Consider the following 114,292-nt stretch of genomic DNA (forward strand, 5'->3'; position numbering starts at 1 on the left):
ACAGTAGAGGGCTCGATGGGATGGGGGATTGAGGGAACAGTAGAGGGAACAGTAGAGGGAACAGTAGGGGGAACAGTAGAGGGAACAGTAGAGGGAACAGTAGAGGGAACAGTAGAGGGCTCGATGGGATGGGGGATTGAGGGATGGGTAGAGGGAACAGTAGAGGGAACAGTAGAGGGCTCGATGGGATGGGGGATTGAGGGATGGGTAGAGGGAACAGTAGAGGGAACAGTAGAGGGAACAGTAGAGGGAACAGTAGAGGGCTCTGAAAACTATTATTGCTGAAATAACCACTTCCTTTTGTGACTGGAGTTTAACACTTACTGTGGCACATATCAGAGGGCATGATATGTAATCAACAATGATTCTGATGTGTGCCAGGCCTTGCAGTCCCAAGATAGCAGGGGTGGGGGGGGGGGGGGGGGGGGGGGGGGGGGGTTCGGCAGGCAAGAAAATGTCCATGCCGAACCCACCCCCCCCCCATTCTAATTTCCTTAATATTGTGGCTATAATCAAATACTTTCTGTGGCACACATCAGAGTCAAATACTTTCTACAGAACAAACTTCACTTCAGGATAGGCAACCGCAATTAATCATTAATAGGTATTAGCATGTAGGCGAGCAATAAACATTTTAGAACAACTACTAGTCGAATAAGACACGGGAGAGATGACGACTTTTGGCAAAGAGATTTATTTATAGACTAATACACTTGAAACAAATAGCCAAACCGAAAACTGCAGACATTACTAGTGAAATCAAAATTACATTAAAAAAAATTAAATGCAGCCTAACGTGATGAGAAATCTCAATGAGCAAGTAAATCGATGAAGAATTGAGTGCTTGCGCGTTTGCGCGAAGGGGGATTCTGGCAGGGGGGAGCTATTCCGCACAGCACCTGTTTAACTGAAACATTGGAAATTTGCCAACATACAAATACTACTCCAGTCGTTGGTAGCCTTCTGATTTTAGGAGCTCATTTTCAAAAGTTAAGGCAGTTTCTTTGGACCCCGCAAGGTTGGAGTTTGGGCCCCCGCTCTAAAATAAAATCCAATATTTCAGCCAGACAGCCATCTCACAAACCGATCGCTGTCAATCGTGTTGAAATAGTGACGTGTCTAATTGGCTACATGCCTAATTAATCGGTGATAGGGTTTCTGGGTATGTATAGCTTTTCTTTAGCTAATGAATAACGGTTTATTGGTAGGCCTCTATTTGGTCGTCATTTTCTCATGTTAGGCCTAACATTTCACGAAGCTACACATGCTGTCGCAATGCTGCAATTGTTAGACTGCTGCCTGGTGGCAATAATGCCTAATCAGCTACCAATTGATTACATGTTTTAAATAATATACAACTGTCCTGTAGAGGCTACCTGAACCTGCATGACACGGGCCCTCCTCGTGCTCTCTCTTATGGAACGCCGTTTGGGTGTTTGAAGACCCAAAGACCCAAACGGCGTTCCATACTCTCCCAGCTGTTCGTAAAACCAGTCTATTAATGTTAAATAATACTGTCAGTATGCCCTCAAAACATTAGCTTACTAGGGATTGTTTCATTATTTTGTTATAATTTCATTATCATTATTTATCTCTAGCTACAATGCCCTCAGAATGTATTCATACCCCTTGACTTATTCCACATTTTGTTGTGATACAGCCTGAATTCAAAATGGATTATATATATATATTTCTTCATCTACCAATAGGTGCCCTTATTTGCGAGGCATTGGAAAACTTCCCTGGTCTTTGTGGTAGAATCTGTGTTTGAAATTCACTTCTCGACTGAGGGAACATACAGATAATTGTACAGTATATCTGGGGTACGGAGATGAGGTCGTCATGTTAAACACTATCATTGCACACAGAGTGAGTCCATGCAACTAATGATGTGAGTTGTTAATTAAAAAGCACATGTTTACTCCTGAACTTATTTAGGCCATAACAAATGGGTTGAATACTTATAAACTCAAAGACATTTCAGCTTTTCATTTCTTAATTAATTTGTTTTAAAAAAAACGTTGAAAACATGATTCCCCTTTGACATTTTGTGGTATTTTGTGGTATTGTGTGTATGCAGTGGTGTAATGTACTTCAGTAAAAAATTAAGTAGTTGTTTCTGTACTTTACTATTTATATTTTTGTCCAACTTTTAATTTTACTTCACTTACATTCATAAAGACAATAATGTACTTTTTTACTCCATACATTTTCTCTGACACCCAAAAGTACTCGTTACATTATGACAGGAAAATGGTCCAAGTCACACACTTATCAAGAGAACATCCCTGGTGATCCGTACTGCCTCTGCTCAGGCGGACTCACTAAACAGAGAACATCCCTGGTGATCCGTACTGCCTCTGCTCAGGCGGACTCACTAAACAGAGAACATCCCTGGTGATCCGTACTGCCTCTGCTCAGGCGGACTCACTAAACAGAGAACATCCCTGGTGATCCGTACTGCCTCTGCTCAGGCGGACTCACGTAACACAAACGCTTCATCTGTAAATTATGTCTGAGTGTTGGAGTGTGACCCTGGCAATCCGTCAATAAAAAAATACAATTGTGCCGTCTGGTTTGCTTATTAATATATTAATTTCAAATGGTTTACCCTTTTTACTTCTGATACTTAAGGACATTTGAGCAATTCCATTCACTTTCGATACTCAAGTACATTTAAAACCAGATACTTTTAGACGTTTACTCAAGTAGTATTTTACTGGGTGTCTTTCACTTTTACTTGAGTCATTTTCTATAAAGTTATCTTTACCTTTATTCAAGTATGACAATTGAGTACTTTTTCCACCACTGTGTACACCAGTGACAAAAAAATCTACATGTAATCAATTTGAAATTCAGTCATTTATTTTCCTTTATATAACTTTATAGTCAAGCCAAATTCTTATTTTACAAAAACCCTTGACAAACCCGGACGTCGCTGGATTAATTGTGCGACACTCTATGGGACCCAATCACAGCCTGGAATCGAACCAGTGCTCGCACTGAGATGCAGTGCCTTAGACCGCTGCGACGCTCGGGAGCCAAAATATCTGGCAGCGGCGGGATTCGAACCCGCGCCTCCGAAGAGACTGGAGCCTTAATCCAGCGCCTTAGACCGCTCGGCCACGCTACCTATACATGTAATTGGGTTAAAGATAATCTATATCCATGAAAACCGGATGTTTCCGTATTTCTTTTAACCAACTTCGTAGAGGGTGATAGTGTTTTTATAAGAAGTGTGGTAAAAAACGACCTGAAATGATTTGTGATATTGTTTGACAGAATCCTCTTTGCGTTACCCAGTGCAGCCAGCAGATGGCGAAGTGAGGAGGTCTGCTGTACGGAGAAAGAAGCTCAGGGGCTGAACATTGACTTAAAAGAGGAGGTTATCACAGTGAAAGGAGAGGAAGAAGCTTTTCAGAATGAAAAAGGAGGAAGAGGAGGATGTTACAGTGAAAGAAGAGAATGAAACTTTAGGAGTGAAAGAGGAAGAGGGGATACAGGCTGTCACAGTGGAAGAGGAGGTAGAAGCTTTCAGAATGAAAAGGGAGGAAGAGGAGGCTGTTTCAGTGAAAGAGCAACCTTTTGGGGAGGAAGAGGAGGCTGTCTCATTAAAAGAGAAGGTTGAAGCCGTTCTGGGAGTGAAAGAGGAGGAGACAGAAGCTCTTATTAACACCAGTGAGTATTGTCTAAAAACAACTCAGCAGTTGTTGAACTAGGCTAAGGTGCGGTTTTATAGGGGCATTCTACTAAAGTTATGCACTCAAATATATTGTTCAGTACTGGAGGAATTGTTAAAGGGGCAATCTGTGATTGGTACATATATTTTTTTTACTTTTAAATGATTGATACTTTATTGCCCATTTACATCTAAATGAATTTAGTTTAGTCAGCGGGTAAACATCATTCCACACTGGGTGCTGTCTCCTTACTTTCTCAGAGGAAGATATCATTTTTCTGGAATGTCCAGAAAATGTGACACGTTACTCCCTATGTAAATGTGGGGTGTGAAACCTGCCAGTTCAGGTCAGCTCCGTTGAGAGAGTGGAAACAGAGAGCTGACTGATGGGGCATTAACCAACAATGCAATTTAAGAAATGGAGTTAAGAAAATATTTACAAAATAAAGGTTAGCTAGCTTAAAAATAAGCTAGCTAACCAACCAACTAGCTAGCAAATCAACTAGCTAGCTATATTTAGCCAAGCAAGTGTTATATAAATATTCATACACATAGCTCATATATGATACAGCGCTAAGCTAAACCGCCTGACTCAAGTCATCTTACGTACCCTTGCTGAAACAGGAACTAGCTCACACAGCCAGCAATAAAACTACCCCCCTAACACGATCCCCTCAGCTTGGTTGTCTCCCGATCCCAGGAAACAAAGACATTCCATCGCATGAACACATACACCCAGCCATAAAACTGACCCCCTCTGCTCTCCTGTGTCAGATTTCCTGACACACAAATGTGTCCTTGTATAAACACACATCTCACCCCCTCTACTGGTCGGGTGTTCAGAACAGGACTTTGAGGTGCATCAATGGGGCCCGCTCTGGCTAGAGCAAGGCCCGCCTCCAACCCTTTGTGACCAGTCAGAAGACCAAAACGACAAGACTCCACCTACTTTATTCTATGTATAAAAATGAATGTAACCTATGTATAAGGCCTCTTTTTCACCTGACTCCTTGCCGAGTTATATGAACTAGATCCGTGCACGTAAAACTGCGGGACAAGATATCTTTGACTCATTAAAACTGTCTTTTGTTACAACTGAAATCCACTCTGTCCAGCGTCCGTGATTTGGTCTCAACTCTCCAATATATAAACACCAATCATAACAGAAGTTTAAATATATATAAGGCTGATGTCATCTGTGTAAACAAACAAATAAAATTAAGCACAAATAAGATAACGAACGTCATTACCTGTTATATCCAGTTAGCTAGCCAACTAGCTAGCTAGCCAGTAACAACTCAATGTTGACAATAATTTACATCTGACATTCTTCCACAAAGCACAGCTACCTCACTAAGTAAAGTTCATAGTCAACACCAAGCTTTGGGAAACTGACACACTGTTCATTTATAATACCTGCAACGGTTTAAATACCCTTAGATATGAATTTAGAATCATTTAGATTAGATCTACAGGGCCATTTTTATTGATCTGTCAGTATTTTCATTTAGAGTTTCCTTTCATGGGTCCTACCAATTATTATTGGATTATTCACCATGGCAACCACTTGTTAATATAAAAAAACGAAATGTATTTCTCAGTTTGGCTTTTGTGGAGATCAGACTGTTTTCAATTTAAAAGGGATATCTGTCATCACTCTTTGACCAGAGTGCAGTCTGGTATCCCAGACCTACCAGTCTTAGTCTTTGCTCATCGAAAGTAAGCTACTCCATACAGTCAAACTGGCTCCCCTTACGAAAAAGCACTATAGCATTCCTATAAGATTCCTATAAGAAACTGCGTTTTTTAAGATTTATTTTAAATTTTTTAAATTTCACCTTTATTTAACCAGGTAGGCCAGTTGAGAACAAGTTCTCATTTACAACTGCGACCTGGCCAAGATAAAGCAAAGCAGTGCACAACAAACAACAACACAGAGTTACACATGGAATAAACAAGCATACAGTCAATAACACAATATAAGAAAAAAAATAAAGTCTATATACAGTGCGTGCAAATGGCATGAGGAGGTAAGGCAAGAAATAGGCCATAGTAGCGAAGTAATTACAATTTAGCAGATTAACACTGGAGTGATAGATGAGCAGATGGTGATGTGCAAGTAGAAATACTGGTATGCAAAAGAGCAGAAAAGTAAATAAAAACAATATGGGGATGAGGTAGGCAGATTGGGTGGGCTATATACAGATGGACTATGTACAGCTGCAGCGATCGGTTAGCTGCTCAGATAGCTGATGTTTAAAGTTAGTGAGGGAAATATGTCTCCAGCTTCAGCGATTATTGCAATTCGTTCCAGTCATTGGCAGCAGAGAACTGAAAGGAAAGCATAGATTATAGATGACCTGGAGCCAGTGGGTCTGGCGACAAATATGTAGCGAGGGCCAGCCGACGAGGCAATACAGGTTGCAGTGGTGGGTGGTATGAGGGGCTTTGGTGACAAAACGGATGGCACTGTGATAGACTGCATCCAGTTTGCTGAGTAGAGTATTGGAAGCTATTTTGTGAATGACATCGCCAAAGTCGAGGATCGGTAGGATAGTCAGTTTAACAAAGGTATGTTTGGCGGCGTGAGTGAAGGGGGCTTTGTTGCGAAATACGAAGCCGATTCTAGATTTAATTTTGGATTGGAGATGTTTAATATGAGTCTGGAAGGAGAGTTTACAGTCTAGCCAGACACCTAGGTGTTTGTAGTTGTCCCTATATTCTAAGTCAGAACCGTCCAGAGTAGTGATGCTAGTCGGGCGGGTGGGTGCGGGCAGCAAACAGTTGAAGAGCATGCATTTAGTTTTACTAGCATTTAAGAGCAGTTGGAGGCCACGGAAGGAGTGTTGTATGGCATTGAAGCTCGTTTGGAGGTTTGTTAACACAGTGTCCAAAGAAGTAGCTGCGGGGGGTGTCGAGCTGTTGGCCGGGGTTGGGGTAGCCAGGAGGAAAGCATGACCAGCCGTAGAGAAATGCTTCTTGAAATTCTCGATTATTGTGGATTTATCGGTGGTGACAGTGTTTCCTAGCCTCAGTGCAGTGAGCATGCGGGGAGGAGGTGCTCTTATTCTCCATGAACTTTAGTGTCCCACAACTTTTTGGAGTTAGAGCTGCAGGATGCAAATTTCTTTTATGAAAAAGCTAGCTTTTGTTTTCCTGACTGACTGTGTGTATTGGTTCCTGACTTCCCTGAAAAGTTGCATATCGCTGGGACTATTCAATGCTAGTGCAGTCTGCCACAGGGTGTTTTTGTGCTGGTCGAGGGCAGTCAGGTCTGGAGTGAACCAAGGGCTATATCTGTTCTTAGTTTTTTTATTTATTGAAAGGGGCATGCTTATTTAAGATGGTGAGGAAATTACTTTTAAAGAACGACCAGGCACCCTTGACTGACGGGATTTGGTCAATATCCTTCCAGGATACCCGGGCCAGGTCGATTAGAAAGGCCTGCTTGCAGAAATGTTTTAGGGAGCGTTTGACAGTGATGAGGGGTGGTTGTTTGACTGCGGACCCATAGAGGATGCAGGCAATGAGGCAGTGATCGCTGAGATCCTGATTGAAAACAGCAGAGGTGTATTTAGAGGGCAAGTTGGTCAGGATAATATCTATCAGGGTGCCCATGTTTACAGATTAAGGGTTGTACCTGGTGGGTTCCTTGATAATTTGTGTGAGATTGAGGGCATCTAGCTTAGATTGTAGGACTGCCGGGGTGTTAATTAAGCATATCCCAGTTCAGGTCACCTAACAGATCGAACTAACTCTGAAGATAGATGGGGGGCAATCAATTCACATATGGTGTCCAGGGCACAGCTGGGAGCTGAGGGGGGTCTATAACAGGCGGCAACAGTGAGAGACTTATTTCTGAAGAGATTCATTTTTAAAATTAGAAGCTCGAACTGTTTGGGCACAGACCTGGAAAGTAAGACAGAATTCTGCAGACTAATTCCTCCCCCTTTGGTAGTTCGATCTTGATGGAAAATATTGTAGCTGGGTATGGAAATCTCAGAATTTTTGGTGGCCTTCCTAAGCCAGGATTCAGACACGGCAAGGACATCAGGGTTGGCGGAGTGTGCTAAAGCAGTGAGTAAAACAAACTTAGGGAGGAGGCTTCTGATGTTAACATGCATGAAACCAAGGCATTTTCGGTTACAGAAGTCAACAAATGAGAGTGCCTGGGGACACGCAAGGCCTGGGTTAGCCTCCACATCACCTGAGGAACAGAGGAGGAGTAGGATGAGGGTACGGCTAAAGGCTATAAGAAATGGTCGTCTAGTGCGTTGGGGACAGAGAATAAAAGGAGCAGATTTCTGGGCGTGGTAGAATAGATTCAGGGCATAATGTACAGACAGGTGTATGGTGGGGTGCGGGTACAGTGGAGGTAAACCCAGGCACCAAGTTTACTGTACGGGCTAGTTATGCTGGGTGAGGTCACCGCATGTGTGGGAGGTGGGACAAAGGAGGTATCTGAGGCATGTTGAGTGGGACTAGGGGCTCCGCAGTAAACTAAAACAATGATAACTATCCTAAACAACAGTGTACAAGGCATATTGAAATTTGAGAGAGACATAAAGCGAGGCATGAAGCAATCACAGGTGTTGATTGGGAGAGCTAGCTAAGACAACAACGGGTAACACGGAACCCAAACCGGCTGTGCGCGTGCACCATCGTACATACATTTTGCACCCCTAACGACACGCAGGTTAAATGATCAAAACAAACTCTGAACCAATTACATTAATTTGGGGACACAAGCTTGCACTTGCTAGCTAATTTGTCCTAGGATATAAACATTGAGTTGTTATTTTACCTGAAATGCATAAGGTCATCTACTCCGACAATTAATCCACACATAAAACGGCCATCCGAATCGTTTCTAGTCACCTCTCCTCCTTCCAGGCTTTTTCATATTTGACCAGCAAAACAGTTCATCTTTCAATCACCCACGTGGGTATAACCAATGAGGAGATGGAACGTTGGTACCTGCTTCTATAAACCAATGAGGAGATGGGAGAGGCAGGACTTGCAGCGCGATCTGCGTCAGAAATAGAAAGGAGTTCTATTTCAGCCCTTGGCGTCGCAGACGCTCGTTGGCGCGAGCGAGCAGTGTGGGTGCAATAATTGAATAACATGGATTTCTAAATTTGTTTTGCGACGCTCGCGCACGCGACGTGTCTGGTCTGGTCAGCATGTAAGACAACAACAGCTAATCAGCTAAGACAACAACAGGTAAAATGGCGATGAATGGCCAGAGAGGGTCGGTTAACAAACAAATAAACAAAATGGAGTACCGTGATTAATGAACAGCCCAGCAGTGATCATAGGGTCCATTGAACAGCAATAGATGGAACAGGGAAGCCGCGGGTAGTCGTTACTACGCTAGCACGCGGGAGACATGGCGTTTAAAGTTAGAAGGCCGGGGTAAGTAGAAGCGTTTGCTCCGACATCCGGCAAAGGCCGGTTGAGGGCACAGCGGATGGAGTTATGTCGGTGGATGGTACGGCGGGGCGCCGTGTCGACAAAGGGTCCGGGCCAGATGGCGAAAGAAGTATTGTAGTTGTAGTAATTTCGTTTGCTAGTCGGGAGATGGGCCTGGCTTGCGGCTAACTGGTGCTAGCTTCGGAGCAGGGGCGTTAGCCACTATAGCCAATCGGTAGCAGCGATGAGCCGATGCAAATATCCAGAACCTACGGTATGGATCCGGTGGAGTAGTGGATTGTAGCTGTGTTGGGGTAGAGTCATCGGCTGAGTAGCCGAGTGATCAGAGTAGGCCGGGAGGTCTGGCTCAGGGCTAGCTTCGGGGCTGGGTCACTCTGGTCACTCGGTGGCAGCTAGCTAGCTGTGATGATCAGGAGTAATGGTCCAGGGTTTACGGCAGGAATCCGGTGTTGTAGTGGAGGAAACAGTCCGATACTGGCAGGCTGGCAAGTATTATCCAGGCTAAAAGTGTCTGGTGCAGAAGGTAAAGGCCGCTAACAATGACTAAATAGCTAGTAGCTAATTAGCTGGTTAGCTTCTGATGGGAGTTCTAGCTATAAGGCCTAAAAAATAGCAGATCCGTATGACATTGGGTGAGGCTGGTTACCGGAAGGTATATTTAATTTAAAAATGGAAAAAAGATTGAAAATAAATTAAAATATATACAAAAAAGACCAAATACAAAAGTAAACGAGAGGACGACAAACCACGTCTGCACTGCTACACCATCTTGGAATTACAAGATTACAAGAATTGTTATTAATTCAAATAAAATGCACATTAGAACATTTTAAAACAAAAAGTTGCCATTTTGTTGTATGATTTCATTCATACAATTTTGATTTCATGCGGCATAAACAAAACCACAAATTCTCAGTAAAAAAGAGACAGAACACAGCTTCTTTATTCTCTCATGTACAACGAACCTTGAAAACTACGATGACCCTACCTCTTCAAAGAGTATTTTCAATAAATCTGACCTGAACTTGTCTTTTCCTACTAGCACTGACTTCACTGAGAACTATTTAATGAAGGGAAAACGTACTTACTATGTCTGTGATGTGTGGTTGTCTCACCTAGCTACCTTAAGGTGAATTCAACAATTGTTATTCTCCCTGGATAAGAGTGTGTGAAATGTAATGGGATTTCAGTTCCCTTAATCGGGAAAAGGTCTTTCCACAATGAGAGCAGTGGTAGGGCTTCTCTCCTGTGTGTATCCTCTCATGCTCTTTTAGGTTCCATAACCGGGCAAAACTCTTCCCACACTGGGAACATTGGAAGGACTTTTCCCCTGTGTGTGTTTTCTCATGCTCTTTGAGATGGCATGACCGAATAAAGCTCTTTCCACACTGAGAGCAGTGGTAAGGCTTATCTCCAGAGTGAATTATCTTATGTAAATTCAGGTTCCCTAACTGGGTAAAACGCTTTCCACATTGGGAGCATTGGAAAGGCCTTTCTCCTCTGTGTGTAGAGTGAATTCTCTCGTGTATTTTCACACCCCATAACTCAGTAAAACTCTTTCCACACTGAGAGCAATGGAAGGTCTTCCTTCCTTCGTTGTGTATTCCTTGGTGCCTAATTAGGGTCCTTAACCGGGTAAAACTCTTTCCACACTGGGAACATTGGAAAGGCTTTTCTCCTGTGTGCGTCCTCTCATGTGATTTCAGGTGTGCCAACAGGGTAAAACTATTTCCACACTGGGAGCATTGAAAAGGCTTTTCTCCTGTGTGTGTCCTCTCATGCCTTTTGAGGGCCTGTGATCGTGAAAAACTCATTACACAATAGGAGCATTGGTAAGGCTTCTCTCCAGAGTGAATTCTTTCATGCATTTTCAGGCTGTCTAACCGGCTAAAACTCTTTCCACACTGGGAACATTGGAAAGGCTTTTCTCCTGTGTGTGTCCTCTCGTGCTCTTTTAGGTTGTGTAACTTGGTAAATTTCCTTCCACAGTGGGAGCAGCAGTGTCGTCCTGCTGGTTTGGCAGTCTCTAGGTCTGGTTCCCCTGAAGGACTCTTCCCTAAGTCTGGTTCGCCTGAAGGACTCTTCCCTAAGTCTGGTTCCCCTGAAGGACTCTTCCCTAAGTCTGGTTCCCCTGAAGGACTCTTCCCCAAGTCTGGTTCCCTTGAAGGTCTCCTCCCTGGGTCTGGTTCCCCTGAAGGCCTCTTCCCTGGGTCTGTTTCCCCTGAAGGACTCTTGTCAGAGGGAGAGTCTGGTCTCTCTCCTGTCAAAGACAGAGTATTTCGTTAAACAGAGACCTGAATGAAACCGCCACATGATAAAACGTTTTCAGAACATTTCCATAATAAAACATAAAATAACATTTATGAGCAGGTTGAAAGAGACCGTTGTATGGATGCATATACATCCTTCTTTGTGTACACTTGACAGTTGAATACTTCATGTGCTAGTCATGTTGCTAGTCATGTTGCTAGTCATGATGCTAGTCATGATGCTAGTCACGTGCTAGTCATGTTGCTAGTCATGTTGATAGTCATGATGCTAGTCATGATGCTAGTCACGTGCTAGTCATGTTGCTAGTCATGTTGATAGTCATGATGCTAGTCATGATGCTAGTCACGTGCTAGTCATGTTGTTTGTCATGATGCTAGTCATGTTGCTAGTCATGTTGATAGTCATGATGCTAGTCATGATGCTAGTCACGTGCTAGTCATGTTGTTTGTCATGATGCTAGTCATGTTGATAGTCATGATGCTAGTCATGTTGAAAGTCATGTTGCTAGTAATGTCGAAAGTCATGTTGTTTGTCATGTTGCTAGTCATGTTGACAGTCATGTTGCAGGTCATGTTGATAGTCATGTTGATAGTCATGATGCTAGTCATGTTGATAGTCATGTTGCTAGTCATGTTGCTAGTCATGTTGTTTGTCATGATGCTAGTCATGTTGCTAGTCATGTTGCTCATCGTGTTGAGAGTCAGGTTGCTAGTCATGTGATAGTCATGTGATAGTCATGTTGCTAGTCATGTGCTAGTCATGATGCTAGTCATGTTGATAGTCATGTTGATAGTCATGTTGCTAGTCATGATGCTAGTCACGTGCTAGTCATGTTGCTAGTCATGTTGATAGTCATGTGCTAGTCGTGTTGCTAGTCATGATGCTAGTCATGTTGATAGTCATGATGCTAGTCATGTTGCTAGTCATGTCGAAAGTCATGTTGTTTGTCATGTTGCTAGTCATGTTGACAGTCATGTTGCAGGTCATGTGCTAGTCATGTTGATAGTCATGATGCTAGTCATGTTGTTTGTCATGTTGCTAGTCATATCGAAAGTCATGTTGTTTGTCATGTTGCTAGTCATGATGCTAGTCATGTTGCTAGTCATGTTGCTAGTCATGTTGCTAGTCATGTTGCTCATCATGTTGAGTCAGGTTGCTAGTCATGTGATAGTCATCTGATAGTCATGTTGATAGTCATGTGCTAGTCATGATGCTAGTCATGTTTATAGTCATGATGCTAGTCATGTTGAAAGTCATGTTGCTAGTCATGTTGCTAGTCATGTTGACAGTCATGTGCTAGTCATGTTGATAGTCATGTTGCTAGTCATGTCGATAGTCATGTTGATAGTCATGATGATAGTCATGTTGATAGTCATGTTGATAGTCATGTTGCTAGTCATGTTGTTTGTCATGATGCTAGTCATGTTGCTAGTCATGTTGCTCATCGTGTTGAGAGTCAGGTTGCTAGTCAGGTTGCTAGTCATGTGATAGTCATGTGATAGTCATGATGCTAGTCATGATGCTAGTCATGTTGTTTGTCATGTTGATAGTCATGTTGCTAGTCATGATGCTAGTCATGATGCTAGTCACATGCTAGTCATGTTGCTAGTCATGTTGATAGTCATGTGCTAGTCGTGTTGCTAGTCATGTTTGTCATGATGCTAGTCATGTTGATAGTCATGATGCTAGTCATGTCGAAAGTCATGTTGTTTGTCATGTTGCTAGTCATGTTGACAGTCATGTTGCAGGTCATGTGCTAGTCATGTTGATAGTCATGATGCTAGTCATGTCGAAAGTCATGTTGCTAGTCATGTCGAAAGTCATGTTGTTTGTCATGTTGCTAGTCATGTTGCTAGTCATGTTGCTAGTCATGTTGTTTGTCATGTTGCTCATCATGTTGAGTCAGGTTGCTAGTCATGTGATAGTCATCTGATAGTCATGTTGATAGTCATGTGCTAGTCATGTTGCTAGTCATGATGCTAGTCATGTTGCTAGTCATGTTGCTAGTCATGTGCTAGTCATGTTGATAGTCATGTGCTAGTCATGTTGCTAGTCATGTGCTAGTCATGTTGATAGTCATGTGCTAGTCATGTTGCTAGTCATGATGCTAGTCATGTTGCTAGTCATGTTGCTAGTCATGTTGCTAGTCATGTTGCTAGTCATGTTGCTTGTCAAGATGCTCGTCATGTTGTTTGTCATGTTGATAGTCATGTTGCTAGTCATGTTGCTAGTCATGATGCTAGTCATGATGCTAGTCACGTGCTAGTCATGTTGCTAGTCATGTGCTAGTCGTGTTGCTAGTCATGTTGTTTGTCATGATGCTAGTCATGTTGATAGTCATGATGCTAGTCATGTCGAAAGTCATGTTGTTTGTCATGTTGCTAGTCATGTTGACAGTCATGTTGCAGGTCATGTGCTAGTCATGTTGATAGTCATGTTGATAGTCATGTTGATAGTCATGATGCTAGTCATGTTGCTAGTCATGTTGCTAGTCATGTTGTTTGTCATGTTGATAGTCATGTTGATAGTCATGTTGTTTGTCATGATGCTAGTCATGTTGCTAGTCATGATGCTAGTCATGTTACTAGTCATGTTGTTTGTCATGTTGCTCATCATGTTGCTAGTCATGTGATAGTCATGTTGTTTGTCATGTTGCTAGTCATGTTGCTTGTCATGATGCTAGTCATGTTGTTTGTCATATTGCTAGTCATGTTGTTTGTCATGTATTGCATCTTGCCTATGCTGCTCTGTCATCGCTCATCCGTATATATACGTATATATTATTTTCCATTCCTTTACTTAGATTTGTGCGTATTAGGTAGTAGTTGTGGAATTGTTAGATTACATGTAGATATTTCCGCACTGTCAGAACTAGATGCACCAGCATTTCGCTACAATCAAAATAACATCTGCTAACCCTGTGTATATGACCAATAACATTTGATTCAATATCATTAATCACACAGACTAATGGTTGGTATCGGCAGACGCAGAAGAAACGGACAAATCAATGGGGGACAAAAAAGGAGTCTGTAGCTCAAACACAGAATGTTTCAAACGGTTTGGAACAGGCCAGGGACGATAGTATCGTGGCAAAACACCAAACGGTTTGGAACAGGCCAGGGACGATAGTATCGTGGCAAAACACCAAACGGTTTGGAACAGGCCAGGGACGATAGTATCGTGGCAAAACACCAAACGGTTTGGAACAGGCCAGGGACGATAGTATCGTGGCAAAACACCAAACGGTTTGGAACAGGCCAGGGACGATAGTATCGTGGCAAAACACCAAACGGTTTGGAACAGGCCAGGGACGATAGTATCGTGTCAAAACACCAAACGGTTTGGAACAGGCCAGGGACGATAGTATCGTGTCAAAACACCAAACGGTTTGGAACAGGCCAGGGACGATAGTATCGTGGCAAAACACCAGACGGTTTGGAACAGGCCAGGGACGATAGTATCGTGGCAAAACACCAAACGGTTTGGAACAGGCCAGGGACGATAGTATCGTGTCAAAACACCAAACGGTTTGGAACAGGCCAGGGATGATAGTATCGTGGCAAAACACCAGACGGTTTGGAACAGGCCAGGGACGATAGTATCGTGGCAAAACACCAAACGGTTTGGAACAGGCCAGGGACGATAGTATCGGGTCAAAACACCAAACGGTTTGGAACAGGCCAGGGACGATAGTATCGTGGCAAAACACCAAACGGTTTGGAACAGGCCAGGGACGATAGTATCGTGGCAAAACACCAAACGGTTTGGAACAGGCCAGGGACGATAGTATCGTGGCAAAACACCAAACGGCTGTAACATTTTTTTTTTTTTGGGAAAACAGCCCAAATGATGGCTATAGCACACAATATTTTTACAAAGAGCAGGTTTTTTAAAGGACCGAAGAGTTAAGTCAGCTTCGTGTTTTAATTTTTACCATGGAAAAAAAATATTGCGATAAGCCCTAGTTTGTAAGCACTAAATCACGGCAGGGATTCAAAGCTGAACATGTCATTACTCATTTTTACCTCACAGTGACAAACTGATACCTTTTCCTTTTTTGTCAAAAACAACTTTAGGAGGAGCGCCTTTGATTTGACGGCCTGTACATGCAACCAGAAAAATAAAAATAATATATAGAAATACATAAAAATGTTGTGATATATTTTAATATATATATATATATATATATTAAAATATATGTAAAATATACAGTATCATTCAAGGGTTTTTATTTATACAATTTTCTACATTGTAGAATAATAGTGAAGACGTCAAATCTATGAAATAACATATATGGAATCATGTAGTAACCCCCCCCCCAAAAAATAATATGTTAAACAAATCAAAATATATTTAATATTTGAGATTCAAAGTAGCCACCCTTTGCCTTGACAGCTTTGCACACTCTTGGCATTCTCTCAACCAACTTCATGAGGTAGTCACCTGGAATGCATTTCAATTAACTGGTGTGCCTTGTTAAAAGTTCATTTGTGAAATTTCTTTCCTTCTTAATGTTTGAGCCAATCAGTTGTGTTGTAACAAGGTAGGGGGGGTACACAGAAGAGCCCTATTTTGTAAAAGACCAAGTCCATATTATGGCAATAATTGCTCAAATAAGCAAAGAGAAACAACATCATTACTTTACGACATGAAGGTCAGTCAATGTGTACAATTTCAAGAACTTCTTCCAAGTGCAGTCGCAAAAAATATCAAGCGCTATGATGAAACAGGCTCTCATGAGGACCGCCACAGGAAAGGAAGACCCAGAGTTACCTCTACTGCAGAGGATAAGTTCATTAGAGTTACCTCTACTGCAGAGGATAAGTTCATTAGAGTTACCTCTACTGCAGAGGATAAGTTAGCGTTACCTCTACTGCAGAGGATAAGTTAGCGTTACCTCTACTGCAGAGGATAAGTTCATTAGAGTTACCTCTACTGCAGAGGATAAGTTCATTAGAGTTACCTCTACTGCAGAGGATAAGTTCATTAGAGTTACCTCTACTGCAGAGGATAAGTTCATTAGAGTTACCTCTACTGCAGAGGATAAGTTCATTAGAGTTACCTCTACTGCAGAGGATAAGTTCATTAGAGTTACCTCTACTGCAGAGGATAAGTTCATTAGAGTTACCTCTACTGCAGAGGATAAGTTCATTAGAGTTACCTCTACTGCAGAGGATAAGTTCATTAGAGTTACCTCTACTGAAGAGGATAAGTTCATTAGAGTTACCTCTACTGCAGAGGATAAGTTCATTAGAGTTACCTCTACTGCAGAGGATAAGTTCATTAGAGTTACCTCTACTGCAGAGGATAAGTTCATTAGAGTTACCTCTACTGCAGAGGATAAGTTCATTAGAGTTACCTCTACTGCAGAGGATAAGTTCATTAGAGTTACCTCTACTGCAGAGGATAAGTTCATTAGAGTTACCTCTACTGCAGAGGATAAGTTCATTAGAGTTACCTCTACTGCAGAGGATAAGTTCATTAGAGTTACCTCTACTGCAGAGGATAAGTTCATTAGAGTTACCTCTACTGCAGAGGATAAGTTCATTAGAGTTACCTCTACTGCAGAGGATAAGTTAATTAGAGTTGCCTCTACTGCAGAGGATAAGTTAGCGTTACCTCTACTGCAGAGGATAAGTTCATTAGAGTTACCTCTACAGCAGAGGATTAGTTCATTAGAGTTACCTCTACTGCAGAGGATAAGTTCATTAGAGTTACCTCTACTGCAGAGGATAAGTTCATTAGAGTTACCTCTACTGCAGAGGATAAGTTCATTAGAGTTACCTCTACTGCAGAGGATAAGTTCATTAGAGTTACCTCTACTGCAGAGGATAAGTTCATTAGAGTTACCTCTACTGCAGAGGATAAGTTCATTAGAGTTACCTCTACTGCAGAGGATAAGTTCATTAGAGTTACCTCTACTGAAGAGGATAAGTTCATTAGAGTTACCTCTACTGCAGAGGATAAGTTCATTAGAGTTACCTCTACTGCAGAGGATAAGTTCATTAGAGTTACCTCTACTGAAGAGGATAAGTTCATTAGAGTTACCTCTACTGCAGAGGATAAGTTCATCAGAGTTACCTCTACTGCAGAGGATAAGTTCATTAGAGTTACCTCTACTGCAGAGGATAAGTTCATTAGAGTTACCTCTACTGCAGAGGATAAGTTCATTAGAGTTACCTCTACTGCAGAGGATAAGTTCATTAGAGTTACCTCTACTGCAGAGGATAAGTTCATTAGAGTTACCTCTACTGCAGAGGATAAGTTCATTAGAGTTACCTCTACTGCAGAGGATAAGTTCATTAGAGTTACCTCTACTGCAGAGGATAAGTTCATTAGAGTTACCTCTACTGCAGAGGATAAGTTCATTAGAGTTACCTCTACTGCAGAGGATAAGTTCATTAGAGTTACCTCTACTGCAGAGGATAAGTTCATTAGAGTTACCTCTACTGCAGAGGATAAGTTCATTAGAGTTACCTCTACTGCAGAGGATAAGTTCATTAGAGTTACCTCTACTGCAGAGGATAAGTTCATTAGAGTTACCTCTACTGAAGAGGATAAGTTCATTAGAGTTACCTCTACTGCAGAGGATAAGTTCATTAGAGTTACCTCTACTGCAGAGGATAAGTTCATTAGAGTTACCTCTACTGCAGAGGATAAGTTCATTAGAGTTACCTCTACTGCAGAGGATAAGTTCATTAGAGTTACCTCTACTGCAGAGGATAAGTTCATTAGAGTTACCTCTACTGCAGAGGATAAGTTCATTAGAGTTACCTCTACTGCAGAGGATAAGTTCATTAGAGTTACCTCTACTGCAGAGGATAAGTTCATTAGAGTTACCTCTACTGCAGAGGATAAGTTCATTAGAGTTACCTCTACTGCAGAGGATAAGTTCATTAGAGTTACCTCTACTGCAGAGGATAAGTTCATTAGAGTTACCTCACCTCTACTGCAGAGGATAAGTTCATTAGAGTTACCAGCCTCCGATTGAAGTCCAAATACATGTTTCACAGAGTTCAAGTAACAGACACATCTCAACATCAACTGTTCAGAGGAGACATGCATGAATCACTGCAAAGAAACCACTACTAAAGGACACCAATAATAAGAAGAGACTTGCTTGGGCCAAGAAACACGAGCAATGGACATTAGACCGGTGGAAATCTGTCCTTTGGTCTGATCAGTCCAAATGTTTTTTTTTTTATTCCAACCACTGTGAGACGCAGAGTAGGTGAAAGGATGATCTCTGCATGTGTAGTTCTCACTGTAAAGCATGGAGGTGGTGCGATGGTTCTTCGCTGGTGACACTGTGATTTATTTACAATTCAAGGCACACTTAACCAGCATGGCTACCACAGTATTCTGCAGTGACACGCCATCCCATTTGAGTTGAGTTGATTTTTATTTTTACAGGGACACTGCACATTAATCAACATTTCAGTAAAAGTGCCGGTTTTAGCCAACCGGCTAATTTTCAACCGCAGTCCCTGGGCAGGTTATTAAAAACAATTACAATATAGACAATAGCAACATAGAACAAGCAAGACATAGCAACATAGGACAAGCAAGACATAGCATACAGACAGAGCAACATAAAACAAAAAGCAGCAAGACAAAATTCATAAAAGCAACAAAGTGTTTCCACACCTCACAAGCTACAGACAACAGACAACATGGAGAGCGGCAACACACAGCTAGGGACCATGTTCACAAATCTGATTTGGTTTGTGCTTAGCGGAACTAGATGACCTGGCCTCCACAATGACCCGACCTTGACCCAATTGAAATGGTCCGCAGAGTGAAGGAAAAGCAGCCAAGAAGTGCTCAGCACGTGCGAACTCCATCAAGACTGTTGGAAAAGCATTCCAGGTGACTACCTCATGAAGCTGGTTGAGAGAATGCAAAACTGTCATCAGGGCAAAGGCTGGCTACTTTGAAGAATCTCAAAGATATTTTCATTTGATTAACAGTTTTTAGGTTACTACATGATTCCACGTGTTATTTCATAGTGTTGATGGCTTTACTATTATTCTACAATGTAGAATAACTAACAGAACTCAGTCTACCAGTCTATCTTCCTGTCAACAAACAGGCCGCTGAACAGTAGGACAGGTAAAGGCCCATCAGGCCGCTGAACAGTAGGACAGAAGAAGGCCCAATGCACGGTCAGACAGTAGGCCAAAGAAATGTGTGACTTATGTACTAACTTTCCAGTTTTCCATACTGAATGTTTTCTAGTGTATTGTGTTTGTGTACCTAAATGAATTTCCATGTAAAATGGACAATAAAGAATATTGTATCATATCATTAATTTAAAGTAAAAAAATGCATGTACCAATCACAGATAATCCTTTAATATTTCCTAGAGTACTGAACAACATATTAATGTGTAGTACTTCATTAGAATGCCCCTTTAAAAACCACACATTGGTTCAACAACTGCCTGAGTTTGTGCCCCTGTTTCAAAGACCATACTCACTGGTGTTAATCAGGTCTTCAGTCTCCTCCCCAATTTCTTCCTTTTCTTTCACTCCCAAAATGTCCTCCTTTTTTATTGAGGGAGCCTCCTCTTCCATTTTGAAAGCTTCAATCTCCTCCTCTTCCACTGTGACAGCCTCTACCCCCTCTTCCACTCCAAACGGTTTTTTCTCTTCTTCCAATGTAACAGCCTCCTCTTTCAATATGATATCCTCCTCTTCCATTTTGAAAGCTTCTATCTCCTCCTCTTCCACTGTGACAGCCTCTACCCCCTCTTCCACTCCAAACGGTTCTTTCTCTTCTTTCACTGTAACTTCCTCCTCTTTAATTCTGAAAGTTTCTACCTCCTCCTCTTCCACTGTTACATACTCTATTCCCTCTTCCTCTTTCATTCCAAACGGTTCTTTCTCTTCTTTCACTGTAACATCCTCCTCTTCTTCTTCTTCCACGATAATGTTCAGCCCCAGAGCTTCTTTCTCCGTCCAGCAGACCTCCGCTTCTTTAGTAGAGGGGGAGTTTAGCGAGCTCATGGTCAGGGATGTTAGCTAGCTAGCATTAGTGACTAGCCTAGTGCTAGGCTCAGTATCAATCTTAACAATGTAGTACATTTAACAAGCATATTACGTTTAAATTGTGTTAAAAACACAGATTAATATACACATTGTCAAAGGAGTTTCAATGCATCAGTTTATTGTTGGCTAGTAAGCTACCGAGGTGGCTGACTAAGTTGCCATTTTGTTTTTAGGGTAGAGTCCCGTCCCGTCCACTAGATTATGTACAACAACAAAAAATCAACTGAAAGACTCACATCGCCATCTGCTGACTGGAGTTGGTAAAGCAGTTATTCACGACATTTATTCTGGCAAATAATAATAATATCAAAATGAGAAAATACATTTTCTCTAACCCTTTACAGCCAATACTTTCCTCATCACAATATAAGATAATTACTTTTTTCATGAAATGTTGTTTTCTGCTCTGTGTGTGTACAAACATATCAAACATACAAAGGACATCAAGACAACTGCAGACAATAAATATGAGAAGAAAAGATGAGCTTCTACTTCAGTCAAATTTATTGTAAAAAGCCTTTACATTTCTTACAAAAATAATAAGTTGTTTTATTGTTAGATTAAACAAAGATGTAGGCCTACTCAATAACATTAATAACTATTTTAGTGGTGACTCAAATCTGTAGCTTATAGTACAGTGAGTGGTCTAGATAGCTAACTTAGAAACACCTGTAGCCTATAGTACGGTGAGTAGCCTAGATAGTTAATTTAGAAACATCTGTAGTACAGTGAGTAGTCTAGATAGCTAATTTAGAAACATCTGTAGTACAGTGAGTAGTCTAGATAGCTAATTTAGAAACATCTGTAGTACAGTGAGTAGTCTAGATAGTTAATTTAGAAACATCTGTAGTACAGTGAGTAGTCTAGATAGTTAATTTAGAAACATCTGTAGCCTATAGTATGGTGAGTGGTCTAGATAGCTAATTTAGAAACATCTGTAGCCTATAGTATGGTGAGTGGTCTAGATAGCTAATTTAGAAACATATGTAGTACAGTGAGTAGTCTAGATAGCTAATTTAGAAACATCTGTAGTACAGTGAGTAGTCTAGATAGCTAATTTAGAAACATCTGTAGTACAGTGAGTAGTCTAGATAGCTAATTTAGAAACATTGTAGCCTGTAGTACAGTGAGTAGTCTAGATAGCTAATTTAGAAACATCTGTAGTACAGTGAGTAGTCTAGATAGCTCATTTAGAAACATCTGTAGTACAGTGAGTGGTCTAGATAGCTAATTTAGAAACATCTGTAGTACAGTGAGTAGTCTAGATAGCTAATTTAGAAACATCTGTAGTACAGTGAGTAGTCTAGATAGCTAATTTAGAAACATCTGTAGTACAGTGAGTAGTCTAGATAGCTAATTTAGAAACATCTGTAGCCTATAGTACGGTGAGTAGCCTAGATAGCTAATTTAGAAACATCTGTAGTACAGTGAGTAGTCTAGATAGCTAATTTAGAAACATCTGTAGCCTATAGTACGGTGAGTAGCCTAGATAGCTAATTTAGAAACATCTGTAGTACAGTGAGTAGTCTAGATAGCTAATTTAGAAACATCTGTAGTACAGTGAGTAGTCTAGATAGCTAATTTAGAAACATCTGTAGTACAGTGAGTAGTCTAGATAGCTAATTTAGAAACATCTGTAGTACAGTGAGTAGTCTAGATAGCTAATTTAGAAACATTGTAGCCTGTAGTACAGTGAGTAGTCTTAGTCTAGATAGCTCATTTAGAAACATCTGTAGCCTGTAGTACAGTGAGTAGTCTAGACAGCTCATTTAGAAAAACGTGATATTATTCTTCCCTTTTTAACATTACAAGTAATAATAGAAATCGACATCTCTGTCTAATTCCATCTGTTTCTTTCTCGTAAGCCTTTTCCCCATCCTGGAATCTGAGACTTTATGGGAATCTGTGGTAGAGAAGAACAATGTATGACAATTTTGGCATAGACACTATACATTACCCCCTAGTTATCATCATCGTGATTTCTATAGTTTAGGCATATAGCTAGTTACCTAGCTAGTGTTTGTGTTATCCAGCTAGCAATAACAGTGTTTGGTAACATTACGTTTGCTAGCGTTTAGTTACATTGAAAAGGGGTAAACGTTACTCATAGTGTGTTGACTCAAGTAGCTAGCTAGCTAACGCTAACATGCTGGGTGTGTCTCACCTGGAGAACAAGGTTCAGGAAGGATAATACCATCGAGCCCAGCTAACGTTAGCCAGCTAGCTAGTAGCTACCATAGCATATTGCGAGCTTTAGCCAGCCAGTCAATGTTAAAATACAATGTAAAATGTTCGAGTACTCAAATAACTTTGTGGTAATGAAAGCAAAACCAGATTTTTCATTTTTTTTTTGCAAATGTATAAATAAATAAAAAACTATTTACATAAGTATTCAGACCCATTGTTACAATAAACGAAAACCGAAAACAGCCTATACTTGTGCAAACTAACAGAGAGGACAGATAGGACAATCACCCACGACAAACTCAAAGAATATGGCTGCCTAAATATGGTTCCCAATCAGAGACAACGATAAACACCTGCCTCTAATTGAGAACCACTCCAGACAGCCATAGACCTTGCTAGATAACCCACTACGCTACAATCCCAATACTAACACCAAAACCCCAAGACAAAACACACCCCAATACAAAAACCCCATGCCACACCCTGGCCTGACCAAATACATAAAGATAAACACAAAATACTTTGACCAGGGCGTGACATCACTGGGATGGTTCTATACTAGTTACCTAATGACATCACTGGGATGGTTCTATACTAGTTACCTAATGACAGTACTGGGATGGTTCTAATGCTAGTTACCTAATGACAGTACTGGGATGGTTCTAATACTAGTTACCTAATAACATTACTGGGATGGTTCTAATACTAGTTACCTAATGACATCACTGGGATGGTTCTATACTAGTTACCTAATGACATTACTGGGATGGTTCTATACTAGTTACCTAATGACAGTACTGGGATGGTTCTATACTAGTTACCTAATGACAGTACTGGGATGGTTCTAATGCTAGTTACCTAATGACATTACTGGGATGGTTCTATACTAGTTACCTAATGACAGTACTGGGATGGTTCTATACTAGTTACCTAATAACATTACTGGGATGGTTCTATACTAGTTACCTAATGACATCACTGGGATGGTTCTATACTAGTTACCTAATGACAGTACTGGGATGGTTCTAATACTAGTTACCTAATGACATCACTGGGATGGTTCTATACTAGTTACCTAATGACATCACTGGGATGGTTCTATACTAGTTACCTAATGACATCACTGGGATGGTTCTATACTAGTTACCTAATGACAGTACTGGGATGGTTCTAATACTAGTTACCTAATGACATCACTGGGATGGTTCTATACTAGTTACCTAATGACAGTACTGGGATGGTTCTAATACTAGTTATCTAATGACATTACTGGGATGGTTCTAATACTAGTTACCTAATAACATTACTGGGATGGTTCTAATGCTAGTTACCTAATGACATTACTGGGATGGTTCTATACTAGTTACCTAATGACATTACTGGGATGGTTCTATACTAGTTACCTAATGACATTACTGGGATGGTTCTATACTAGTTACCTAATGACATTACTGGGATGGTTCTAATACTAGTTATCTAATGACATTACTGGGATGGTTCTAATACTAGTTACCTAATGACATTACTGGGATGGTTCTACACTAGTTACCTAATAACATTACTGGGATGGTTCTATACTAGTTACCTAATGACATTACTGGGATGGTTCTATACTAGTTACCTATTGACATTACTGGGATGGTTCTATACTAGTTACCTAATGACATTACTGGGATGGTTCTAATACTAGTTATCTAATGACATTACTGGGATGGTTCTAATACCAGTTATCTAATGACATTACTGGGATGGTTCTATACTAGTTACCTAATGACATTACTGGGATGGTTCTATACTAGTTACCTAATGACATTGCTGAGATGGTTCTATACTAGTTACCTAATGACATTACTGGGATGGTTCTATACTAGTTACCTAATGACATTACTGGGATGGTTCTACACTAGTTACCTAATAACAGTACTGGGATGGTTCTATACTAGTTACCTAATGACATTACTGGGATGGTTCTATACTAGTTATCTAATGACATTACTGGGATGGTTCTATACTAGTTACCTAATGACATTACTGGGATGGTTCTAATACTAGTTACCTAATGACATTACTGGGATGGTTCTACACTAGTTACCTAATGACATTACTGGGATGGTTCTATACTAGTTACCTAATGACATTACTGGGATGGTTCTATACTAGTTACCTAATGACATTACTGGGATGGTTCTACACTAGTTACCTAATAACATTACTGGGATGGTTCTATACTAGTTACCTAATGACATTACTGGGATGGTTCTAATACTAGTTATCTAATGACATTACTGGGATGGTTCTAATACTAGTTACCTAATGACATTACTGGGATGGTTCTACACTAGTTACCTAATAACATTACTGGGATGGTTCTATACTAGTTACCTAATGACATTACTGGGATGGTTCTATACTAGTTACCTAATGACATTACTGGGATGGTTCTAATACTAGTTATCTAATGACATTACTGGGATGGTTCTAATACTAGTTACCTAATGACATTACTGGGATGGTTCTATACTAGTTACCTAATGACATTACTGGGATGGTTCTATACTAGTTACCTAATGACATTGCTGGGATGGTTCTATACTAGTTACCTAATGACATTGCTGAGATGGTTCTATACTAGTTACCTAATGACATTACTGGGATGGTTCTATACTAGTTACCTAATGACATTACTGGGATGGTTCTATACTAGTTCTAATACTAGTTACCTAATGACATTACTAGGAGGTTCTATACTAGTTACCTAATGACATTGCTGAGATGGTTCTATACTAGTTACCTAATGACATTTCTGAGATGGTTCTATACTAGTTACCTAATGACATTGCTGAGATGGCCCCTTGGTTCTATGGCTATGAAGATGTTGTGTATGGATTGTAGAAGTGTTATGCTCAACTCTTCTGCATGACAATCATTACTGGTTATACATGAAAGACCATGTAGTGAATATTACAATACAATCCTAGTAACAGCCGTGTGCACTTTTATGTAGGATTTGAGTTTTGAAGAGAGCCGCAGACCGCCCAGGGGCACAGGGTGCAGAGAGAATTGGACAGGAAGACGTATCCAACAAAGACCGTTTTGAAGAGAGCCGCAGACCGCCCAGGGGCACAGGGTGCAGAGAGAATTGGACAGGAAGACGTATCCAACAAAGACAGTTTTGAAGAGAGCCGCAGACCGCCCAGGGGCACAGGGTGAAGAGAGAATTGGACAGGAAGACGTATCCAACAAAGACAGTTTTGAAGAGAGCCGCAGACCGCCCAGGGGCACAGGGTGCAGAGAAAATTGGACAGGAAGACGTATCCAACAAAGACAGTTTTGAAGAGAGCCGCAGACCGCCCAGGGGCACAGGGTGCAGAGAGAATTGGACAGGAAGACGTATCCAACAAAGACAGTTTTGAAGAGAGCCGCAGACCGCCCAGGGGCACAGGGTGCAGAGAGAATTGGACAGGAAGACGTATCCAACAAAGACAGTTTTGAAGAGAGCCGCAGACCGCCCAGGGGCACAGGATGCAGAGAGAATTGGACAGGAAGACGTATCCAACAAAGACAGTTTTGAAGAGAGCCGCAGACCGCCCAGGGGCACAGGATGCAGAGAGAATTGGACAGGAAGACGTATCCAACAAAGACAGTTTTGAAGAGAGCCGCAGACCGCCCAGGGGCACAGGATGCAGAGAGAATTGGACAGGAAGACGTATCCAACAAAGCAGGATCAGTGAGTTAGTCTCACCTGGTGCTTAGGTTTCTATTTGATGTTTTTAGAAGCTTTAAAATGGTCTGATTGACTCAATAACCAAGTTTAGATTTCCTAATGAGCCAGAAATGTCATAGTTATGTCTGGTTCTTTATAAAAGTTAAGATGGCTAGTCCTTATTGATCCTGCCTTGCAGTACACCCCTCTCAATATTAACATGTACATTATGAATAAATACTGTTAGAATAGGGATTTTTTAAATTTTTTAATTTACATGTAGATGTGACCAAATATTCCCTTAAAGCCACACTCTGTAAGATACATATGCAACTCAAATGTAAACAATAGATGATTTGTAGTGCTTGAAGAAGGAGGTCCACTCAGTCACACAGACACACACATAGAACAGCCAGAGCCAGAGTTTGTAAAGGACCATTGAATCACAGAGAGAGTACAAATTGAAACTGTCACACAGACAAACCCATAGAAGAGCCAGAGTTTGTAAAGGACCATTTAATCACAGAGAGCGTACAAATTGAAACTGTCACACAGACAAACCCATAGAAGAGCCAGAGTTTGTAAAGGACCATTTAATCACAGAGAGCGTACAAATTGAAACTGTCACACAGACAAACCCATAGAAGAGCCAGAGTTTGTAAAGGACCATTTAATCACAGAGAACGTACAAATTGAAACTGTCACACAGACAAACCCATAGAAGAGCCAGAGTTTGTAAAGGACCATTGAATCACAGAGAGCGTACAAATTGAAACTGTCACACAGACAAACCCATAGAAGAGCCAGAGTTTGTAAAGGACCATTGAATCACAGAGAGCGTACAAATTGAAACTGTCACACAGACAAACCCATAGAAGAGCCAGAGTTTGTAAAGGACCATTTAATCACAGAGAGCGTACAAATTGAAACTGTCACACAGACAAACCCATAGAAGAGCCAGAGTTTGTAAAGGACCATTTAATCACAGAGAACGTACAAATTGAAACTGTCACACAGACAAACCCATAGAAGAGCCAGAGTTTGTAAAGGAACATTGAATCACAGAGAGCGTACAAATTGAAACTGTCACACAGACAAACCCATAGAAGAGCCAGAGTTTGTAAAGGAACATTGAATCACAGAGAGCGTACAAATTGAAACTGTCACACAGACAAACCCATAGAAGAGCCAGAGTTTGTAAAGGACCATTGAATCACAGAGAGTGTACAAATTGAAACTGTCGCGCTCGCTATTAAAACTGCCATACTTCAGTTTTTCAATTCATGTCTTTAGATAAAAAAGACTTAACACATGTATTGTTGAAAAGGCGTTTTTAAAAGGCCCAGTGCAGAGTCAGAAACGTGTGTGTTTATAAATATGTCCACACTGAGGTTGGAATAATACTGTGGAAATGATGATCATGTCCTTTCAGTGTAAGAGCTGTTTCAAAAGACCGCCTGAAATTTCAGCCTGTTTTGGAAGGATGACACGTTGGCGTTCTTGATATCATCATCAGGCAGGAAATTAGTTATCAAATCAATATGAAAAACCTCTCTGTCAATAAGAGCTAGTTCAGTTGTTCCCTCCCCACTCAGTACCATCACAATTCTTGCAATTGAGAAATTGCTCTTTGCTAAGAAGTTATTTTGGTTTTGACCATTTGAAATTGAAAAACATTACAGTAAGGTACCTAAATATTACAGTAAGTACCTAAATATTACAGTAAGGTACCTAAATATTACAGTAAGGTACCTAAATATTACAGTAAGGGACCTAAATATTACAGTAAGGGACTTACATATTACAGTAAGGGACCTAAATATTACAGTAAGGTCCCTAAATATTACAGTAAGGTACCTAAATATTACAGTAAGGTACCTAAATTTTACAGTAAGGGACCTAAATATTACCCAGAAATGATTTGATATCGAGATGTTTTTAAAAACAGGCTGCATTGGACCTTTAAAGCTAGAATCTTTAGTTTGACCCAAAATTATAGTTTAAACTATAATATGTTTTGAGGCTCATACAATGTGTGTTTACATTTACATTGTTTACAAAACATTGGTGCAAATCAAGCGGGTATTTTGGAATCTGAGTATGACAGTTGAACTAAGCTCATGAGGCATTTTATAAGTTATGTTCATCAAGAATCAATGAGTATCATTAATTTAGAAGTTTAAGAAAAGTAGGCAGCAACTAAGGATTCTATCATCGAACCAAGTTGATTTTACGTGACATGAACAAAAACACAAAATTTTCAGTCAAAAACTTAAGTCAGAACACAGCTTCTTCATTCTCTCATGTGCTTTCAGGCACCATAACCGGGTAAAACTCTTTCCACACCGGGAACAGTGGTATGGCTTCTCTCCAGTGTGTGTCCTCTCGTGTTCTTTTAGGCTCCCTAACTGGGTAAAACTCTTTCCACAATGAGAGCACAATGGTTTTTCGCCTGTGTGTATTTTTTCATGCGCCTTCAAATGACAACGCTGGATAAATCTCTTTCCACACTGAGAGCATTTGAAAGGCCTCTCTACAGAGTGGGTTCTCTCATGTTTTTTCAGGTCCCATGGTGATAAAAACACGTTTTCACACTGGGAGCATTGATACGGCTTCTCTACAGCATGTGATCTTTTATGCCTTTTTAAGTTCCCTAAATGGGTAAAACTCTTTCCACACAGGGAGCAATAGTAAGGCTTCACTCCTGTGTGTGTCCTCTCGTGCTCTTTCAGTTGCCCTGGCCAGCTAAAACTCTTGCCACACTGGGAACAGAGGTATGGCTTCTCCCCTGTGTGTGTTCTCTTATGTGACTTCAGGGCTCCTGATGAAACATATCTATTTTCACACTGGGAGCAGTGGTAGGGCTTCTCCCCTGTATGCGTCATTTCATGCATTTTCAATTTCCTTAACTGGATAAAACCTTTTCCACATTGGGAGCAGTAATAAGACTTCTCCCCTGTGTGCGTTCTCTTGTGTTCTTTCAGGTGGCTTAACCGGATAAAACTCTTTCCACACTGGGAGCAGTGATGAGGTTTTTCCCCTGTGTGTGTCCTCACATGTTCTTTTAGGTTCCAAAACCTTGTAAAACTCTTTCCACACTGGGAACATTGGTAGGACTTTTCTCCTGTGTGTGTAATCTCGTGGTTTTTAAGGCTCCCTAACTTGGTCAAACTCTTTCCACACTGGGAAGAGTGGCGTCGTCTTGCTGGTTTGGACGTCTCTGGTTCTTCTGAAAGACACTTTTCGCTGTCAGAGTGAGAGTCTTGTCTCTCTCCTGCCAAAGACAAATAAATAGAGCATTTAGTTAAATACTAAACTGAAGACCTAAAACAAACCTGAATGATACCTAGGGTTTAATCCAGACTCGGTCTCTCAAAATCCTGAGTTCAGTTTGAAGAACATTCTAGAACATCCTGGTTGGGTTCTGGAATGCGTGGCTATATTTGAAATGAACGGACTTCTTTTCAAATAATTGTCAACACATAGCCCAATGTTAAGGTGTGAGAGGTTCACTGTAGCTCCGCGTAATCTGTCTGTGGGAAGGAACCTGTGGGAAGCTGCTCTCAACACCAGACAACAGAAAGAGTTGGCCACGACTATCCAAGAGACTCTGCGTGAGGAAATTACCTCTGCCCTCCACTTGCAATTAAGACCGATAAATTAATCTCTTGCAGTGATCCACTTCTAAAGTGGATACCTACTAAGTCTCGCAATGAACTCAAAATGGCATTGGTACTCGAGGGCATTGGATAACATGAATAAAGCCAAATCATCTGGATCGGACGGTATTCCTACTGAGGTCTATTTAAAGATGTTGGTATCAATATTTAGACTTTGGTACTTTCTTTGCTTTCAGGCCCCTGAGGAAGGGGTGTTATGGGGTGGGGCTCCGTTAATTTTTTTGGGGGGGTGTAAGGGGGCTGATAAACTGGGGGGGCTAGGTGGGGAGGGAAACATGGTTTCTGGCTGTGGAGGGAGGATGAGGGTGTGTGGGGACCGAGGGGAGTAATGGGGTTGGTGGGGAGGGAAACATGGTTTCTGGCTGTGGAGGGAGGATGAGGGCAGGTGGGGACTGAGGGGGGTAATGGGTTGGTTATTTTTTTATGCAACTCTTTAATTGTTCTTTTGTGTTCTGTAAAAACTCAGTCAGATTGTCTGTTTGTAACAAAATAAAAAGTTTGGGCGCAAAAAAAAAAAGAAACAGTCATAATAATATTAATAATGTGGAGTTTCACCTCTAATCTGGTTCTCATGGAATGTCATGATGTCATAATCAGAGCTCTATAATAATAGATAATGGCATGTTCATAGGCAGAGCAGAGCTCTGTAATACTACATAATGTCATGTTTACAGGCTGAGCAGAGCTCTGTAATAATAGATAATGTCATGTTTACAGGCTGAACAGAGCTCTATAATAATAGATAATGTCATGTTTACAGGCTGAGCAGAGCTCTATAATAATAGATAATGGCATGTTTATAGGCAGAGCATAGCTCTATAATAGATAATGTCATGTTTATAGGCTGAGCAGAGCTCTATAATAATAGATAATGTCATGTTTTCAGGCTGAGCAGAGCTCTATAATAATATATATTGATGACTAATGTCATTGGATGCATTCGATCCATTGTTTACGTTTTGTTAGTGGCCCACTGTTTAATGGTGTACACGTCTTACATTGTAGCTTTAATAATTCCCACAGTAGACGTATTGAAGTATCGAACTTCAGTGGAATGCCCCTTTATAACCACACATTGATTTGCGCCCCTGTTGTTAAGATAGTACTCACTGGTGTTAATCAGATCTCCATTATTCTCTTCTTCCTCCTCTATAACTGTGACAGTAATCTGATCCTCCTCTTCTTTCACTCTGAACGCGCCTTCCTCTTCTTCCACAGTAACATCCACCTCCTCTTTCACTGAAACGTCTGCCTCTTTCACTGAAACAGCCTCACCCCCTACTTCCTTTTTAACCGTGATAGCCTCCTCTTCCTTCTCCTCTTTCACGGGAGCTTCTTTCTCCGTCCAGCAGTCCTCCTCTTCTTTAGCAGGTGGGGTGTAGGATAGTGAACTCATGGTCGGGAACGTTAGACTATCCTAGTGCTAACTAAAACAGCTAGCTAGCTGACAACGTAAATATTAAAGTAACTAGTAAATTCGCAGACGGTGTGTTTAAAACACCGAGGTTAATATACACACAAATTGTCTAAATATTACCGGTTTTATTTTTGCTAGCGAACAACCGATGTGGTTCAATCAGTAGCCTGTTGTCCTTGTTGAAGAAATGTCCCGTCCCGTCCACTAGATTATACGTCACGCAACGAGCATCAGCTGAAAGACTCCCATCGCCATCTGTTGACTGGAGTTGGTACCGCAGTTAATGAGGAAAATATTCACCACATTGTTTATACTGGCTAAAATATAAAATGAACTGATGTGTTTTCTCTTACTTCTTACAAGTAATACTTTCCTACACACATATATAGAAGCTGAATATAAAATACATATCAACTGAACAAAAATATAAACACAAAGTGTAAAGTGTTGGTTCCGTGTTTCATGAGCTGAAATAAAAGATATCAGAAACGTTCCATATAAAACAAAAAGCTGAACATTTCCCCCAAAACGAAGGAGCTGATTGTGGACTTCAGGAGACAGCAGAGGGAGCACGCCTCCATCCACATCGACAGGACAGGAGACAGCAGAGGGAGCACGCCTCCATCCACATCGACAGGACAGGAGAGGGAGCACGCCTCCATCCACATCGACAGGACAGGAGACAGCAGAGGGAGCACGCCTCCATCCACATCGACAGGACAGGAGAGGGAGCACGCCTCCATCCACATCGACAGGACAGTAGACAGCAGAGGGAGCACGCCTCCATCCACATCGACAGGACAGGAGACAGCAGAGGGAGCACGCCTCCATCCACATCGACAGGACAGGAGACAGCAGAGGGAGCACGCCTCCATCCACATCGACAGGACAGGAGAGGGAGCACGCCTCCATCCACATCGACAGGACAGGAGAGGGAGCACGCCTCCATCCACATCGACAGGACAGGAGACAGCAGAGGGAGCACGCCTCCATCCACATCGACAGGACAGGAGACAGCAGAGGGAGCACGCCTCCATCCACATCGACAGGACAGGAGACAGCAGAGGGAGCACGCCTCTATCCACATCGACAGGACAGGAGAGGGAGCACGCCTCCATCCACATCGACAGGACAGGAGACAGCAGAGGGAGCACGCCTCCATCCACATCGACAGGACAGGAGACAGCAGAGGGAGCACGCCTCCATCCACATCGACAGGACAGGAGACAGCAGAGGGAGCACGCCTCCATCCACATCGACAGGACAGGAGAGGGAGCACGCCTCCATCCACATCGACAGGACAGGAGAGGGAGCACGCCTCCATCCACATCGACAGGACAGGAGAGGGAGCACGCCTCCATCCACATCGACAGGACAGGAGACAGCAGAGGGAGCACGCCTCCATCCACATCGACAGGACAGGAGAGGGAGCACGCCTCCATCCACATCGACAGGACAGGGGAGGGAGCACGCCTCCATCCACATCGACAGGACAGGAGAGGGAGCACGCCTCCATCCACATCGACAGGACAGGAGACAGCAGAGGGAGCACGCCTCCATCCACATCGACAGGACAGGAGACAGCAGAGGGAGCACGCCTCCATCCACATCGACAGGACAGGAGACAGCAGAGGGAGCACGCCTCCATCCACATCGACAGGACAGGAGACAGCAGAGGGAGCACGCCTCCATCCACATCGACAGGACAGGAGACAGCAGAGGGAGCACGCCTCCATCCACATCGACAGGACAGGAGACAGCAGAGGGAGCACGCCTCCATCCACATCGACAGGACAGGAGACAGCAGAGGGAGCACGCCTCCATCCACATCGACAGGACAGGAGACAGCAGAGGGAGCACGCCTCCATCCACATCAACAGGACAGGAGACAGCAGAGGGAGCACGCCCCTATCCACATCGACAGGACAGGAGAGGGAGCACGCCTCCATCCACATCGACAGGACAGGAGACAGCAGAGGGAGCACGCCTCCATCCACATCGACAGGACAGTAGACAGCAGAGGGAGCACGCCTCCATCCACATCGACAGGACATGAGACAGCAGAGGGAGCACGCCTCCATCCACATCGACAGGACAGGAGACAGCAGAGGGAGCACGCCTCCATCCACATCGACAGGACAGGAGAGGGAGCACGCCTCCATCCACATCGACAGGACAGGAGAGGGAGCACGCCTCCATCCACATCGACAGGACAGTAGACAGCAGAGGGAGCACGCCTCCATCCACATCGACAGGACAGGAGACAGCAGAGGGAGCACGCCTCCATCCACATCGACAGGACAGGAGACAGCAGAGGGAGCACGCCTCCATCCACATCGACAGGACAGGAGACAGCAGAGGGAGCACGCCTCCATCCACATCGACAGGACAGGAGACAGCAGAGGGAGCACGCCTCCATCCACATCGACAGGACAGGAGACAGCAGAGGGAGCACGCCTCCATCCACATCGACAGGACAGGAGACAGCAGAGGGAGCACGCCTCCATCCACATCGACGGGACTACAATGGAGAAGGCGGAAAAGCTTCAAGTTCCTCGGCGTACACATCTCTGACAATCTGAAATGGTCCACCCACACAGACAACGTGGCTGAAAATGTTTGGCTTGGCACACTGCAATGATATCACACACATACTGATACAGGTAATTAAAATGATATCACACACATACTGATACGGGTAATTAAAATGATATCACACACATACTGATACAGGTAATTAAAATGATATCACACACATACTGATACAGGTAATTAAAATGATATCACACACATACTGATACGGGTCATTGAAATGATATCACACACATACTGATACAGGTAATTAAAATGATATCACACACATACTGATACAGGTAATTAAAATGATATCACACACTTTATTTTTTTATTTCACCTTTATTTAACCAGGTAGGCTAGTTGAGAACAAGTTCTCATTTGCAACTGCGACCTGGCCAAGATAAAGCATAGCAGTGTGAGCATACAACAAAGAGTTACACATGGAGTAAACAATTAACAAGTCAATAACACAGTAGAAAACAAAGGGGGGGTCTATATACAATGTGTGCAAAAGGCATGGGGAGGTAGGCAAATAATTACAATTTTGCAGATTAACACTGGAGTGATAAATGATCAGATGGTCATGTACAGGTAGAGATATTGGTGTGCAGAAGAGCAGAAAAGTAAATAAATAAAAACAGTATGGGGATGAGGTAGGTGAAAAGGGTGGGCTATTTACCAATAGACTATGTACAGCTGCAGCGATCGGTTAGCTGCTCAGATAGCTGATGTTTGAAGTTGGTGAGGGAGATAAAAGTCTCCAACTTCAGCGATTTTTGCAATTCGTTCCAGTCACAGGCAGCAGAGTACTGGAACGAAAGGCGGCCAAATGAGGTGTTGGCTTTAGGGATGATCAGTGAGATACACCTGCTGGAGCGCGTGCTACGGATGGGTGTTGCCATCGTGACCAGTGAGCTGAGATAAGGCGGAGCTTGACCTAGCATAGACTTGTAGATGACCTGGAGCCAGTGGGTCTGGCGACGAATATGTAGCGAGGGCCAGCCGACTAGAGCATACAAGTCGCAGTGGTGGGTGGTATAAGGTGCTTTAGTGACAAAACGGATGGCACTGTGATAGACTGCATCCAGTTTGCTGAGTAGAGTGTTGGAAGCCATTTTGTAGATGACATCGCCGAAGTCGAGGATCGGTAGGATAGTCAGTTTTACTAGGGTAAGCTTGGCGGCGTGAGTGAAGGAGGCTTTGTTGCGGAATAGAAAGCCGACTCTTGATTTGATTTTCGATTGGAGATGTTTGATATGAGTCTGGAAGGAGAGTTTGCAGTCTAGCCAGACACCTAGGTACTTATAGACGTCCACATATTCTAGGTCGGAACCATCCAGGGTGGTGATGCTAGTCGGGCATGCAGGTGCAGGCAGCGACCGGTTGAAAAGCATGCATTTGGTTTTACTAGCGTTTAAGAGCAGTTGGAGGCCACGGAAGGAGTGTTGTATGGCATTGAAGCTTGTTTGGAGGTTAGATAGCACAGTGTCCAAAGACGGGCCGAAAGTATATAGAATGGTGTCGTCTGCGTAGAGGTGGATCAGGGAATCGCCCGCAGCAAGAGCAACATCATTGATATACACAGAGAAAAGAGTCGGCCCGAGAATTGAACCCTGTGGCACCCCCATAGAGACTGCCAGAGGACCGGACAGCATGCCCTCCGATTTGACACACTGAACTCTGTCTGCAAAGTAATTGGTGAACCAGGCAAGGCAGTCATCCGAAAAACCGAGGCTACTGAGTCTGCCGATAAGAATATGGTGATTGACAGAGTCGAATACACATACTGATACAGGTCATTAAAATGATATCACACACATACTGATACAGGTAATTAAAATGATATCACACACATACTGATACAGGTAATTAAAATGATATCACACACACACTTATGTGTCCAGGCACTAAGTCATTCTGTCTCACACACACACTTATGTGTCCAGGCACTAAGTCATTCTGTGTCAAACACACATACTTATGTGTCCAGGCACTAAGTCATTCTGTGTCAAACACACATACTTATGTGTCCAGGCACTAAGTCATTCTGTGTCAAACACACATACTTATGTGTCCAGGCACTAAGTCATTCTTTCTCACACACACACTTATGTGTCCAGGCACTAAGTCATTCTGTGTCAAACACACATACTTATGTGTGCAGGCACTAAGTCATTCTGTCTCACACACACACTTATGTGTCCAGGCACTAAGTCATTCTGTGTCAAACACACATACTTATGTGTCCAGGCACCAAGTCATTCTGTGTCAAACACACATACTTATGTGTGCAGGCACTAAGTCATTCTGTGTCAAACACACATACTTATGTGTCCAGGCACTAAGTCATTCTGTCTCACACACACACTTATGTGTCCAGGCACTAAGTCATTCTGTGTCAAACACACATACTTTTGTGTCCAGGCACTAAGTCATTCTTTCTCACACACACACTTATGTGTCCAGGCACTAAGTCATTCTGTGTCAAACACACATACTTATGTGTGCAGGCACTAAGTCATTCTGTCTCACACACACACTTATGTGTCCAGGCACTAAGTCATTCTGTGTCAAACACACATACTTATGTGTCCAGGCACCAAGTCATTCTGTGTCAAACACACATACTTATGTGTGCAGGCACTAAGTCATTCTGTCTCACACACTTATGTGTCCAGACACTAAGTCATTCTGTGTCAAACACACATACTTATGTGTCCATGCACTAAGTCATTCTGTCTCACACACACACCTGCTTTAGGTTCGTGTATAGCAGGGTTCAACTTCCACCTGACTGTGCTGCTGCTCCAGTTTCAACTGTTCTGCCTTATTATTATTCGACCATGCTGGTCATTTATGAACATTTGAACATCTTGGCCATGTTCTGTTATAATCTCCACCCGGCACAGCCAGGAGAGGACTGGCCACCCCACATAGCCTGGTTCCTCTCTAGGTTTCTTCCTAGGTGTATTGGCCTTTCTAGGGAGTTTTTCCTAGCCACCGTGCTTCTACACCTGCATTGCTTGCTGTTTGGGGTTTTAGGCTGGGTTTCTGTACAGCACTTTGAGATATCAGCTGATGTACGAAGGGCTATATAAATAAATTTGATTTGATTTGATTCCCCAACTGACGGCCAGCAGGCCTGGTGTTATTCCCCCCCCCCTCCCCCCAAGTTTTCAGAGCAAAAAGCCTAAATTCACCCAACTTATTGTGGGAAGCTTATGGAAGGCTACCCGAAACGTTTGACCCAAGTTAAACCATTTATTAGGCAATGCAACCGAATTCTAATTAAGTGTATTGTAAACTTCTGACCCACTGGGAAGGTGATGAAAGAAAGAAAAGCTGAAATAAATCATTCTCTCTACTATTATTCTGACATTTCACATTCTTTAAATAAAGTGGTGATCCTAACTGAACTAAGACAGGGAATTCTTACTAAGATTAAATGTAAAGAATTGTGGAACAAACAGAGTTTAAATGTATTTGGCTAAGGGGAATGTAAACGTCCGACTACAACTCTATATGTATATACTGTATATATATTTTTTTTATTACTGTAAAAACACCAGGAAATCAGCTCCAAGTGATTTTAATGGAAGACATCTGTTCCCAAGTATTCCAGTGGATAATAGAGAGACGTGTGATCGTATATCAAATGGAAGTAAGGTTTTAAATTATTATGTTTTAGTCAAACAGTATATCTGTTTGGGTTTGGTGGGTCATTTTGCAGTCTACAAATAATTTGTAATTATGTTCCGGCCACACGACCATCCATTCCAGAAGAAAAAACCGCCCCGCAGCTGAATCTAGTTGAAGTTCCCTGGTGTATAGGTAAGACTTTGTCATGAAAATCATATTTCAGATTTGCTGAGCACACCACTGCCCTTGACAAGCTTCTCCACTGAGCCCATCAAGAGATGAGGTTCCCGTCTTCATCTTGGACCACGGCCAATGGACAGAGCCCATTAGAGCTGACAGTGATGTCCTACTGGTCAAACACCACGGGGAGGAAGAGATCCTGAAGTGGGTGGATCTGCTCTGCTCTTAACACCAGCCCAGAGAAGCTCCTAGAGACACACAGCTGTGGTATTATGTTACTGCAGAGAGTGAAACGATCAGTGTCCCAGTCACGCCACCCCCCCCCCCCCCCCCCCCCCCCCCCGCCCCTCCTGCCACAGCATCACTAATTCAAAAATACCATTTGAGGATTTTACTGCCGCTGCCTTCTATCAATGGGAGCTGGAGGCCTTGAAGCAGTGGGAGGCAGAGGGAGGCAGAGGGAGGCCTTGAAGCAGAGAGAGACAGCGGGAGGAAGAGGGAGGCAAAGGGAGGCCTTGAAGCAGAGGGAGGCAAAGGGAGGCAGAGGGCGGCAGAGGGAGGCCTTGAAGCAGAGAGAGACAGCGGGAGGCAGAGGGAGGCAAAGGGAGGCCTTGAAGCAGAGGGAGGCAAAGGGAGGCAGAGGGAGGCAAAGGGAGGCCTTGAAGCAGAGAGAGGCAGAGGGAGGCAGTGGGAGGCCTTGAAGCAGAGAGAGACAGTGGGAGGCAAAGGGAGGCCTTGAAGCAGAGGGAGGCAAAGGGAGGCAGAGGGAGGCAAAGGGAGGCCTTGAAGCAGAGAGAGACAGCGGGAGGCCTTGAAGCAGAGAGAGACAGTGGGAGGCAGAGGGAGGCAAAGGGAGGCCTTGAAGCAGAGGGAGGCAAAGGGAGGCAGAGGGAGGCAAAGGGAGGCCTTGAAGCAGAGAGAGACAGAGGGAGGCCTTGAAGCAGAGAGAGACAGTGGGAGGCAGAGGGAGGCAAAGGGAGGCCTTGAAGCAGAGGGAGGCAAAGGGAGGCAGAGGGAGGCAGAGGGAGGCCTTGAAGCAGAGAGAGGCAGTGGGAGGCCTTGAAGCAGAGAGAGACAGTGGGAGGCAGAGGGAGGCAAAGGGAGGCCTTGAAGCAGAGGGAGGCAGAGGGAGGCAGTGGGAGGCCTTGAAGCAGAGAGAGACAGTGGGAGGCAAAGGGAGGCCTTGAAGCAGAGGGAGGCAGAGGGAGGCCTTGAAGCAGAGGGAGGCAGAGGGAGGCAGAGGGAGGCAAAGGGAGGCCTTGAAGCAGAGGGAGGCAAAGGGAGGCAGAGGGAGGCAGAGGGAGGCCTTGAAGCAGAGAGAGGCAGTGGGAGGCCTTGAAGCAGAGAGAGACAGTGGGAGGCAGAGGGAGGCAAAGGGAGGCCTTGAAGCAGAGGGAGGCAAAGGGAGGCAGAGGGAGGCAAAGGGAGGCCTTGAAGCAGAGAGAGACAGAGGGAGGCAAAGGGATGCCTTGAAGCAGAGGGAGGCAGAGGGAGGCCTTGAAGCAGAGGGAGGCAGAGGGAGGCAGTGGGAGGCCTTGAAGCAGAGAGAGGCAGAGGGAGGCAAAGGGAGGCCTTGAAGCAGAGGGAGGCAGAGGGAGGCAGAGGGAGGCCTTGAAGCAGAGAGAGACAGAGGGAGGCAGTGGGAGGCCTTGAAGCAGAGAGAGACAGCGGGAGGCAGAGGGAGGCAAAGGGAGGCCTTGAAGCAGAGGGAGGCAGAGGGAGGCAGTGGGAGGCCTTGAAGCAGAGAGAGACAGCGGGAGGCAGAGGGAGGCAAAGGGAGGCCTTTAAGCAGAGAGAGACAGAGGGAGGCAGTGGGAGGCAGAGGGAGGCAGTGGGAGGCCTTGAAGCAGAGAGAGGCAGAGGGAGGGCAGTGGGAGGCCTTGAAGCAGAGAGAGACAGTGGGAGGTAGAGGGAGGCAAAGGGAGGCCTTGAAGCAGAGGGAGGCAAAGGGAGGCAGAGGGAGGCAAAGGGAGGCCTTGAAGCAGAGAGAGACAGCGGGAGGCAGAGGGAGGCAAAGGGAGGCCTTGAAGCAGAGGGAGGCAGAGGGAGGCAGTGGGAGGCCTTGAAGCAGAGAGAGGCAGAGGGAGGCAGTGGGAGGCCTTGAAGCAGAGAGAGACAGCGGGAGGTAGAGGGAGGCAAAGGGAGGCCTTGAAGCAGAGGGAGGCAAAGGGAGGCAGAGGGAGGCAAAGGGAGGCCTTGAAGCAGAGAGAGACAGCGGGAGGCAGAGGGAGGCAAAGGGAGGCCTTGAAGCAGAGGGAGGCAGAGGGAGGCCTTGAAGCAGAGAGAGGCAGAGGGAGGCAGTGGGAGGCCTTGAAGCAGAGAGAGGCAGAGGGAGGCAGTGGGAGGCAGAGGGAGGCAGAGGGAGGCAGTGGGAGGCAGAGGGAGGCCTTGAAGCAGAGGGAGGCAGTGGGAGGCAAAGGGAGGCCTTGAAGCAGAGGGAGGCAAAGGGAGGCAGAGGGAGGCAAAGGGAAGTCTTGAAGCAGAGAGAGGCAGAGGGAGGCAGTGGGAGGCCTTGAAGCAGAGAGAGGCAGAGGGAGGCAGTGGGAGGCAGAGGAAGGCAGTGGGAGGCAGTGGGAGGCCTTGAAGCAGAGGGAGGCAGTGGGAGGCAGAGGGAGGCCTTGAAGCAGAGGGAGGAAGTGGGAGGCAGAGGGAGGCCTTGAAGCAGAGGGAGGCAGAGGGAGGCAGTGGGAGGCCTTGAAGCAGAGAGAGGCAGTGGGAGGCCTTGAAGCAGAGAGAAGCAGAGGGAGGCCTTGAAGCAGAGAGAGGCAGAGGGAGGCAGTGGGAGGCAAAGGGAGGCCTTGAAGCAGAGGGAGGCAGTGGGAGGCAGTGGGAGGCCTTGAAGCAGAGAGAGGCAGAGAGAGGCAGAGGGAGGCAGTGGGAGGCAGAGGGAGGCCTTGAAGCAGAGGGAGGCAGTGGGAGGCAGAGGGAGGCCTTGAAGCAGAGAGAGGCAGTGGGAGGCAGAGGGAGGCAATGGGAGTCCTTGAAGCAGAGAGAGGCAGAGAGAGGCAGAGGGAGGCCTTGAAGCAGAGAGAGGCAGAGGGAGGCCTTGAAGCAGAGGGAGGCAGAGAGGGGCAGAGGGAGGCAGTGGGAGGCAGAGGGAGGCCTTGAAGCAGAGGGAGGCAGTGGGAGGCCTTGAGGCAGAGGGAGGCAGAGGGAGGCAGTGGGAGGCCTTGAAGCAGAGGGAGGCAGAGGGAGGCAGTGGGAGGCCTTGAAGCAGAGGGAGGCAGAGGGAGGCAGTGGGAGGCAGAGGGAGGCCTTGCAGCTGAGGGAGGCAGAGGGAGGCCTTGAAGCAGAGGGAGGCAGAGGGAGGCAGAGGGAGGCAGATGGAGGCAGAGGGAGGCAGTGGGAGGCAGAGGGAGGCCTTGCAGCAGAGGGAGGCAGAGGGAGGCCTTGAAGCAGAGGGAGGCAGAGGGAGGCCTTGAAGCAGAGGGAGGCCTTGAAGCAGAGGGAGGCAGAGGGAGGCAGTGAAGAAGAAGCAAACAGAGGAAAGAAAAAAATCCTCAGAGCAGCATCCCTCCAGCCGTCTGTACATGCTCTGCCATCAGCCGCTGAAACAAGGCCCCAACAGCCATCTGTACAGTTTCTGCCACCAGCCGCTGAAACAATGCCCCAACAGCCATCTGTACAGTTTCTGCCACCAGCCGCTGAAACAAGGCCCCAACAGCCATCTGCACAGGTTCTGCCACCAGCCGCTGAAACAAATCAAATCAAATCAAATCAAATTTATTTATATAGCCCTTCGTACATCAGCTGATATCTCAAAGTGCTGTACAGAAACCCAGCCTAAAACCCCAAACAGCAAGCAATGCAGGTGGAGAAGCACGGTGGCTAGGAAAAACTCCCTAGAAAGGCCAATACCTAGGAAGAAACCTAGAGAGGAACCAGGCTATGTGGGGTGGCCAGTCCTCTTCTGGCTGTGCCGGGTGGAGATTATAACAGAACATGGCCAAGATGTTCAATGTTCATAAATGACCAGCATGGTCGAATAATAATAAGGCAGAACAGTTGAAACTAGAGCAGCAGCACAGTCAGGTGGAAGTTGAAACTGGAGCAGCAGCATGGCCAGGTAGACTGGGGACAGCAAGGAGTCATCATGTCAGGTAGTCCTGGGGCATGGTCCTAGGGCTCAGGTCAGTTGAAACTGGAACAGCAGCATGGCCAGGTGGACTGGGGACAGCAAGGAGTCATCATGTCAGGTAGTCCTGGGGCATGGTCCTAGGGCTCAGGTCCTCCGAGAGAGAGAAAGAAAGAGAGAAGGAGAGAATTAGAGAACACACACTTAGATTCACACAGGACACCGAATAGGACAGGAGAAGTACTCCAGATATAACAAACTGACCCCAGCCCCCCGACACATAAACTACTGCAGCATAAATACTGGAGGCTGAGACAGGAGGGGTCAGGAGACACTGGCCCCATCCGAGGACACCCCCGGACAGGGCCAAACAGGAAGGATATAACCCCACCCACTTTGCCAAAGCACAGCCCCCACACCACTAGAGGGATATCTTCAACCACCAACTTACCATCCTGAGACAAGGCTGAGTATAGCCCACAAAGATCTCCGCCACGGCACAACCCAAGGGGGGGGGGGCGCCAACCCAGACAGGATGACCACAACAGTGAATCAACCCACTCAGGTGACGCACCCCCTCCAGGGATGGCATGAGAGAGCCCCAGCAAGCCAGTGACTCAGCCCCTGTAATAGGGTTAGAGGCAGAGAATCCCAGTGGAAAGAGGGGAACCGGCCAGGCAGAGACAGCAAGGGCGGTTCGTTGCTCCAGAGCCTTTCCGTTCACCTTCCCACTCCTGGGCCAGACTACACTCAATCATATGACCCACTGAAGAGATGAGTCTTCAGTAAAGACTTAAAGGTTGAGACCGAGTTTGCGTCTCTGACATGGGTAGGCAGACCGTTCCATAAAAATGGAGCTCTATAGGAGAAAGCCCTGCCTCCAGCTGTTTGCTTAGAAATTCTAGGGACAATTAGGAGGCCTGCGTCTTGTGACCGTAGCGTACGTATAGGTATGTACGGCAGGACCAAATCAGAGAGATAGGTAGGAGCAAGCCCATGTAATGCTTTGTAGGTTAGCAGTAAAACCTTGAAATCAGCCCTTGCTTTGACAGGAAGCCAGTGTAGAGAGGCTAGCACTGGAGTAATATGATCAAATTTTTTGGTTCTAGTCAGGATTCTAGCAGCCGTATTTAGCACTAACTGAAGTTTATTTAGTGCTTTATCCGGGTAGCCGGAAAATAGAGCATTGCAGTAGTCTAACCTAGAAGTGACAAAAGCATGGATTAATTTTTCTGCATCATTTTTGGACAGAAAGTTTCTGATTTTTGCAATGTTACGTAGATGGAAAAAAGCTGTCCTCGAAATAGTCTTGATATGTTCTTCAAAAGAGAGATCAGGGTCCAGAGTAACGCCGAGGTCCTTCACAGTTTTATTTGAGACGACTGTACAACCATTAAGATTAATTGTCAGATTCAACAGAAGATCTCTTTGTTTCTTGGGACCTAGAACAAGCATCTCTGTTTTGTCCGAGTTTAATAGTAGAAAGTTTGCAGCCATCCACTTCCTTATGTCTGAAACACATGCTGAAAAACAAGGCCCCAACAGCCATCTGTACACATTCTGCCACCAGCCCCTGAAACAAGGCCCCAACAGCCATCTGTACACATTCTGCCACCAGCCCCTGAAACAAGGCCCCAACAGCCATCTGTACACGTTCTGCCACCAGCCCTTAAACAAGGCCCCAACAGCCATCTATCTGTACAGGTTCTGCCACCAGCTGCTGAAACAAGGCCCCAACAGCTCTCACAAACATACTGGCTTTCCTGGAGTGACAGGAAAATACCTACTGGCGAGCCAAAGTGTTTTCCCTGTACCTGGCACAGGGCATTGGAGGGAGCTCCAACAGTCTGCCTTTTAATGCGACTGAAAAGGTAGAGATGGATGGTGGAGGAGGAGTGACCCTACAGGTCCACACAAAGAAATAAATAGGAGATGAAAAATCTATTTCCATTGATAGTTGTTTGGACTGTTGTTTGGTTTGCATTCATTCCCCCCAAGGTACTGTCCATTCTGTTACATGACTGAAATTGTCATTATTACAAATAAAACACTTTTTTTTTTCAAACATTTTTTAAAATGTAATCGGCCAATTAATCGGCATCGTCTTTTTTGGCCCTCCAATAATCGGTATCGGCGTTGAAAAATCATAATCGGTCGAGCTCTAATTCACACAACTATTAGGGTCGTAGCTCTTATTGCAGGACTTTGACTGTGGGAAATCAACTCAGTTGTGAACATTTCATGGGCCTCTCAGATCCATAGGCAAGGCTGAACAATGTTCTATCATGGACCTCTCAGATCCAAGGCTGAACAATGTTCTATCATGGACCTCCACAGTGCGATATCAACCGATTACATTTTTTTTTGGGGGGGGGGGGGGGGAGTAAATTAACAAATTATTGTCTTTTGTTGTATTTATACAACATTCCAAACATAATCTGGTCCAAATATGGAGTGATTCCACTATATGAATCTGTTTGCTTCCGTTTCAAATGCGGGACTTTTATTTTGAAGGCAAACCGCAAATTCTACTATTGAGCAAAGCGCTGTGACATTGATCAACCAATGGTGTGTTAGTTACCACAGACAGACAGACAGACATTGGCTTGACACCACCTCGTTATCATATTGGTGTGTTAGTTACCACAGACAGACATTGGCTTGACACCACCTCATTATCATATTGGTGTGTTAGTTACCACACACAGACAGACATTGGCTTGACACCACCTCATTATCATATTGGAAGAAGAAACACAGACCTTAATAAATATATAAGATGAATACCATTTATTGGAGATTGAAGAATTAGATAATAGATCATTACGGCAGGTTTTGTCCTCGTGATTCACAATTGATTATTTTGATTCACCAGAATCCTAACTAATACAAATGGCGAAGTGAATCACTTGTTTGCAAAAAAACCAAACAAAAAAAGTTTAAATGAATTGTCCAAAAAAAGTTAATAAACTTTGCATGGCCTTAACCTGCATGTGATGGTGGAAAGTTTTTGGGACATGACGAAAACATGATTAAATGCTAACAGCTAAACAGTTAACTAGCATGAATAAATGCTAACAGTTAACTAGCATGAATAAATGCTAACAGCTAAACAACTAGCATGAATAAATGCTAACAGCTAAACAGTTAACTAGCATGAATAAATGCTAACAGCTAAACAGTTAACTAGCATGAATAAATGCTAACAGCTAAACAACTAGCATGAATAAATGCTAACAGCTAAACAGTTAACTAGCATGAATAAATGCTAACAGCACTTGAGGCCCACTCCACAGTGCTACTGTCTCTCTCCCCTTGAGGCCCACTCCACAGTGTATGTGCAGGTGATGCGGTCACACAGCATTAAAGCATTCTGATCCTGGTTGATATGGTGATTTGTATGTGATCAATAAAATATTTACAAACTATGCCTAAATAAATGGCTAACAGAAGTTAAATTAATTTCCATTTACTTTTTGAAAACACAACAACAACAAAAATTTATGACTTTTCCCAGATTTTCATGACCGATCCAACCCAGGAAAACACAGTCCCCTCCCCCCCACAAAAAAAAGTGTGGGAGCACTGTGTGTTATGAGATGTGAAAAATCTCTTTCCATACTGGGAGCAGTGGTAAGGCATCTTCCCTGTGTGTGTTCCGTTGTGGTCTTTCAGGTTCCCTAACTACGTATAAATACCTTTCCACACTGGGAGGAAGATATATTTATCTTGTGTCTTGTCTGTATTGAGTTTATTCCATCGTTGGAAACAAGTGATTTTCACTTTAGCGCTTTACCCCCTGGGTTGTACTCGTACTCAGTGCATCTTTTCCCCCTAATAAATCAATCAATTGTTTTTAATGGATGCATTTTCTAACCGTTTCTTTTCACACTGGGAGCATTGGAAATGCTGATCTCCTGTGTGTACTCTTGTGTGTTTTTAGTGTGCTTAACCTGGTAAAACCCTTTCCACACTGAGAGCATTGGAACGGTTTTTCTCCTGTGTGTGTTGTCATGTGATCTTTCAGATGTGATGACTGGATGAATCTCTTTCCACACTGAGAGCATTGGAACGGCCTCTGCCTCTCTACTAAATGGGTTCTTTCATGTGATTTCAGGACCCTTAATGCGGAAAAGGTATTTTGACACTGGGAGCAGCGATATGGCTTCTCTCCAGTGTGTGTCCTCTCATGCGTTTTCATGGACCCTAACTGGGTAAAAGTCTTTCCACACAGGGAGCAGTGGAAATGATTATCTCTTGTATGTGTCCTCTCGTGCTTTTTCAGGGCCCCTAACTGGGTAAAACTCTTTCCACACTGGGAGCAGTGAAAATTCTTCTCTCCAGTATGTGTTCTCTCATGTGTTTTCAGGGCCCCTAACTGGGTAAAATGCTTTCCACACAGGGAGCAGTGGAAAGGCTTCTCTCCTGTGTGTATTCGCTCATGCGTTTTCAGGGAACCTATCCGGGTAAAACTCTTTCCACACAGGGTGCAGTGAAAATGCTTCTCTCCTGTGTGCGTCCTCTCATGTATTTTCAGGGCAGCTAACTGGGTAAAACTCTTTCCACACAGGGAGCAGTGGAAAGGCTTCTCTCCTGTGTGTATTCGCTCATGCATTTTCAGATTCCCTAACTGAGTAAAACTCTTTCCACACTGTGAGCAGTGGTAAGGCTTTTCTCCTGTATGTACTCTTTGATGAACTTTTAGACTCCTTAAATTAATAAAACTCTTTCCACAATGGGAGCAGTGGTGTGGTCTCGCTGGTTTGGCCATCTTTGGGTCTGGTTGCCCTGAAGTACTCTTTCCTCTGTCCGAGTGGGAGTCTGGTCTCGCTCCTGCCAAAGACAATTTTTTAAAAAGTTGAATACTAAAAACATGGATGTTTTTTTGACTATACAGTGTTTTTTTACAATTACAAGCTTATCTTTGGGGTTCTGAGGGGTATACTACGACACTAGAGAGATCTAGTCAGGGTTTTCTAAAGCTAGCCAGCTTCAGTTAGCTTCACATTCCAGCTCAGGCTTCATCCCATATTATAAAGGTGAATATTGATCCTGCAGCTGCACAAAGACCATAACACAAACAACTTTTAATGAATTTTTCTGAAAGCTGGTTAACATTTGCTGTACTCCTATTGTTGTTAATTAGTTCAACTTGTCTTTCTAAAGCCTAAAGATCGTTTCTAATCTCCCTAATCTTTCTAATCTACTCTTGTATTAGAAAGGTACAGATGGTGAAACCCCAAAAAAACAGAATCACCTGGATGAAGGAAGGACAACAATATGACAATGCCCCGGCCCGAACTGCATGAGTAGTCGGCCAGTAGTCATCTTCTTGTCCTTCATTTGTTTGCCCAGATCTTCTATCCTTGATATCCTTCAACCCTGATCTTCTTCTTCTCTCTCTCTGCATCAAAAACTACCTGTCTACTTTAAACATTCTGCAGAGAGTACAGAGGTTTCTAGTTGTTCTTAATGATTTAATCTTGGTAAAGGCCACTATGAATAATATGCATAACTGTAGTTTGAGTACTTAAATCTGAAGTAAAGACATTCATGCTCAGGTTTATATCAACACACAATCTCCATGTGTTTCAATGCAAACTGGGCTTAATAGGAGCAACCTGGGCTTAATAGGAGCAACCTGGGCTTAATAGGAGCAACCTGGGCTTAATAGGAGCAACCTGGGCTTAATAGGAGCAACCTGGGCTTAATAGGAGCAACCTGGGCTTAATAGGAGCATACTGGGCTTAATAGGAACATACTGGGCTTAATAGGAGCAACCTGGGCTTAATAGGAGCAACCTGGGCTTAATAGGAGCAACCTGTGCTTAATAGGAGCAACCTGTGCTTAATAGGAGCAACCTGGCTTAATAGGAGCAACCTGGGCTTAATAGGAGCAACCTGGGCTTAATAGGAGCAACCTGTGCTTAATAGGAGCAACCTGGGCTTAATAGGAGCAACCTGGGCTTAATAGGAGCAACCTGGGCTTAATAGGAGCAACCTGGGCTTAATAAGAGCAACCTGGGCTTAATAGGAGCATACTGGGCTTAATAGGAGCATACTGGGCTTAATAGGAGCAACCTGGGCTTAATAGGAGCATACTGGGCTTAATAGGAGCATACTGGGCTTAATAGGAGCAACCTGGGCTTAATATGAGCAACCTGGGCTTAATTAGAACGGCAATGATTTATTTATTGTCATTTACATTCTGTATAGAGGCTTTTTGTGCACCTGTACCCTTAATAGGAGCAACCTGGGCTTAATTAGAACGGCAATGATTTATGGTATAAATAAATACCAAATAGCTAAATGTACTTCAAATATTTGGAAACCATTGGTCTGGGGTATAAATATACACGATATATTACAACATTATTCAAAGTTAGTATTGATCGTATTGAACAATATTTATTTATTTTGATTTCCATTTTGTATAGCTTTTGTGCTACTGTACTTCAGGACAAGTCTCTGAATGTCCTTGAGTGGCCCAGCCAGAGCCCAGACTTGAGCCCGATCTAACATCTCTGAAAAGACCTGAAAATAACTGTGCAGCAACGCTCCCCCATCCAACCTGACAGAGCTTGAGAGGATCTGCAGAGAAGAATGGGAGAAACTCCCCAAATACAGGTGTGCCAAGCTTGTAGCGTCATACCCAAGAAGACTGGAGGCTGTAATCGCTGCCAAAAGGTGCTTCAACAAAGTACGGAGTAAAAGGTCTGAATACTTCTGTAAATGTCATATTTCCTGTTTTTTTTTCAAATACATTTACTACAAATAAATATAAAACAGTTTTTGCTTTGTCATCATTGGGTATTGTGTGTAAAAATACAAATATTTAAGCAATTTTATAACAAGGCTGTAAGAGTTAGTTGAAGTAAGTTCATTGAGCATTTATCAGTTATATTCTCCAATAAGCAATAGCTAGGCCTATATATTATTAATTTAAAAAGTCAAAAAATGCATGTACCAATGGCAGATTGCCCTTGAACAATGTCTACAGTCCTGAATAACCTATTGAAGTATAGCACTTCAGTAGAACACCTATTTAAAACAACATATTACTTCACGAGTGCAAAGTTTGTGTCCCTGTTTTTAATACAATACTCACGGGTGCTAATCCGATCTTCAGTCTCCTCTTCCTCTCCTTCCTCCTCTTCTTTCACTCCCAAAATGTCTTCCTCCTCTTTTACTGAGATAGCCTCCTCTTCCTCTTTCACTCTAAACGGTTCTTTCTCTAATTTCATTACAATATCCTCTTCTTTCAATGTGATAGCCTCTTCCTCCCTTTTCATTATCGAAGCTTCTACCTCCTCCTCTTCCACTGTGACAGCCTTTATCCCCTCCTCTTCTTCCACCTTCACTCCAATGGGTTCTTTCTGTTCTTTCACTGTAACATAATCCTCCTCTTTTAATTTAAGAGCCTCCTCTTCCACTCCAAAAGGTGCTTTCTCTTCTTTCACTACAACATCTTCCTCTTTCAATGCGATGCTGATAGACTCCTCTTCCTCCTTTTTAATTCTGAAAGCGTCTTCCTCTACTTTCAATGAGATATCTTCCTCTTCTTCTTTTATGACAACGTTCAGGCCTAGAGATTCTTTATCCGTCCAACATATCGCCTCTTCTTTAGCTGGGGGCGAGTAGCTTAAAGAGCTCATGGTTGTGGATGCTAGCTAGCTAGTTAGCATTAGCGACTAGCCGAGTGCTAGGCTCAGAACAAGTGTGCAAATGTAACAAGTACATTACGTTAAAGTTAACCAGTAGATACCTCAACAGAACTGTTTTTAAAACAACGAGATTAATATTCACAAAAGTGGTCTAAAGAGCTTCAATGTTTCGGTTGCATGTTGGCTAGCAAGCTACCGAGGTGTTTTAAACAGTAGCTGTGTTGTGGTTCTTGAGCGTCTTGTCCACTAGATTATACGTCACGCAAGAAGCATCACCTGAAAGATTCACGTCGCCATCTGCTGCCTGGAGTTTAATTAAGCAATTTGGCAGCGATTATGGCTGTGAGTCTTTCTGGAAAAATCTCTAAGAGCTCGTTGTCCATTTTTTTTTTTTACATTCTTCAAGCTCTGTCAAATTGGTTGTTAATCATTGCTAATGAACCATTTCCAGGCCTTGCCATAGATTTTCAAGTAGATTTAAGTCAAAACTGTAATCGGTCAATCAGGAACGCTCACTGTCTTCTTAGTAAGCAACCCCAGTGTAGATTTGGCCTTGTGTTTTAGGTTGTTGTCCTGTTGATATGTGAATTAATCTCCCAGTGTCTGGTGGAAAGCAGACTGAACCAGGTTTTCCTCTAGGATTTTGCCTGTGTTTAGCTCCATACAGTTCATTTTTTTATTCTGAAAAACTCTCCAGTCCTTAACGCTTACAAGCATACCCATAACATGATGCAGCCACCACTATGATTGAAAATATGGAGAGTGGTACTCAGATTTACCTCGAACATAACACTTTGTATTCAGGACAAAAAGTGAATTGCTTTGCCACATGTTTTGCAGTATTACTTTAGTGGCTTGTTGCAAATAGGATGTGTGTTTTGGAATATTTATAAATATTTAAAATATTTGTATTCTGTACAGACTTCCTTCTTTTCACTCTGCCAATTAGGTGAGTATTGTAGAGCAACTACAATGTCGTTGATCCATCCTCAGTTCTCCTATCACAGCTATAAAACAGATACAAAGTTTTAAAGTCACCATTGGCCTCATGGTGAAATCCCTGAGCAGTTTCCTTCCTCTCCAGCAACTGAGTTAGGAAGGATGCCTGTATGTTTTGTAGTGACTGGGTGTATTGATATACCATCCAAAGTGTAATTAATAACTTCACCTCAAAGGGACATTCAATCTCAGATGTTTTTTTTTTTTTTTTTTCCCCCCCTCTACCAATAGGTGTCCTTCTTTGTGAGGTATTGGTTGAATCTGTGATGTAAATTCACTCCTTGACTGAGGGACCTTACAGATAATTGTATGTGTGGGGCACGGAGATGAGGTAGTCATTAAAAAAATAATGTTAAACACTATTATTGCACACAGTGAGTCCATGCAATTTATTATGTGACTTGTTAAGCAAATGATTACTCCCGAACTTACATGACAAAGGGGTTGAATACTTATTGACTCAAGACATTTCAGATTTCCTTATTTTTAAAATTTTTGTTAAATGTTTTATTATTATTATTATAAACATACAACTTGCAGTGAAGTCAACAACTACATCACACCAGTCATCCAACAGACTCCCATTCAGAGCGACACACAGAAGCATCCAGGGTCAATGATTCCCATTCAGAGCGACACACAGAAGCATCCAGGGTCAATGATTCCCATTCAGAGCGACACACAGAAGCATCCAGGGTCAATGATTCCCATTCAGAGCGACACACAGAAGCATCCAGGGTCAATGATTCCCATTCAGAGCGACACACAGAAGCATCCAGGGTCAATGATTCCCATTCAGAGCGACACACAGAAGCATCCAGGGTCAATGATTCCCATTCAGAGCGACACACAGAAGTATCCAGGGTCAATGATTCCCATTCAGAGCGACACACAGAAGCATCCAGGGTCAATGATTCCCATTCAGAGCGACACACAGAAGCATCCAGGGTCAATGATTCCCATTCAGAGCGACACACAGAAGCATCCAGGGTCAATGATTCCCATTCAGAGCGACACACAGAAGCATCCAGGGTCAATGATTCCCATTCAGAGCGACACACAGAAGCATCCAGGGTCAATGATTCCCATTCAGAGCGACACACAGAAGCATCCAGGGTCAATGATTCCCATTCAGAGCGACACACAGAAGCATCCAGGGTCAATGATTCCCATTCAGAGCGACACACAGAAGCATCCAGGGTCAATGATTCCCATTCAGAGCGACACACAGAAGCATCCAGGGTCAATGCCCTGCTCAAGGGCACGTTGACCGATCTACCACCGGGCCAAAAAACGGGAACCTGAACCCTCCAAGATCCCCCCCACAGTGCCCCAATAGCTGCCCCTCAACCATTCGAGACCCCTCCCACAATCCCCCCACAAAATAAAAATACAATTAATTCCATTCTCCAGGATCCCCCCAATGCACCAACAACCAAGAGAAAGAGAAAAAAAAGACAGAAGAAAACAGCGAACAACAATGCAAAAAAATAATATATATTAAAAACAAAATATATCAAGGACAACAAAAACCATAACAGCAATGCCAACTGTATATGTTTGGGTGCATGTCTGGCACTATTACATGTATGTGTGTGTTCTTGTACAGTGGGGCAAAAAAAGTATTTAGTCAGCCACCAATTGTGCAAGTTCTCCCACTTAAAAAGATGAGAGAGGCCTGTAATTTTCATCATAAGTACACTTCAACTATGACAGACAAAATGAGAAAAAAAAAATATACAGAAAATCACATTGTAGGATTTTTTATGAATTTATTTGCAAATTATAGTGGAAAATAAGTATTTGGTCAATAACAAAAGTTTATCTCAATACTTTGTTATATACCCTTTGTTGGCAATGACAGAGGTCAAACGTTTTCTGTAAGTCTTCACAAGGTTCACACACTGTTGCTGGTATTTTGGCCCATTCCTCCATGCAGATCTCCTCTAGAGCAGTGATGTTTTGGGGCTGTTGCTGGGCAACACAGACTTTCAACTCCCTCCAAAGATTGTCTATGGTGTTGAGATCTGGAGACTGGCTAGGCTACTCCAGGACCTTGAAATGCTTCTTACGAAGCCACTCCTTTGTTGCCCGGGCGGTGTGTTTGGGATCATTGTCATGCTGAAAGACCCAGCCACGTTTCATCTTCAATGCCCTTGCTGATGGAATTAGGTTTTCACTCAAAATCTCACGATACATGGCCCCATTCATTCTTTCCTTTACACGGATCAGTCGTCCTGGTCCCTTTGCAGAAAAACAGCTCCAAAGCATGATGTTTCCATCCCCATGCTTCACAGTAGGTATGGTGTTCTTTGGATGCAACTCAGCATTCTTTGTCTTCCAAACACGACGAGTTGAGTTTTTACCAAAAATTTATATTTTGGTTTCATCTGACCATATGACATTCTCCCAATCTTCTTCTGGATCATCCAAATGCTCTCTAGCAAACTTCAGACGGGCCTGGACATGTACTGGCTTAAGCAGGGGGACACGTCTGGCACTGCAGGATTTGAGTCCCTGGCGGCGTAGTGTGTTACTGATGGTAGGCTTTGTTACTTTGGTCCCAGCTCTCTGCAGGTCATTCACTAGGTCCCCCAGTGTGGTTCTGGGATTTTTGCTCACCGTTCTTGTGATCATTTTGACCCCACGGGGTGAAATCTTGCGTGGAGCCCCAGATCGAGCGAGATTATCAGTGGTCTTGTATTTCCTAATAATTGCTCTCACAGTTGATTTCTTTAAACCAAGCTGCTTACCTATTGCAGATTCAGTCTTCCCAGCCTGGCGCAGGTCTACAATTTTGTTCCTGGTGTCCTTTGACAGCTCTTTGGTCTTGGCCATTGTGGAGTTTGGAGTGTGACTGTTTGAGGTTGTGGACAGGTGTCTTTTATACTGATAACAAGTTCAAACAGGTGCCATTAATACAGGTAACGAGTGGAGGACAGAGGAGCCTCTTAAAGAAGAAGTTACAGGTCTGTGAGAGCCAGAAATCTTGCTTGTTTGTAGGTGACCAAATACTTATTTTCCACCATCATTTGCAAATAAATTCATAAAAAATCCTACAATGTGATTTTCTGGATTTTTTTCCCCTAATTTTGTCTGTCATAGTTGAAGTGTGCCTATGATGAAAATTACAGGCCTCTCATCTTTTTAAGTGGGAGAACTTGCACAATTGGTGGGTGACTAAATACTTTTTTGCCCCACTGTAAGTGTATCAGGGTTGACAGACAGTAACATAAGTGTCTCTGGATAAGAGAGTCTGCTAAATGACTCAGTACTGTAAGTGGCTCTGGATAAGAGAGTCTGCTAAATGACTCACTATTGTAGTGTCTCTGGATCAGAGTGTCTGCTAAATGACTCAGTACTGTAGTGTCTCTGGATAAGAGCATTTGCTAAATGACTCAATCAAATCAAATCAAGTTTATTTATATAGCCCTTCGTACATCAGCTGATATCTCAAAGTGCTATACAGAAACCCAGCCTAAAACCCCAAACAGCAAGCAATGCAGGTGTAGAAGCACGGTGGCTAGGAAAAACTCCCTAGAAAGGCCAATACCTAGGAAGAAACCTAGAGAGGAACCAGGCTATGTGGGGTGGCCAGTCCTCTTCTGGCTGTGCCGGGTGGAGATTATAACAGAACATGGCCAAGATGTTCAAAAATGACCAGCATGGTCGAATAATAATAAGGCAGAACAGTTGAAACTGGAGCAGCAGCACAGTCAGGTGGAAGTTGAAACTGGAGCAGCAGCATGGCCAGGTGGACTGGGGACAGCAAGGAGTCATCATGTCAGGTAGTCCTGGGGCATGGTCCTAGGGCTCAGGTCAGTTGAAACTGGAACAGCAGCATGGCCAGGTGGACTGGGGTCAGCAAGGAGTCATCATGTCAGGTAAACACTATGTAAATGTACATAGTGTAGGTCTACCCCTCAGAAGGGGTGAGACAGTTGAAGTAAGCTCATTGGGCATTTCAGAGTTATATTCTCCAAGAACCAAAGCCTAGGCTCTATCATTCATTTAAAAGTAAAACAATGCATGTAACCAATCGCAGATGGCCCCTTTATAAATGAACACAGTACTGAACAACATATTCAAGTGTAGAACTTCAGTAGAATGCCCCTTTAAAAAACACACAGCCTAGTTCAACAACGGCATAGTTTGTGTCCCCTGTTTTTAAGACAGTACTCACTGGTGTTAATCTGATATTCAGTCTCCTCCTCCTCTTCCTCTTCCCAAAACATCTTTCTCCTCTTTCATTGAGATAACATGTTGGAGTAAAAGAGGCTCTTCCTCTTCTTTCACTACATTCTCTTCTTCTTTCAATGTGACAGCCTCCTCTTCCTCCTTTTTAATTCTGAAAGCTTCTACCTCCTCCTCTTCCACTGTGACAGCCTCCTCTTCCTCCTTTTTCATTCTGAAAGCTTCTACCTCCTCTTCTTCCACTGTGACAGCCTCCTCGTCCTCCTGTTTTACTCGGAAAACTTCTTCCTCTCCTTTCACTGAAATATCCCACTGCTCTTCTTTCACGACAATGTTCAGCCCCAGTGCTTCTTTCTCCGTCCGTCCAGCAGACCTCCTCTACTTTAGCGAGATGGGAGTAGCTTAGTGAGCTCATGGTGATGTTAGCTAACTAGCTAGCATTTGCCTAGTGCTAGACTCAGTATCAATTGAACACATTTGCAAAATGTAATTTAACAAGTAAATTACGTTTAACTTAACCAGTAGATACGTAAACATAATTATGTTCAAAACACTAAGCTTAATTTACACAAGATTGGTCTAAAGAGCTTCAATGTTTCGGTTTTATTTTTCCTATCAAGCTACGGAGGTGGTTGAATCAGAAGCCTGTTGACGCTGTTGAAGAAGCCTCCCGTCCACTAGATTATACGCAATAGGCACATCGCCACCTGCTGACTGGAGTGGGTAACGCAGATTGGAAAAAATATGTATGGCATTGTTTAATCTGGCAAACAATGTCATAAGGAGTCATTTAAAAACAACCAGATGTTATGTTTTCTCGTACTTCTTACAGCCAATACTTTTATCCAAGGCTGGCCTGCCCATTATGCAGGATTAGGTGACAGATTGAAGAGGGCGGCATTTTCCCGAGCTAAATTGACCAAGACGCACCGCCAACAACACCTGCACAAAAACAATGAAAGCTTCTCTCACCGAGGGGCAGATGGGCTTTTTAGGTGTTGTTGCCACCACATGAAGCAATGCTCACTTTGCCAAAGTTTGTGTCACGTGTTTATGTTTTTTTGGTCTGATTTGTTTAGAACCCACTGCCCCACGTCAGCGTTAAATTCGCATGAGTGATTTGTATTTTCCTTCAATCTTCTGAAGAGGAAACGGCCCCGTCTGTGTGTGCGCGTTTATCTACCACCGTGTGTAGCTGTTAGCAATGATGCTAATTACAACCATCTTCTGGTGGAAAGGCTTCTAAAAAACCTTGTGAATTAAATGTTAACTACAAACTACAAAATGTTAACTACAAAGTAGTCTATGCCTACCTGGCAGAATGATATCATGAATATTAGCATCAATCCAGTTGTGATTTGTTCAGCAGACTCTGCAATCACATGTGTGCTCCAGAGACACCACTAACCAAGCAAGGCTCTTGCCGGTGCCACTTGAATTAAAGGTTATCTACACACAAAAATACAATTTTCAGATTTTCCTCAGACTTCAAACGTGTTCTCCTGATGTGGTTTAAGTATTGTTGTTTTTCTGTTAAGTGTGATTTTGAGATAGCGAAAAACAGGGACAAATCAGAAACCTCCAAAAAAACAACAACATGTAAATACGAAATTAGGCAAAACAATTCAAATCAGATTTGATAGGGTCCTAAATATTCTATACATTTTCTCTCATTACTGTATTATCTCGGTATAGTGTAGAGTAACAGCTGTTTCCTGAAGTGACCTTTAACCTCCCTGCTCCTCAATACTTCTTCCACTGGATCAAAGCTTCAGCCAAGTAGGATACATGATAGTGGCAACACAATGGAGTTGGGTTGGATATAGTCATGGTAGGTTACATGATAGTGACAACACATGGATATAGTCATGGTAGGATACATGATAGTGACAACACATGGAGTTGGGTTGGATATAGTCATGGTAGGATACATGATAGTGACAACACATGGAGTAGGGTTGGATATAGTCATGGTAGGATACATGATAGTGGCAACACATGGAGTAGGGTTGATATAGTCATGGTAGGATACATGATAGAGACAACACATGGAGTAGGGTGGATATAGTCATGGTAGGATACATGATAGTGACAACACATGGAGTAGGGTTGGATATAGTCATGGTAGGATACATGATAGTGGCAACACATGGAGCTGGGTTGGATATAGTCATGGTAGGATACATGATAGTGGCAACACATGGATATAGTCATGGTAGAATACATGATAGAGACAACACATGGAGTAGTGGTTGATATAGTCATGGTAGGATACATGATAGTGGTAACACATGGAGTAGGGTTGGATATAGTCATGGTAGGATACATGATAGTGACAACACATGGAGTATGGTTGGATATAGTCATGGTAGGATACATGATAGTGACAACACATGGAGCTGGGTTGGATATAGTCATGGTAGGATACATGATAGTGGAAACACATGTAGTAGGGTTGATATAGTCATGGTAGGATACATGATAGAGACAACACATGGAGTAGGGTTGATATAGTCATGGTAGGATACATGATAGTGACAACACATGGAGTAGGGTTGGATATAGTCATGGTAGGATACATGATAGTGACAACAGATGGAGTTGGGTTGGATATAGTCATGGTAGGCTATAGTATTCAAGTTTAACTGCAATTGTGTTGGTCATTGTTTCTAAGTGCAGCAAAAAAGGTTCAACATAGTGGTTCTGAGAATATTGAAACATTGTGTCAACATAGTGGCTCTGAGAATATTGAAACATTGTGTCAACATAGTGGCTCTGAGAATATTGAAACATTTTGTCATAGTGGCTCTGAGAATATTGAAACATTGTGTCATAGTGGCTCTGAGAATATTGAAACATTGTGTCAACATAGTGGTTCTGAGAATATTGAAGCATTGTGTCAACATAGTGGTTCTGAGGATATTGAAGCATTGTATCAACATATTGGTTCTGAGAATATTGAAGCATTGTATCAACATAGTGGTTCTGAGAATATTGAAACATTGTATCAACATAGTGGTTCTGAGAATATTGAAGCATTGTATCATAGTGGTTCTGAGAATATTGAAACATTGTGTCATAGTTGCTCTGAGAATATTGAAACATTGTATCAACTTAGTGGTTCTGAGAATATTGAAACATTGTGTCATAGTGGTTCTGAGAATATTGAAACATTGTGTCATAGTGGTTCTGAGAATATTGAAACATTGTATCAACATAGTGGCTCTGAGAATATTGAAGCATTGTGTCATAGTGGTTCTGAGAATATTGAAACATTGTGTCAACATAGTGGTTCTGAGAATATTGAAACATTGTGTCAACATAGTGGTTCTGAGAATATTGAAGCATTGTGTCAACATAGTGGTTCTGAGAATATTGAAACATTGTGTCAACATAGTGGTTCTGAGAATATTGAAACATTGTATCAATATATTGGTTCTGAGAATATTGAAACATTTTGTCATAGTGGCTCTGAGAATATTGAAACATTGTGTCATAGTGGTTCTGAGAATATTGAAACATTGTGTCATAGTGGCTCTGAGAATATTGAAACATTGTGTCAACATAGTGGTTCTGAGAATATTGAAGCATTGTATCAACATAGTGGTTCTGAGAATATTGAAACATTGTATCAACATATTGGTTTGAGAATATTGAAGCATTGTATCAACATAGTGGTTCTGAGAATATTGAAACATTGTATCAACATAGTGGTTCTGAGAATATTGAAACATTTTGTCATAGTGGCTCTGAGAATATTGAAACATTGTATCAACATAGTGGTTCTGAGAATATTGAAGCATTGTATCATAGTGGTTCTGAGAATATTGAAACATTGTGTCATAGTTGCTCTGAGAATATTGAAACATTGTATCAACATAGTGGTTCTGAGAATATTGAAACATTGTGTCATAGTGGTTCTGAGAATATTGAAACATTGTGTCATAGTGGTTCTGAGAATATTGAAACATTGTGTCAACATAGTGGTTCTGAGAATATTGAAGCATTGTGTCAACATAGTGGTTCTGAGAATATTGAAACATTGTGTCAACATAGTGGTTCTGAGAATATTGAAACATTGTGTCAACATAGTGGCTCTGAGAATATTGAAGCATTGTGTCAACATTGTGTCAACATAGTGGTACTGAGAATATTGAAGCATTGTGTCAACATAGTGGTTCTGAGAATATTGAAACATTGTATCAACATAGTGGCTCTGAGAATATTGAAGCATTGTATCAACATAGTGGCTCTGACTAAGACATTTATTATGTCATGTGGCCAACCCACATAGCCTGGTTCCTCTCTAGGTTTCTTCCTAGGTTTTGGCCTTTCTAGGGAGTTTTTCCTAGCCACTTCTAAACCTGCATTGCTTGCTGTTTGGGGTTTTAGGCTGGGTTTCTGTACAGCACTTTGAGATATCAGCTGATGTACGAAGGGCAATATAAATACATTTGATTTGATTTTGATTTGAACTCTTTTGGCCTGAATACCAAAAGTCATGTCTGGAGGAAACCTGGCACCATCCCTACGGTGAAGCATGGTGGTGGCAGCATCATGTTGTGGGGATGTTTTTCAGCGGCAGGGACTGTGAGACTAGTCAGGATCGAGGCAAAGACGAACAGAGCAAAGTACAGAGATATCCTTAATGAAAACCTGCTGCAGGACCTCAGACTAGGACCTCAGACTGGGGCAAAGTTTCACCTTCCAGGACAATGACAGTAACCACACAGCCAAGAGAACGCAGGAGTGGCTTCGGGACAAGTCTCTGAATGTCCTTGAGTGGCCCAGCCAGAGCCCGGACTTGAACCCGATCAAACATCTCTGGAGAGCCGTGAAAATAGCTGTGCAGCAACGCAAGAGAGGATCTGCAGAGAAGAATGGGAGCTTTAATGCCAAGCTTTAACGTCATATCCAAGAAGATTCGAGGCTGTAATCGCTGCCAAAGATGCTTCGAAACAGCACTGAGTAAAGGGTCTGAATACTTACAATATCAGTCAAAAGTTTGGACACACTTACTCATTCTGAATATTTCAGTTGTTTATTTTTAATACATTTGCAAAAGCATTTTACAAAACCAGTTTTTGCGTTTGTCATTTTGAGGTATTGTGTGCAGATTGAGGGGGGAAAAACAATTTCATACATTTTAGAATAAGGCTGTAACGAAACAAAATGTGGGGAAAAGTCAAGGGGCTAACAATACATCATGTAGATGTATATAATGAACAGACTAGGTCTATACTGCTCCTACATGGTGTAACAATACATCATGTAGATGTATATAATGAACAGACTAGGTCTATACTGCTCCTACATGGTTTAACAATACATCATGTAGATGTATATAATGAACAGACTAGGTCTATACTGCTCCTACATGGTTTAACAATACATCATGTATATAATGAACAGACTAGGTCTATACTGCTCCTACATGGTGTAACAATACATCATGTAGATGTATATAATGAACAGACTAGGTCTATACTGCTCCTACATGGTGTAACAATACATCATGTAGATGTATATAATGAACAGACTAGGTCTATACTGCTCCTACATGGTGTAACAATACATCATGTAGATGTATATAATGAACAGACTAGGTCTATACTGCTCCTACATGGTGTAACAATACATCATGTATATAATGAACAGACTAGGTCTATACTGTTCCTACATGGTGTAACAATACATCATGTAGATGTATATAATGAACAGACAAGGTCTATACTGCTCCTACATGGTGTAACAATACATCATGTAGATGTATATAATGAACAGACTAGGTCTATACTGCTCCTACATGGTGTAACAATACATCATGTAGATGTATATAATGAACAGACTAGGTCTATACTGCTCCTACATAGTATAACAATACATCATGTAGATGTATATAATGAACAGACTAGGTCTATACTGCTCCTACATGGTTTAACAATACATCATGTATATAATGAACAGACTAGGTCTATACTGCTCCTACATGGTGTAACAATACATCATGTAGATGTATATAATGAACAGACTAGGTCTATACTGCTCCTACATGGTTTAACAATACATCATGTAGATGTATATAATGAACAGACTAGGTCTATACTGCTCCTACATGGTTTAACAATACATAGATACAGGTATATAAAATTAACATCCACACAGTAAAAAAAAAATATCAGTTTACTTTTATTCAGTTACATGTTGAAATAATCAAATCATTTTTACAAATCAGCACCTGTGTTTTATCTGATGGAACAGTACTGATGGACACCACATTGAGGTAGTAAATGTTTTATCATGTCAACAACTTATCAATGTTATCAGAACAACGTCATCTAATTATCACACAGCTTAATAATAACTACTACACAAATGAACTCAATGAAAAAACACAACGACTAAATTCAAGAGGTTAAGATCAGAATCAAGTAAAACACATGAATAAATAACTATATCCAAATCATATAATGGAACACTTAAGGGTTTATATTTATCAATAAAAATTCATAATGAAAATCAAATACAAAATCTATTCTAATTTTAGATGCAAACATGTTTTGAGAGATTTTTTTTTACTAAGAACAAAAGTAAGGCTATTTTTTTTCTTACAATTTTATTTAATGTGGCATAAACCAAAGCACAAAAAGTTTGTCAAAACTATAAGTCAGAACACAGCCTCTATTCTCTCATGTGATTTCATGTCCTCTGACTGGGAAAATGTCTTTCCACACTGAGAACACTGGAACGGATTCTATCCCGTGTGTGTTCCTTCATGCCTTTTCAGGTTCACTAACTGGGTAAAACTCTTTCCACATTGGGAGCATTGGAAAGGTTTCTCTCCTGTGTGTGTCATCTCATGCTTTTTCAGTGTCCCTAAAAAGGTAAAACTCTTTCCGCACAAGGAGCAGTGGAAAGGCTTCTCTCCTGTGTGTATTCTCTCATGCATTTTCAAGTTCCCTAACCAGGCAAAACTTTTTCCACACTGAGAGCATTGGAAAGGCTTATCTCCTGTGTGTGTCCGCTCATGTGATTTCAGGTCCCCTAGCTGGATAAATCTCTTTCCACAGTCTGAACAGTGGTATGGCTTCTCCCCTGTGTGTGTTCTCAAATGCATATTCAGATTCCCTAACCGGGTAAAACTCTTTCCACACTGAGAGCATTGGAAAGGCCTCTCTACAGTGTGTGTTCTCTCGTGTGATTTCAGGTCCCCTGATGAGAAAAATTTACTTTCACATTGGGAGCATTGATATGGCTTCTCTCCAGTGTGTGTTCTTTCATGCACTTTTAGATGCCCTGAGTGTCCAAAACCTTTTCCACACTGGGAGCAGTGATAAGGCTTATTTCCTGTGTGTGTCATCTCATGCATTTTCAGGTTCCCTAAATGGGTAAAACGTTTTCCACAGAAGGAGCAATGGAAAGGCTTCTCTCCTGTGTGTGTCATCTCATGCGTTTTCAAGTTCCCTAAACGGGTAAAACTTTTTCCACAATGAGAGCATTGGAATGGTTGTTCACCTGTGTGTATTCTCTTGTGTTTTTTCAGATGTGATGACTGCATAAATCTCTTTCCACATTGAGAGCATTGGAAAGGCCTATCTACTAAATGTGTTCTCTCATGTTTTCTCAGGTCCCCTGGTGAGAAAAAACCCTTTTGACACTGGGAGCATTGATACGGCTTCTCTCCAGTGTGTGTTCTTTCATGCACTTTTAAATGCCCTGAGTATCTAAAACCCTTTCCACACTGAGAGCATTGATACGGCTTCTCTCCTGTGTGTATTCTTTCATGCTCTTTCAGATGCGACGACTGGATAAATCTCTTTCCACACTGAGCGCATTGGAAAGGCCTCTCTAAAGACTGTGTGTGTGTTCTCTCATGGGACTTCAGGTCCCCTGGTGAGAAACATTTCTTTTCACACTGGGAGCATTGATATGGCTTCTCTCCAGTGTGTCTTCTTTCATGCACCTTTAGATGCCCTGACTGTCCAAAACCCTTTCCACACTGGGAGCAGTGATAAGGCTTCTCCCCTGTATGTGTTTTCATATGTTCTTTCAGGTGCCCTAACCGGATAAATCTCTTCCCACACTGGGAGCAGTGGTGTGCTCTTGCTGGTTTGGATGTCTCTGGGTCAGGTTCTTCTGAAGGACTCGTCCCGCTTTCAGAATGAGAGTCTGTTCTCTCTCCTGTCAAAGACAGAGTATTTGGTTAAACAGAGAGACCTGAATGAAACCTGCACATGGTAAAACTGTCTACCTATGAGGTTTAATCTAGACTAGATCCCTCGATAAAAGAGCAATGGATAAATAGACTAGTCAGTATAGGATACATGTAATAGACTAGTCAGTATAGGATACATGTAATAGACTAGTCAGTATAGGACACATGTAATAGACTAGTCAGTATAGGATACATGTAATAGACTAGTCAGTATAGGATACATGTATTAGACCTAATAGATAAATAGACTAGTCAGTATAGGATACATGTAATAGACTAGTCAGTATAGGATACATGTATTAGACCTAATGGATAAATAGACTAGTCAGTATAGGATACATGCAATAGACTAGTCAGTATAGGATACATGCAATAGACTAGTCAGTATAGGATACATGTAATAGACTAGTCAGTATAGGATACATGTAATAGACTAGTCAGTATAGGATACATGTAATAGACTAGTCAGTATAGGATACATGTAATAGACTAGTCAGTATAGAACACATGTAATAGACTAGATTAGGTCTCTCTGTATAGAATACATTGTTGTTATTTGTCAGGCTACTAGATCTAAAGGGGAAATCTGCAGTTCAACATCCTGCCACAGTTTTGGTATAAAGCTGAGGGATGGGGGTTAGAGAAACATAACCACTCAAATGCATTGACAGCGCTATGGATGCAAAATTATAGTTGTAACCATGTTGAGCGAATAAGTCTTTGTTTACAATTAGGCCTACATTGTTTACAAATTATGTCTTTGTTTACAATTAGGCCGACATTGTTTACAAATAATGTCTTTGGTTACAATTGGTCCTACATTGTTTACAAATAATGTCTTTGTTTACAATTAGGCCTACATGGTTTACAAATAATGTCTTTGTTTACAATTAGACCTACATTGTTTACAAATAATGTCTTTGTTTACAATTAGGCCTACATTGTTTACAAATAATGGAGGAAAAACAAGCTCAGGGTAAAAGTGTAACTATTAATCACACTTCTAACTTTGGATGCAAATAAATAACTACAAATTATTAACATTTTCTGCTATTTTCCTGTTTCAACCAGTTCATGTGGTGGTTGTATCCGTACCAGTTTTAAATTATATTTCCTGTTTCAACCAGTTCATGTGGTGGTTGTATCCGTACCAGTTTTATATTCTATTTCCTGTTTCAACCAGTTAATGTGGTGGTTGTATCCGTACCAGTTTTAAATTCTATTTCCTGTTTCAACCAGTTCATGTGGTGGTTGTATCCAGTTCATGTGGTGGTTGTATCCAGTTCATGTGGTGGTTGTATCCAGTTCATGTGGTGGTTGTATCCAGTTCATGTGGTGGTTGTATCCAGTTCATGTGGTGGTTGTATCCAGTTCATGTGGTGGTTGTATCCAGTTCATGTGGTGGTTGTATCCAGTTCATGTGGTGGTTGTATCCAGTTCATGTGGTGGTTGTATCCAGTTCATGTGGTGGTTGTATCCAGTTAATGTGGTGGTTGTACCCAGTTCATGTGGTGGTTGTATCCAGTAGTTCATGTGGTGGTTGTATCCAGTAGTTCATGTGGTGGTTGTATCCAGTAGTTCATGTGGTGGTTGTATCCAGTAGTTCATGTGGTGGTTGTATCCAGTAGTTCATGTGGTGGTTGTATCCAGTAGTTCATGTGGTGGTTGTATCCAGTTCATGTGGTGGTTGTATCCAGTTCATGTGGTGGTTGTATCCAGTTCATGTGGTGGTTGTATCCAGTTCATGTGGTGGTTGTATCCAGTTCATGTGGTGGTTGTATCCAGTTCATGTGGTGGTTGTATCCAGTTCATGTGGTGGTTGTATCCAGTTCATGTGGTGGTTGTATCGTATCCAGTTCATGTGGTGGTTGTATCCAGTTCATGTGGTGGTTGTATCCAGTTCATGTGGTGGTTGTATCCAGTTCATGTGGTGGTTGTATCCAGTTCATGTGGTGGTTGTATCCAGTTCATGTGGTGGTTGTATCCAGTTCATGTGGTGGTTGTATCCAGTTCATGTGGTGGTTGTTCCAGTTCATGTGGTGGTTGTATCCAGTTCATGTGGTGGTTGTACCCAGTTCATGTGGTGGTTGTATCCAGTAGTTCATGTGGTGGTTGTATCCAGTTCATGTGGTGGTTGTATCCAGTTCATGTGGTGGTTGTATCCAGTTCATGTGGTGGTTGTATCCAGTTCATGTGGTGGTTGTATCCAGTTCATGTGGTGGTTGTATCCAGTTCATGTGGTGGTTGTATCCAGTTCATGTGGTGGTTGTACCCAGTTCATGTGGTGGTTGTATCCAGTAGTTAATGTGGTGGTTGTATCCAGTTCATGTGGTGGTTGTATCCAGTTCATGTGGTGGTTGTATCCAGTTCATGTGGTGGTTGTATCCAGTTCATGTGGTGGTTGTATCCAGTTCATGTGGTGGTTGTATCCAGTTCATGTGGTGGTTGTATCCAGTTCATGTGGTGGTTGTATCCAGTTCATGTGGTGGTTGTATCCAGTTCATGTGGTGGTTGTATCCAGTTCATGTGGTGGTTGTATCCAGTTCATGTGGTGGTTGTATCCAGTTCATGTGGTGGTTGTATCCAGTTCATGTGGTGGTTGTATCCAGTTCATGTGGTGGTTGTATCCAGTTCATGTGGTGGTTGTATCCAGTTCATGTGGTGGTTGTATCCAGTTCATGTGGTGGTTGTATCCAGTTCATGTGGTGGTTGTATCCAGTTCATGTGGTGGTTGTATCCAGTTCATGTGGTGGTTGTATCCAGTTCATGTGGTGGTTGTATCCAGTTCATGTGGTGGCTGTATCCAGTTCATGTGGTGGTTGTATCCAGTTCATGTGGTGGTTGTATCCAGTTCATGTGGTGGTTGTATCCAGTTCATGTGGTGGCTGTATCCAGTTCATGTGGTGGTTGTATCCAGTTCATGTGGTGGTTGTATCCAGTTCATGTGGTGGTTGTATCCAGTTCATGTGGTGGTTGTATCCAGTTCATGTGGTGGTTGTATCCAGTTAATGTGGTGGTTGTATCCAGTTCATGTGGTGGTTGTATCCAGTTCATGTGGTGGCTGTATCCAGTTCATGTGGTGGCTGTATCCAGTTCATGTGGTGGTTGTATCCAGTTCATGTGGTGGTTGTATCCAGTTCATGTGGTGGTTGTACCCAGTTCATGTGGTGGTTGTATCCAGTTCATGTGGTGGTTGTATCCAGTTCATGTGGTGGTTGTATCCAGTTCATGTGGTGGTTGTATCCAGTTCATGTGGTGGTTGTATCCAGTTCATGTGGTGGTTGTATCCAGTTCATGTGGTGGTTGTATCCAGTTCATGTGGTGGTTGTATCCAGTTCATGTGGTGGTTGTATCCAGTTCATGTGGTGGTTGTATCCAGTTCATGTGGTGGTTGTATCTGTACCCGTTTTAAATTCTAAGCCAATCAGATGCTTTATTATTTAGTTATTGACAGTTGTGTAAGTTTCCACTCGTTGACAATTTCAAAAGCTGAAAAAAGAAAAACTTGTGTTGAGGTCTTGACTCTAAAGATAAACACATTTTCCCAATATTTTTAAGTACCTTGTGAGAAGTGATAATACTTCATGTAAAAACGAAGATGTGACTGTGTTGATAATAGATCTACTTCCTTCCCCTTTCACTTGAGTAATGACTATTTCCTGCTAATTAAACAGATGGGATTTTCACGCTAACAGCCGTACCACATGTCAGTCATTACAGTAGCAACATAACTTGGTGAACCACAACAAGATAATAGATCTACTTCCTTCCCCTTCCATTTTTTGTTTGTGGTAATGCTGAGAAAGATTTAGCCTTGCTTGGACCAATTCATTTCCACATTTACAATAATGATACATTTTCGCTCTTCTCACTAACAGCTAAATGATTGCATCTTGTTATTGTATTGCACACAAATTGTCTATGGGATTGAGGTCGGGGCTTTGTGATGGCCACTCCAATACCTTGACTTTGTCGTCCTTAAGCCATTTTGCCACAACTTTGGAATTACGCTTGTGGTGATTGTCCATTTGGAAGACCCAAGCTTTAACTTCCTGACCGAAGTCTTGAGATGTTGCTTCAATATATCCATAGAATTTTCTTTCCTCATGATGCCATCTATTTTGTGAAGTGCACCAGGCCCTCCTGCAGCAAAGCACCCCTTCGGCTTGCAAGCCTCCCCATTTTTAATCCAAACATAACAATGGTCATTATGGCCAAACAGTTGGTATTTTTATTTCATCAGACCAGGGGACATCTCTCCAAAAAGTACAATCTTTGTCCCCATGTGCAGTTGCAAACCGTAGTCTGGCATTTTTTATGGCGGTTTTGGAGCAGTGGCTTCTTCCTTGCTGAGCGGTCTTTCAGGTTATGTCGATATAGGACTTGTTTTACTGTGGATATAGATACTTTTGTACCTGTTTCCTCCAGCATCTTCACAATGTCCTTTGCTGTTGTTCTGGGATTGATTTGCACTTCTCGCACCAAAGTACGTTCATCTCTAGGACACAGAACGTGTCTCCTTCCTGAGCAGTATGACGGCTGTGTGGTCCCATGGTGTTTATACTTGCGTACTATTGTTTGTACAGATGAACGTGGTACCTTCAGGCATTTGGAAATTGCTCCCAAGGATGAACCAGACCTGTGGAGGTCTACAATTTATATTTCTGAGGTCTTGGATGATTTCTTTTGATTTTCCCACGATGTCAAGCAAAGAGGCACTGAGTTTGAAGGTAGGCCTTGAAATACATCCACAGGTACACCTCCAATTGACTCAAATTATCAGAAGCTCAGAAGCTTCTAAATCCATGGCATAATTTTCCAAGCTGTTTAAAGGCACAGTCAACTTAGTGTATGTAAACTTCTTACCCACTGGAATTGTGATACAGTGAATTATAAATGAGAGGTTTATCACCAGACACAGACTGAGAAGGACGTGGAGGTTTATCACCAGGCACGGACTGAGAAGGACGAGGAGGTTTATCACCAGGTACGGACTGAGAAGGACGAGGAGATTTATCACCAGGCACGGACTGAGAAGGACGAGGAGGTTTATCACCAGGTACGGACTGAGAAGGACGAGGAGGTTTATCACCAGGCACGGACTGAGAAGGACGAGGAGGTTTATCACCAGGTACGGACTGAGAAGGACGAGGAGGTTTTTCACCAGGCACGGACTGAGAAGGATGTGGAGGTTTATCACCAGACACGGACTGAGAAGGACGTGGAGGTTTTTCACCAGGCACGGACTGAGAAGGATGTGGAGGTTTATCACCAGGCACGGACTGAGAAGGACGAGGAGGTTTTTTACCAGGTACGGACTGAGAAGGACGAGGAGGTTTTTCACCAGGTACGGACTGAGAAGGACGAGGAGGTTTTTTACCAGGTACGGACTGAGAAGGACGAGGAGGTTTTTCACCAGGTACGGACTGAGAAGGACGAGGAGGTTTTTCACCAGGTACGGACTGAGAAGGACGTGGAGGTTTTTCACCAGGCACGGACTGAGAAGGATGTGGAGGTTTATCACCAGGCACGGACTGAGAAGGACGAGGAGGTTTTTTACCAGGTACGGACTGAGAAGGACGAGGAGGTTTTTCACCAGGCACGGACTGAGAAGGACGAGGAGGTTTTTCACCAGGCACGGACTGAGAAGGACGAGGAGGTTTTTCACCAGGCACGGACTGAGAAGGACGAGGAGGTTTTTCACCAGGCACGGACTGAGAAGGACGAGGAGGTTTTTCACCAGGTAAAAATGACTGTCAGCTGTTAATTTTTATAACACTGCACTAATCCATGACATTTTCTCCCCAGTAAAGTGTAACCTGTGTGTTTGCTTGTTTACGTCTCTGTATCCTGTTCCCTTTAACTCTGCTCCTGTTCTCCAGGACCTAGGGGGTTCTGCCCAACACCCAGACGTGGATCCACCTGTTGTCCTCCATTACCTGTTCTCCAGGACCTAGTGGGTTCTGCCCAACACCCAGACGTGGATCCACCTGCTGTCCTCCATTACCTGTTCTCCAGGACCTAGGGGGTTCTGCCCAACACCCAGACGTGGATCCACCTGCTGTCCTCCATTACCTGTTCTCCAGGACCTAGTGGGTTCTGCCCAACACCCAGATGTGGATCCACCTGCTGTCCTCCATTACCTGTTCTCCAGAACCTAGGGGGTTCTGCCCAACACCCAGATGTGGATCCACCTGCTGTCCTCCATTACCTGTTCTCCAGGACCTAGGGGGTTCTGCCCAACACCCAGACGTGGATCCACCTGCTGTCCTCCATTACCTGTTCTCCAGGACCTAGGGGGTTCTGCCCAACACCCAGACGTGGATCCACCTGCTGTTCTCCATTACCAACCATTACCTCCAACTTTTCATTACATCATCTACAGTTACTGTTGATGTCATTATCTGCTGAGAAGGTTTTCTTGCTGTATCATACTGGCCACATACTATGAGAGATACACAGATGAACTAAAAACTATTAGCACCGCAAACACTCAGAACAAAAGAGAGAGCAGCAATGTCTGGACTTTGTTGTCTCCTTCTTCAAGTCCCCCTTTCTGAGAACAAGTGACAGGCAGAATTCCACACTCCAGAAATCAGTATTTTAGTCTATGATTGCCATGTGAGTGCACAACAAAAATCTGTAAAATCTGTTAAAAAAATACACCTGTAAAAATACATCTGTAAAAATACATCTGTAAAAATACATCTGTAAAAATACATCTGTAAAAAATACATCTGTAAGAATAAATTAATGACACGAATAATACCGAAGTTTATGTATTCAGATCTTAAATAATGTCAGGTTGGTTTTCACAGCTGTTCCACAAGGTGTTCATTACTGCTCTAAGGTGTCCTGACTAGGTGTTCATTACTGCTCTAAGGTGTCCTGACTAGGTGTTCATTACTGTAAGCTCTAAGGTGTCCTGACTAGGTGTTCATTACTGCTCTAAGGTGTCCTGACTAGGTGTTCATTACTGCTCTAAGGTGTCCTGACTAGGTGTTCATTACTGCTCTAAGGTGTCCTGACTAGGTGTTCATTACTGCTCTAAGGTGTCCTGACTAGGTGTTCATTACTGCTCTAAGGTGTCCTGACTAGGTGTTCATTACTGCTCTAAGGTGTCCTGACTAGGTGTTCATTACTGCTCTAAGGAGTCCTGACTAGGTGTTCATTACTGCTCTAAGGTGTCCTGACTAGGTGTTCATTACTGCTCTAAGGTGTCCTGACTAGGTGTTCATTACTGCTCTAAGGTGTCCTGACTAGGTGTTCATTACTGCTCTAAGGTGTCCTGACTAGGTGTTCATTACTGCTCTAAGGTGTCCTGACTAGGTGTTCATTACTGCTCTAAGGTGTCCTGACTAGGTGTTCATTACTGCTCTAAGATGTCCTGACTAGGTGTTCATTACTGCTCTAAGGTGTCCTGACTAGGTGTTCATTACTGCTCTAAGGTGTCCTGACTAGGTGTTCATTACTGCTCTAAGGTGTCCTGACTAGGTGTTCATTACTGTAAGCTCTAAGGTGTCCTGACAAGGTGTTCATTACTGCTCTAAGGTGTCCTGACTAGGTGTTCATTACTGCTCTAAGGTGTCCTGACTAGGTGTTCATTACTGCTCTAAGGTGTCCTGACTAGGTGTTCATTACTGCTCTAAGGTGTCCTGACTAGGTGTTCATTACTGCTCTAAGGAGTCCTGACTAGGTGTTCATTACTGCTCTAAGGTGCCCTGACTAGGTGTTCATTACTGCTCTAAGGTATCCTGACTAGGTGTTCATACCTGCTCTAAGGTGTCCTGACTAGGTGTTCATTACTGTAAGCTCTAAGGTGTCCTGACTAGGTGTTCATTACTGCTCTAAGGTGTCCTGACTAGGTGTTCATTACTGCTCTAAGGTGTCCTGACTAGGTGTTCATTACTGCTCTAAGGTGTCCTGACTAGGTGTTCATTGCTGCTCTAAGGTGTCCTGACTAGGTGTTCATTACTGCTCTAAGGAGTCCTGACTAGGTGTTCATTACTGCTCTAAGGTGTCCTGACTAGGTGTTCATTACTGCTCTAAGGTATCCTGACTAGGTGTTCATACCTGCTCTAAGGTGTCCTGACTAGGTGTTCATTACTGCTCTAAGGTGTCCTGACTAGGTGTTCATACCTGCTCTAAGGTGTCCTGACTAGGTGTTCATTGCTGCTCTAAGGTGTCCTGACTAGGTGTTCATTACTGCTCTAAGGTGTCCTGACTAGGTGTTCATTACTGCTCTAAGGTGTCCTGACTAGGTGTTCATTACTGCTCTAAGGTGTCCTGACTAGGTGTTCATTACTGCTCTAAGGTGTCCTGACTAGGTGTTCATTACTGCTCTAAGGTGTCCTGACTAGGTGTTCATTACTGCTCTAAGGTGTCCTGACTAGGTGTTCATTACTGCTCTAAGGTGTCCTGACTAGGTGTTCATTACTGCTCTAAGGTGTCCTGACTAGGTGTTCATTACTGCTCTAAGGTGTCCTGACTAGGTGTTCATTACTGCTCTAAGGTGTCCTGACTAGGTGTTCATTACTGCTATAAGGTGTCCTGACTAGGTGTTCATTACTGCTCTAAGGTGTCCTGACTAGGTGTTCATTACTGCTCTAAGGTGTCCTGACTAGGTGTTCATTACTAAGGTGTCCTGACTAGGTGTTCATTACTGCTCTAAGGTGTCCTGACTAGGTGTTCATTACTGCTCTAAGGTATCCTGAATAGGTGTTCATACCTGCTCTAAGGTGTCCTGACTAGGTGTTCATTACTGTAAGCTCTAAGGTGTCCTGACTAGGTGTTCATACCTGCTCTAAGGTGTCCTGACTAGGTGTTCATTGCTGCTCTAAGGTGTCCTGACTAGATGTTCATTACTGCTCTAAGGTGTCCTGACTAGGTGTTCATTACTGCTCTAAGGTGTCCTGACTAGGTGTTCATTACTGCTCTAAGGTGTCCTGACTAGGTGTTCATTACTGCTCTAAGGTGTCCTGACTAGGTGTTCATTACTTCTCTAAGGTATCCTGACTAGGTGTTCATTACTGCTCTAAGGTATCCTGACTAGGTGTTCATTACTGCTCTAAGGTGTCCTGACTAGGTGTTCATTACTGCTCTAAGGTGTCCTGACTAGGTGTTCATTACTGCTCTAAGGTGTCCTGACTAGGTGTTCATTACTGCTCTAAGGTGTCCTGACTAGGTGTTCATTACTGCTCTAAGGTGTCCTGACTAGGTGTTCATTACTGCTCTAAGGTGTCCTGACTAGGTGTTCATTACTGCTCTAAGGTATCCTGACTAGGTGTTCATTACTGCTCTAAGGTGTCCTGACTAGGTGTTCATTACTGCTCTAAGGTGTCCTGACTAGGTGTTCATTACTGCTCTAAGGTGTCCTGACTAGGTGTTCATTACTGCTCTAAGGTGTCCTGACTAGATGTTCATTACTGCTCTAAGGTGTCCTGACTAGGTGTTCATTACTGCTCTAAGGTATCCTGACTAGGTGTTCATTACTGCTCTAAGGTGTCCTGACTAGGTGTTCATTACTGCTCTAAGGTGTCCTGACTAGGTGTTCATTACTGCTCTAAGGTGTCCTGACTAGGTGTTCATTACTGCTCTAAGGTGTCCTGACTAGGTGTTCATTACTGCTCTAAGGTATCCTGACTAGGTGTTCATTACTGCTCTAAGGTGTCCTGACTAGGTGTTCATTACTGCTCTAAGGTGTCCTGACTAGGTGTTCATTACTGCTCTAAGGTGTCCTGACTAGGTGTTCATTACTGCTCTAGGGTGTCCTGACTAGGTGTTCATTACTGCTCTAAGGTGTCCTGACTAGGTGTTCATTACTGCTCTAAGGTATCCTGACTAGGTGTTCATTACTGCTCTAAGGTATCCTGACTAGGTGTTCATTACTGCTCTAAGGTATCCTGACTAGGTGTTCATTACTGCTCTAAGGTATCCTGACTAGGTGTTCATTACTGCTCTAAGGTGTCCTGACTAGGTGTTCATTACTGCTCTAAGGTGTCCTGACTAGGTGTTCATTACTGCTCTAAGGTGTCCTGACTAGGTGTTCATTACTGCTCTAAGGTGTCCTGACTAGGTGTTCATTACTGTAAGCTCTAAGGTGTCCTGACTAGGTGTTCATTACTGCTCTAAGGTATCCTGACTAGGTGTTCATTACTGTAAGCTCTAAGGTGTCCTGACTAGTCCAGGGACCTACAACAGAGACGTATCTGAGCTATGCGAGATCGTAATAGACTATTGTAATGATATTATTTCAGTGTAGATGAGGGAAGGGCAGGTTAAATTAAAAACATCACAGCCAGACAAGCCAGTGTGTGAATTAAATTGATTTGCATATGAATGGAGTGGAAATTAGCTGACTTCCTGGTCTGTAAGGTAAGTGACTTTAATGTGTCAAGCAGATGACTCCTCATCCTCTCTCTCCTCATCCTCTCTCTCCTCATCCTCTCTCTCCTCATCATCTTTCTCCTCACCCCCTCTCTCCTCATCCTCTCTCTCCTCATCCTCTCTCTCCTCTCCCTGACTTCCTGGTCTGTAAGGTAAGTGACTTTAATGTGTCAAGCAGATGACTCCTCATCCTCTCTCTCCTCATCCTCTCTCTCCTCATCATCTCTTTCCTCACCCCCTCTCTCCTCATCCTCTCTCTCCTCATCCTCTCTCTCCTCTCCCTGACTTCCTGGTCTGTAAGGTAAGTTACTTTAATGTGTCAAGCAGATGACTCCTCATCCTCTCTCTCCTCATCCTCTCTCTCCTCATCCCCTCTTCCTTTCTCTCCTCTCCCGGACATCCTGGTCTGTAAGGTAAGTGACTTTAATGTGTCAAGCAGATGACTCCTCATCCCCTCTCTCCTCATCCTCTCTCTCATCTCCCTGACTTCCTGGTCTGTAAGGTAAGTGACTTTAATGTGTCAAGCAGATGACTCCTCATCCCCTCTCCCTCTCTCTCCTCATCCCCTCTCTCCTCACCCTCTCTGTCCTCATCCTCTCTCTCCTCCTCTCTCTCCTCATCCTCTCTCTCCTCTCCCTGACTTCCTGGTCTGTAAGGTAAGTGACTTTAATGTGTCAAGCAGATGACTCCTCATCCTCTCTCTCCTCATCCCCTCTCTCCTCATCCTCTCTCTCCTCATCCTCTCTCTCCTCATCCTCTCTCTCCTCATCCTCTCTCTCCTCATCCTCTCTCTCCTCATCCTCTCTCTCCTCATCCCCTCTCGCCTCATCCTCTCTCTCCTCATCCTCTCTCTCCTCATCCCCTCTCTCCTCATCCCCTCTCTCCTCACCCCCTCTCTCCTCATCCTTTCTCTCCTCTTCCTGACTTCCTGGTCTGTAAGGTAAGTAACTTTAATGTGTCAAGCAGATGACACATTCTCTTAGCCATTTACGAAACATAGCAACGTTAAGACATGGACTTCATGTTAAAATGTTAACAACGTGCCCAAAAAATTGTTTCAATTAATGTTTTCATTTTATTAGCTAAACTAAACTTGTTTAAAAACAGCAACATTGTTGTGGAAATCAGCCTTGTTAGCATAGCAATGATGAAAATAACGTAATTTAGGCTGCAATGATCTCCAAGATTCTAATCATTACGTCATCACACCGTTGATATGGCAACGGACACTAATAGTTTATCGAATCCCATTGTGACGTAGAGGGGGACGCTATTTGGCCGGGGGACATTATTTGGCACGACAGGCCCTTAGGTTTATTACTGCTGATTGTTCTAGAACTCACCATTGGGCCCTTAGGTTTATTACTGCTGATGGTTCTAGAACTCACCATTGGGCCCTTAGGTTTATTACTGCTGATGGTTCTAGAACTCACCATTGGGCCCTTAGGTTTATTACTGCTGATGGTTCCAGAACTCACCATTGGGCCCTTAGGTTTATTACTGCTGATGGTTCTAGATCTCACCCTTGTGTTTCGTATCAAAAAGTGGGTTGGGCCTCTTTGTATGCAAAGAGCATTTTCTTGTGTTTATCTACAAAGCACTCATGTAGAAACTTCCTATGTATCTGTCATCATGAATCCGGTGGCCGGTGTGGTGGTTCTTATCCACAGAGGGCCTGTGTGTTGGTCCTTATCCACAGAGGGCCGGTGTGGTGGTCCTTATCCACAGAGGGCCAGTGCGGTAGTAGATTTTTGTTCTAACCAATCAGTAACAACGAATCAAGTCTTGATTGAAGTCTATGATTGGTTTATAAGTTGAATCGGGTGTGTACTGGTTGTTCTCTGCGGATGTGATTGGACACCCCTTGTGATGAGTGCTACTTCCATGACGAATAGTAATAAATGATTTCAGTAACTTCAGGGGCGGTGATTATCATTCAAGATCACATAACAAAATGTCTGTTTTTAACAATTGGAATAAAAAAAAATTGGATTATATTTTAAAATGTATTATTTAATGGGTATGGCTATTAAACCCAGTCTGGACATTTCACATATTTTATTTATAAAACTAAACACGAATGATTCATCTTTAATTTTAGCTCGACTTTCTTTCAGGAACATTAGGGCTGTATACGTTAGAAATATCTACATTTAGATTTGTGTGGGCTTAATGTACAACTTAACCTATATTATTGGTTCTGATGGGAACTGTGACAGTTGAACTAAAGCTTGTGGGGCATTTATAAATGAGGCTATATTTAAACAACAAGGCCCTGGGGGGTGTGGCCAATATTCCACGGCTATGGGCTGTTCTTAAGCACGACACAACGCAGAGTGCCTGGATATAGCCCTTACCCGTGGAATGTTGGCCATATACCACAAACACCCGAGTTGCCTTATTGTTATTATAAACTGGTTACCAACATAATTAGAGCAGTAAAATGTATGTTTTGTCATACCCATGGTATACCACGGCTTTCAGCGAATCAGCATTCAGGGCTCCAACCACCCAGTTTATAATCTCCAAGAAAGAATGGCTAGGCCTATATATCACTAATTTAAACGTTTTTAAAACCGCAAGGACCAATCGCAGAATCCTTCAGTAAAGAACAACATTCATATGTAGAACATCAATAGAATGCCCCTTAAAAACAACACAGTTCAACAACTGCAGAGTTCATGCCCCCTGTTTTTAAGACAATACTCACTGGTGTTAATCAGATCTTCTGTCTCCTCCTCCCCTCCTCCTTCTTCCTCCTCCTCCTCATCATTATCATCCTCTTTCGCTCCCAAAACGTCTTCCTTCTCCTCTTTTATTGAGATAGCATACTCTTCCTCTTTCACTCCAAAATGTTCTCTCTCTTCTTTCAGTATAACATCCTCCTCCTCTTTTTTCAATGTGATATCTTCCTCTTCCTCCCTTTTCATTATCGAAGCTTCTACGACCTCTTCTTCCACTGTGACAGCCTCCTCTTCCTCCTTTTTAATTCTGAAAGCTTCTACCTCCTCCTCTTCCACTGTGACAGCCTCTATCCCCTCTTCCTCTTTCACTCCAAATCGTTCTTCCTCTTCTTTCACTGTAACATCCTCCTCCTCTTTTTTCAATGTGATAGCCTCCTCTTCCTCCTTTTTCATTCTGAAAGCTTCTACCTCCTCCTCTTCCACTATGACAGCCTCTATCCCCTCTTCTGGCCCAAAAGGTTCTTTCTCTTCTTCCACTGTGACAGCCTCCTCTTCCTCCTTTTTAATTCTGAAAGCTTCTACCTCCTCCTCTTCCACTATGACAGCCTCTATCCCCTCTTCTGGCCCAAAAGGTTCTTTCTCTTCTTCCACGGCAACATCCTCCTCTTCCTCCTTTTTAATTCTGAAAACGTCTTCATCTCCTTTCACTGTAACACCCTCATCTTCTTCTTTCACGACAATGTTCAGCCCCAGATCTTCGGTCTCCGTGCAACAAACCTCCTCTTCTTTAGCAGAGGGTGAATAATTTAATGAGTTCATGGTCGGAGATATTAGCTAGCTATTTAGCATTAGCGACTATCCTAGTGCTAGGCTCAGTATCAATCTTAACAGGTTTGCAAATGTATTGAGCAAATTAGGTCAAACTTAACCAGTAGATACGTAAAACAGACGTGTGTTTAAAACACTAAGATTAGTTAATGTTCACAAAAATGGCCTATGACCGTCAATGTTTCGGTTTATTGTTGGCTATCAAGCTACTGAGGTGGTTGAAAGAATAGCTTTGTTGACCGCTGCGAAGCAAGAAGACCTAAGTACGTCCGGGTCACAAGTTTTTGGAATCCTTTAGGATAAGAGTCCCATCCTGTTTACTTTGAAAATGAATAATTATGGCGAAAATTATGGAAAAGGTGCACAATTATGGATATATTTTGTACTATCTGTCATTAAAAGACTAATCAGTGTTGAGTTCGAGACCGACTCAAGACCGAGACTGGGAGGGGGGTGCGAGACAGAGTCAAGGCCGAGACTGGGAGGGGGGCGAGTGGTCCGAGACCGAATCGAGACCAGAAAAATGTGAGTCCAATTCAGGACCATGATTGTAATTTTGTCAAATCGCTACCATAATAAAGAGTTCAAAATGTTCAGTGTTTCTGTGTTCATATTTCAGAACAACATGAATTATTTAGACGTTCAGAATGTTGAAAAAATAATGCAAATAGAGCCGCTTTACAAATTATTACTAACTGAAACACAGTGGCGAACAATAAGGGCCTTTCCCGCTTTCAAAGAAAGGCTAAGGATTTATCAAATACAATTACAAATAATTATTATATTATTATTTTCAATGATGTTCTGATTCTTCAGTTTTTTGTTAAAAAGGAAAGCGTTAACACTGAAGAGAAAAAAATATCCAATCAGGATTTTCTTTGGTGGTCTCTGGGGAGATAAATCTAGCTAGCTAATTCAGCCATTGGCTAGGCCTTATTCAACATAATAACATGGTCTACAGTATCCTATCGGGACAGCTTATTCAACAGAATAACATGGCCTATATTACCCTATCAGGACAGAATAACATGGTCTATATTACCCTATCAGGACAGAATAACATGGTCTATATTACCCTATCAGGACAGCTTATTCAACAGAATAACATGGCCTATATTACCCTATCAGGACAGCTTATTCAACAGAATAACATGGCCTATATTACCCTATCAGGACAGCTTATTCAACAGAATAACATGGTCTATATTGACCTATCAGGACAGCTTATTCAACAGAATAACATGGCCTATATTACCCTATCAGGACAGAATAACATGGCCTATATTACCCTATCAGGACAGCTTATTCAACAGAATAACATGGTCTATATTGACCTATCAGGACAGCTTATTCAACAGAATAACATGGCCTATATTACCCTATCAGGACAGAATAACATGGTCTATATTGACCTATCGGGACAGAATAACATGGTCTATATTGACCTATCAGGACAGAATAACATGGTCTATATTGACCTATCAGGACAGTTATTCAATATAATAACATGGTCTATATTACCCTATCAGGACAGAATAACATGGTCTATATTACCCTATCAGGACAGAATAACATGGTCTATATTGACCTATCAGGACAGAATAACATGGTCTATATTGACCTATCAGGACAGCTTATTCAATATAATAACATGGTCTATATTACCCTATCAGGACAGAATAACATGGTCTATATTGACCTATCAGGACAGCTTATTCAATGTAATAACATGGTCTATATTACCCTATCAGGACAGAATAACATGGTCTATATTACCCTATCAGGACAGCTTATTCAACAGAATAACATGGTCTACAGCTGTGGTTCCCCAATTTTTTATAGTCCCGTACACCTTCAAACATTAAACCTCCAGCTCTAGTGTAACAGTATAACTTCAGTCCGTCGCCTCCCTCGCCCCAACCTGGGCTCGAACCAGGGACCCTCTGCACACATCAACAGTCACCCTCGAAGCATCGTTACCCATCGCTCCACAAAAGCCACGGCCCTTGCCGAGCAAGGGGAACCACTACTCGGGGTCTCAAAGCAAGTGACGTCATCGATTGAAACGCTATTTGCGCGCACCACCGCTAACTAGCTAGCCATTTCACATCGGTTACACTACCACCAGGGTCAGCGCACTCTCAAATCTTGTTTTTACCATCATAGTAAACCTGCCACACACACATTAGTTTTTGTCACAACCCGGCTCATGGGAAATGACAAAGAGCTCTTATAGGACCAGGGCACAAATAATAATATAATAATAATCAATAATTTTGCTCTTTATTTAACCATCTTACATCTAAAACCTTATTTGTTCATTGGAAATTGTGAATAACTCACCACAGGTTAATGAGAAGGGTGTGCTTGAAAGGATGCACATAACTCTGCAATGTTGGGTTGTATTGGAGAGAGTCCTAAAAAAAAATCCACATACAGTCTGTGCCTGTATTTAGTTTTCATGCTAGTGAGGGCCGAGAACCCACTCTCACATAGGTATGTGGTTGCAAAGGGTATCAGTGTCTTAACAGCGCGATTTGTCAAGGCAGGATACTCTGAGCGCAGCCCAATCCAGAAATCTGGCAGTGGCTTCTGATTTCAATTCAATTTTCACAGAACAGCTTGTTGCAATTTGGATGAGGCTCTCTTTGTTCAGATATCGGTAAGTGGACTGGAGGCACGGCATGAAAGGGATAACGAATCCAGTTGTTTGTGTCATCCGTTTCGGGAAAGTACCTGTGTAATTGCGCACCCAACTCACTCAGGTGCTTCGCTATATCACATCTGACATTTGTCCGTAAGCTTGAGTTCATTCACACACAAAAAAATCATACAACAATGGAACGATCTGTGTGTTGTCCTTGTTAGTGAAGACAGAGAAGAGCTCTAACATTTTAATCATAGCCTAAATTTTGTCCCGCACATTCAATATAGTTGCGGAGAGTCCCTGTAATCCTAGATTCAGATCATTCGGGCAAAAAAAAAAACATCACCCAGATAGGCCAGTCGTGTGAGAAACTCGTCATCATGCAAGGGGTCAGACAAGTGAAAATTATGGTCAGTAAAGAAAACTTTAAGCTCGTCTCTCAATTAAAAATAAAAAAACGTGTCATTTACTTTCCATCTTGATAACCACTTCTGTTGTTGTAAAAGCATTACATAGTGCAGAAAATACATGAGAGTTCAGGGGCCTTGCTTTAACAAAGTTAACCATTTTCACTGTAGTGTCCAAAACGTCTTTCAAGCTGTCAGGCATTCCCTTGACAGCAAGAGCCTCTCAGTGGATGCTGCAGTGTACCCAAGAGCCTCTCTGTGGATGCTGCAGTGGACCCAAGAGCCTCTCTGTGGATGCTGCAGTGGACCCAAGAGCCTCTCTGTGGATGCTGCAGTGGACCCAAGAGCCTCTCGGTGGATGCTGCAGTGGACCCAAGAGCCTCTCTGTGGATGCTGCAGTGGACCCAAGAGCCTCTCGGTGGATGCTGCAGTGGACCCAAGAGCCTCTCGGTGGATGCTGCAGTGGACCCAAGAGCCTCTCGGTGGATGCTGCAGTGGACCCAAGAGCCTCTCAGTGGATGCTGCAGTGAACCCAAGAGCCTCTCAGTGGATGCTGCAGTGGACCCAAGAGCCTCTCAGTGGATGCTGCAGTGGACCCAAGAGCCTCTCAGTGGATGCTGCAGTGGACCCAAGAGCCTCTCAGTGGATGCTGCAGTGGACCCAAGAGCCTCTCGGTGGATGCTGCAGTGGACCCAAGAGCCTCTCGGTGGATGCTGCAGTGGACCCAAGAGCCTCTCTGTGGATGCTGCAGTGGACCCAAGAGCCTCTCGGTGGATGCTGCAGTGGACCCAAGAGCCTCTCGGTGGATGCTGCAGTGAACCCAAGAGCCTCTCGGTGGATGCTGCAGTGGACCCAAGAGCCTCTCGGTGGATGCTGCAGTGGACCCAAGAGCCTCTCGGTGGATGCTGCAGTGGACCCAAGAGCCTCTCGGTGGATGCTGCAGTGGACCCAAGTGGCGTCGGGAGCAACCTCGTGTTACAACTCCATTATCTCTCCCTGTCATGGCTTTTGCGCCATCAGATACCAACACATCTTGACCACCAAAGTCAAATCAAATCAAATGTATTGATATAGCCCTTCGTACATCAGCTGATATCTCAAAGTGCTCTACAGAAACCCAGCCTAAAAACCCCAAACAGCAAGCAATGCAGGTGTAGAAACACGGTGGCTAGGAAAAACTCCCTAGAAAGGCCAAAACCTAGGAAGGAACCTAGAGAGGAACCAGGCTATGTGGGGTGGCCAGTCCTCTTCTGGCTGTGCCAGGTGGAGATTATAACAGAACATGGCCAAGATGTTCAAATGTTCATAAATGACCAGCATGGTCAAATAATAATAATCACAGGCAGAACAGTTGAAACTGGAGCAGCAGCATGGCCAGGTGGACTGGGGACAGCAAAGGAGTCATCATGCCAGGTAGTCCTGAGGCATGTTCCTAGGGCTCAGGTCCTCTGAGAGAGAGAAAGAAAGAGAGAATTAGAGAGAGCATACTTAAATTCACACGGGACACCGGATAGGACAGGAGAAGTACTCCAGATATAACAAACTGACCCTAGCCCCCCGACACATAAACTACTGCAGCATAAATACTGGAGGCTGAGACAGGAGGGGTCAGGAGACACTGTGGCCCCATCTGATGACAGGGCCAAATAGGAAGGATATAACCCCACCCACTTTGCCAAAGCACAGCCCCCACACCACTAGAGGGATATCTTCAACCACCAACTTACCATCCTGAGACAAGGCCGAGTATAGCCCACAAAGATCTCCGCCACGGCACAACCCAAGGGGGGGGGGGGGGGGCAACCCAGACAGGAAGATCACATCGGTGACTCAACCCACTCCAAGTGATGCACCCCTCCTAGGGACGGTATGAAAGAGACCTAGTAAGCCAGTGACTCAGCCCCTGTAATAGGGTTAGAGGCAGAGAATCCCAGTGGAAAGAGGGGAACCGGCCAGGCAGAGACAGCAAGGGCTGTTCGTTGCTCCAGAGCCTTTCCGTTCACCTTCACACTCCTGGGCCAGACTACACTCAATCATAGGACCCACTGAAGAGATGAGTCTTCAGTAAAGACTTAAAGGTTGAGACCGAGTTTGCGTCTCTCACATGGGTAGGCAGACCATTCCATAAAAATGGAGCTCTGTAGGAGAAAGCCCTGCCTCCAGCTGTTTGCTTAGAAATTCTAGGGACTATTAGGAGGCCTGCGTCTTGTGACCGTAGCGTACGTGTAGGTATGTACGGCAGGACCAAATCAGAGAGATAGGTAGGAGCAAGCCCATGTAATGCTTTGTAGGTTAGCAGTAAAACCTTGAAATCAGCCCTTGCCTTGACAGGAAGCCAGTGTAGGGAGGCTAGCACTGGAGTAATATGATCAAATTTTTTGGTTCTAGTCAGGATTCTAGCAGCCGTATTTAGCACTAACTGAAGTTTATTTAGTGCTTTATCCTGGGTAGCCAGAAAGTAGAGCATTGCAGTAGTCTAACCTAGAAATGACAAAAGCATGGATTAATTTTTCTGCATCATTTTTGGACAGAAAGTTTCTGTTTCTGATATTTGTCCTTGAAACAGTCTTGATTAGTTCTTCAAAAGAGAGATCAGGGCCCAGAGTAACGCTGAGGTCCTTCACAGTTTTATTTGAGACGACTGTACAAACATTAAGATTAATTGTCAGATTCAACAGAAGATCTCTTTGTTTCTTGGGACCTAGAACAAGCATCTCTGTCTTGTCCGAGTTTAAAAGTAGAAAGTCCATTTGATGTCACAAAGCTGTCCAGTACTTTAAAAATATCCTCTCCTGTTGTCCTGTTTTTTTCCAGTGGTTTGCAGAAGAGGATGTCTTCTTTAATTGACCCCCCATAAACGTAACGGACATATACCAGGCCAGGCCCGCCACGTCCGTTGACTCATCCAGCTGTAACGGACATATACCAGGCCAGGCCCGCCACGTCCGTTGACTCATCCAGCTGTAACGGACATATACCAGGCCAGGCCCGCCACGTCCGTTGACTCATCCAGCTGTAACGGACATATACCAGGCCAGGCCCGCCACGTCCGTTGACTCATCCAGCTGTAACGGACATATACCAGGCCAGGCCCGCCATGTCCGTTGACTCATCCAGCTGTAACGGACATATACCAGGCCAGGCCCGCCACGTCCGTTGACTCATCCAGCTGTAACGGACATATACCAGGCCAGGCCCGCCACGTCCGTTGACTCATCCAGCTGTAACGGACATATACCAGGCCAGGCCCGCCACGTCCGTTGACTCATCCAGCTGTAACGGACATATACCAGGCCAGGCCCGCCACGTCCGTTGACTCATCCAGCTGTAACGGACATATACCAGGCCAGGCCCGCCACGTCCGTTGACTCATCCAGCTGTAACGGACATATACCAGGCCAGGCCCGCCACGTCCGTTGACTCATCCAGCTGTAACGGACATATACCAGGCCAGGCCCGCCACGTCCGTTGACTCATCCAGCTGTAACGGACATATACCAGGCCAGGCCCGCCACGTCCGTTGACTCATCCAGCTGTAACAGACATATACCAGGAGCTGTGCCAGGCCCACCACGCCTGTTGACTCATCCAGCTGTAACAGACATATACCAGGAGCTGTGCCAGGCCCACCACGCCCGTTGACTCATCCAGCTGTAACGGACATATACCAGGAGCTGTGCCAGGCCCACCACGCCTGTTGACTCATCCAGATGTAACAGACATATACCAGGAGCTGTGCCAGGCCCACCACGCCTGTTGACTCATCCAGCTGTAACGGACATATACCAGGAGCTGTGCCAGGCCCGTTGACTCATCCAGCTGTAACAGACATATACCAGGAGCTGTGCCAGGCCCGCCCCGTCCGTTGACTCATCCAGCTGTAACGGACATATACCAGGAGCTGTGCCAGGCCCATTGACTCATCCAGCTGTAACGCATAGAATTCACTGGCTTGTATGCGGAGCGGTAAATGTTTCTAAACATCTCCTGCCACGTCACTGATGCGTCGTGAAACAGTGTTGTTTTATGAAGGCATTGTCCCTGTAGTTTTTTTAGGCCTTTTCCTCCAGCATTGTCACAGCCATATCCGCGGCAGCAGGAATAATGAAGTCCCTCCACTATAGTATGTTTTTCTACAGTAATAGTTGTACATTTCTATTGGGAAATGCTTAGGCTAATGGTTGAGTTTCTGTATGATGGGACCTACTGGCTTATTATGGCAGAGTGAATAGACTGCTTATCCTTTAACATCACGCTGTGTGTGACTGCTGTCTTCCTATCGGCCCTATGCAGTGTAGTGTGGCTGTAACATCACGCTGTGTGTGACTGCTGTCTTTCCATCGGCCATATGCAGTGTAGTGGGGCTGTAACATCACGCTGTGTGTGACTGCTGTCTTCCTATCGGCCCTATGCAGTGTAGTGGGGCAGTTGAGAGGTGGACGGTATGAGTTGAAACTGTCGTACCTTGTGTCTGAAGGTTGAATCTGTGTGGCAGTTGAGAGGTGCTTTCTCCACCATTGGAACAATCCTTCGCTGCGATCTTTCATCAAGTGTTCTGTTGCGGCCACGTCCAGGGAGGTTGACTAGTGGCACGGGCCTCAAACATCTCGATAACATTACGTACGGTGGAAGCAGGAACATCAAGGTCTCGGGAGAATGAGTCCTTTTCTCTATTCAAACTGGTTGAATGAGTCCTTTTATTTATTCAAACTGGTTGAATGAGTCCTTTTATTTATTCAAACTGGTTGAATGAGTCCTTTTCTCTATTCAAACTGGTTGAATGAGTCCTTTTCTCTATTCAAACTGGCTGAATGAGTCCTTTTCTCTATTCAAACTGGTTGAATGAGTCCTTTTCTCTATTCAAACTGGCTGAATGAGTGGTTGTTATATTGCATGTACCTGCAACTCACCACAGGTGAGTTCAATTCCAAAGTAAAGGAGAATATTTTTTCACTACTTCTAGAAGGTGCCACTGATATTTTCTAGGCCATTTTAGGATGTCTTTGTGTAATAAGCTAACACTTCATAAATTATTCCGGTTTTGTTCAACTACAAACCGGAGACATACTTATGTGGACACTAAAATGTGTTTTCATTTGAACAGTTTTCTGGAAGAAATTGTGTATTATTTGAAAAAAGTGCAAGGGTGCCAATATTTTCCCGGCTACAACTGTATATACAAAAGTATGTGGACACCCCTTCAAATGAGCGTATTTTGTATATACAAAAGTATGTGGACAACCCTTCAAATGAGCGTATTTTGTATATACAAAAGTATGTGGACACCCCTTCAAATGAGCATATTTTGCTATTGCAGCCACACCCGTTGCTGACAGGTGTATAAAATCGAGCACACAGCCATGCAATCTCCATAGACAAACATGAGCGGCAGAATGGCCTTTTACTGAAGAGCTCAGTGAGTTTCAACGTGGCACCTGTCATACGATGTTCACCTTTCCAACAAGTCAGTTCGTCAAATTTCTTCCCCTGCTAGAGTTGCCCCCCAGTCAAACAGAAAGTGCTGTTTCTCGTGAAGTTGGAAAAAGTCTAGGAGCAACAACGGCTCAGCTACAAAGTGGTAGGACACACAAGCTCACAGGACGGGACTGCCGAGTGGTGAAGCGAGTTCCAAACTGCCTCTGGAAGCAACATCGTCAGCACAATAACTATTCGTCTGGAGCTTCATGAAATGGATTTTCATGACCCGAGCAGAGTGTCTTGGAAATTCTAATCAAGTTAGAGAGAATTTGTCATTTCTATTGCAATAATGGAGCTGGTCAACGACCAACCCTAAAGGCAAAGTTTATCACTACGACAAAAGATAAACTGTGAAACCCCAAGTCTAGTTTAATGTACATACTAAAACTATTATATCACAGCTGAAGAGGAGATCAGGCAACATATCAAGGAGCTGTGTCTCTGCTCCACTCCATCCACAGTGACTGATGGACAAGACTCTGTCCAGGACTCTATATTTAATGTTCCACTCCATCCACATCGACTGATGGACAAGACTCTGACCAGGACTCTATATTTAATGTTCCCCTCCATCCACAGCAACTGATGGACAAGACTCTATCCAGGACTCTATATTTAATGTTCCACTCCATCCACAGCAACTGATGGACAAGACTCTGTCCAGGACTCTATATTTAATGCTCCACTCCATCCACAGCGACTGATGGACAAGACTCTGTCCAGGACTCTATATTTAATGCTCCACTCCATCCACAGCGACTGATGGACAAGACTCTGTCCAGGACTCTATATTTAATGCTCCACTCCATCCACAGCGACTGATGGACAAGACTCTGTCCAGGATTCTATATTTAATGTTCCCCTACATCCACAGCAACTGATGGACAAGACTCTGTCCAGGACTCTATATTTAATGCTCCACTCCATCCACAGCGACTGATGGACAAGACTCTGTCTAGGTCTCTATATTTAATGTTCCACTTCATCCACAGCGACTGATGGACAAGACTCTGTCCAGGACTCTATATTTAATGTTCCCCTCCATCCACAGCAACTGATGGACAAGACTCTATCCAGGACTCTATATTTAATGTTCCACTCCATCCACAGCAACTGATGGACAAGACTCTGTCCAGGACTCTATATTTAATGCTCCACTCCATCCACAGCGACTGATGGACAAGACTCTGTCCAGGACTCTATATTTAATGCTCCACTCCATCCACAGCGACTGATGGACAAGACTCTGTCCAGGACTCTATATTTAATGCTCCACTCCATCCACAGCGACTGATGGACAAGACTCTGTCCAGGATTCTATATTTAATGTTCCCCTACATCCACAGCAACTGATGGACAAGACTCTGTCCAGGACTCTATATTTAATGCTCCACTCCATCCACAGCGACTGATGGACAAGACTCTGTCCAGGACTCTATATTTAATGCTCCACTCCATCCACAGCGACTGATGGACAAGACTCTGTCCAGGACTCTATATTTAATGCTCCACTCCATCCACAGCGACTGATGGACAAGACTCTGTCCAGGATTCTATATTTAATGTTCCCCTACATCCACAGCAACTGATGGACAAGACTCTGTCCAGGACTCTATATTTAATGCTCCACTCCATCCACAGCGACTGATGGACAAGACTCTGTCTAGGTCTCTATATTTAATGTTCCACTTCATCCACAGCGACTGATGGACAAGACTCTGTCCAGGACTCTATATTTAATGTTCCACTCCATCCACAGCGACTGATGGACAAGACTCTGTCCAGGACTCTATATTTAATGCTCCACTCCATCCACAGCGACTGATGGACAAAACTCTGTCTAGGTCTCTATATTTAATGTTCCACTTCATCCACAGCGACTGATGGACAAGACTCTGTCCAGGACTCTATATTTAATGCTCCACTCCATCCACAGCGACTGATGGACAAGACTCTGTCTAGGTCTCTATATTTAATGTTCCACTTCATCCACAGCGACTGATGGACAAGACTCTGTCCAGGACTCTATATTTAATGTTCCCCTCCATCCACAGCGACTGATGGACAAGACTCTGTCCAGGACTCTATATTTAATGTTCCACTTCATCCACAGCGACTGATGGACAAGACTCTGTCCAGGACTCTATATTTAATGTTTCCCTCCATCCACAGCGACTGATGGACAAGACTCTGTCTAGGTATCTATATTTAATGTTCCCCTCCATCCACAGCGACTGATGGACAAGACTCTGTCCAGGACTCTATATTTAATGTTCCCCTCCATCCACACAGCGACTGATGGACAAGACTCTGTCCAGGACTCTATATTTAATGTTCCACTTCATCCACAGCGACTGATGGACAAGACTCTGTCCAGGACTCTATATTTAATGTTCCCCTCCATCCACAGCGACTGATGGACAAGACTCTGTCTAGGTATCTATATTTAATGTTCCCCTCCATCCACAGCGACTGATGGACAAGACTCTGTCCAGGACTCTATATTTAATGCTCCACTCCATCCACAGAGAACGTATACTTAAAAACAGAGGTACTCTGTATTCAATTAAAGTATTGAAATTGGAAAACAAATATATATATATATTTTTTGATTAGGTTTTACTGAAGTTGTCATTCACAAAAACACATTCTCAGTCAAGAACATAAAGAACATAGCTTCTTCTTTATGTCATGCTTTTTCAGGCCCCCTGATTGGGTAAAACTCTTTCCACAATGGGAGCATTTGAAAGGCTTCTCTCCAGTGTGCATTCTCTTATGTCTTTTCAGTTTTGCTGATTGGGAAAAACTCTTTCCACAATGGGAGCATTGGTAGGGCATTTCTCCTGTGTGCATTCTCTCATGTCTTTTCAGGCTCACTAGATGGGTAAAACTCTTTCCACAATGTGAGCATTGGAAAGGCTTTTCTCCTGTGTGTGTCCTCTCATGCTCCTTCATGTTTGCAGACGACCTAAAACTCCTTCCACAATGGGAACATTGATAAGGCTTCTCTCCAGAGTGTACTCTCTCATGCCTTTTCAGGGACCTTAACTGGGTAAAACTCTTGCCACACAGAGAACATTGATAAGGCTTTTCTCCTGTGTGTATTCTCTCATGTCTTTTCAGGTTAACTAACACGGCAAAACTCTTTTCACATTGGGAACATTGGTAAGGCTTTTCTCCAGTGTGTATTCTCTCATGCCTTTTCAGGTTAGTTAACACAGTAAAACTCTTTCCACACTGGGAACAGTGGAAAGGCTTTTCTCCTGTGTGTGTCCTCTCATGCTCTTTTAGATTCCGTAACTTAGTAAAACTCTTTCCACACTGGGAGCAGTGGTGTCGTCTTGCTGCTTTGGGCGTCTCTGTGTCTGGTTCCCCTGAAGGACTCTTCCTGCTGTCAGAGTGAGTGTCTGGTCTTTCTCCTGCTAAAGACAAAAAATAGCATTTAATTAACTACTAATCAGAGACCAGAATGAAACCAGCACATGATAAAACTGTCCACCTATGAGGTTTAAACCAGAAATGATTCCTCATTTAAAGAAAAACTTGGTGGCTACTATAATAATAATAATAATAATGTAGAGCTGCAAATATAATCTGCTTTCATGGAATGTCATGATGTCATAATAAGAGCTATGTCATACTAGATAATGTCATGGTTACAGGCTGAACAGAGCTCTATAATAATAGATAATGTCATGTTTACAGGCTGAGCAGAGCTCTATAATAACAGATAATGTCATGTTTATAGGCTGAGCAGAGCTCTATAATAATAGATAATGTCATGTTTACAGGCTGAGCAGAGCTCTATAATAATATATAATGTTATGTTTACAGGCTGAGCAGAGCTCTATAATAATAGATAATGTTATGTTTACAGGCTGAGCAGAGCTCTATAATAATAGATAATGTCATGTCTCCAGGCTGAGCAGAGCTCTATAATAATAGATAATGTCATGTTTACAGGCTGAGCAGAGCTCTATAATAATATATAATGTCATGTTTACAGGCTGAGCAGAGCTCTATAATAATATATAATGTCATGTTTACAGGCTGAGCAGAGCTCTATAATAATAGATAATGTCATGTCTCCAGGCTGAGCAGAGCTCTATAATAATAGATAATGCCATGTTTATAGGCTGAGCAGAGCTCTATAATAATAGATAATGTCATGTTTACAGGCTGAACAGAGCTCTATAATAATAGATAATGTCATGTCTCCAGGCTGAGCAGAGCTCTATAATAATAGATAATGTCATGTCTCCAGGCTGAGCAGAGCTCTATAATAATAGATAATGTCATGTTTACAGGCTGAGCAGAGCTCTATAATAATATATAATGTCATGTTTACAGGCTGAGCAGAGCTCTATAATAATAGATAATGTCATGTTTACAGGCTGAGCAGAGCTCTATAATAATATATAATGTCATGTTTACAGGCTGAGCAGAGCTCTATGATAATATATAATGTCATGGTTACAGGCTGAGCAGAGCTCTATAATAATAGATAATGTCATGTTTACAGGCTGAGCAGAGCTCTATAATAATATATAATGTCATGTTTACAGGCTGAGCAGAGCTCTATAATAATAGATAATGTCATGTCTCCAGGCTGAGCAGAGCTCTATAATAATAGATAATGCCATGTTTATAGGCTGAGCAGAGCTCTATAATAATAGATGTCATGTTTACAGGCTGAACAGAGCTCTATAATAATAGATGTCATGTTTACAGGCTGAACAGAGCTCTATAATAATAGATAATGTCATGTCTCCAGGCTGAGCAGAGCTCTATAATAATAGATAATGTCATGTCTCCAGGCTGAGCAGAGCTCTATAATAATAGATAATGTCATGTTTACAGGCTGAGCAGAGCTCTATAATAATATATACAGTGCCTTGCGAAAGTATTTGGCCCCCTTGAACTTTGCGACCTTTTGCCACATTTCAGGCTTCAAACATAAAGATATAAAACTGTATTTTTTGTGAAGAATCAGCAACAAGTGGGACACAATCATGAAGTGGAACGACATTTATTGGATATTTCAAACTTTTTTAACAAATCAAAAACGGAAAAATTGGGCGTGCAAAATTATTCGGCCCCCTTAAGTTAATACTTTGTATCGCCACCTTTTGCTGCGATTACAGCTGTAAGTCGCTTGGGGTATGTCTCTATCAGTTTTGCACATCGAGAGACTGAATTTTTTTCCCATTCCTCCTTGCAAAACAGCTCGAGCTCAGTGAGGTTGGATGGAGAGCATTTGTGAACAGCAGTTTTCAGTTCTTTCCACAGATTCTCGATTGGATTCAGGTCTGGACTTTGACTTGGCCATTCTAACACCTGGATATGTTTATTTTTGAACCATTCCATTGTAGATTTTGCTTTATGTTTTGGATCATTGTCTTGTTGGAAGACAAATCTCCGTCCCAGTCTCAGGTCTTTTGCAGACTCCATCAGGTTTTCTTGCAGAATGGTCCTGTATTTGGCTCCATCCATCTTCCCAACAATTTTAACCATCTTCCCTGTCCCTGCTGAAGAAAAGCAGGCCCAAACCATGATGCTGCCACCACCATGTTCGACAGTGGGGATGGTGTGTTCAGGGTGATGAGCTGTGTTGCTTTTACGCCAAACATAACGTTTTGCATTGTTGCCAAAAAGTTCAATTTTGGTTTAATCTGACCAGAGCACCTTCTTCCACATGTTTGGTGTGTCTCCCAGGTGGCTTGTGGCAAACTTTAAACAACACTTTTTATGGATATCTTTAAGAAATGGCTTTCTTCTTGCCACTCTTCCATAAAGGCCAGATTTGTGCAATATACGACTGATTGTTGTCCTATGGACAGAGTCTCCCACCTCAGCTGTAGATCTCTGCAGTTCATCCAGAGTGATCATGGGCCTCTTGGCTGCATCTCTGATCAGTCTTCTCCTTGTATGAGCTGAAAGTTTAGAGGGACGGCCAGGTCTTGGTAGATTTGCAGTGGTCTGATACTCCTTCCATTTCAATATTATCGCTTGCACAGTGCTCCTTGGGATGTTTAAAGCTTGGGAAATCTTTTTGTATCCAAATCCGGCTTTAAACTTCTTCACAACAGTATCTCGGACCTGCCTGGTGTGTTCCTTGTTCTTCATGATGCTCTCTGCGCTTTTAACGGACCTCTGAGACTATCACAGTGCAGGGGCATTTATACGGAGACTTGATTACACACAGGTGGATTGTATTTATCATCATTAGTCATTTAGGTCAACATTGGATCATTCAGAGATCCTCACTGAACTTCTGGAGAGAGTTTGCTGCACTGAAAGTAAAGGGGCTGAATAATTTTGCACGCCCAATTTTTCAGTTTTGGATTTGTTAAAAAAGTTAGAAATATCCAATAAATGTCGTTCCACTTCATGATTGTGTCCCACTTGTTGTTGATTCTTCACAAAAAAATACAGATTTATATCTTTATGTTTGAAGCCTCAAATGTGGCAAAAGGTCGCAAAGTTCAAGGGGGCCGAATACTTTCGCAAGGCACTGTAATGTCATGTTTACAGGATGAGCAGAGCTCTATAATAATAGATAATGTCATGTTTATAGGCTGAGCAGAGCTCTATAATAATAGATAATGTCATGTTTATAGGCTGAGCAGAGCTCTATAATAATAGATAATGTCATGTTTACAGGCTGAACAGTGCTCTATAATAATAGATAATGCCATGTTTATAGGCTGAGCAGAGCTCTATGATAATAGATAATGTCATGTTTATAGGCTGAGCAGAACTCCATAATAACAGATAATGAGGACTACAGTATTTTGATCAATGTCATAGGATGCATTGACCCATTGTTAACGGCCCTCTGTTTGATGGTGTACACTATCTGACAGTGTAGCTTTAACCATTTCTACAGTACAGAACAACATATTCAAGTATATAACTTCAGTAAAACCACACAATAGTTTAACAACTGCATAGTTTGTACTTCTGTTTTTGAGATGGTACTCACTGGTGTTAATTATATCTCCAATCTCTTCCTCCTCCTCCTCCTCCCATGTGACAGTAATCTCCCCCTCCTCCTTCACTCCAAAGACGGCATCCTCCTCTTTCACTCTGAAAATATCTTCTTCTTTCACTGTGACAGTCAATTCCTCCTCTTTCACTCCCAAAGCGGCACCGTCTTGTTTCTCTTCCTCCACAGTAACATCCACCTCCTCTTCTTTCACTCCAACAGCTTCACCCTCTACTTCTTGTTTAACTGTAAAAGCCTCACCCTCTACTTCTTGTTTAACTGTGAGAGCCTCCTCTTCCTCCTCCTCTTTCACGGGGGCTTCTTTCTCCGTCCAGCAGACCCCCTCTTCTTTAGCAGGTGGGGTGTAGCTTGGTGAGCTCATGGTCGAGGATGTTAGCGAGGTAACGTTAGCTAGCTATCATTAATTAGCTTCTAGGCTACTGGTAATTTAACCACCCATCTAGATGGCTAACAAAAACATAAATATAGAAATTAAGGGTAACTAGATACGACATAAATGTGTTTTAAACTAACTGAAGTCTGCGTCTAAAGCGCTTTAATGTATATGTTTTATGTAGGCTACCGAGGTGATTGAATCAATAGCCATGTTGGTGAAGAAGCGTTCCGTCCACTAGATTATACGTCACATTAGCAACATCTCATTAAATGCGGATATCGCCATCTGCTAACTGGAGTTGGTAACGCAGTTGATTAAATGTTTTATTTTCATTTTATTAATGAAATAATAATTGATATAAAGACATACAAAGGAAACGGTGTTGAATGTTTACGAGTGATACTTTAAGGCTATTTTATTTTTACTCATAAAAATATCAGTCATCACATTTTCATACACCTTTAGCTTGATGACCACTGCACAAATTAATCATTGAAACAACTTAAATTCAAGAGTTCTCAAGGTATATATATATATATATATATATCAAATCCAATACATTTAGCAAAATCCAAATCGTATATCATATGAAATTAATTTGCAATTACAAATCAAATTCAAGAGGTTTGAACGTTAGAATCAACAAAATGCAAATTCTATTCAGCAGTTTTTTTCTTTGATTTTACATTTTGAAAATATCCAAATCATATTCTGAACAACATTGAAGGGTTTATACTCAAAGTATTGGCTAAAGGTTGCTTCCTAAATTCTAAGACACTTCACGGAACGCCAAATACAGGTTTAGTTCCATACACTTTTCTATCGATGAGATCAGAGGTTGTTGTTGCTCCAATTCCCTGTCCTAATTAGTGTAGTGACGTCAATCTTACCAACAACCCTCAATGCTATTCTCATAGAGATAGATAGAGGACTCTAGTGGCCAAAAGTCTGTTTTAGCATGGGCTATTCTCATAGTCTGCTATTCTCATAGAGATTGTCTGTTTTAGCATGGGCAGCGCCTTTGTCATTGACGACTTTTGAAGTAGTCAACTGGATGGGACTTCCTATTGGTTAAGGAAGGACCACATGATTCCATCCAGGTCATCAAGAGGGATCAGCCAATGAATTATACTTCCTTACTGCCAGTGTACCTGTTCAAACCCTCTAGGGGGGCAGTATGTACCCTTTCAGTTTGTTTACCAAGTCATAGAAGTAGTGGAAGACCAACTAATTCAAAATGAAGATGGCCTCAATGGCTCTGCCCATGCTCTCACAGACGCCATAATGAGACAGATACAATGATGCCCTGTCTATCTATACTGAACAAAAATATAAATGCAATATGCAACAATTTCAACTATTAAACGTAGTTACAGTTCAGATAAGGAACTCAGTTGAAATACATTTATTAGGGCCTGATCTATGGGCAGGGGCGCAGCCATGGGTGGCCCTCGGCCCTGAGAGGGCATAGGCCCACCCACAGGGAGCCAGGCCTAGCCAATCAGAATGAGTTTTTCCCCACAAAGGGCTTTATTACAGACAGAATACTCCTCAGTTTCATCAGCTGTCCAGGTGGCCGGTCTCAGACGATCCCGAATGTGGAGGTCCTGGGTTGGCATGGTTACACATGCGGTTGCTTGGCCAGTTGGACGTACTGACAAATTCTCTAAAACAACATTGGAGGTGGCTTATGGTAGAGAAATGAACATGACATTTTCTGTAAAACAGCTCTGGTGGACATTCCGGCAAGTCCGCATGCCAATTGCGCGCTCCCTCAAAACTTGAGACATCTGTGGCATTGTGTTGTGTGACAAAACTGCACATTTTAGAGTGGCCCTGTATTGTCCCCCAGCACAAGCTGCACCAGTTTAATCAGCTTCTTGATATGACACACCTGTCAGGTGAATTGGATTATCTTGGCAAAGGATCAATTGCTCACTAACAGGGATGTAAACAAATTTGTGCACAAAATGTGAGAGAAATAAACTTTTTGTGCCATATGGAACATTTCTGGGATCTTTTATTTCAGGTCATGAAACATGGGACCAACACTTTACATGTTGCGTTTATATTTGGGTTCAGTTCAATTCTTCAGCTATTATGAAGGTAAACCACAGGTGCCCATTAGGTGTCACCATAACCACAGAAGCATTTCCATTCACTTTTCCATTCGCATCTCTAAATAATTCGATATATTTCTTTCTCTCTAATCATAAATCAACCAAACAACATTTTCCAAACTTTTCAGCCTTGAAGTGTCCCCTTTTCAGCCTTGACGTGTCCCCTTTTCAGCCTTGAAGTGTCCCCTTTTCAGCCTTGACGTGTCCCCTTTTCAGCCTTGACGTGTCCCCTTTTCAGCCTTGACGTGTCCCCTTTTCAGCCTTGACGTGTCCCCTTTTCAGCCTTGAAGTGTCCCCTTTTCAGCCTTGAAGTGTCCCCTTTTCAGCCTTGACGTGTCCCCTTTTCAGCCTTGACGTGTCCCCTTTTCAGCCTTGACGTGTCCCCTTTTCAGCCTTGAAGTGTCCCCTTTTCAGCCTTGACGTGTCCCCTTTTCAGCCTTGACGTGTCCCCTTTTCAGCCTTGAAGTGTCCCCTTTTCAGCCTTGACGTGTCCCCTTTTCAGCCTTGACGTGTCCCCTTTTCAGCCTTGACGTGTCCCCTTTTCAGCCTTGAAGTGTCCCCTTTTCAGCCTTGAAGTGTCCCCTTTTCAGCCTTGACGTGTCCCCTTTTCAGCCTTGACGTGTCTGTCCCCTTTTCAGCCTTGACGTGTCTGTCCCCTTTTCAGCCTTGACGTGTCTGTCCCCTTTTCAGCCTTGACGTGTCCCCTTTTCAGCCTTGAAGTGTCCCCTTTTCAGCCTTGAAGTGTCCCCTTTTCAGCCTTGAAGTGTCCCCTTTTCAGCCTTGAAGTGTCCCCTTTTCAGCCTTGACGTGTCCCCTTTCAGCCTTGACGTGTCTGTCCCCTTTTCAGCCTTGACGTGTCTGTCCCCTTTTCAGCCTTGACGTGTCTGTCCCCTTTTCAGCCTTGACGTGTCTGTCCCCTTTTCAGCCTTGACGTGTCCCCTTTTCAGCCTTGAAGTGTCTCCACTAGAGTGGAAGAATTGATAGCTTTACTGAAGTAAGACTCTTCAGCAGAGCAATCGTGAAATCACGTGTTCTGTGTTAAGGTGAGAGATTATCCTTTACTGAAGTAAGACTCTTCGGCAGAGCGATCGTGAGATCACGTGTTCTGTGTTAAGGTGAGAGATTATTCTTGTATCGCAGTCAAAACAAAATACACTAATATTTTAAATGTTAATCTTAAACAACAAACGAGATGTTGCAGAGGTCCTGGATTACTCAAATCAAATGTTATTTGTCACATGCGCTGAATACAACAGGTGTAAACCTAACAGTGAAATGCCGAATACAACAGGTGTAGTAGACCTAACAGTGAAATGCCGAATACAACAGGTGTAGTAGACCTCACAGTGATATGCTGAATACAACAGGTGTAAACCTAACAGTGAAATGCTGAATACAACAGGTGTAGTAGACCTTACAGTGATATGCTGAATACAACAGGTGTAGTAGACCTTACAGTGAAATGCTGAATACAACAGGTGTAGTAGACCTCACAGTGAAATGCTGAATACAACAGGTGTAGTAGACCTCACAGTGATATGCTGAATACAACAGGTGTAGTAGACCTTACAGTGAAATGCTGAATACAACAGGTGTAGTAGACCTTACGGTGAAATGCTGAATACAACAGGTGTAGTAGACCTTACAGTGAAATGCTGAATACAACAGGTGTAGTAGACCTTACGGTGAAATGCTGAATACAACAGGTGTAAACCTCACAGTGAAATGCTGAATACAACAGGTGTAGTAGACCTCACAGTGAAATGCTGAATACAACAGGTGTAAACCTCACAGTGAAATGCCGAATACAACAGGTGTAGTAGACCTCACAGTGAAATGCTGAATACAACAGGTGTAAACCTCACAGTGAAATGCTGAATACAACAGGTGTAAACCTTACAGTGAAATGCCGAATACAACAGGTGTAGTAGACCTTACAGTGAAATGCTGAATACAACAGGTGTAGTAGACCTTACAGTGAAATGCTGAATACAACAGGTGTAGTAGACCTTACAGTGAAATGCTGAATACAACAGGTGTAGTAGACCTTACAATGAAATGCCAAATACAACAGGTGTAGTAGACCTTACAATGAAATGCCAAATACAACAGGTGTAGTAGACCTCACAGTGAAATGCTGAATACAACAGGTGTAGTAGACCTCACAGTGAAATGCTGCATACAACAGGTGTAGTAGACCTAACAGCGAAATGCTGAATACAACAGGTGTAGTAGACCTTACAGTGAAATGCCAAATACAACAGGTGTAGACCTTACAGTGAAATGCTGAATACAACAGGTGTAGTAGACCTTACAGTGAAATGCTGAATACAACAGGTGTAGTAGACCTTATAGTGAAATGCTGAATACAACAGGTGTAGTAGACCTTATAGTGAAATGCTGAATACAACAGGTGTAGTGAAACAGTGAAATGCTGCATACAACAGGTGTAGTAGACCTTATAGTGAAATGCTGAATACAACAGGTGTAGTAGACCTTATAGTGAAATGCTGAATACAACAGGTGTAGTGAAACAGTGAAATGCTTACTGACAAGCCCAAGGGACCAGACTGCTAATTAACCGATAATCTGATAAATCATGTTTTTACCAAAGGACGCACAGAGTGATGAGAGTATTTCAGATATCGAATGTAACAAATGAATGATTGTGTCGTTTTTATGCCTTTTATTATGCTCTGTGTAATGAATTTCAGATACTTCCCAGCAATGATAAATATGAGGTTATTACCATGTCAAATATGGTACCTATGGAACCCCCAGGAAATGACATGAACATTGAATGAGGTTTTATGACTGAACATAGAAGGTACAGACAGTTTATGGATGGCATTATTTATTAACAGAATCTTACTCAGAATTCTAAATTCTAAAAATTAAAAAAAATCCACCAATTGGTCTTTTGACCACTTAGATCAGCTCTGAAAAAAAATATCTGATGTTTATTTATTTTATTTTATTTTACATTTATTTAACCAGGCAAGTCAGTTAAGAACAAATTCTTATTTTCAATGACGGCCTGGGAACAGTGGGTTAACTGCCTGTTCAGGGGCAGAACGACAGATTTGTACCTTGTCAGCTCGGGGGTTTGAACTGACAACCTTCCGGTTACTAGTCCAACGCTCTAACCACTAGGCTACCCTGCCGCCCCCTTATGATGTGATCATAAGACCATATTAGTGGAAAATAGATCAGGGCCTTTGTAAAAATGCAATCAACCACACCTTCTTTCACACACGTGGACCGAAGTGGGAATGACTGACATGAAGCTCGACGAATCAGAGGTCAACTACACTGACAGTTACCGCCCGCTCTGGAAGAACTGTAAAATACTTATGACTGACATTATTCATTTGTCTTCCGGAACTGTCTACGTCCCAACGGGACAAGGTCTACGAGCGCTCTCTTTTAAAAAAAATATCAGTCAGCAAGCGGCAAACGTGATGAACAGCATCTAGCATGAACAAAGACAAAAAAAAAATCTCTGTCAAAAACATAAGTCGGAACACAGCCTCGCTATTCTCTCATGTGATTTCAGGTCCTCTGACCTGGAAAATGTCTTCCCACAATGAGAGCAGTGGTATGTCTTCTCCTGTGTCTTTGTGTGTTTTAATTCATGCTCTTTCAGGGTACCTAACTGGGTAAATCTCTTTTCACATTGGGAGCATTGGTAGGGCTTTTCTCCTGTGTGTATTCTCTCATGCGTTTTCAGGGCCCCTAACTGGTTAAAACTCTTTCCACACTGGGAGCATTGGTAGGGTTTCTCACCAGTGTGTGTTCTCTTATGTTCTTTCAGGTGCCCTAGCTGGGTAAATCTCTTTCCACAGTCTGAGCAGTGGTAAGGCTTCACTCCAGAGTGTATTCTCTCATGTATTTTCCGGTCCCATAACCGGGAAAAACTCTTTCCACACTGGGAGCAGTGGTGTGGTCTTGCTGGTTTGGGCGTCTCTGGGTCTGGTTCCCCCAAAGGACTCTTCCTGCCGTCAGACTGAGAGTCTGGTCTCTCTTCTGCCGAAGACAAACAGAGTATTTGGTTAAACAGAGACGTGAATAAAACTTGATCAAACTGTCTTCCGATGAAGTTTAATCCCAACTAGACTGGAGGTATACCATATACAGTGCCATGCAAAAGTATTCATCCCCTTTGGCATTTTTCCTATTTTGTTGCATTACAACCTCTAATTTAAATGGATTTTTATTTGGATTTCATGTAATGGACAAACACAAAATAGTCCATATTGGTGAAGTGAAATGAAAAAAATATACTTATTTTAAAGAATTATATATATATATATATATATATAACATAAAAACCTGAAAAGTGGGGCATGCATATGTATTCACCCTCTTTGCTATGAAGCCCCTAAATAAGATCTGGTGCAAGCAATTACCTTTAGAAGGCACATAATTAGTTAAATAAAGTCCACCTGTGTGCAATCTAAGTGTCACATGATCTCATTATATATATACACACACACACACACACACACACACACACACACACACACACGTTCTGAAAGGCCCCAGTCTACAACACCATTAAGCAAGCAGCACCATGAAGACCAAGGAGCTCTCCAAACAGGTCAGGGACAAAGTTGTGGAGAAGTACAGGTCAGGGTTGGGTTATAAAAAAAAAAAATCAGAAACTTTGAACATCCCACGGAGCACCATTACATCCATTATTAAAAAATGGAAAGATTATGGCACCACAACCAACCTGCCAAGAGAGGGCCGCCCACCAAAACTCACAGACCAGACAAGGAGGGCATTAATCAAAGAGGCAACAAAGAGGCCAAAGATATTCCTGAAGGAGGTGAAAAGCTCCACAGCGGAGATTGGAGTATCTGTCCATAGGACCACTTTAAGTCGTACACTCCACTGAGTTGGGCTTTATGGAAGAGTGGCCAGAAAAAAAGCCCTTGCTTCAAGAAAAAAATAAGCAAACACGTTTGGTGTTCGCCAAAAGGCATGTGGGAGACTCCCCAAACATATGGAAGACAATACTATGGTCAAATGACACTAAAATTGAGCTTTTTGGCCATCAAGGAAAACACTATGTCTGGCGCAAAACGAACACCTCATCACCTCGAAAATAGCTTCCCCACAGTGAAGCATGGTAGTGGCAGCAGCAGCATGCTGTGGGGATGTTTTTCCATCGGCAGGGACTGGGAAACTGCTCAGAATTGAATAAATGATGGATGGCGCTAAATACAGGGAATTCTTGAGGGGTAACCTGTTTCAGTCTTGCAGAGATTTGAGACTGGGACGGAGATTCACCTTCCAGCAGGACAATAACCCTAAGGATACTGTTAAAGAAACACTCGAGTGGTTTAAGGGGAAACATGAGCTGAACATAACAGTCAGTGGAAGAGAGGACAGTAACAGGAGACACTATGAGCTGAACATACCAGTCAGTGGAAGGGAGGACAGTAACAGGAGACACTATGAGCTGAACATAACAGTCAGTGGAAGGGAGGACAGTAACAGGAGACACTATGAGCTGAACATAACAGTCAGTGGAAGAGAGGACAGTAACAGGAGACACTATGAGCTGAACATAACAGTCAGTGGAAGGGAGGACAGTAACAGGAGACACTATGAGCTGAACATAACAGTCAGTGGAAGGGAGGACAGTAACAGGAGACACTATGAGCTGAACATAACAGTCAGTGGAAGGGAGGACAGTAACAGGAGACACTATGAGCTGAACATACCAGTCAGTGGAAGAGAGGACAGTAACAGGAGACACTATGAGCTGAACATACCAGTCAGTGGAAGAGAGGACAGTAACAGGAGACACTATGAGCTGAACATACCAGTCAGTGGAAGAGAGGACAGTAACAGGAGACACTATGAGCTGAACATAACAGTCAGTGGAAGGGAGGACAGTAACAGGAGACACTATGAGCTGAACATACCAGTCAGTGGAAGAGAGGACAGTAACAGGAGACACTATGAGCTGAACATACCAGTCAGTGGAAGAGAGGACAGTAACAGGAGACACTATGAGCTGAACATACCAGTCAGTGGAAGAGAGGACAGTAACAGGAGACACTATGAGCTGAACATAACAGTCAGTGGAAGGGAGGACAGTAACAGGAGACACTATGAGCTGAACATAACAGTCAGTGGAAGGGAGGACAGTAACAGGAGACACTATGAGCTGAACATAACAGAAAAATATATCCTAAATGCAAGAATTTCGCTACACCTGCAAAAAAACACAAAATTTGATCCATTGTTAACATTCCATTACACATAAGAGTCATTTGATCATGACTCAGTTCCATTCCATTACACATAAGAGTCATTGGACTCTTACTGTTAAAAGTGTACAGCAAGTGGAGGCTGCTGGTGTGAGGACTGCTCATAGTAATGGCTGGAATGGAGTCAAATGGAATGGCACCAAACACACAAAGACGTGGTTTCCATGTGGTTGATACCAACCAATCCATTGACTCCATTCCAGCCACTACTATGAGTCGTTCTCCCACCAAACACACATCAAAGACGTGGTTTCCATGTGGTTGATACCAACCAATCCATTGACTCCATTCCAGCCACTACTATGAGTCGTTCTCCCACCAAACACACATCAAAGACGTGGTTTCCATGTGGTTGATACCAACCAATCCATTGACTCCATTCCAGCCACTACTATGAGTCGTTCTCCCACCACCAGCCTCCACTTGCTGTACACTAATTTTGAATTTGTGAAGCTATTTTTTGGGGATGTGATAGGAAAGAAGAGAGATTCAGGTTTCCAGAATCGCACAGCAACTGGAACCCATTTTACAATTGGAATTTGAAATAAATACGGGAGTATTTGGCTGTTTTTGGCTTCCGAAGCCAATTCCCCCGTCAAACAGAACATGTTAGTGTAACGGATGTGAAACGGCGGTGTTCGCGCTAAATAGCGTTTCAATCGGTGACGTCACTTGCTCTGAGACCTTGAAGTAGTGGTTCCCCCTTGCTCTGCAAGGTGCCGCGGCTTTTGTGGAGAGATGGGTAACGATGCTTCATGGGTGACTGTTGTTGATGTGTGCAGAGGCGCCCGGGTATGGGCGAGGATACTGTTACATTAGGTCGTTGGTCTAAGGAGTAACATTAGACTCCTATAGTCCAATACCAGGCTGGGAGGGAAGCGTTTGATGTTAACCTTTAACCTTTTGTTGGTGCTCCCCCAGTCTGTATTGCTTCCTACAGCACTGAACAACATATTCAAGTGTAGAACAGTATTATTTAAAAAAAACATTTATTTAACTAGGCAAGTCAGTTAAGAACAAATTCTTATTTTCAATGACGTCCTAGGAACAGTGGGTTAACTGCCTTGTTCAGGAGCAGAACGACAGATTTGTACCTTGTCAGCTCGGGGATTCAAACTTGCAACCTTTCGGTTACTAGTCCAACGCTCTAACCACTAGGCCACCCTGCCGTCCCTACACTCTAACCACTAGGCTACCCTAGTGGTTAGAATGCCCCTTCATGCCCCTTTAAAACCAAACATTAGTTCACCAACTGCAGAGTTTGTGCCCCTGTTTTTAAGGCGATACTCACTGGTGTTAATCAGATCTCCAGTCTCCCCCTCCTCTTCATCATCATCATCCCCCTCATCTTTCACTCTCATAGCATCTTCCTCCTCTTTCACTCCAAATACATCCTCTTCTTCCTTCACTAAAACATGCTCTTCTTCCTTCACTAAAACATGCTCTTCTTCCTCTCCTGTCACTGTGACAGTCATGTACTTCTCCTCCTCTTTCACCCCGAAACCTTCTTCCTCTCCTTTCACTGTGACAGTAATCTCCTCCTTCACTCTAAAAACGGCGTCTTCTTCTTTCTCCACTTCTTTCCCTGTAACGTACATCGCCTCATTTACTCCAATACCTTCTTCTTCTTTCAATGTGATAGCCTTCTTCTCTTCTTTCATTCCGAACGCTTCTTTTTCCTCCTCTTCCTCTGCCACGACAACGTTCAGGCCACGAGCTTCTTCTTTAGCAGAGTGGGAGTAATTTAGTGAGTTCATGTCCTGAGATGTTAGCTCCTTCGCATGATCGACTAGCCTAGTGCTAGGCTATTTTAACCAGCTAGCTGACTAACAGCGTCAGTGTGAAATGGAATAACTTTATACGCAGACAGCGTGTTTAAAACACTGATGTCTATAACACACATAACGGTCCAAAGAGCTCCAATGTTTCGGTTTTATGTTGCTTGGGAGCTACCGATGTGGTCGAATCCGTAACCGTGTTGTTGTTATCCGGTCCCGTCCACTGGATTATACGTCACGACTGAATCTTCACATGAAAGACGCACGTCGCCATCTGCTGACTGGAGTGGGTAACGCAGTTTAGGAAAAGTATTCACGACATTGTTTAATCTGGCAAGTACTGTCACGAGTCATTTCAAAACAACTAGATGACATGTGTTCTCTTCTTACAGAGCTGTAAGTAGTAAGTTAAGAGAACAGACGTTGTCTAATTGAGAGAACACAGGTCATCTAGTAGAGAGAACACAGGTCATCTAGTAGAGAGAACACAGGTCATCTAGTAGAGAGAACACAGGTCATCTAGTAGAGAGAACACAGGTCATCTAGTAGAGAGAACACAGGTCATCTAGTAGAGAGAACACAGGTCATCTAGTAGAGAGAACACAGGTCATCTAGTAGAGAGAACACAGGTCATCTAGTAGAGAGAACACAGGTCATCTAGTAGAGAGAACACAGGTCATCTAGTAGAGAGAACACAGGTCATCTAGTAGAGAGAACACAGGTCATCTAGTAGAGAGAACACAGGTCATCTAGTAGAGAGAACACAGGTCATCTAGTAGAGAGAACACACGTCATCTAGTAGAGAGAACACACGTCATCTAGTAGAGAGAACACACGTCATCTAGTAGAGCGAACACACGTCATCTAGTAGAGAGAACACAGGTCATCTAGTAGAGAGAACACAGGTCATCTAGTAGAGAGAACACAGGTCATCTAGTAGAGAGAACACAGGTCATCTAGTAGAGAGAACACAGGTCATCTAGTAGAGAGAACACAGGTCATCTAGTAGAGAGAACACAGGTCATCTAGTAGAGAGAACACACGTCATCTAGTAGAGAGAACACACGTCATCTAGTAGAGAGAACACACGTCATCTAGTAGAGAGAACACATGTTATCTAGTTGTTTTATTTACACATAGCATACCACTATACTTTGCTCAATCAGACCTGACTGGTACAAATCACATTTTATTGGTCAGATGAGACGAACACAACAGTAGACTTTTCAGTGAAGAGCCCCCTCCCCCCCTAAAGGAAATAGTAACAATAAAATGACAATAATAAGGCCATATTAAAGGAGTACCAGAACTGAGTCAATGTTCAGGGGTACGAGGTAATAATAAGGCCATATTAAATGAGTACCAGAACTGAGTCAATGTGCAGGGGTACGAGGTAATAATAAGGCCATATTAAAAGGAGTACCAGAACTGAGTCAATGTTCAGGGGTACGAGGTAATAGAGGTAATATGTACACAGACAATAGCGGCGTATGTGAAGAGTGAAAGTGTGTGTGTCTTGAAGTGTCAGTGTGGTATGTGTGAGTGTGTGGGTAGAGTCTAGTGAGTGTGTGGGTAGAGTCGAGTGAGTGTGTGGGTAGAGTCGAGTGAGTGTGTGGGTAGAGTCGAGTGAGTGTGTGGGTAGAGTCGAGTGAGTGTGTGGGTAGAGTCGAGTGAGTGTGTGGGTAGAGTCGAGTGAGTGTGTGGGTAGAGTCGAGTGAGTGTGTGGGTAGAGTCGAGTGAGTGTGTGGGTAGAGTCTAGTCAGTGTGTGGGTAGAGTCTAGTCAGTGTGTGGGTAGAGTCTAGTCAGTGTGTAGCGGTATTTATTAGAGAGGGTAAAGAAAGATTTTGTTCGGGCGCCAGGCAGGTATTAACCATGCCGAAAGGAAAAGAGTAGAATAGAGAGAGTACCACTACCAGACACACACACACACATCAGCAGAAGAGACTGCCTAGAGTGTAGCCTGTTTACCAGATAGCCAGTGGAGAGAAAAGAGAATACACACCATATAAAACCCACATCACAACACAGGGGTAACCCAAAGAAGAATACCTCATACAATACTACTAATAAGCCAATTCCCCCGTCAAACAGAACATGTTAGTGTAACGGATGTGAAACGGCGGTGTTCGCGCTAAATAGCGTTTCAATCGGTGACGTCACTTGCTCTGAGACCTTGAAGTAGTGGTTCCCCCTTGCTCTGCAAGGTGCCGCGGCTTTTGTGGAGAGATGGGTAACGATGCTTCGTGGGTGACTGTTGTTGATGTGTGCAGAGGCGCCCGGGTATGGGCGAGGATACTGTTACATTAGGTCGTTGGTCTAAGGAGTAACATTAGACTCCTATAGTCCAATACCAGGCTGGGAGGGAAGCGTTTGATGTTAACCTTTAACCTTTTGTTGGTGCTCCCCCAGTCTGTATTGCTTCCTACAGCACTGAACAACATATTCAAGTGTAGAACAGTATTATTTAAAAAAAACATTTATTTAACTAGGCAAGTCAGTTAAGAACAAATTCTTATTTTCAATGACGTCCTAGGAACAGTGGGTTAACTGCCTTGTTCAGGAGCAGAACGACAGATTTGTACCTTGTCAGCTCGGGGATTCAAACTTGCAACCTTTCGGTTACTAGTCCAACGCTCTAACCACTAGGCCACCCTGCCGTCCCTACACTCTAACCACTAGGCTACCCTAGTGGTTAGAATGCCCCTTCATGCCCCTTTAAAACCAAACATTAGTTCACCAACTGCAGAGTTTGTGCCCCTGTTTTTAAGGCGATACTCACTGGTGTTAATCAGATCTCCAGTCTCCCCCTCCTCTTCATCATCATCATCCCCCTCATCTTTCACTCTCATAGCATCTTCCTCCTCTTTCACTCCAAATACATCCTCTTCTTCCTTCACTAAAACATGCTCTTCTTCCTTCCACAGGTCATCTAGTAGAGAGAACACACGTCATCTAGTAGAGAGAACACACGTCATCTAGTAGAGAGAACACACGTCATCTAGTAGAGAGAACACATGTTATCTAGTTGTTTTATTTACACATAGCATACCACTATACTTTGCTCAATCAGACCTGACTGGTACAAATCACATTTTATTGGTCAGATGAGACGAACACAACAGTAGACTTTTCAGTGAAGAGCCCCCTCCCCCCCTAAAGGAAATAGTAACAATAAAATGACAATAATAAGGCCATATTAAAGGAGTACCAGAACTGAGTCAATGTTCAGGGGTACGAGGTAATAATAAGGCCATATTAAATGAGTACCAGAACTGAGTCAATGTGCAGGGGTACGAGGTAATAATAAGGCCATATTAAAAGGAGTACCAGAACTGAGTCAATGTTCAGGGGTACGAGGTAATAGAGGTAATATGTACACAGACAATAGCGGCGTATGTGAAGAGTGAAAGTGTGTGTGTCTTGAAGTGTCAGTGTGGTATGTGTGAGTGTGTGGGTAGAGTCTAGTGAGTGTGTGGGTAGAGTCGAGTGAGTGTGTGGGTAGAGTCGAGTGAGTGTGTGGGTAGAGTCGAGTGAGTGTGTGGGTAGAGTCGAGTGAGTGTGTGGGTAGAGTCGAGTGAGTGTGTGGGTAGAGTCGAGTGAGTGTGTGGGTAGAGTCGAGTGAGTGTGTGGGTGAGTGTCTAGGCAGTCTCGACAATCAAACTGTCGCGCCACCCAAGAGCCCCTCCCCAAATAGCTGAACGTGCTCTCTTTATCTCCTCCTTCCTTACTGCTCATGCGCTCTTAAAGTGGCAGCGCACGGTGAAGGCTCCGAGCAGATTTCGCCACAAGTGTGTGGGTAGAGTCTAGTGAGTGTGTGGGTAGAGTCTAGTCTAATCAGTGGGTAGAGTCTAGTGAGTGTGTGGGTAGAGTCTAGTGAGTGTGTGGGTAGAGTCTAGTGAGTGTGGGCAGAGTATAGTGAGTGTGTGGGTAGAGTCTACTCAGTGTGTGGGTAGAGTATAGTGAGTGTGTGGGTAGAGTCTAGTCTAGTCAGTGTGTGGGTAGAGTCTAGTCCAGTCAGTGTGTGGGTAGAGTCTAGTGAGTGTGTGGGTAGAGTCTAGTGAGTGTGTGGGTAGAGTCTACTCAGGTGTGGGTAGAGTATCGTGTGTGGGTAGAGTCTAGTCTAGTCAGTGTGTGGGTAGAGTCTAGTCCAGTCAGTGTGTGGGTAGATTCTAGTCAGTGTGTGGGTAGAGTCTAGTGAGTGTGTGGGTAGAGTCTACTCAGTGTGTGGGTAGAGTATAGTGAGTGTGTGGGTAGAGTCTAGTCTAGTCAATGTGTGGTTAGAGTCTAGTCCAGTCAGTGTGTGGGTAGAGTCTAGTCCAGTCAGTGTGTGGGTAGAGTCTAGTCAGTGTGTGGGTAGAGTCTAGTCAGTGTGTGGGTAGAGTCTAGTCAGTGTGTGGGTAGAGTCTAGTCTAATCAGTGGGTAGAGTCTAGTGAGTGTATGGGTAGAGTCTAGTGAGTGTGTGGGTAGAGTCTAGTCAGTGTGTGGGTAGAGTCTAGTCAGTATGCGGGTAGAGTCGAATCAGTGTGTGGGTAGAGTCTAGTCAGTGTGTGGGTAGAGTCTAGTCTAATCAGTGGGTAGAGTCTAGTGAGTGTATGGGTAGAGTCTAGTGAGTGTGTGGGTAGAGTCTAGTCAGTGTGTGGGTAGAGTCTAGTCAGTATGCGGGTAGAGTCGAATCAGTGTGTGGGTAGAGTCTAGTCAGTGTGTGGGTAGAGTCTAGTCAGTGTGTGGGTAGTCTAGTGAATGTGTGGGTAGAGTCTAGTGAGTGTGTGGGTAGAGTCTAGTGAGTGTGGGTAGAGTCTAGTGAGTGTGTGGGTAGAGTCTAATCTAATCAGTGGGTAGAGTCTAGTGAGTGTGTGGGTAGAGTCTAGTGAGTGTGGGCAGAGTATAGTCTAATCAGTGGGTAGAGTCTAGTGAGTGTGTGGGTAGAGTCTAGTGAGTGTGTGGGTAGAGTCTAATCTAATCAGTGGGTAGAGTCTAGTGAGTGTGTGGGTAGAGTCTAGTGAGTGTGGGCAGAGTATAGTCTAATCAGTGGGTAGAGTCTAGTGAGTGTGTGGGTAGAGTCTAGTGAGTGTGTGGGTAGAGTCTAGTGAGTGTGGGTAGAGTCTAATCTAATCAGTGGGTAGAGTCTAGTGAGTGTGTGGGTAGAGTCTAGTGAGTGTGTGGGTAGAGTCTAGTGAGTGTGGGTAGAGTATAGTGAGTGTGTGGGTAGAGTCTAGTGAGTGTGTGGGTAGAGTCTACTCAGTGTGTGGGTAGAGTATAGTGAGTGTGTGGGTAGAGTCTAGTCTAGTCAGTGTGTGGGTAGAGTCTAGTCCAGTCACTGTCTGGGTAGAGTCTAGTGAGTGTGTGGGTAGAGTCTAGTGAGTGTGTGGGTAGAGTCTAGTCTAGTCAGTGTGTGGGTAGAGTCTAGTCCAGTCAGTGTGTGGGTAGAGTCTAGTGAGTGTGGGTAGAGTATAGGGAGTGTGTGGGTAGAGTCTAGTCTAGTCAGTGTGTGGGTAGAGTCTAGTCCAGTCAGTGTGTGGGTAGAGTCTAGTTCAGTCAGTGTGTGGGTAGAGTCTACTCAGTGTGTGGGAAGAGTATAGTGAGTGTGTGGGTAGAGTCTAGTCCAGTCAATGTGTGGGTAGAGTCTAGTCCAGTCAGTGTGTGGGTAGAGTCTACTCAGTGTGTGGGTAGAGTATAGTGAGTGTGTGGGTAGAGTCTAGTCCAGTCAGTGTGTGGGTAGAGTCTAGTCTAGTCAGTGTGTGGGTAGAGTCTAGTCAGTGTCTGGGTAGATTCTAGTCCAGTCAGTGTGTGGGTAGAGTCTAGTCTAGTCAGTGTGTGGGTAGAGTCTAGTCCAGTCAGTGTGTGGGTAGAGTCTAGTGAGTGTGTGGGTAGAGTATAGTCTAGTCAGTGTGTGGGTAGAGTCTAGTCTAGTCAGTGTGTGGGTAGAGTCTAGTCAGTGTGTGGGTAGAGTCTAGTCAGTGTGTGGGTAGAGTCTAGTCAGTGTGTGGGTAGAGTCTAGTCAGTGTGTGGGTAGAGTCTAGTCCAGTCAGTGTGTGGGTAGAGTCTAGTGAGTGTGGGCAGAGTCTAGTGAGTGTGTGGGTAGAGTATAGTGAGTGTGTGGGTAGAGTCTAGTCTAGTCAGTGTGTCGGTAGAGTCTAGTGAGTGTGTGGGTAGAGTCTAGTCTAGTCAGTGTGTGGGTAGAGTCTAGTGAGTGTGTGGGTAGAGTCTACTCAGTGTGTGGGTAGAGTATAGTGAGTGTGTGGGTAGAGTCTAGTCTAGTCAGTGTGTGGGTAGAGACTAGTCCAGTCAGTGTGTGGGTAGAGTCTAGTCCAGTCAGTGTGTGGATAGAGTCTAGTGAGTGTGTGGGTAGAGTCTAGTTAGTGTGTGGGTAGAGTCTAGTCAGTGTGTGGGTAGAGTCTAGTGAGTGTGTGGGTAGAGTCTAGTCTAATCAGTGGGTAGAGTCTAGTGAGTGTGTGGGTAGAGTCTAGTGAGTGTGTGGGTATAGTCTAGTCAGTGTGTGGGTAGAGTCTAGTCAGTGTGTGGGTAGAGTCTACTCAGTGTGTGGTTAGAGTATAGGGAGTGTGTGGGTAGAGTCTAGTCTAGTCAGTGTGTGGGTAGAGTCTAGTCCAGTCAGTGTGTGGGTAGAGTCTAGTCTAGTCAGTGTGTGGGTAGAGTCTAGTCAGTGTGTGGGTAGAGTCTAGTGAGTGTGTGGGTAGAGTCTAGTGAGTGTGTGGGTAGAGTCTAGTCCAGTCAGTGTGTGGGTAGAGTCTAGTCAGTGTGTGGGTAGAGTCTAGTCCAGTCAGTGTGTGGGTAGAGTCTAGTCTAGTCAGTGTGTGGGTAGAGTCTAGTCCAGTCAGTGTGTGGGTAGAGTCTAGTCAGTGTGTGGGTAGAGTCTAGTCTAGTCAGTGTGTGGGTTGAGTCTCGTCAGTGTGTGGGTAGAGTCTAGTCAGTGTGTGGGTAGAGTCTAGTCAGTGTGTGGGTAGAGTCTAGTCCAGTCAGTGTGTGGGTAGAGTCTAGTCTAGTCAGTGTCTGGGTAGAGTATAGTCCAGTCAGGGTGTGGGTAGAGTCTAGTCTAGTCAGTGTGTGGGTAGAGTCTAGTCCAGTCAGTGTGTGGGTAGAGTCTAGTCTAGTCAGTGTGTGGGTAGAGTCTAGTCCAGTCAGTGTGTGGGTAGAGTCTAGTGAGTGTGTGGGTAGAGTCTACTCAGTGTGTGGGTAGAGTATAGTGAGTGTGTGGGTAGAGTCTAGTCTAGTCAGTGTGTGGGTAGAGACTAGTCCAGTCAGTGTGTGGGTAGAGTCTAGTCCAGTCAGTGTGTGGATAGAGTCTAGTGAGTGTGTGGGTAGAGTCTAGTTAGTGTGTGGGTAGAGTCTAGTCAGTGTGTGGGTAGAGTCTAGTGAGTGTGTGGGTAGAGTCTAGTCTAATCAGTGGGTAGAGTCTAGTGAGTGTGTGGGTAGAGTCTAGTGAGTGTGTGGGTATAGTCTAGTCAGTGTGTGGGTAGAGTCTAGTCAGTGTGTGGGTAGAGTCTACTCAGTGTGTGGTTAGAGTATAGGGAGTGTGTGGGTAGAGTCTAGTCTAGTCAGTGTGTGGGTAGAGTCTAGTCCAGTCAGTGTGTGGGTAGAGTCTAGTCTAGTCAGTGTGTGGGTAGAGTCTAGTCAGTGTGTGGGTAGAGTCTAGTGAGTGTGTGGGTAGAGTCTAGTCCAGTCAGTGTGTGGGTAGAGTCTAGTCAGTGTGTGGGTAGAGTCTAGTCCAGTCAGTGTGTGGGTAGAGTCTAGTCTAGTCAGTGTGTGGGTAGAGTCTAGTCCAGTCAGTGTGTGGGTAGAGTCTAGTCAGTGTGTGGGTAGAGTCTAGTCAGTGTGTGGGTAGAGTCTAGTCTAGTCAGTGTGTGGGTTGAGTCTCGTCAGTGTGTGGGTAGAGTCTAGTCAGTGTGTGGGTAGAGTCTAGTCAGTGTGTGGGTAGAGTCTAGTCCAGTCAGTGTGTGGGTAGAGTCTAGTCTAGTCAGTGTCTGGGTAGAGTATAGTCCAGTCAGGGTGTGGGTAGAGTCTAGTCTAGTCAGTGTGTGGGTAGAGTCTAGTCCAGTCAGTGTGTGGGTAGAGTCTAGTCTAGTCAGTGTGTGGGTAGAGTCTAGTCCAGTCAGTGTGTGGGTAGAGTCTAGTCCAGTCAGTGTGTGGGTAGAGTCTAGTCTAGTCAGTGTGTGGGTAGAGTCTAGTCCGTGTGTGGGTAGAGTATAGTGAGTGTGTGGGTAGAGTCTAGTCCAGTCAGTGTGTGGGTAGAGTCTAGTCTAGTCAGTGGGTGGGTAGATTCTAGTCAGGTGTGTGGGTAGAGTCTAGTGAGTGTGGGCAGAGTCTAGTGAGTGTGTGGGTAGAGTCTAGTGAGTGTGTGGGTAGAGTCTACTCAGTGTGTGGGTAGAGTATAGTGAGTGTGTGGGTAGAGTCTAGTCTAGTCAATGTGTGGTTAGAGTCTAGTCCAGTCAGTGTGTGGGTAGAGTCTAGTCCAGTCAGTGTGTGGGTAGAGTCTAGTCAGTGTGTGGGTAGAGTCTAGTCAGTGTGTGGGTAGAGTCTAGTCAGTGTGTGGGTAGTCTAGTGAGTGTGTGGGTAGAGTCTAGTGAGTGTGTGGGTAGAGTCTAGTCTAATCAGTGGGTAGAGTCTAGTGAGTGTATGGGTAGAGTCTAGTGAGTGTGTGGGTAGAGTCTAGGTAGTGTGTGGGTAGAGTCTAGTCAGTATGCGGGTAGAGTCGAATCAGTGTGTGGGTAGAGTCTAGTCAGTGTGTGGGTAGAGTCTAGTCTAGTCAGTTCGTGGGTAGAGTCTAGTCTAGTCAGTGTGTGGGTAGAGTCTAGTCTAGTCAGTGTGTGGGGTAGAGTCTAGTCAGTGTGTGCGTAGAGTCTAGTCAGTGTGTGGGTAGAGTCTAGTCAGTGTGTGGGTAGAGTCTAGTCAGTGTGGTTGGTAGAGTCCAGTCAGTGTGTGGGTAGAGTCTAGTCAGTGTGTGGGTAGAGTCTAGTCAGTGTGTGGGTAGAGTCTAGTCTAGTCAGTTTCATGGGTAGAGTCTAGTCTAGTCAGTGTGTGGGTAGAGTTCTAGTCTAGTCAGTGTGTGGGTAGAGTCTAGTCAGTGTGTGGGTAGAGTCCTAGTCAGTGTGTTGGTAAGAGTCCAGTCAGTGTGTGGGTAGAGTCTAGTCAGTGTGTGGGTAAGAGTCTAGTATAGTCAGTGTGGTGGGTAGGTCTAGTCAGTGTGTGGGTAGAGTCTAGTCCAGTCAGTGTGTGGGTAGAGTCTAGTCACAGTCAGTGTGTGGGTAGAGTCTAGTCAGTGTGTGGGTAGAGTCTAGTCAGGTGTGTGGGTAGAGTCTAGTCAGTGTGTGGGTAGTCTAGTGAGTGTGTGGGTAGAGTCTAGTGAGTGTAGTGGGTAGAGTCTAGTCTAATCAGTGGGTAGAGTCTAGTGAGTGTATGGGTAGAGTCTAGTGAGTGTGTGGGTAGAGTCTAGTCCAGTGTGTGGGTAGAGTCTAGTCAGTATGCGGGTAGAGTCGAATCAGTGTGTGGGTAGAGTCTAGTCAGTGTGTGGGTAGAGTCTAGTCAGTGTGTGGGTAGTCTAGTGAATGTGTGGGTAGAGTCTAGTGAGTGTGTGGGTAGAGTCTAGTGAGTGTGGGTAGAGTCTAGTGAGTGTGTGGGTAGAGTCTAATCTAATCAGTGGGTAGAGTCTAGTGAGTGTGTGGGTAGAGTCTAGTGAGTGTGGGCAGAGTATAGTCTAATCAGTGGGTAGAGTCTAGTGAGTGTGTGGGTAGAGTCTAGTGAGTGTGTGGGTAGAGTCTAATCTAATCAGTGGGTAGAGTCTAGTGAGTGTGTGGGTAGAGTCTAGTGAGTGTGGGGGCAGAGTATAGTCTAATCAGCTGGGTAGAGTCTAGTGAGTGTGTGGGTAGAAGTCTAGTGAGTGTGTGGGGTAGAGTCTAGTGAGTGTGGGTAGAGTCTAATCTAATCAGTGGGTAGAGTCTAGTGAGTGTGTGGGTAGAGTCTTGTGAGTGTGTGGGTAGAGTCTAGTGAGTGTGGGGCAGAGTATAGTGAGTGTGTGGGTAGAGGTCTAGTGAGTGTGTGGGTAGAGTCTACTCAGTGTGTGGGTAGAGTATAGTGATGTGTGGGTAGAGTCTAGTCTAGTCAGTGTGTGGGGTATGAGTCTAGTCCAGTCACTGTCTGGGTAAGTCTAGTCAGTGTGTGGGTAGAGTCTAGTCTAGTCAGTGTGTGGGTTGAGGTCTCGTCAGTGTGTGGGTAGAGTCTAGTCAGTGTGTGGGTAGAGTCTAGTCAGTGTGTGGGTAGAGTCTAGTCCAGTCAGTGTGTGGGTAGAGTCTAGTCTAGTCAGTGTCTGGGTAGAGTATAGTCCAGTCAGGGTGTGGGTAGAGTCTAGTCTAGTCAGGTGTGGGTAGAGTCTAGTCCAGTCAGTGTGTGGGTAGAGTCTAGTCTGTCAGTGTGTGGGTAGAGTCTAGTCAGTCAGTGTGTGGGTAGAGTCTAGTCCAGTCAGTGGTGTGGGTAGAGTCTAGTCTAGTCAGTGTGTGGGTAGAGTCAGTCCGTGTGTGGGTAGAGTATAGTGAGTGTGTGGGTAGAGTCTAGTCCAGTCAGTGTGTGGGTAGAGTCTAGTCTAAGTCAGTGGGGTGGTAGATTCTAGTCATGTGTGTGGGTAGAGTCTAGTGAGTGTGGGCAGAGTCTAGTGAGTGGTGTGGGTAGAGTCTAGTGAGTGTGTGGGTAGAGTCTACTCAGTGTGTGGGTAGAGTATAGTTAGTGTGTGGGTAGAGTCTAGTCTAGTCATAGTGTGGTGGTTAGAGTCTAGTCCAGTCAGTGTGTGGGTAGAGTCTAGTCAGTGTTGGGTAGAGTCTAGGTGTGTGGGTAGAGTCTATTCAGTGTGTGGGTAGAGTCTAGTCAGTGTGTGGGTAGTCTAGTGAGTGTTGTGGGTAGAGTCTCGTGAGTGTGTGGGTAGAGTCTAGTCTAATCAGTGTAGAGTCTAGTGAGTGTATGGGTCAGTCTAGTGAGTGTGTGGGAGAGTCTTAGTAGTGTGTGGGTATAGTCTAGTCAGTATGCGGGTTAGAGTCGAATCAAGTTGTGTGTGGGTAGAGTCTAGTCATGTGTGGGTAAGTCTAGTCTAGTCAGTTTCGTGGGTAGAGTCTAGTCTAGTCAGTGGGTGTGGGTAGAGTCTAGTCTAGTCAGTGTGTGGGTAGAGTCCTAGTCAGTGTGTGCGTAGAGCCTAGTCAGTTGTGTTGGTAGAGTCTAGTCAGTGTGGTGGGTAGAGTCTAGTCAGTGTGTTGGTAGAGTCCAGTCAGTGTGTGTAGAGTCTAGTCAGGTGTGGGTAGAGTCTAGTCAGTGTGTGGGTAGAGTCTAGTC

At 43.5% G+C, this 114,292-nt stretch overlaps 5 protein-coding genes, 1 non-coding gene and 1 pseudogene across 6 annotated transcripts; all 7 read right to left on the reverse strand.

Moving 5' to 3' along the window:
• Positions 1 to 3,051: 3,051 nt before the first annotated feature.
• On the reverse strand, positions 3,052 to 3,133 carry trnal-aag (transfer RNA leucine (anticodon AAG)). Its single transcript has one exon. It is a non-coding gene; the product is annotated as a tRNA-Leu (tRNA).
• Positions 3,134 to 10,037: 6,904 nt separating this feature from the next.
• On the reverse strand, positions 10,038 to 20,611 carry LOC109902312 (zinc finger protein 883-like). The gene is made up of 2 exons (XM_031821232.1): positions 19,866 to 20,611; positions 10,038 to 11,372 (listed from the first exon to the last, which is right to left on the reverse strand). The coding sequence occupies exons 1-2, from the start codon at positions 20,392 to 20,394 to the stop codon at positions 10,258 to 10,260; spliced, it is 1,644 nt and encodes a 547-aa protein (XP_031677092.1). The 5' UTR covers positions 20,395 to 20,611; the 3' UTR covers positions 10,038 to 10,257.
• A 5,803-nt stretch (positions 20,612 to 26,414) lies between these two features.
• LOC109882543 (zinc finger and SCAN domain-containing protein 2-like) lies at positions 26,415 to 31,582 on the reverse strand. The gene is made up of 2 exons (XM_020474675.2): positions 31,117 to 31,582; positions 26,415 to 29,600 (listed from the first exon to the last, which is right to left on the reverse strand). Exons 1-2 carry the CDS (start codon positions 31,400 to 31,402, stop codon positions 28,591 to 28,593), a joined length of 1,296 nt encoding a protein of 431 aa, XP_020330264.2. The 5' UTR covers positions 31,403 to 31,582; the 3' UTR covers positions 26,415 to 28,590.
• Positions 31,583 to 44,669: 13,087 nt separating this feature from the next.
• On the reverse strand, positions 44,670 to 49,843 carry LOC109882793 (zinc finger protein 568-like). Its single transcript, XM_020474911.2, has 2 exons — positions 49,002 to 49,843; positions 44,670 to 46,727 (listed from the first exon to the last, which is right to left on the reverse strand). Exons 1-2 carry the CDS (start codon positions 49,546 to 49,548, stop codon positions 45,781 to 45,783), a joined length of 1,494 nt encoding a protein of 497 aa, XP_020330500.2. The 5' UTR covers positions 49,549 to 49,843; the 3' UTR covers positions 44,670 to 45,780.
• Positions 49,844 to 61,296: 11,453 nt separating this feature from the next.
• On the reverse strand, positions 61,297 to 79,987 carry LOC109877538 (gastrula zinc finger protein XlCGF57.1-like; annotated as a pseudogene).
• A 5,268-nt stretch (positions 79,988 to 85,255) lies between these two features.
• LOC116372132 (zinc finger protein 189-like) lies at positions 85,256 to 93,020 on the reverse strand. The gene is made up of 2 exons (XM_031821236.1): positions 92,381 to 93,020; positions 85,256 to 88,817 (listed from the first exon to the last, which is right to left on the reverse strand). The coding sequence occupies exons 1-2, from the start codon at positions 92,763 to 92,765 to the stop codon at positions 88,051 to 88,053; spliced, it is 1,152 nt and encodes a 383-aa protein (XP_031677096.1). The 5' UTR covers positions 92,766 to 93,020; the 3' UTR covers positions 85,256 to 88,050.
• Positions 93,021 to 97,976: 4,956 nt separating this feature from the next.
• Positions 97,977 to 105,892, reverse strand: LOC116372124 (zinc finger protein 436-like; the record flags this gene model as incomplete). Its single annotated transcript, XM_031821230.1, has 2 exons — positions 97,977 to 98,926; positions 105,743 to 105,892. Coding segments are annotated over 2 exons (671 nt in total), but the record flags the coding sequence as incomplete, so codon positions are not given.
• Positions 105,893 to 114,292: the final 8,400 nt, after the last annotated feature.

The sequence above is a fragment of the Oncorhynchus kisutch genome, unplaced genomic scaffold (assembly GCF_002021735.2).
Source record: "Oncorhynchus kisutch isolate 150728-3 unplaced genomic scaffold, Okis_V2 scaffold3931, whole genome shotgun sequence".
Classification (NCBI taxonomy): Eukaryota; Metazoa; Chordata; class Actinopteri; order Salmoniformes; family Salmonidae; genus Oncorhynchus; species Oncorhynchus kisutch.

Bases quoted from the DNA above. Each gene is read 5' to 3' on its own strand.
- LOC116372132 (XM_031821236.1), bottom strand. From the start codon at position 92,765: ATGAGCTCACCAAGCTACACCCCACCTGCTAAAGAAGAGGGGGTCTGC. The intron at 88,818-92,380 runs GTGAGTACCATC...TTTTGTCTTTAG, and splicing joins TGGAGATATAATTAACACCA to CAGGAGAAAGACCAGACACT.
- LOC109882543 (XM_020474675.2), bottom strand. From the start codon at position 31,402: ATGAGTTCACTATCCTACACCCCACCTGCTAAAGAAGAGGAGGACTGC. The intron at 29,601-31,116 runs GTGAGTACTATC...TGTCTTTGGCAG, and splicing joins TGGAGATCTGATTAACACCA to GAGAGAGACAAGACTCTCAC.
- LOC109902312 (XM_031821232.1), bottom strand. From the start codon at position 20,394: ATGAGCTCGCTAAACTCCCCCTCTACTAAAGAAGCGGAGGTCTGCTGG. The intron at 11,373-19,865 runs GTGAGTATGGTC...TGTCTTTGACAG, and splicing joins TGAAGACCTGATTAACACCA to GAGAGAGACCAGACTCTCCC.
- LOC109882793 (XM_020474911.2), bottom strand. From the start codon at position 49,548: ATGAGCTCTTTAAGCTACTCGCCCCCAGCTAAAGAAGAGGCGATATGT. The intron at 46,728-49,001 runs GTGAGTATTGTA...TGTCTTTGGCAG, and splicing joins TGAAGATCGGATTAGCACCC to GAGCGAGACCAGACTCCCAC.